This window comes from Ranitomeya variabilis, chromosome 8 (assembly GCF_051348905.1).
Source record: "Ranitomeya variabilis isolate aRanVar5 chromosome 8, aRanVar5.hap1, whole genome shotgun sequence".
Taxonomy (NCBI): Eukaryota; Metazoa; Chordata; class Amphibia; order Anura; family Dendrobatidae; genus Ranitomeya; species Ranitomeya variabilis.
This window is the reverse complement of record NC_135239.1, coordinates 213,819,480-213,963,658: the sequence shown is the minus strand read 5'-3', so window position 1 is coordinate 213,963,658 and position 144,179 is coordinate 213,819,480.

Sequence of the window (144,179 nt, the reverse complement as noted above, 5' to 3'; positions counted from 1 at the left end):
AGATACCCAGGTTATACCGGCTGTACATATATAGTTATATACAGGAGATGCCCAGGTTATACCGGCTGTACATATATAGTTATATACAGGAGATGCCCAGGTTATACCAGCTGTACATATATAATTATATACAGGAGATGCCCAGGTTATACCAGCTGTACATATACAATTATATACAGGAGATGCCCAGGTTATACCGGCTGTACATATGTAATTATATATAGGAGATACCCAGGTTATACCGGCTGTACATATATAGTTATATACAGGAGATGCCCAGGTTATACCGGCTGTACATATATAGTTATATACAGGAGATGCCCAGTTTATACCAGCTGTACATATATAATTATATACAGGAGATGCCCAGGTTATACCAGCTGTACATATATAATTATATACAGGAGATGCCCAGGTTATACCAGCTGTACATATATAGTTATATACAGGAGATGCCCAGGTTATACCGGCTGTACATATATAATTATATACAGGAGATACCCAGGTTATACCGGCTGTACATATGTAATTATATACAGGAGATGCCCAGGTTATACCGGCTGTACATATATAGTTATATACAGGAGATGCCCAGGTTATACCGGCTGTACATATATAGTTATATACAGGAGATGCCCAGGTTATACCGGCTGTACATATGTAATTATATACAGGAGATACCCAGGTTATACCGGCTGTACATATATAGTTATATACAGGAGATGCCCAGGTTATACCGGCTGTACATATATAGTTATATACAGGAGATGCCCAGGTTATACCGGCTGTACATATATAATTATATACAGGAGATGCCCAGGTTATACCAGCTGTACATATATAATTATATACAGGAGATGCCCAGGTTATACCGGCTGTACATATATAATTATATACAGGAGATGCCCAGGTTATACCAGCTGTACATATATAATTATATACAGGAGATGCCCAGGTTATACCGGCTGTACATATATAATTATATACAGGAGATGTCCAGGTTATACCGGCTGTACATATATAATTATATACAGGAGGTGCCCAGGTTATACCGGCTGTACATATATAATTATATACAGGAGATGCCCAGGTTATACCGGCTGTACATATATAATTATATACAGGAGATGCCCAGGTTATACCGGCTGTACATATATAATTATATACAGGAGATGCCCAGGTTATACCAGCTGTACATATATAATTATATACAGGAGATGCCCAGGTTATACCGGCTGTACATATATAATTATATACAGGAGATGCCCAGGTTATACCAGCATGGTCCATCCACTAATCATTGCCTCGTGTTTCTCCCGGATGTTTCCTTCTCCGGATTACGTTCCTATAGTTTGGAGCTGGTGTATTATTGTCAGACTAATGAATGATTTCTGCAGAAGCCACAGAAGGAATAAACCTCTTAACATGTTTGAGTGTAATTTGCCGCCGCGTTCATCACTCATTAGTGTCAGCCGCACATTCTCCGGCCTCGATAAACATAAGGGGCCTGAGATATTTATAGGAGACAAAAACATGATGTGTCCACAAAGTGAGGAGAATCGGTCCACGCCAAGTCTGCTGAAAAGCTACTGTTAATTAGCAGCCCACAAAACACGTTTAATGAAGAGCCGCCATTTAGTGCCCAGTTGTTTGTGAATTAGTAATTGACGTTCTCAGCGCCTACAATGATAACAAGGGTAACCATGCTCTTATGTGATCGGGGGCTCACAGGAAAATAAGACTTTAACGAGCATGTTTTCAGTGTTAGTATGGGTGGTGGGAGGAACAGGAGGGCGGTTATATCCTACATAGACTGTACATACTTTACATTACTGATCCTGAGTGACATCCTGCGTTATACTCCAGAGCTGCACTCACTAGTCTGCTGGTGCAGTCACTGTGTACATACATTACATTACTGATCCTGAGTTACATCCTGTATTATACCCCAGAGCTGCACTCACTATTCTGCTGGTGCAGTCACTGTGTACATACATTACATTACTGATCCTGAGTTACATCCTGTATTATACCCCGGAGCTGCACTCACTATTCTGCTGGTGCAGTCACTGTGTACATACATTACATTACTGATCCTGAGTTACATCCTGTATTATACCCCAGAGCTGCACTCACTATTCTGCTGCTGCAGTCACTGTGTACATACATTACATTACTGATCCTGAGTTACCTCCTGTATTATACCCCAGAGCTGCACTCACTATTCTACTGGTGCAGTCACTGTGTACATCCATTACATTACTGATCCTGAGTTACATCCTACATTATACCCCAGAGCTGCACTCACTATTCTGCTGGTGCAGTCACTGTGTACATACATTACTGATCCTGAGTTACCTCCTGTATTATACTCCAGAGCTGCACTCACTATTCTGCTGGTGCAGTCACTGTGTACATACATTACATTACTGATCCTGAGTTACATCCTGTATTATACCCCAGAGCTGCACTCACTATTCTGCTGGTGCAGTCACTGTGTACATACATTACATTACTGATCCTGAGTTACATCCTGTATTATACCCCAGAGCTGCACTCACTATTCTGCTGGTGCAGTCACTGTGTACATACATTACATTACTGATCCTGAGTTACATCCTGTATTATACCCCAGAGCTGCACTCACTATTCTGCTGGTGCAGTCACTGTGTACATACATTACATTACTGATCCTGAGTTACATCCTGTATTATACCCCAGAGCTGCACTCACTATTCTGCTGGTGCAGTCACTGTGTACATACATTACATTACTGATCCTGAGTTACATCTTGTATTATACCCCAGAGCTGCACTCACTATTCTGCTGGTGCAGTCACTGTGTACATGCATTACATTACTGATCCTGAGTTACATCCTGTATTATACTCCAGAGCTGCACTCACTATTCTGCTGGTGCAGTCACTGTGTACATAAATTACATTACTGATCCTGAGCTACATCCTGTGTTATACCCCAGAGCTGCACTCACTATTCTGCTGGTGCAGTCACTGTGTACATACATTACATTACTGATCCTGAGTTAAATCCTGTATTATACCCCAGAGCTGCACTCACTATTCTGCTGGTGCAGTCACTGTGTACATACATTACATTACTGATCCTGAGTTACATCCTGTATTATACTCCAGAGCTGCACTCACTATTCTGCTGGTGCAGTCACTGTGTACATACATTACATTACTGATCCTGAGTTACATCATGTATTATACCCCAGAGCTGCACTCATTCCTCTTTTGGGTATTATTGTAAACAGTAAGCTTGTGGTCAGACTTTCCTTACGGCCATGTTCACACGGTCAATTTTTGGTCAGTATTTTACATCAGTATCTGGTATCTGTAGCCAAATCCAGGAGGTGATAAATGCAGAAGTGGTGACGTGTTTCTATCATTTTATAGTTTTTACTCACAAAAAACAATGTAAATATTGACGAAACACTGAATGTGTGAGCGTGGCCTGCAGCTTAGCTGGGCTCGTATAATGCGAGGAGCTGGGGGTCATTAGTTCTTTTTAGGAGATGATTTTGTAGACGTCAGTTTCTACGCTTTGTGCAGACATTGAACAATCAGGGAATGTCTGGAGATTTCAGCTCTGATGCCGGCATTACTGCACATTGGGCAGAGACGGTGGTCAGTCTGCAGTGAGGGGCAGAGCTCTTGTTTTGCAGATTTCTGCAGCTTGTAGTAGGGCCCTGGCCCCCATCTTGGCCATACATGGTGGTCTTTAGGGGCATCTTCTACTCTGACTTTGCGCCACTTTGATCTTACCCAAAAATAAAATATAAAACAGTTTCAGATTACACAATATGCGAAAAAAGCAACTGATTTACTAAAAGTTACATGTAACATTTTATGTAACTAAATGCTCCTGATTTATACGGAATTATGCAGAATTCATCTTGTTACAAATAATAAAAACATCACGCATGTTTTATACATTATCACCGCAGGCTCCTCTCGTTTTCTATTCTTTTTGGCAAAAACACGTTTTTCAGTAAAAATAACAAGATTTCCATGTCTCTTTACTCCTCGATCCCACACAGGAACGTTACAAGCCCCGATGACGACGATTAAAAATTCAAAAACGTTCACGTTGTGTTTCTATAAATGTTTAGTGAAATGTGTTCAGTGCGGAGAAGGCGCCTTCTCTGCATATTTACATATATTAGAGCGAGTGGGTGATGCCACCATCCCGTGCCAAGTGGATGCGAAATATCATCCAGAGATGACTGGACACTTGCCTGGCAGCAGCAGACGTCAAAATCTGACTGAAGTGTTTGTGAAATGTGCAGTTCTGGTTGCGGAGTAACGAGAACCAGCGCTGAGCATATTGTGGTTGTTAATTACAATTCGGACATCGGCTTCTTACTTTTAGGGGAAGATCAATGGGAATTTGTTTGGATTTAAGACAATTTCTCCTCGAGGTGTGAGTCCCCTGACTTTTTGGAGATCTCATTTTTTTATGGAAGTATCAGATTTGGTGGGTGCAGAAATTGTCCAGGGCGTTAAGGAATGGTTAAGGTAGGGAGGTCCTCCTCCAACAATGAGTGGAGCTGTCGGGGAAGGAACTTCTGTAACAGCAGCAACAAGTGGTTGGGCATCACCCGACTGTCTTTATGGATGAAGCCAACTGGTGATAATTAGGAGGGTCAATTGTCATGATCCAGTTCGGGGTTTGTATTCTGCTATTCTCTCTCCGGACTGGTCATGAGGGGGGTTAATCCCCTCAGCCTCGTTTTGGAGCTGGGTGGGCTTTTTAAGTCCTCTGCAGTCTGCTGGCCAGTGACAGAGATAGTTCATGCTTCCAAGCTAGAGCAGCTGACCCGTATACCCTGGTGATCCTTCTGCCTCTGACTTCTCGTATTTGTGTTAGATCCATTCCCTATCCCTGATTTAGTGTTCCTCTGGTGGTTTCCCTACAGTGTATGACTCGGCCTGATCTCTGAACCCCGCCTCTTGTTTTCCGTCTCTGATACCACGTTCCCCGACCGGCTTTGACTCTCCGGCTTGTACCCCAACTTCATCTTACGTCTCATGTTTTGAATACCGTGCTCCTGTTTGGCTCTGACTTTTGGCTTGTCTCTGACTACGTGCATTGCTGTGACTTCTGGTACTTCTGCTCCTGAAAGTTTCTGACTTGGCTCGTCTGACCACTCTTTCGTTACCTGTGACACCCGTGCGGCTGGTCAGTGTTGCTGCGCTGTGATTGTGCAGTCTCTCTACCCTCGCCAGCATCCCCTGGTGGAGGTTGCGCTATACTGCACTGCAGCCACATCACATCAATGTGTTTTCTGTCTGCAGTATCCCCTAAACCCTATGTTTTGAGGTTATATGATGGACACAGTGGATGAACCTCAATATGTCACAGGACACAACCCAACTGCCTTAGTAAACCAAGTAGGAAGGTGGCAACAGCGGAAGCAAGGTCAAAGTGTATTCTTTTACCAGGAATCCCAAAACCAAAAGATATGTGGTGCACCAAGTGGCTAAATCACAAGGTGGCATGGGACATGACCCAACTGCCTTGGTAGACAATGGATCATGGAGCTACTAGAACCAATTTTTTAAAATATCATGTCATGGGTAGAGATGAATAAATCAACTATTGATCAATCGTAGTTGTCACAAATTTCATAAAACAGTTTGGATTTGCAGGAGTCTGAATTTTTCATGATTCATTTTTGACAAATCCAACCACAATGCCATTTATCTGGATCCTATATATGGCTGGGAAGTGATTAAAAATAATAAAAACTTATATTCCCCTCTCCTAGTTGCACCCCTCATATTTCCTGTTGTCTCTGACATTAGTGACATGCGCTGCGCCCCATGTGACCCCAGAAGGTCTAGTGCTGAGAGATTCTGAAGAGAAGCTGAAAAGGGGCTGGAGGAAACAGGTGGAAGACCCCATTGGGAGGTGCAGCCGTAGGACACGCGAGGGGCAGGCTGAGGATTGTTGAGTTTTCATTCTAATTTAACTTCTTCCTTGTCTACTGTTTATTATACTGTAGGGTTTTGAGCATATTACGTCTCTTTTCATGATAATTTTTATGGGGCAAATTTTATTTGGACCAAATAGATTTGCTGTCCAATTAGATCAAATCTGCCCAAAATTAATTGTATTCATCTCTGGTTATTGGTATCTTCTCAATTTAATAATTGAAGGTTTCACTAATGTTAAGGTTTGGTATGTGTAGTGTCTAGTGTTGAGCGATACCTTCCGATACTCAAAGGTATCGGTATCGGATGGGGTCGGCCGATATCCAAAAAATATCGGATATCGCCGATACCGATACCCGATACCAATACAAGTCAATGGGACACAAGTATCGGAAGCTATCCTGGATGGTTCCCAGGGTCTGAAGGAGAGGAAACTCTCCTTCAGGCAATGGGATCCATATTCATGTAAAAAAATAAAGAATAAAATTAAAAAATATGGATATACTCACCCCTCCGGTGGACCCTGGACCTTAGAGGTGTAACCGGCAGCCTCCGTTCCTAAGAATGCAAAGTGAAGGACCTTTGATGACGTCGCGGCTTGTGATTGGTCGCGTGACCGCTCATGTGACCGCTCACGCGACCAATCACAAGCCGCGACGTCATCGCAGGTCCTACACTCACTGCATTCTTAGGAACGGAGGCTGCCGGTTACACCGCTAAGGTCCAGGGGCCGCCAGAGGGGTGAGTATATCCATATTTTTTATTTTTATTCTTTATTTTTTACATGAATATGGATCCCAGGGCCTGAAGGAGAGTTTCCTCTCCTTCAGACCCTGGGAACCATACGCACCGCACACGCCGAAGATGACTGGGAACACTTCCGATTCCGATTTACGATATCGCAAAAATATCGGAACTTGGTATCGGAATTCTGATGCAGCAAATATCGGCCGATACCCGATATTTGCAGTATCGGAATGCTCAACACTAGTAGTGTCATGATCCAGACTGGGTTTTGTCCTGTTTTCCCCTTTTCCCGGTCTGGTCATGTAAAGAGTTAACCTTTCTCAGACTCTGCCTGGGTTCAGGTTGGTTATTTATTGCCGCTGCTTCCTGCAGGCTATGTCAGTTATAGTTTTTGCCTAGTGCTGCTCTAGCTGACTCTGATAGCTCTGATTTGTCCTGTTGCGTTGCAGTCTGAACCCATGTCTCTGTTTTCCCCTATTCCTGTCTTGACTTCGTGTTTCCCATTAGCGTGCTGACTCCCTGGTTTTGACTTGGCTTGTATCCTGACCTGCTTCTGTCTTTTGGCCTATCCGCTCCTGACCGTTACTGACTCCCTGGCTTGTCTCTGACCGTGAGTTTGCTTATAACTTTGGTACTGTTCTACAGTCTAGGATTATACCCGGCTTGTTTGACTATTCTGCTGCCACCTGCAGTAGCCTCACTGCTACACGGCCAGCTGTTTAGGTGCAGCCTTGCTTCCACTCTACTGCCATCTAGTGGAGCCTGCAGCTACCTGCATTGCAGCAGCGTGACATGTAGGACTTGGTGAATTGTGAGGTGGATTAAGCAGGACCCAACTATCTTGTAGAGAATAATAGAGAATTCTGGAATTGTGAAGAATGGCTGTCTAATCTGTCGCCAGGGTTATTTTACTGAATGTCTTAACTTGTTCCATGTTGACGATTTGGAACCAAAAATATCTGAAATTCCAGAAACAGGAAAGTCGTTCATCAATAAACATTGTATGGCTCTCATCGTAATGTGTGTCCCATAGATGAATGTGTCACAATGTATCCATTGCACCTCACCAGTGTGAATATTATCACTACTTTGCATCTCATTCTCTTAATCGCAACATGTTCACTTGTTTGTAGGTTTGGGGCAGAATGAAGCACAGCCGGCACAATCTGACTGCAGGTGTCTACAAAGAGCCGTGAAGGTGATTTCAAAAAGTTTGGCCATCTGAGAGTAAAACACCATCTCCCTGCAACCTGAGAACAAGGCAGAATTAATGTCCTGATGTTTCTCCTCAATAGACGAAGCTTCTGCCTTTCTCCTGCTGCTTTTATTACAAAGTGATTTCAGGAAGGGAATAATCCTCTGATCCAGGCGATAGATAGGTTTCCTCTCTCTGGGATCTAATTGCACACATTAGCTGCTGATGAGTGATTGAAGATAATACAGAGAGCCCATCCAGCTCCGAGGCCGGATTCATTCTGCGGGATCGGCTTATTTTAATCCAGACGTATCCCACCGACAAACCTATTTGTAGAGAAGTTGGGCATCGAGTTCTTTGCTGCAAACTCCTTTCCGTTTTGCTGGGTTGCAGATTGACTAAATGTATAAAAAAGAAAAGGACACAACAAAAACATAAATTAAAATAATTATAAAATACATAGGATAGAAGTAAATTGCAAATGAAAAAGACAAAAATAAAGTTTATCAATTATTAGGGTAAAACACAAAAGAACCAACAATATTATCAAAATATGAAAATCAAATAAAAAATATTATAACTACATTTTAAATAAGAATCTGACAATATTGGGCAGATTTGATGTCTTGTGTCACCCGTCCTGTGCCGCATTGATGGTATTCTGCTAGAATATGGGTGTGGCTTAGCAGAAAGGGTGTGGTTAAGCTAATATGGGGTGTGGCTTAAGAGGCGCTCACTTGCAACAAATTTGGATGCCAATATAATAGGTCTAAAAGTAAACAAAGCAAAAGTTTGTGTAAAGTTAGGAAAAAGTGTCTAAACTTGCGAGGAATTGGTATTCAGAAAGAGCCATTGATTGGGGCATTATCATACTGTGTAGTGTCAGTTTATATATTAGAAAGCATTAGTAAATCCGTCTCCATGTAATAAAATAAAGAAAAAGGCAAGTGAAATATACAAATGTGATAAAAAAGACACAAAATAAAATAGAAAGATTGTAACAAAGAAAAAATAAATACAAAGCAGATAATTGTCGGATCAGTGTATCCTTGTGCTGCCTTTCCAGCATTTAATCCCATCAGTTTAATGTTATTGCCTTCGAGCTGCCAATAAAATTACTCCGGTCATTAGGAATCTGAAGCACAAGGAGAATCAAGGACAAATAATTGCCGGGGAATGAAAGTGGCAGAGAAAATGTAATTGTAATGACAAATCAGTCTCTGATGATGAGGAATGTCGTATTACTGTTAAAGGATGAGTCTATGATGGCACAAGTGATACATGCAGCACAGAAAGATGATCCCGACACTGGATCTCTGTAAGAACAAATAGCAGAATAGTGAGTGCAGCTCTGGAGTATAATACAGGATGTAACTCAGGATCAGTAATGTAATGTATGTGCACAGTGACTGCACCAGCAGAATAATGAGTGCAGCTCTGGGGTATAATACAGGAGGTAACTCAGGAACAGTAATGTAATGTATGTACACTGAGACTGCACCAGCAGAATAGTGAGTGCAGCTCTGGGGTATAATACAGGATGTAACTCAGGATCAGTAATGTAATGTATGTACACAGTGACTGCACCAGCAGAATAGTGAGTGCAGCTCTGGAGTATAATACAGGATGTAACTCAGGATCAGTAATGTATGTACACAGTGACTGCACCAGCAGAATAGTGAGTGCAGCTCTGGAGTATAATACCGGATATAACTCAGGATCAGTAATGTAATGTATGTACACAGTGACTGCACCAGCAGAATAGTGAGTGCAGCTCTGGGGTATAATACAGGATGTAACTCAGGATCAGTAATGTAATGTATGTACACAGTGACTGCACCAGCAGAATAGTGAGTGCAGCTCTGGGGTATAATACAGGATGTAACTCAGGATCAGTAATGTAATGTATGTACACAGTGACTGCACCAGCAGAATAATGAGTGCAGCTCTGGGGTATAATACAGGAGGTAACTCAGAAACAGTAATGTAATGTATGTACACAGTGACTGCACCAGCAGAATAGTGAGTGCAGCTCTGGGTTATAATGCAGGATGTAACGCAGGATCAGTAATGTAATGTATGTACACAGTGACTGCACCAGCAGAATAGTGAATGCAGCTCTGGAGTATAATACAGGATGTAACTCAGGATCAGTAATGTAATGTATGTACACAGTGACTGCACCAGCAGAATAGTGAATGCAGCTCTGGAGTATAATACAGGATGTAACTCAGGATCAGAAATGTAATGTATGTACACAGTGACTGCACCAGCAGAATAGTGAGTGCAGCTCTGGAGTATAATACAGGAGGTAACTCAGGATCAGTAATGTAATGTATGTATACAGTGACTGCACCAGCAGAATAGTGAATGCAGCTCTGGAGTATAATACAGGATGTAACTCAGGATCAGTAATGTAATGTATGTACACAGTGACTGCACCAGCAGAATAGTGAATGCAGCTCTGGAGTATAATACAGGATGTAACTCAGGATCAGAAATGTAATGTATGTACACAGTGACTGCACCAGCAGAATAGTGAGTGCAGCTCTGGAGTATAATACAGGAGGTAACTCAGGATCAGTAATGTAATGTATGTATACAGTGACTGCACCAGCAGAATAGTGAGTGCAGCTCTGGAGTATAATACAGGAGGTAACTCAGGATCAGTAATGTAATGTATGTACACAGTGACTGCACCAGCAGAATAGTGAGTGCAGCTCTGGAGTATAATACAGGAGGTAACTCAGGATCAGTAATGTAATGTATGTACACAGTGACTGCACCAGCAGAATAGTGAGTGCAGCTCTGGGGTATAATACAGGATGTAACTCAGGATCAGTAATGTAATATACACTCACCGGCCACTTTATTAGGTACACCTGTCCAACTTCTTGTTAACACTTAATTTCTAATCAGCCAATCACATGGCGGCAACTCAGTGCATTTAGGCATGCAGACATGGTCAAGACAATCTCCTGCAGTTCAAACCGAGCATCAGTATGGGGAAGAAAGGTGATTTGAGTGCCTTTGAACGTGGCATGGTTGTTGGTGCCAGAAGGGCTGGTCTGAGTATTTCAGAAACTGCTGATCTACTGGGATTTTCACGCACAACCATCTCTAGGGTTTACAGAGAATGGTCCGAAAAAGAAAAAAAATCCAGTGAGCGGCAGTTCTGTGGGCGGAAATGCCTTGTTGATGCCAGAGGTCAGAGGAGAATGGGCAGACTGGTTCGAGCTGATAGAAAGGCAACAGTGACTCAAATCGCCACCCGTTACAACCAAGGTAGGCCTAAGAGCATCTCTGAACGCACAGTGCGTCGAACTTTGAGGCAGATGGGCTACAGCAGCAGAAGACCACACCGGGTACCACTCCTTTCAGCTAAGAACAGGAAACTGAGGCTACAATTTGTACAAGCTCATCGAAATTGGACAGTAGAAGATTGGAAAAACGTTGCTTGGTCTGATGAGTCTCGATTTCTGCTGCGACATTCGGATGGTAGGGTCAGAATTTGGCGTAAACAACATGAAAGCATGGATCCATCCTGCCTTGTATGGAGCATCTTTGGGATGTGCAGCCGACAAATCTGCGGCAACTGTGTGATGCCATCATGTCAATATGGACCAAAATCTCTGAGGAATGCTTCCAGCACCTTGTTGAATCTATGCCACGAAGAATTGAGGCAGTTCTGAAGGCAAAAGGGGGTCCAACCCGTTACTAGCATGGTGTACCTAATAAAGTGGCCGGTGAGTGTATGTACACAGTGACAATACCAGGAGAATAGTAAGTGTAGCTCTGAAGTATAATACAGGATGTTTAATGGATGATGGTGTGAGATACTTTGTCAAATGCTTTGCTGAAGTCAAGATATACTATATCTACATTTCTCTGATCCACCCAGTCAGTGATTCTGTCATAGAAGGAAATTAAGTTAGTCTGACATGACTTATTAGTTACAAACTCATGCTGACTCTGGTTAATCACTTCATTCTTATCCAAGTTCTTACATATATGTTGTTTAATAATTTGTTCAAAGATCTTTCCTGGTATAGAAGTCAGACTCACCTGCCTATAGTTCCCTGGGTCCACCTTCTTCCCCTTTTTGAAGATAGGAACAACATTTGCTTTTCTGGGACTTTTCCTGTTCTCTACAAATTTTCAAAGATTATGGAGAGTGGTTAAAAAATTTCTTCTGCTGTCTCCTTCAGTACTCTGGGGTGTAATTCATCGGCACCTGGAGACTTAAATTCATTTATGTTAGCTAAGTGTTTCCTCACTATCTGTTTATAGATATCCTGGATTCTTCTATTCCTTTAATAGGACAGCTTTAGATAATCTGATTCGTGCCCTGCAGATTCTGCAGACAGCATTATAGTCTTCTTTAGATATGCCTCCCTCTATCCATTTAATAAACATTTCTTTTTTCCTTTTTAGCATGTGTCTAAATTCTGTGTTCATCCATCCTGGTTTCCTTAAATGCTTCGTATTCTTCCCTCTTTTTGGAGTTGTTAACAATTATGCTTTGAGAATCTCATTTTTCAAGATTTCCCATCCTTCCTGGACATTTTTGTCCTTAAGTATATCCAGCCATTGGATCCCTCCGATTCTCTTTCTGTGTCCCTTAAAATCTGCCTTTCTGAAATCTAACCTTGAAGTCTGAGTCTTCACAGGTCTTCCTCCTCTAGTTATCCAAAATTCTAAAATAGCATGGTCGCTACCTCCTAGGGTCCCAGCCACTCTTACCTCCTCAACCATTTCCTCCCTTTTTATAAGGATTAGATCCAAGGTAGCAGATCCCCTTGTTTTCTCCCCTACCTTTTGATTTCTGATATCCTGTCAGACACATCTTTAAGTTTTACACCTGGGAGACAGCACATTTCTCTTAAAGTTATATCCAGTCTGCAGATAGCGGACTCTGTTCCTCTCAACAGGAAATCCCCCATGACCACAACTCTCCTTTTCTTCTTCACAACATTTTTCTTTCTCAATCCAGGAGGACTCTGAGGGGGTGCAAGTTTGTTCTTTGTGGGCAAAGTCTTATCTTGATGTATTTCTTCATCGTTCTCCTGCGTGAGAGCCTGGTACTGGTTGCTGAGCAGTATGGGTGCTGACTGCCTCCCGATCCTCCTGCTTCTCTGTGTCACATGCTTCCATTTCTGTTTCTTCGGGTGCACTTTGAATTTCTTATCTTTCTGTAACAGGAAGAGATAATTCTGCTGTAAGAACTCTTCACCTTCCGTAATGGTTTTCAGTGTAGCTAACCTCTCTTCTAGATTTTGCTTAGCAGAAAGGGTGTGGTTAAGCTAATATGGGGCGTAGCTTAAGGGTCGCTCACTTACAACAAATTTGGATGTCTCCAAAAGGGACACAAGCTTGTATTTCTGGCATGTGAAGTTTGGCTTTTTCACTGGTAAGTCTGTAAATGTAGCAAGAAATGCACTTCACCAAATGGCTCCTGACCTGCTCCATGCTCTTATTGTTAAAGAGATATCAAAGTGGTGAAAAACATGTCAAAATTCAGCACGCGGCTTACCGATGTCCTCCTTGCAGCTGCAAAGGCCAAAATCCAATGTTCTTTGAGATCGCGAAGACACTTCACTTATCCCAGAAAGCACCAGGAAAATGCAAACTCACTCCACCCCTGGTTTACAGATGTCCTCCTTTCAGCTTGAACGGGCGGCCAAAATCCAGTGTTCTTTGAGCTCGCGGAGACTCTTCACTTATCCCAGAATGCACTGGGAATATTCAAACTCTCTCCTCAGGACTCCTTCCCTGGTTTACCAATGTCCTCTTTTCAGCTGTAACAAATGGCCAAAATCCAGTGTTCTTTGAGCTCGTGGAGACTGTACACTTATCCCAGAATGCACTGAATATATACAAAATCTCTTCTCAGGACACCTCCCCTGGTTTACCGATGTCCTCCTTTCAGCTGTAACGGGCGGCCAAAATCCAGAGTTCTTTGAGCTCGCAGACACTCTACACTTATCCTAGAATGCACTGGAAATATACAAAACTTCTCCTCAGGACATCTCCCCTGGTTTACCGATGTCCTCCTTTCTGCTGTAACGAATGGCTAAAATCCAGTGTTCTTTGAGCTTCTGGAGATGGATCACCCCCACGTAAGGCAATGGGGTACTCGGCACCGGGTCCTTCAGTTCAGGGGATGTCACGGTGGCCCGACCCGGTCCGTGGCCCTTTGAGGGACGTCCAATAAAAGGAAGTTTTTATGGTTTTGGGAAAGGTCTTTAAAGGGGTAGTTCGTGACGCCACCTGTGGTATTCGGTCAGGGTGACCGACGCTGCTTAGGGGTCCGCTGGGGTGATGTGATAGCAGCTAGATGGTATACCTTCCCATAGGTGAAGTATGTCCCCAGGGCTTCCCAGATGTGTAGATGGTGGTGGTGTGAGGCGCAGTGAAGAACGAGGACACAAGGTTGCAGTCTCTTTACCTTTTACTGAAGACTTCAGCGTCCACAGTCCAGGGTACAGACCACAGGGCAGGCAGAGTCCGGCCGGTCCGAAGGCAAATCCAGAGTCCCCTTCTCAAGGTGGAAATCAGTAGCCTTCCTACTAGCGCCTGTGTGTTGTAGTACCTCCCTGCTGAGCAACTCGGTAAGGTCCTCACAACCTTCGTAGATGTTCTAGATGATATTTCTTCCTCTCTGTCCCCCAGATGGTATGGATAGGACAAACCCATTTGACTGATGGCCTGAGGCTTGTTTATAGGGACCCTAGAGACGCCCCGACCCCCACAAGTTGCAACCGTGTCTCCTAGGTATTAAGGTCGGGCAGACAACTTGGAATTGACTGTCCTGCCGGTCTCTGGAGCAAGGCTTGGAGACGGTTGCTCCCTCTGTGTTCCGGCCGCCGGCTACGCGCCTCAGAAGGAGGCAGCCTATTACAGGGCCGAACTCCTCCCGGTGTTTTCTCCTTGTGCTATGACTTCGTTTCTCACTCTCTACGATACAATTCTCTTTGTGTCCTTTCTTAGGATGCTGCCGCACGTGGGGCAGGCGCAGCTCCGTAGCTTTCTATCCCGCTAGGCCTCTGTCAGGATCCCACCCCTGTCAGGGACCCTCTGTCTGCAGTTCAGATGTTCCTCCTTTCCCCCTGTCTGCCTGACAGGTGTTGTCTGGGCAAAGCACAGTCAGCTTCTGACTGACTTCCTATCCAGCCCAGCAGTTTTACCCTTCTGTGAGGAGTGTCCTAATAGATAGGAGCAAGGCTCCCCCTGGTGGTCTGGAGTGTGAAGTGTGGTGTATGGTTTGTGATACCTGGTAGGAAGATCTCCTTTATTGCCATCAGACATAATATCACTCCCCCTGGTGGAAGAATGACATTACTGCAACGACCAGGACTCTGGGGCGCTGCAGAGACTCTTGACTTATCCCAGAATGCACTGGGAATATACAAACTCTCTCCTCAGGACTCCTCCCCTGGTTTACCAAAGTCCTCCTTTCAGCTCTAACAGATGGCTATAATCCAGTGATCTTTGAGCTCTCAGAGACGCTTCACTTAATGTAGCCTTACCGATGTCCTCCTTTCAGCTGTAATGGGCGGCCAAAATACATTGTTTTCTGAGCTCGTGCAGACACTTCACTTATCCTAGAATGCACTGAAAACATGCAAAATCTCTCCGCAGGAATCCTCCCCTGGTTTACCAATGTCCTTCTATCAGCTGCAATTGGCAGCCAAAATCCATCATTCTTTGACCTCGCGGAGACTCTTCACTTATCCCAGAAAGCACTGGGAATATTCAAAATCTCTTCTCAGGAATTCTCCCCTGGTTTACCGATGTCCTTCTATCAGCTGCAATGGGCAAAATCCAGTGATCATTGAGTTCGAGGAGACTCTTCACCAGGGCCGGACTGGCCATCGGGCAGTTCTGGCAAATGCCAGAAGGGCCGGTGGCAGTAGTGGGCCGCTCGAGTGTGCCGCTGTCGGCACACTCTCCCCGCTGTCGGCACACTCTCCCCGCTGTCGGCACACTCTCCCTGCTGTCGGCGCACTCCCGGCCCCGCATTCAACTATACCGGCGTCTTAGACGTCGGTACAGTTGAATGCAATGATGGAGGAGAGAGCGTCTGCTGACGCTCCCTCTCCCATCATTCCCCGCTCTGCCTGCCGCTGACACTGCGGGTGCGCGATGATGTCATATCATCGCGCACCTGCTGTGTGACCGGGCGGGCAGACTGCGACTGCTGAGACCGGAGCCAGAGCAGCGCGGGGCAGGAGGAAAGGTGAGTAGAGTGTTTTTGTTTTGTTTTTTTATCAATGAGTGATGACTGGATTATGGAGCTATGGGGGAGGGCTGTGCTGCATTCCATTCTATGGGCCTGTGCTGCATTATATTCTATGTGGCTGGCTGCATTCCATTCTATGGGCCTCTGCTGCATTCTATTCTATGGGGCTGTGCTGCATTCCATTCTATGGGCCTCTGCTGCATTATATTCTATGGGGCTGTGCTGCATTCCATTCTATGGGCCTCTGCTGCATTATATTCTATGGGTCTGGCTGCATTCCATTCTATGGGCCTCTGCTGCATTCCATACTATGGGGCTGGCTGCATTCCATTCTATGGGCCTCTGCTGCATTATATTCTATGGGGCTGGCTGCATTCCATTCTATGGGCCTCTGCTGCATTCCATACTATGGGGCTGGCTGCATTCCATTCTATGGGCCTCTGCTGCATTCCATACTATGGGGCTGGCTGCATTCCATTCTATGGGCCTCTGCTGCATTATATTCTATGGGGCTGGCTGCATTCCATTCTATGGGCCTCTGCTGCATTATATTCTATGGGGCTGGCTGCATTCCATTCTATGGGCCTCTGCTGCATTATATTCTATGGGGCTGTGCTGCATTCCATTCTATGGGCCTGTGCTGCATTATATTCTATGGGCCTGTGCTGCATTATATTCTATGGGCCTGTGCTGCATTATATTCTATGGGGCTGTGCTGCATTATATTCTATGGGGGCTGTGCTGCGTTACATTCTATGGGGCTGTGCTGCATTCCATTCTATGGGCCTGTGCTGCATTATATTGTATGGGGGCTGTGCTGCATTACATTCTATGGGGCTGTGCTGCATTACATTCTATGGGGCTGTGCTGCATTATATTGTATGGTGGCTGGCTGCATTACATTCTATGGTGGCTGGCTGCATTACATTCTATGGGGGCTGTGCTGCATTACATTCTATGGGGGCTGTGCTGCATTACATTCTATGGGGGCTGGCTGTATTACATTCTATGGGGGCTGGCCGTATTACATTCTATGGGACTGTGCTGCATTACATTCTATGGGGGCTGTGCAGCATTACATTCTATGGGGCTGTGCTGTATTATAGTCTATGGGGGCTGGCTGTATTACATTCTATGGGGGCTGTGCTGCATTACATTCTATGGGGGCTGTGCTGCATTACATTCTATGGGGGCTGGCTGTATTACATTCTATGGGGGCTGGCTGTATTACATTCTATGGGGCTGTACTGCATTACATTCTATGGGGGCTGTGCTGCATTACATTCTATGGGGGCTGTGCTGCATTACATTCTATGGGGGCTGTGCTGTATTATAGTCTATGGGGGCTGTGCTGTATTATAGTCTATGGGGGCTGTGCTGTATTATAGTCTATGGGGGCTGTGCTGTATTACATTCTATGGGGGCTGTGCTGTATTACATTCTATGGGGACTGAGCTGTAATGCTGGATACAGCTGTAATTATATGTTATATAGTCGTGTTACACTCCCCTCACTTCTTGTAGCCTACAAGTGTACAAAGATATTATACAGTCACCATGCGACAAGTTGTCCTGTGTACCTTCAAATGCCAGGGCTGAATTTTAGTCCCAGTCCGGCCCTGCTCTTCACTTATCCCAGAATGTACAGGAAATATGCAAATTCTCCCCTCAGGACTCCTCCCCTGGTTTAGTAATGTAGTATGTGTACATAGTGACAGTACCAGCAGAATAGTGAGTGCAGCTCTGGGGTATAATACAGGATGCAACTCAGGATCAGTAATGTATGTACACAGTGACTGCACCAGCAGAATAGTGAGTGCAGCTCTGGGGTATAATACAGGATGCAACTCAGGATCAGTAATGTAATGTATGTACACAGTGACTGCACCAGCAGAATAGTGAGTGCAGCTCTGGAGTATAATACAGGATGTAACTCAGGATCAGTAATGTAATGTATGTACACAGTGACTGCACCAGCAGAATAGTGAGTGCAGCTCTGGAGTATAATGCAGGATAGGTAATGGATGATGAATGATGTACACAGAGACTCTGCTGATGTTAGAGATTATAATCATACATAGTGATATTTTATTGAAAACTACTCTTCAAGCAAATTTATTAAAGGCGTCCAAATATCTGCCGCATCATTAGTATTAATTAGTAGTAACTTCATATTTCTAAAACAGACTTAAACCCTCAGTCATTCTTCCTTCCAGACGCTACTTGATTAGATGTAATCCAAATTACTCGCCCATAGAATTAAGCCGGCATCTTCATATTCCTTATTATTGCTAGTTTTCTAATTACAGGTCTTAGTAAATCTGCAGGAGGATGACGATAAATCATTCACACGGTTAGTGAGAGCTGTCAGATGCCTTGTTCAAACAGATGGGTTTTAATCCTGCATGTATCTCCAGAGATGAAGCTTCTCGGACAGCCCGGGGCGAAGATTTCCAAAATCTTGATGCCACGTGGCCAAAGGATTTTAACCCACAAGTTGCAGAAAATTGGACTCAAATCTGATAATCTGATTTATTACAGAGAAACTGACTTCGCATTTAAAAGGGTTTTCCGGACACTCGGATTATGAGAGCACTGTAAAGGTTGATGATTTACTTGCTTTTAAAATTCTGCTGTGCTCCGGAGCTGTCACATGCGGTAGCTCATTATTTTCTGCTCCAGTCCCTTCAGAGCACAGAGGACCGAGATTTCCAGTCTGTGCTTGGTTCAGCAGCTCTGCGATGTGCTCACAATGGTGATGCTGTGATTCTCAGCAAGCTTAGTGTGACTGGGGTTGTTCACAGCGAGGTAGAGAAACACAAGCACTGAGCCTGTGTGGTGTCAGGGTCTGCACCTGTAACATCACAGACAGCAGGAGAGTCTCAGGATACGAGGTGAAGTGGGAGGAGGGTTAGGAAAGAGAATCTCTAATGCTTGATGGTTTATCCTTCTTGAGACTGTATAGGAGTCTCAGGATGGTGCTGGCACATAGGCAGGGAGTGGGAGTGACACAGTCCTGCCTCTTCAGAGCTGAAGACTAGAGGCACAGAGAGCTGGCAGGAACTATAGGATTTAAATAAAAATGAATCACAAGGAAGTCTGCTGGGGAGATAAAAAATAAAATAATAATAAACCTAACAGTGGGTGTTAGGGCTCATTACAGACACAGCCAGATGGTTTTTATTTATGTACTTTTGTGCATGGAGAACCCCCCTAAGAAGGCGTCATACCCAAGTGGTCACTCTTATGAATGTTTATTATTTATGGTTCTACCACCTCCATGAGATACATTGTAACGATCCTCACTACCGCTTATCATGCCGATCACAGCGCAGACGGGCAGCCGGAGCTGACACACGTGAATCCTGGCACTTTGTGGGTCACTGTATATACCTAGGAAGGGGCTGTGTGCAATAATGGTGCAGTATCTGGCATTACTGTGGTAAATGTGTGGAGCTTAGTATTGAGCTACTCATGTGAGCACTGTTTGGCACTATAGTTGGGGAATGGTGCATTAACATTACGTATCTGGAAAAAAAAAGTATCTTTCACTATTTCTCTGTATTTTGCATGGCTGCATATTACTAAGCACTGTATGGCACCATGTAGGTTAGCACTTTCATGTATATCACTGTGCATCTGAGCACCCTGTAGCACTAAGCATCTGTGCAGTGTATGTCAGTAAATTTGTGAGCACTGTATGGTACCATGTATCTCTCCGCTGTACATCACTATGTGTATAACACTACATGTATCTGGAAATAGCAGTATGTTTCTGGACACTGTGTGGCACCACTAGATGTCACTGGGCACTGCATGGTACAATATATGCAGGCACTGTATTGCAGCATTATTTCTGGACACTGTGCTGCACCACTAGATGTAACTGGGAACTGCATGGCACGTTATATGTAGGCACTGTATTGCAGCGTTGTTTCTGGACACTGTGCTGCACCACTAGATGTAACTGAGCTCTGCATGGCACGTTATATGTAGGCACTGTATTGCAGCATTATTTCTGGACACTGTGCTGCACCACTAGATGTAACTGGGAACTGCATGGGACGTTATATGTAGGCACTGTATTGCAGCATTATTTCTGGACACTGTGCTGCACCACTAGATGTAACTGGGAACTGCATGGCACGATATATGTAGGCACTGTATAGCAGCATTGTTTCTGGGCGCTGTATTTCTTTTTTCTTCCGTTACAAGACCCAAAATTTGCAGACTTGCTCTGAGAAACCCTTCATCTATGCGACATGCGGCCTCAGTGGTGTTAAAGTTATGACCCTTTTATGATATCTATATAATATAATTCAATCTTTTAATTTTCGGGGGGGCAGACATAAAGCGTACATGTGGTGTACAGTCTCTAATAAGGACAGCGCTGAACCTTGCTCCTGAAATACTCTGTGCTGCTCTTTCCTGTGAAATCCTTACATATTCCTACAGTTGTACAGACGGCGCGGCGGTGTGTGGTTTCAGCAAACACTGAAGCCTGTGTTATTCATGATGCTGTTTTTTGTTTTTGTGTTTTCCATTGTGATGATGAGGATGATGATTATTCTTGCTCTGCGGCCTAGGAGCGTCCGTTTCCCGAGCAGCGCTCCGCGACCATCCATTACGGCTCGGCAGGGACTGCAGGCTGGCGTTCCAGGCATGGCCACCCATCTGGACAGTGAAGTGTTCAGCGAGCTGATAAAGAGCCGGCTAAATGCAGTTAATTCTGGAGATCAATATTACATCTTCCATCCCCATGATGATTAATCAAGTGTCGCCAGAAAGCAGCAGCTGAGCAGATTGCTGATAGACAAATCACACCGCCAATTTCTGCTCTCGCTCGCGCTTCGGATTGGACAACGTTTTTGACAGGTCTTTAAATAAAATTGCTCGGCTCCAGCAGCGGAATGCATCCGAAGAATAGAATAGATGATTCTCTATGCAGCGAGCCAACCGGGGACATGAAATAACGGCGGCAGTCACAGGCCGCGCTCCACCGGCGAGATAAAGAGGAGACATTCCCATCTGTAGAGCGAGAAGGATGGAGACAACCGACCATTACTGAGGAGCCCGGGGCCAAGAGGACGGCAGCCGAGCCGCCACACCACGACTGCGCCATGCATCCTAATACAGAACCATTACCCAGCAGCCACTGCGGCATCTATTATATGCCCAGGTTATACTGGCAGGCGCCATAGCACTATACAGTGGAGATGCCCAGGTTATACCGGCAGGCGCCATAGCACTATATAGATGAAATGTCCTGGTTATGGAACTGTACAAAATTATATGTGGAAAATACCTAGGTTATACCGGCTGTACATATATAATTATATACAGGAGATGCTCAGGTTATACCAGCTGTACATATATAATTATATACAGGAGATACCCAGGTTATACCAGCTGTACATATATAATTATATACAGGAGATGCCCAGGTTATACCGGCTGTACATATATAATTATATACAGGAGATGCCCAGGTTATACCGGCTGTACATATATAATTATATCCAGGAGATGCCCAGGTTATACCGGCTGTACACATATAATTATATACAGGAGATGCCCAGGATATACCAGGTGTACATACATAATTATATACAGGAGATACCCAGGTTATACCGACTGTACATATATAATTATATACAGGAGATGCCCAGGTTATACCGGCTGTACATATATAATTATATACAGGAGATGCCCAGGTTATACCGGCTGTAGATATATAATTATATACAGGAGATGCCCAGGTTATACCAGCTGTACATATATAACTATATACAGGAGATACCCAGGTTATACCAGCTGTACATATATAATTATATACAGGAGATGCCCAGGTTATACCGGCTGTACATATATAATTATATACAGGAGATGCCCAGGTTATACCGGCTGTACATATATAATTATATACAGGAGATGCCCAGGTTATACCGGCTGTACATATATAATTATACACAGGAGATGCCCAGGTTATACCAGCTGTACATATATAATTATATACAGGAGATGCCTGGGTTATACCGGCTGTACATATATAATTATATACAGGAGATGCCCAGGTTATACCGGCTGTACATATATAATTATATACAGGAGATGCCCAGGTTATACCGGCTGTACATATATAATTATATACAGGAGATGCCCAGGTTATACCAGCTGTCCATATATAATTATATACAGGAGATGCCCAGGTTATACCAGCTGTACATATATAATTATATACAGGAGATGCCTGGGTTATACCGGCTGTACGTATATAATTATATACAGGAGATGCCCAGGTTATACCGGCTGTACATATATAATTATATACAGGAGATACCCAGGTTATTCCAGCCGTACATATATAATTATATACAGGAGATGCTCAGGTTATACCGGCTGTACATATATAATTATATACAGGAGATGCCCAGGTTATACCAGGTGTACATATATAATTATATACAGGAGATGCCCAGGTTATACCAGCTGTACATATATAATTATATACAGGAAATACCCAGGTTATAAAAGCTGTACATATATAATTATATACAGGAGATACCCAGGTTATACTGGCTGTACATATATAATTATATGCAGGAGACGCCCAGGTTATACCGGCTGTACATATATCATTATATGCAGGAGACGCCCAGGTTATACCGGCTGTACATATATAATTATATACAGGAGACGCCCAGGTTATACCGGCTGTACATATATGATGATATGCGGGACATGCCCAGGTTATACTGGCTGTACATATGTAATTATATACAGGAGATACCCAGGTTATACCGGCTGTACATATGTAATTATATACAGGAGATACCCAGGTTACACCGGCTGTACATATATAATTATATACAGGAGATGCCCAGGTTATACCAGCCGTACATATATAATTATATACAGGAGATGCCCAGGTTATACCGGCTGTACATATATAATTATATACAGGAGATGCCCAGGTTATACCAGCCGTACATATATAATTATATACAGGAGACGCCCAGGTTATACCGGCTGTACATATATGATGATATGCGGGACATGCCCAGGTTATACTGGCTGTACATATGTAATTATATACAGGAGATACCCAGGTTATACCGGCTGTACATATGTAAGTATATACAGGAGATGCTCAGGTTATACCAGCTGTACATATATAATTATATACAGGAGATGCCCAGGTTATACCGGCTGTACATATATAATTATATACAGGAGATGCCCAGGTTATACCGGCTGTACATATATAATTATATACAGGAGATGCCCAGGTTACACCGGCTGTACATATATAATTATATACAGGAGATGCCCAGGTTACACCGGCTGTACATATATAATTATATACAGGATATGCCCAGGTTATACCAGCTGTACATATATAATTATATACAGGAGACGCCCAGGTTATACCGGCTGTACATATATAATTATATACAGGAGATACCCAGGTTATACCAGCTGTACATATATAATTATATACAGGAGATGCCCAGGTTACACCGGCTGTACATATATCATTATATACAGGAGATGCCCAGGTTATACCGGCTGTACATATATAATTATATACATGAGATGCCTAGGTTATACCATCTGTACATATAATTATATACAGGAGATGCCCAGGTTATACCGGCTGTACATATATAATTATATACAGGAGATGCCCAGGTTCTACCAGCTGTACATATATAATTATATACAGGAGACGCCCAGGTTATACCGGCTGTACATATATAATTATATACAGGAGATGCCCAGGTTATACCGGCTGTACATATATAATTATATACAGGAGATGCCCAGGTTATACCGGCTGTACATATATAATTATATACAGGAGATACCCAGGTTATACCGGCTGTACATATATAATTATATACAGGAGATGCCCAGGTTACACCGGCTGTACATATATAATTATATACAGGAGACGCCCAGGTTATACCGGCTGTACATATATAATTATATACAGGAGATGCCCAGGTTATACCGGCTGTACATATATAATTATATACAGGAGATACCCAGGTTATACCGGCTGTACATATATAATTATATACAGGAGATACCCAGGTTATACCGGCTGTACATATATAATTATATACAGGAGATGCCCAGGTTACACCGGCTGTACATATATAATTATATACAGGAGACGCCCAGGTTATACCGGCTGTACATATATAATTATATACAGGAGATGCCCAGGTTATACCGGCTGTACATATATAATTATATACAGGAGATACCCAGGTTATACCGGCTGTACATATATAATTATATACAGGAGATGCCCAGGTTATACCGGCTGTACATATATAATTATATACAGGAGATGCCCAGGTTATACCAGCTGTACATATATAATTATATACAGGAGATACTCAGGTTATACCGGCTGTACATATATAATTATATACAGGAGATGCCCAGGTTATACCGGCTGTACATATATATTTATATACAGGAGATGCCCAGGTTATACCAGCTTTACATATATAATTATATACAGGAGATGCCCAGGTTATACCAGCTGTACATATATAATTATATACAGGAGATGCCCAGGTTATACCGGCTGTACATATATAATTATATACAGGAGATGCCCAGGTTATACCAGCTGTACATATATAATTATATACAGGAGATACCCAGGTTATACCAGCTGTACATATATAATTATATACAGGAGATGCCCAGGTTATACCAGCTGTACATACAGTATATGATGATATACAGGAGATGCCCAGGTTATACCGGCTGTACATATATAATTATATACAGGAGACGCCCAGGTTATACCAGCTGTACATATATAATTATATACAGGAGATACCCAGGTTATACCAGCTGTACATATATAATTATATACAGGAGATGCCCAGGTTATACCAGCTGTACATACAGTATATGATGATATACAGGAGACGCCCAGGTTATACCAGTATGCTCCCTATCCCTCTGTATGTATCCGGCCGTACACAGGGCAGTAGACTGTGATCCCTACAGGCCTGGAGAACAGCAGAACCTGGCACCGCCGACAGTTTATCTCGCAGGAGCCACTTGTCTTGTGTCAGATTTGCTTGCGTTGCAGGTTGTCGGCAGATTGCTTTAACATTGCACAGAGTTGCTTATCTTTCCAAGAAATTAAACACATAATTAACAGACCTCGGCTCCACGAGCGGCTCCTACATAAATTAAAGGCGCCAAATGGAACATTCTTTATTGCATGGAGCAGTGAAATATTCACACCTCATTGTATCAATGTGAGGAACTCCAGCTGCGATGGAACTACAACTCTCAGCATTCTGTGATAGATTTCTTCCGTAAACAATGTATCACCAGAGCACGCGCCAAGGTTTTCCAGTCCAGGTGTAATTCTGCTGAGAAATAAGACGCTCGGCTCATTGAGATGAATTTACCGGCTGCTCATTATGTATAAACTGAATTAATTACTAGATTTACTCGGTAATGTTTTGTCGGTAAATCAGCTTTTATTAAGATAACGCAGTGTGTGTTCTGTTATATTAGTCAAACCAAATATTCATGAATTTAGGAGCAGAAATGACCCTTACGCTGCCAAAACTAAACACATAAGCGACCAAGTGAATAGTGCGCAATGGTCAAGGGGAAAGTAAGGGCAGAAGATGTTCCTAAACTCCGTCCTTGGCAGTTGCTTCATTTACTTGGAGGCTGGGTGGCATTAATGTATTAACTGTATCAATTATGAAGGCTATTCCACAATGGTCAATAGAATGGTGACACTTAGCGAATAAGTTGTTGACTTTGGTCAACCCTTGTCAAACGTGATCATCGGTAATACTCTACAACCCAAGTCAACAACTGTCCAAAGTGATAATCGGTAATACTCTACAACCCAAGTCAACAACCGTCCAAAGTGATGAATTCTAGCCAACCGTAGTCAACTCTTGTCAACTGTAGCTATCAGTTTTGAAGTCTAGTCCTCAATGGTCAATATAATAGTGAAATGTAGCTAATTAGTTGTTGGTCAACCCTAGTTAACAGTGATCATTGGTAATGGATAATCTCCAACCCAAGTTAACAATGGTCAACAGTGAGGAATGGATGTCTAACCGAGAGTAGTCAAATATTGTCAACCCTGGTGGTAAACAGTAATTATTGAGGAGGAATCCTATAGCCACAGAGGCCATCAGGAATTGTTTTAAAAGCGGTCATTCCTTATCAGCAGCGATTTTCTCTAATGAGCGCTCTAAGCCCATGGCCAATGGTAGAAATGTTTACTCAGTGATTGATTTTTTTTTATGTGGTTGACTGGTCAAATGTGACCAATTCTTGACAGCAATAATTAGCTTTAATGAATACTGATCAACCTTAGTTTACAAAGGTTAATTGCTATAGCTTCTAGTTAAATGCTGGTCAACCCTTGTCTACTGGAGCACTGAACATCAGCTAGATGTTCTTAGTGAAACAGTGGTTGATGAAAGTTAACTCTTACCTTATCTTGGAATTCAACCTTAGTGACCAGTGGTCAAGATTGAGTGTTCCTAGTCAAATAACGGTGAACCGTGGTAAACCCCTGTATCTGTAATGAATGCTATCTGACTCTAGTCAACAACAGTAATCAACCCTCATCAACATGACCTGTAAAGACTAGTCAACAATGGTCAACGATGACAGACTGTAGTGAAATAGTGTAGGCCATGTGCACACGTTCAGTATTTTTTGCGTTTTTTTCGCGTTTTTTCGCTATAAAAACGTGATAAAAACGCGAAAAAAACGCTAACATATGCCTCCCATTATTTTCAGTGTATTCCGCATTTTTTGTGCAAATGTAGCCTTTTTTACCGCGAATAAATCGCATCGCGGAAAAAAAAGCAACATGTTCATTAAAATGCGGAATTGCAGGGGATTCCGCACACCTGGGAGTCCATTGATCTGCTTACTTCCCGCACGGGGCTATGCCCACCATGCGGGAAGTAAGCAGATTATGTGGGAGACTCTCCTCCACGGACTGGGCACCATATAATTGGTAAAAAAAAAAAGAATTAAAATAAAAAAAAGTCATATACTCACCTTCGATGTCTTCCCGCCTCTCCGCTGCATGCTGCCGCTTCGATTTCTATAGCTGGTGTGCGGTGAAGGACCTGCGATGACGTCGCGGTCTTGTGATTGGTCGAGACCGGTCATGTGACCGCTCACGTGACCGCGACGTCATGGAAGGTCCTGAACCACACCGGCATCTATAGGAACGGACGCCTGCAGGTGAGTATAACCATTTTTTTTATTTTTTTTATTATTTTTAAACATTCTATCTTTTACTATAGATGCTGCATAGGCTGCATCTATAGTAAAAAGATGGTCACACTTGTCAAACGCTATGTTTGACAAGTGTGACCAACCTGTCAGTCAGTTTTCCAAGTGATGCTACAGATCGCTTGGAAAACATTAGCATTCTGCAAGCTAATTACGCTTGCAGAATGCTAAAAAAAACGCAAAAAAAACGGAAAAAAACGCAAAAAAAAAAATGCGGATTTCTTGCAGAAAATTTCCGGTTTTCTTCAGGAAATTTCTGCAAGAAATCCGGACGTGTGCACATACCCTAAACCATAGTTAAATGGTAAGGAACGTTGTGGACAATGGGAGAATGATAGCTTCTCGTCAAATAATAATCCAGTCTGGTTATTGGTAAAGCTAGATCAACAATGGTCAATAGTAATCTAATAACTTTGCTCATCAGTGATCAATCCTAACCAACAGTGATTACCTGTATTAAATGTTCAATTCAAAAAGGTTATTAAAGAAATAACTTCTAAGGTACTAAAGTGATATCGAGTCTAATGGTGATCAATTTCGGTCAACAGCTGCTAACATTACTGGACTCCAGCAATGAACGGTGATTCATTTTTGATACATTAGTGGTTGAGTGTGGTCTACTATGGTCAGTTGTGGCCAACGATCACCAATAGTGTTTACCTGCAATAAATACTGATCAATCCTAGCCAACAAAGGTTTATTGTGATAATTTCTTGTGAATAATGGTCAACCAACATCAATAGTCACTGACAATATGAAGAATAATCAACAGGAACCACTGGTGACAATTATTCAGTTTATTCAGATAGTGGTCAACCATCATCAACACAGTCTAACGGATCCAAAACCCAGCCACAAATGGTCAATTGTAGTGAAATAGTAGATGACCGTGGTCAACTCTTTACACCGCAGGTAATAATTAATGCTCAATGTTAGTGTACAAAGGGCAATGGTGATCATTTTCTATTAAATAGTGGTCAATTGTGGTCAACAGTGATCAACTCTCTCCAACGTAGGTTAACAGTTGTGAGAGCCAGTGAACTTCAACTATGGTAAACAGTGGGGGCATGTAGTGAAATGGTGGCTGAATGTAGTCAAAGTGAAATGTAAGGAAGAGAGTTCAACTGTAGCGACCGATGGTTGTCAATGATTACTTCTAGTGGTCAAGCCTCGCCAACAATGGTAAACTCTAGTCAGCAGTGGTCACCAGGGTCAATCCTAGTGGTTACTTTGGAACTGTTGATAACAATAGTTATCTCTCGATTTTCAGCACTTTATGGAAGATTTAGAGACAATTTTTAGTAATGTATATGGCGGTCTAAGAAGTAAAACCTGAGCAGCGCTCCCTTTCCTTCCACATCGGAGCAGTGTGCAGAATGAATACTGGGCAGTGTTCACACAAACCATGAAACGTGAGTAATGAAGAATTTAAAAAGGATTGCTTTGTATCATGGAAACACTGGAAATTCAAAGAATGTTCATTGTTTTATTGCTGGAGCTCAAGGACGCGGCAGTATTTCTATGAAGTCTTTGTGCAGTTTGTTTGTTGGCAGCGATGGTTGTTATGATCCGGTGACCTTGGAGCCGCATGAAACTTTCTCTGGAGTAGGTGGAAACTATACTGACCGCAGATCCTGAACTAACACCGCAACTAGAAGTAGCCGTGGGGTGTGCCTAACAAACCCTAGACACCTCGACACAGCCGGAGGACTAAATACCCCTATAGATGGAAATAGGAATACTACCTTGCCTCAGAGCAGAACCCCAAATGATAGGCAGCCCCCACGAGTATTGATTGTGAGTAGGAGAAGAAAAGACACACGCAGGCAGAAAACAAGATTTAGCAAAAGAGGCCACTCTAGCTAAATAGGAAAGGATAGGACAGAATACTAGGTGGTCAGTATTAAAACCCTTCAAAAAATATCCACAGCAGATAATACAAAAAATTCCACAATCTAACTAAAGACGTGGAATGAATATCTGCAACCCCAGAGAATCCAACAAGACTGAGAAAATACTGACACAATCTAAGCTGGACAAGAAAACACAAAATAATAGCACTGAATCATGAAGCACACAGCATGTGTGCCACAGAAAAAAAACCAGACACTTATCTTTGCTGATTTGGCAGAAAGGCAGGAGGAACCAGGCAGAGGTCCAACACCTCCCAACAACAATTGACAACTGGCAACAACTAATGAATCCTGCACACCTAAACAATCAGCAGAAACACCTGACCAGGACTGCAACTCAGGGACAACTGCATTACCACCTACCACCACCAGAGGGAACCCAAAAGCAGAATTCACAACAGTACCCCCCCCCCTTAAGGAGGGGTCACCGAACCCTCACCAGCGCCCCCAGGCCGATCAGGACGAGCCAGATGAAAGGCACGGACCAAATCAGCAGCATGGACATCAGAAGCAAAAACCCAAGAATTATCCTCCTGGCCATAACCCTTCCATTTGACAAGGTACTGAAGCCTCCGCCTCGAAAAACGAGAATCCTATATCTTCTCAACCACATACTCCAACTCCCCATCAACCAACACAGGGGCCGGAGGATCAACAGAGGGAACAACGGGCACCACATATTTCCGCAATAAAGATCTATGGAAGACATTATGGATAGCAAAACAGGCCAGAAGCGCCAATCGAAAAGACACCGGATTAATAATCCCTGAAATCCTATAAGGACCAATAAACCGAGGCTTAAACTTAGGGGAAGAAACCTTCATAGGAACATGACGGGAAGACAACCAAACCAGATCCCCAACCCGAAGCCGGGAACCAACACACCGACGACGGTTAGCAAAACGTTGAGCCTCCTCCTGAGACAACACCAAATTGTCCACCACATGAGCCCAAATCTGCTGCAACCTGTCAACCACAGAATCCACACCAGGACAGTCAGAAGGCTCAACCTGCCCAGAAGAAAAACGAGGATGAAAACAAAAATTACAAAAGAAAGGCGAAACCAAAGTAGCTGAACTAGCCCGATTATTAAGGGCAAACTCGGCCAATGGCAAAAAGGCCACCCAATCATTCTGATCAGCAGACACAAAGCATCTCAAATAGGTCTCCAAGGTCTGATTAGTTCGCTCGGTCTGGCCATTTGTCTGAGGATGAAATGCAGAAGAAAAAGACAAATCAATGCCCAGCCTAGCACAAAAGGACCGCCAAAACCTAGAAACAAACTGGGAACCTCTGTCGGACACAATATTCTCCGGAATACCATGCAAACGAACCACATGCTGAAAAAACAACGGAACCAAATCTGAAGAGTGAGGCAATTTAGGCAAAGGCACCAAATGAACCATCTTAGAAAACCCAGATAACCGACATCCTCTGGGAAACCGGAAGATCAGAAATAAAATCCATGGGAAATGGTGTTACAGATCCTGCACAAGACCTATGTTTCACCAAAACGTAGTTATCTGATGGGGAATTTGGCGAGCCCGGCCTGTTCTAGATGTGGGGAACCTGAAGCGGACCATTATCACTGCTTTTGGGCTTGTCCACAAATTCAATTGTTCTGGCAGCGTATACATACCTTCGTGTTGACACACACCTCATATAACATCACACTTACTTCAGCCTGGGCTCTCTTTGGTCATATTATGGATAGTGATGTCCATATACCTTACCATGATAAAAAATTCCTTTTTATTATCTCAGCTGCAGCTCGTAAAACAGTTCTGCAAAACTGGTTGGCGCCTAAAGTGCCCACATTGCGACTTTTCCTAGAGAAACTTGCTTTTCTGTTTAGAATGGACTGGATAGACGCTTCCCTCCAGAAAGAGAGAAGAACTCAGACATTCTTTGACACATGGGAACCATTTATAGCGATCCTTCCGGCTCACACTAAGCAAGGAATTAGAGATTGTTTTAAGATGACTACTTGGTTCTTGGAACAAACAATAGCAGGTCGTCCGCCTTTGTGAGGATGATTTGCGGTTTGAGACATATGAACCTGCGGATGTGAGAGTGGAAGCCGTGTGCTCTCCCCCCTTCCCCCTTCCTCCATTTTCCCCAGGTGTTCTCCTCCCCCCCCCCTTCATTTTCCTAAGTATTTTCCTCATGCTTCTCTGTTTTTTTTTTTTTGCCCATTCCGGCATAACGTCAAAATATGGCAGTGACAGATAATAAGGACCAAGAACAGATCTTTCAAATTAGCCATTTTACTTATTTGTTATGTTTATGCAAATTATTCTATTTACCTACATTGTATTGCTCGTGATGTGACGTAACATTGACTGATTGATATAAGAATGTGCAAATTGTGTTTTTTTTTTTTTTTCTCTTCTCCTCCCCCACTTTTTTGTCTAAATTTTATATTTGTATTGTTCAGAAAGTTTAATAAAAACATTATTGAAAAAAAAAAAGAAATAAAATCCATAGAAATATGCGTCCAGGGCCTCTCAGGGACCGGCAAAGGCAAAAGCAACCCACTAGCGCGGGAACAACAAGGCTTGGCCCGCGCACAAGTCCCACAGGACTGCACAAAAGAACGCACATCACGTGACAATGAAGGCCACCAAAAGGACCTACCAACCAAATCTCTGGTACCAAAAATACCAGGATGACCAGCCAACACGGAACAGTGAACCTCAGAAATCACTCTACTAGTCCATCTGTCAGGAACAAACAATTTCCCCACAGGACAGCGGTCAGGTCTGGCAGCCTGAAATTCCTGAAGAACCCGCCGTAAATCAGGGGAAATGGCAGAAAGGACCACCCCTTCTTTCAGAATGCCGACCGGTTCAAGGACCTCAGGAGAATCAGGCAAAAAACTCCTAGAAAGGGCATCAGCCTTAATATTCTTAGAACCCGGAAGATACGAAACCACGAAATCAAAACGGGAAAAAAACAAGGACCATCGAGCCTGTCTAGGATTCAGCCGCTTGGCAGACTCGAGGTAAATCAGATTCTTATGATCAGTCAGCACCACAATACGGTGCTTAGCTCCCTCAAGCCAATGTCGCCACTCCTCAAACGCCCACTTCATAGCCAACAACTCCCGATTGCCGACATCATAATTGCGTTCAGCAGGCGAAAACTTACGGGAGAAGAAGGCACACGGTTTCATCAAGGAACCATCAGAATTCCTCTGAGACAAAACGGTCCCTGCCCCAATCTCAGAAGCGTCAATCTCAACCTGAAACGGAAGGGAAACATCCGGTTGGCGCAACACCGGAGCAGAAGTAAATCAGCGTTTAAGCTCCTGAAAGGCAGAGACAGCCGCAGAGGACCAATTCGTCACATCAGCGCCCTTCTTCGTCAAATCGGTCAAGGGTTTAACCACGCTGGAGAAATTAGCAATGAAACGGCGATAAAAATTTGCAAAACCCAAAAATTTCTGAAGGCTCTTCACGGGTGTGGGTTGAATCCAATCATAAATGGCCTGAACCTTAACCGGATCCATCTCCATAGATGAGGGAGAAAAAATGAAGCCCAAAAAAGAAACCTTCTGCACCCCAAAGAGACACTTAGACCCCTTCACAAACAAAGCATTGTCACGAAGGATCTGAAATACCATCCTGACCTGTTCCACATGAGACTCCCAATCATCGGAAAAAATCAAAATATCGTCCAAATATACAATCAAGAATTTATCAATATAAGTCCGGAAGATATCATGCATGAAGGACTGAAAAACAGATGGAGCATTAGAGAGCCCGAATGGCATCACAAGGTATTCAAAATGGCCTTCGGGCGTATTAAACGCAGTTTTCCATTCATCACCCTGTTTAATACGAACAAGATTATATGCCCCCCGAAGGTCAATCTTAGTAAACCAACTAGCCCCCTTAATCCTAGCAAACAAATCAGAAAGCAAAGGTAAAGGGTATTGAAAGTTGACCGTGATCTTATTCAAGAGGCGATAATCAATACAAGGTCTCAAGGAGCCATCCTTCTTAGCAACAAAAAAAAAACCTGCTCCCAACGGTGAAGAAGATGGCCGAATATGCCCTTTCTCCAAAGACTCCTTAACATAACTCCACATGGCGGTATGTTCAGGGACAGACAGGTTGAAAAGTCGGCCCTTAGGAAACTTACTACCTGGAATCAAGTCAATCGCACAATAACAGTCCCTGTGCGGTGGAAGAGAACTGGACTTGGGCTCATCGAATACATCCTGAAAATCAGACAAAAACTCTGGAATTTCAGAAGAGGAAGAAGAGGAGATTGACATCAAAGGAACATCATTATGAACCCCCTGACAACCCCAACTAGTCACAGACATAGATTTCCAATCCAACACCGGATTATGTACCTGCAACCACGGAAAAATCAGCACGATAACATCATGCAAATTAGGCAACACCAGAAATCGACAATCTTCCTGATGGGCTGGCGCCATGCACATGGTCACCTGTGTCCAAAACTGGGGCTTATTTTTAGCCAAAGGTGTAGCATCAATCCCCCTTAAAGGAATAGGGTTCTGCAAAGGCTGCAAGGGGAAACCACAACGCCTGGCAAATTCTAAGTCCATTAAGTTCAAAGCGGCGCCTGAATCCACAAACGCCATGACAGAAAATGACGACAATGAGCAGATCAAGGACACCGATAACAGAAATTTAGGTTGTACAGTACTGATGGTAAATGAACTAGCGATCCTTTTTGTCCGCTTAGGGCAGATTGAAATGACATGAGAAGCGTCGCCACAATAATAACACAACCTATTCTGACGTCTGAGTCCTTGTCGTTCCGTTCTAGACAAAATCCTATCATACTGCATTGGCTCAGGAATTGGCTCTGAGGACGACGCCACAGCGTGCACAGTTATGCGCTCCCGCAAGCGCCGATCAATCTGAATGGCCAGAGACATAGAATCACTCAGACCGGAAGGCGTGGGAAACCCCACCATAACATCTTTAACGGATTCAGAAAGACCCTTTCTGAAAATTGCCGCCAAAGCATCCTCATTCCATTTAGTCAACACAGACCATTTTCTAAATTTCTGACAATACAATTCTGCCACCTCTTGACCCTGAGACAGGGCCAACAAGGTCTTCTCCGCTTGATCCACAGAATTCGATTCATCATATAATAATCCTAAAGCCTGAAAAAAGGAGTCTACATTAAGCAAAGCAGGATTCCCAGATTCCAGGGAAAATGCCCAATCCTGTGGATCACCACGCAGCAGGGAGATGACGATTTTAACCTGCTGAATGGAATCACCGGAGGATCGAGGTCTCAAAGCAAAAAACAGTTTACAGTTGTTTTTAAAACTCAAAAATTTGAACCTGTCACCAAAAAACAAATCAGGAGTAGGAATCTTCGGTTCTAAAACAGGAGTCTGAACAATATAATCAGAAATACCCTGTACCCTAGCAGCAAGCTGGTCTACACGAGAAGCTAATTCCTGAACATCCATGCTAGCACAAGACTCCTCAGCCACCCATAGATAAAGAAGGAAGAAAAGACAAAACAGACTACAGAAAAAAAATGGCTCAACACCTTTCTTCCCTTCTTCTGAGATGCATTTAGCTCATTATGGGCCAGTTGTACTGTTATGATCCGGTGACCTTGGAGCCGCATGAAACTTTCTCTGGAGTAGGTGGAAACTATACTGACCGCAGATCCTGAACTAACACCGCAACTAGAAGTAGCCGTGGGGTGTGCCTAACAAACCCTAGACACCTCGACACAGCCGGAGGACTAAATACCCCTATAGATGGAAATAGGAATACTACCTTGCCTCAGAGCAGAACCACAAAGGATAGGCAGCCCCCATGAATATTGACTGTGAGTAGGAGAAGAAAAGACACACGCAGGCAGAAAACAAGATTTAGCAAAAGAGGCCACTCTAGCTAAATAGGAAAGGATAGGACAGAATACTAGGCGGTCAGTATTAAAACCCTTCAAAAAATATCCACAGCAGATAATACAAAAAATTCCACAATCTAACTAAAGACGTGGAATGAATATCTGCAACCCCAGAGAATCCAACAAGACTGAGAAAATACTGACACACTGTAAGCTGGACAAGAAAACACAAAAGAATAGCACTGAATCATGAAGCACACAGCATGTGTGCCACAGAAAAAAAACCAAACACTTGTCTTTGCTGATTTGGCAGAAAAGCAGGAGGAACCAGGCAGAGGTCCAACACCTCCCAACAACAATTGACAACTGGCAACGACTAATGAATCCTGCACACCTAAATACCCCAGTCAGAACTGCAATCAGCAGAAACACCTGACCAGGACTGCAACTCAGGGGCAACTGCATTACCACCTACAACCACCGGAGGGAACCCAAAAGCAGAATTCACAACAGATGGTATTTTGTTCTATTCACAAAAGAAAATGTGCATCTTGTCTCTTTAATTGTCCTCAATGCTCCTGATGGAGGTGGCGGAGTGCAGAGTGCAGCTAGCGGCAGGTATCTCGGCCCACACGTAGCAATATTAGCAGACTACAATGAGGCGCCCGGCACCTGCGGATTCCGCACCTGTCCTCCATTCACAGGATGGGTGTTATCACTCATGTCAATCACAAATTACAATAAATAGCAGTCACGTCAGAACTGTCACTAGCAGAGATGTCGCTGCTCCAGGGCATGCCAGGAACCTGGCACTAGGTGGGTAGCACACAATGGGGGCCACAAAATCATCCATCTCTCTGCAGGATTCTTACATTCAGTCTTCGGTGATGTTCTGTCAATCACTCTGTTTACTTAGGGGGTTCAAATCTTCTACAGAGAGGATGGGAAAAAATGGAAGGAAGGAAGGACAGAAGGGAGAGAGGAAGGGAAGATAGAAGGAAGGAAGAGAGGAAGGGAAGATAGAAGGAGGAAAGATAGAAGGAAGGAAGAGAAGAAGGAAGGTTAGAAGGAAGGAAGAGAGGAAGGGAAGATAGAAGGAAGGAAGGAAGGAAGGAAGGAAGGAAGGAAGAGAGGAAGGGAGGATAGAATGAAGGAAAAGAGGAAGGGAAGATAGAAGGAAGGAAGAGAGGAGAAGGGAAAGATCAAAGCAAGGAAGAAAGGGAAGATACAAAAGAAGGAAGAGAGAAATTAAAGATATATGGAAGGAAGAGAGGAAGAGAAGATAGAAGGAAGGAAGAGAGGAATTAAAGATAGACTGAAGGAAGAGAGGAAGGGAAGATAGAAGGAAGAAAGAGAGGAAAAGAAGACAGAAGGAAGGAAGAGAGGAATTAAAGATAGAAGGAAGGAAGAGAGGAAAGGAAGCTAGAAGGAAGGAACCGAGGGAGGGACAAAGATAGGAAGGAAAAAAGGAAAAGAGGAATGAAGGAACAGAGGGAGGAAAGAAGGAATGGAGGGAGTAAGGAAAGAAACAATAGAGGAATGACAAAAGAAACGTAAGGAAATATGTAAGGAAGAAAGAAAGGAAGGAGAGAAGGAAGGAAGGAGAGAAGAAAGGACAAAGAAGGAAGTAAGAAAAGAAGTAATGGATGAAGGAAGGAGAAAAGAAAGGAAGAAATTAAGAAACAGAGGAAGAAAAAAGGAATGGAGGAAGGAAGAAAGTAAGTTAAAAAAAATAGACACACTATGTTGAAAAAAGTATGTGCCCCCCACATCCACTTTCTGAAGCTTCTCTGTCCTCATCTACACTCAGACATTAATTAAGAGTCGCTCCCCCTCCATCTGTACAGGGGGCACAATGCAGTCAGGGGGTAACGTCCTCCTGGAATCACCAAACCCAGACTCCTCCATGAGACGCAGATAGAGAAGTGCGATCCGTCACTGCACAGAACACGTCTCCTCCAGAGTCCAGTGGTGGCGGCTTTACACCGCTCCATCCGACGCTCGTCATTGTGCTTGGTGATGTACGGCTGCTCGGCCACGAAGCTCCCGGCCGGGGCACAGTGTTTGTGCTGATACCAGAGGAGGTCTGTACTCTGCAGTTATGGGGTCAGAGGAGCGATGGAGATATTTCTGCTCTTCAGACACGGCCCCCCGCTCTGTAACATTCCGGGGTCACCACTTTGCAGCTGAGTTGCTGCGGTTCCTTCTCAATAATATCACTGGACATGAGGGGAAGATTCTGGAGGAAGGCGGTCATCCGGATGTCATGGACAGATAGGTACATGTAGATGGTAGGCATATTTGTGTTGCAGCCCCCCGAGGTTTCCTCGTGATCCCGTGGTCCAGTCTCCCTCCCGCTCTCGGCCCGTGCGCCCTCCAGGACCTGTTCGCGGTGCTCCGCTCACTCTCGGCTTCTTCGGACGGGTGTGCACTGAGACATAACTAATGAGCCGTTTGTTCTCGGTCTCAGTAAATCTTCAGGAAGTTCGGCTGATAAATATTTCACACTCCCAAAATTAAATATGAAAATCGGAAACATTGAATCTGAAATATCTGAATGATTTATGCGGTGAAGAAACAGCCAGTGGGGTGCGAGAGGAGAAGACGGGAAAGTATCAAAATTCAGAAGCAGAAAGTAAGCAGAACAGCGGGAGAAAAACACTTTATTAGCGAAAAACGAGTAATATTCTACGGCCGCGTGCGGAACAATCGTCTGCTGATAGGGAAAATAAGTGCAGGTCCCGGGGGGATTAAACACTTGGACCATGAATAGAGCGAGCGGATTATGACAAGCAGACAAAGCCCCTTCTCCTCTCTAATGGCCAATTTATTCTATGTAATATCAGATGCGTGCCCCTCCCCCGATACGACGGCCAGGATTTTATGTCTTTTCATTCTTCTATTGATCCACTTATTACAATGTATTAATACCCGGCCATAAATATCACTAAAAAGGCCGAGATCCATGTCTGTTAGGTGATATTACAGCACGATAATAATGATGGAGCTTTTACCAGCCGCTCTGACACTAATGCCTCATAAGTATAAATGTATCATCAGATGAAGAGCAAAAAGCTCAGAGAAAGGGTCAGCGGAAAATATATTATAAGAGCGCGGTGGCGATATATTATCACACCCATCATAATGTAGAGTAATAGTGATAATTCATTATAGGGCGCCGAGATTGGTAGATAGATAGATAATAATAATAATAATAGATAGATAGATAGATAGATAGATAGATAGATAGATAGATAATAGATAATAAATAGATAGATAGATAATAGATAGATAGATAATAGATAATAGATAGATAGATAGATAGATAGATAGATAGATAGATAGATAGATAGATAGATAGACAGATGATATATAATAGATAGATAAATACATAGATGATAGATAGATAGATAGATAGATAGATAGATAGATAGATAGATAGATAGATAGATAGATAGATGGATAAGATAGATAGATAGATAGATAGATAGATAGATAGATAGATAGATAGATAGATAGATAGAAGATGATAGATAGATAGATAGATAGATAGATAGATAGATAGATAGATAGATAGATAGATAGATACATAATACATAGATAGATAATAAATAGATTGAAGATAGATAGATAGATAGATAGATAGATAGATAGATAGATAGATGGATAAGATAGATGGATAAGATAGATAGATAGATAGATAGATAGATAGATAGATAGATAGATAGATAGATAGATAAAATATGATAGATAGATAGATACATAATAGATAGATAGATAGATAATAAATAGATTGAAGATAGATAGATAGATAGATAGATAATAGATAGATGATAGATAGATAGATAACAGATGTTTGTGTTTTGCCCTCTGACATTCTAGACTTAATAATATCTCTGAGTCACAGATCTTTCTGGATATCTTCCAGCACTTTCTGACTTTTCTCTTTGTTCTCTCTGACGGATCATATTAAACTGTAATTTGTTAACCTCTGACAACCAATTACACCATATTATATCACATGCTGTCGAGAGTTTCTCAGGGATGTTCATAGAGGGGGTAATTTGTGATCTGAGTGGTGGCCCCTTAGTCATCCTCCTGGTCTCCAAAAACTACAACCAACATCCTCCCTGAAGGGCCAGGATGGTGAATTTCAAGACAATCCTAACCAGCAGATAAAATGTCTGAGCCTAGACAAGTCCTGAAGAAGTGTCCATAGACAAGTCTTGGAGAAGTGTCCCTAGATAAGTCCTGGAGAAGAGTCTATAGGCAAGTATTGGAGAAGTGTCCCTAGATGAGTACTGGAGAAGTATCCACAGACAAGTTCTGGAGAAGTGTCCCTAAACAAGTCATGGAGAAGTGTTCATAGATAAGTCCTGTAAAAGAGCCCTTAGAAAATTCTGTAGAACAGTCCATAGGCAAGTCCTGGAGAGTTATCAATAGACAAATCCTGAAGAAATATTCCTATACAAGTCATGGAGAAGAGTTCACAATCAAATCCTGTAGACAGGTCCATACACAAATTCTGGAAAAGAGTCCATAGGAAAGTCCCGGATTGGTATCAATAGGCAAGTTCTGGAGAAGTGTCCATAGAAAAGCCCCACAAAAATGTCCATGGACAAGTCCTGGAAAAATGTCCATAGACAAATCCTGGAGACATATCTAGAGAAGTTCTGGAGAACTAACCATAGAAAAGTCCTGGAAAAGTGTCAGCAGACAAGTGTCCTGGAAAAGCAAAAATAGACTAGTCCTGGAGAAGTATCCATGAACAAGGCCTGGAGAAAGTGTCCACAGACAAGTCCTGGAGAAGTGTCCATAAACTAGTCCTGGAAAAGAGTCCATAGACAAGTCCTGGAGAAGTATCTATAGAGAAGTCCTGGAGAAGTATCTATGGATAAGTCCTGGATAACTGTCCATATACAAGTCCTGGAAAAGAGTCCATAGACAAGTCCTGGAGAAGTATCTATAGAAAAGTCCTGGAGAAGTATCTATGGATAAGTCCTGGATAAGTGTCCATATACAAGGCTTGGAGAAATTATCCATGGACAAGCCCTGGAGATAGTGTAAATAGACAAGTCCTGGAAAAGAGTCCATAGACAAGTCCCGGAGAAGTATCTATAGAGAAGTCCTGGAGAAATATCTATGGATAAGTCCTGGATAAGTGTCCATATACAAGGCTTGGAGAAAGTTTCCATAGACAAGTCCTGGAGGAATGTCCATAAACAAGTCCTAAATAAGTGTCCATAGACAAATACTGGAGAAGTGTCTATAGAGAAGTCCTGGAGAAGTGTCCATAGAACAATCCTGGAGAAATATCTAGAGAAGTTCTGGAGAACTGTCCATAGAAAAGTCCTGGAAAAGTGTCAGCAGACAAGTGTTCTGCAAAAGCAAAAATAGACTAATCCTGGAGAAGTATTCATGAACAAGGCCTGGAGAAAGTGTCCAAAGACAAGTCCTGGAGAAGTGTCCATAAACTAGTCCTGGAAAAAAGTCGATAGACAAGTCCTGGAGAAGTATCCATGGACAAGCCCTGGAGAAAGTGTAAATAGACAAGTCCTGGAAAAGAGTCCATAGACAAGTCCTGGAGAAGAATCTATAGAGAAGCCCTGGAAAAGTATCTATGGATAAGTCCTGTATAACTGTCCATATACAAGGCTTGGAGAAAGTTTCCATAGACAAGTCTGGAGGAATGTCCATAAACAAGTCCTAAATAAGTGTCCATAAACAAATACCGGAGAAGTGTCCATAGAAAAAATCCTGGAGAAGTATCCATTGACAAGTCCTGGGAAAGCAAAAATAGACTAGTCCTGCAGAAGTGTCCATAGTCATAACCTAGAAGAGCAAAAATATACTAATCCTAAAGAAGTGTCCATAAACAAGTCCTGGAGAAGTGTCCATAGACAAGTCGTGGAGACGTGTCCATAGACAAGTCATGGAGAAGAGTCCACAATCAAGTCCTGTAGAAAAGCCCATACACAAATTCTGGAGAAGAGTCCATGACCAAGTGCTGGATTGGTATCAATAGGCAAGTTCTGGAGAAGTGACCGTAGACAAGCCCCAGAGAAGTGTCCATTGACAAGTCCTGGAGAAGTATCTAGAGAAGTTCTGGATAAGTGTCCATAGACAAGTCCTGGAAAAGTGTCCGCAGACAAGTGTCCTGAAAAAGCAAAAAGACTAGTCCTGGAGAAGTATCCATGAACAAGGCCTGGAGCAAGTTCCCATAGACAAGTCCTGGGGAAGTGTCCATAAACAAGTCTTGGAAAAGAGTCCATAGACAAGTCCTGGAGAAGTATCAATGAGCAAAGCCTATAGAAAGAGTTCATAGACAAGTTCTGGAGAAGTGTCCATAAACAGGTTCAGGAAAAGAGTCCATAGACAAGTCCTGGAGAAGTATCTATAAAGGAGTCCTGGAGAAGTATCTATGCAGAACTCCTGGTTACATTTCCATAGACAAGTCCTGGAGGAATGTCCATAAACAAGTCCTAATTAAGTGTCCATAGACAAATACTGGAGAAGTGTCCATAGAGAAGTCCTGGAGAAGTGTCAATTGACAAGTCCTGGGAAAGCAAAAATAGACAAGTCTTGGAGAAGTGTCCATAGTCAAGATGTAGAAGAGCAAAAATATACTAGTACTAAAGAAGTGTCCATAGACAAGTCCAGGAGAGATGTCCACAGACAGGTGATGAAGAAGTGTTCACAGACATATCTGTTGTGAATTTGGATTCTGGGCTCCCCCGGTGGCTACTGGTGGAATTGAACTGTGTCTTCATCTTCTCTGTTCACCTGTTCCCATCAAGATGTGGGAGTCGCTATATAACCTTGCTGCTCTGTTAGTTGCTTGCCGGTCAACAATGTTATCAGAAGCCTCTCTGTGCTTGTTCCTGCTCCTAGACAACTACTAGATAAGTTGGACTCTTGTCCATGTTTGTTTTTGCATTTTGTTCCAGTTCACAGCTGTAGTTTCGTTACTGTGTCTGGAAAGCTCTTGTGAACGGGAATTGCCACTCTGGTGTTATGAGTTAATGCCAGAGTTTTAAAGTAATTTCTGGATGGTGTTTTTGATAGGGTTTTCAGCTGACCATGAAAGTGTCCTTTCTGTCTTCTGCTATGTAGTAAGTGGACCTCAAATTTGCTAAACCTATTTTCATACTACGTTTGTTATTTCATCTCAACTCACCGCCAATACATGTGGGGGGCCTCTGTCTCCTTTCGGGGTATTTCTCTAGAGGTGAGCTAGGACTAATATTTTCCTCTGCTAGCTTTATTTAGTCCTCCGGCTGGGCTGGGCATCTAGAATCAACGTAGGCATGCTACCCGGCCACTGCTAGTTGTGCGTTAGGTTTAGTTCATGGTCAGCTCAGTTCCCATCTTCCAAGAGCTAGTTCCTATATATGCTTATGCTATGTTCTCTTGCCATTGAGATCATGACAGTTTGACCGGCCAACAAGGTGTTAATTGTTTGGGCTGAAGCAGGAGAAAAAGAAGTGTGTAAGGGAAATTTTTTTTTTTTTTTTTTCCCCTCAGAGTTTTGCTGCCTAGCCCTTAATTGCTGTCTAGCTGCTTCTTACCTCCTCTTAACCCTTGAATGGCTCTGTGTCCATCTGTTTGTAATGGATCTTCAGAGTGTAACTGCAGGTTTGAATAATCTCGCCACGAAGGTACAAAATTTGCAAGATTTTGTTTGTCATGCACCTGAATCTGAGCCGAGAATTCCTTTGCCGGAATTTTTCTCGGGGAATAGATCCGGGTTTCAGAATTTTCGAAATAATTGCAAATTATTTTTGTCCCTGAAATCTCGCTCTGCCGGAGACCCTGCACAGCAGGTCAGGATTGTGATTTCCTTGCTCCGCGGCGACCCTCAAGACTGGGCTTTTTCATTGACACCAGGGGATCCTGCGTTGCTCAATGTGGATGCGTTTTTTCTGGCCTTGGGGTTGCTTTATGACGAACCTCATTTGGAGCTTCAGGCAGAAAAAACTTTGATGTCCCTATCTCAGGGGCAAGATGAAGCGGAAATTTACTGCCAAAGATTCCGTAAATGGTCTGTGCTTACTCAGTGGAATGAGTGCGCCCTGGCGGCGACTTTCAGAGAGGGTCTCTCTGATGCCATTAAGGATGTTATGGTGGGGTTCCCTGTGCCTGCGGGTCTGAATGAGTCCATGACAATGGCTATTCAGATCGATAGGCGTTTGCGGGAGCGCAAACCAGTGCACCATCTGGCGGTGTCCACTGAGAAGTCGCCAGAGAGTATGCAGTGTGATAGAATTCTGTCCCGAAGCAAGCGGCAGAATTTTAGACGGAAAAATGGGTTGTGTTTCTATTGTGGTGATTCTACTCATGTTATATCAGCATGCTCTAAGCGCACTAAAAAGCTTGGTAAATCTGTTTCCATTTGCACCTTACCGTCTAAATTTATTCTATCTGTGACCCTGATTTGCTCTTTGTCATCTATTACCACGGACGCCTATGTCGACTCTGGCGCCGCTTTGAGTCTTATGGATTGGTCCTTTGCCAAACGCTGTGGGTATGATTTAGAGCCTTTGGAGACTCCTATTCCTCTGAAGGGGATTGACTCCACCCCATTGGCTAATAATAAACCACAATACTGGACACAAGTAACTATGCGAATTAATCCGGATCACCAGGAGATTATTCGCTTTCTGGTGCTGTATAATCTACATGATGATTTGGTGCTAGGATTGCCTTGGCTGCAATCTCACAACCCAGTCCTTGACTGGAGAGCTATGTCTGTGTTAAGCTGGGGATGTAAGGGGGCTCATGGGGATGTACCTGTGGTTTCCATTTCATCATCCATTCCCTCTGAAATTCCTGAGTTCCTGTCTGACTATCGTGACGTCTTTGAAGAATCCAAGCTTGGTTCGTTACCTCCGCACCGAGAGTGCGATTGTGCCATAGATTTAATCCCGGGTAGTAAATACCCAAAGGGTCGTTTATTTAATCTGTCTGTGCCTGAACATGCTGCTATGCGAGAATATATAAAGGAGTCCTTGGAAAAGGGACATATTCGTCCATCGTCATCTCCCTTAGGAGCCGGTTTTTTCTTTGTGTCAAAAAAAGACGGCTCTTTGAGACCATGTATTGATTATCGGCTTTTGAATAAAATCACTGTTAAATATCAATACCCATTGCCGTTGCTGACTGATTTGTTTGCTCGCATAAAGGGGGCCAAGTGGTTCTCTAAGATTGACCTTCGTGGGGCGTATAATTTGGTGCGAATCAGGCAGGGGGATGAGTGGAAAACCGCATTTAATACGCCCGAGGGCCACTTTGAGTATTTAGTGATGCCTTTTGGTCTTTCTAATGCTCCGTCAGTTTTCCAGTCCTTTATGCATGACATTTTCCGTGAATATTTGGATAAATTTATGATTGTGTATCTGGATGATATTCTGATTTTTTCGGATGACTGGGACTCTCATGTCCAGCAAGTCAGGAGGGTTTTTCAGGTTTTGCGGTCTAATTCTTTGTGTGTGAAGGGTTCTAAGTGTGTTTTTGGGGTACAGAGGATTTCCTTTTTGGGATATATTTTTTCCCCCTCTTCCATTGAAATGGATCCTGTCAAGGTTCAAGCTATTTGTGATTGGACGCAACCCTCTTCTCTTAAGAGTCTTCAGAAATTTTTGGGCTTTGCTAACTTTTATCGTCGATTTATTGCTGGTTTTTCGGATATTGCTAAGCCATTGACCGATTTGACTAAGAAGGGTGCTGATGTTGCTGATTGGTCCCCTGATGCTGTGGAGGCCTTTCGGGAGCTTAAGCGCCGTTTTTCCTCTGCCCCTGTGTTGCGTCAGCCTGATGTTGCTCTACCTTTTCAGGTTGAGGTCGACGCTTCTGAGATCGGAGCTGGGGCAGTGTTGTCGCAGAAAAGTTCTGACTGCTCCGTGATGAGGCCTTGTGCCTTCTTTTCCCGTAAATTTTCGCCCGCTGAGCGGAATTATGATGTTGGGAATCGGGAGCTTTTGGCCATGAAGTGGGCTTTTGAGGAGTGGCGCCATTGGCTTGAGGGGGCCAGACATCAGGTGGTGGTATTGACTGACCACAAAAATTTGATTTATCTTGAGACCGCCAGGCGCCTGAATCCTAGACAGGCGCGCTGGTCATTATTTTTCTCTCGGTTTAATTTTGTGGTGTCATACCTACCGGGTTCTAAGAATGTTAAGGCGGATGCCCTTTCTAGGAGTTTTGAGCCTGACTCGCCTGGTAACTCTGAGCCCTCAGGTATCCTTAAGGATGGAGTGGTATTGTCAGCCGTTTCTCCAGACCTGCGGCGGGCCTTGCAGGAGTTTCAGGCGGAGAGACCTGATCGTTGCCCACCTGATAAACTGTTTGTTCCTGATGATTGGACCAGTAGAGTCATCTCTGAGGTTCATTCTTCTGCGTTGGCAGGTCATCCTGGCATTTTTGGTACCAGGGATTTGGTGGCAAGGTCCTTCTGGTGGCCTTCCCTGTCACGAGATGTGCGAGGCTTTGTGCAGTCTTGTGACGTTTGTGCTCGGGCCAAGCCTTGTTGTTCTCGGGCTAGTGGATTATTGTTGCCCTTGCCTATTCCTAAGAGGCCTTGGACACACATCTCGATGGATTTTATTTCAGATCTGCCTGTTTCTCAGAAGATGTCTGTCATCTGGGTGGTGTGTGACCGTTTTTCTAAGATGGTCCATTTGGTTCCTCTGCCCAAGTTACCTTCTTCTTCCGAGTTGGTTCCTCTGTTTTTTCAAAATGTTGTTCGTTTGCATGGTATTCCTGAGAATATCGTTTCTGACAGAGGGACCCAATTCGTGTCTAGATTTTGGCGGGCATTCTGTGCTAGGATGGGCATAGATTTATCTTTTTCGTCCGCTTTCCATCCTCAGACGAATGGCCAGACCGAGCGGATTAATCAGACCCTGGAGACATATCTGAGGTGTTTTGTGTCTGCTGACCAGGATGATTGGGTTGCTTTTTTGCCATTGGCGGAGTTCGCTCTCAATAATCGGGCCAGCTCTGCCACTTTGGTGTCCCCGTTTTTCTGTAATTCGGGGTTTCATCCTCGATTTTCCTCTGGTCAGGTGGAATCTTCGGATTGTCCTGGAGTGGATGCTGTGGTGGAGAGATTGCATCAGATCTGGGGGCAGGTGGTGGACAATTTGAGGTTGTCCCAGGAGAAGACTCAGCTTTTTGCCAACCGCCACCGTCGTGTTGGTCCTCGGCTTTCTGTTGGGGATTTGGTGTGGTTGTCTTCTCGTTTTGTCCCTATGAGGGTCTCTTCTCCTAAGTTTAAGCCTCGGTTTATCGGCCCATATAAGATATTGGAGATTCTTAACCCTGTTTCCTTCCGTTTGGACCTCCCTGCATCCTTTTCTATTCATAACGTTTTTCATCGGTCATTATTGCGCAGGTATGAGGTACCGGTTGTGCCTTCCGTTGAGCCTCCTGCTCCGGTGTTGGTTGAGGGTGAGTTGGAGTACGTTGTGGAGAAAATTTTGGACTCTCGTGTTTCCAGACGGAGACTCCAGTATCTGGTCAAGTGGAAGGGATACGGCCAGGAGGATAATTCTTGGGTGAATGCATCTGATGTTCATGCCTCCGATCTGGTTCGTGCCTTTCATAGGGCCCATCCTGATCGCCCTGGTGGTTCTGGTGAGGGTTCGGTGCCCCCTCCTTGAGGGGGGGGTACTGTTGTGAATTTGGATTCTGGGCTCCCCCGGTGGCTACTGGTGGAATTGAACTGGTGTCTTCATCTTCTCTGTTCACCTGTTCCCATCAAGATGTGGGAGTCGCTATATAACCTTGCTGCTCTGTTAGTTGCTTGCCGGTCAACAATGTTATCAGAAGCCTCTCTGTGCTTGTTCCTGCTCCTAGACAACTACTAGATAAGTTGGACTCTTGTCCATGTTTGTTTTTGCATTTTGTTCCAGTTCACAGCTGTAGTTTCGTTACTGTGTCTGGAAAGCTCTTGTGAACGGGAATTGCCACTCTGGTGTTATGAGTTAATGCCAGAGTTTTAAAGTAATTTCTGGATGGTGTTTTTGATAGGGTTTTCAGCTGACCATGAAAGTGTCCTTTCTGTCTTCTGCTATGTAGTAAGTGGACCTCAAATTTGCTAAACCTATTTTCATACTACGTTTGTTATTTCATCTCAACTCACCGCCAATACATGTGGGGGGCCTCTGTCTCCTTTCGGGGTATTTCTCTAGAGGTGAGCTAGGACTAATATTTTCCTCTGCTAGCTTTATTTAGTCCTCCGGCTGGTGCTGGGCATCTAGAATCAACGTAGGCATGCTACCCGGCCACTGCTAGTTGTGCGTTAGGTTTAGTTCATGGTCAGCTCAGTTCCCATCTTCCAAGAGCTAGTTCCTATATATGCTTATGCTATGTTCTCTTGCCATTGAGATCATGACACATATCCTGGAGAAGTGTGCTTAGATAAATCCTGGAGAAGTGTCAATAGACAAGTCGTGGAGAAATGTCTATAGACAAGCCCTGGAGAATTATCCATAGACCAAGTGACCCAGAACCTGTGTAATCTGTCCTGCCAGATACTCCAAACCTGTGTCCGAGTCTGCGATACTGACCCCTACAGTCAGCAGCTGCAATACAGGGGACTTGCCTAGGAATGATACCCGGTGCTCTCTGCAGTTCACGACTAACTCCACCATCAGAAGCTCTAGAGAAAACCAGGTAGCAGCTTATCTCCGCCTTTCCTATGTAAGCCATGGCTCGTGGCATAGCGGATCCACGATCTACGTGCCTCACAAGTGTCCATAGACAAGTCCTGGAGAATTGATAGATAGATAGATACGATAGATAGATAGATAGATAGATAGATAGGATAGATAGTGTAAGGCTGCAGTCGCTTAGTACGCAGTGAAGAGGCAGTGACCCACAAAGTTCCAACACACAGGTCTCTTCAATGTGTTTCTTCACAGCATTAAAGTCCAATTCACACAATGCATATAACTCCAGTGTATATTATGTTCAGTTCACACCAGTTCATAGCAATACATATCATATGACTGTAGATTGCAGTCCCTAAACAGGCCAGACTTCCCTTGTCCAGTTTCCCTGGGTGACCGCACGCCATATTACAGTCTCCAAACACACAGCCTCATATGTTGCAGACACTACACACGCCAGCCCCTCTGACTAGTTCCCGTGGGTGTCCTGCATCACTGTATCACAGTCTCTTTACTCACACAGCCGTACACAGCCCAGGATATCCTGGCACCATATCCACCTGTTTGCAATCGTTGCACATGCTAGTCCTCTTTCAGGCACAGGACATCCACCTCCGGGCACAGGACTGTCCACATTCGTCTCTTTTGGGCACAGGACTGTCCACATCCGAGACCAGTACCATGGACGTCCTGCATCGCTGTATACGCTGCAGGTGCCAGGCTATTCAGCTGCCCTGGGTGCTGGCTCCGCTGGCCTGTGCCTCCATGCACTCAGCCAGCGCTCTGCAGGCCTCTGCTCTGCACACAGCACACACCAGACTGACACTGATGTGCACTTCACACACCTGACACACACATACCTCTTAATGTAGGGCTTTTAACACACAAACCTGTGGCCTTCAGCCACATGGAAAACCCGGACCGGAAATCTGTGACTTCCATGCACACCTATGGACTTCATCCATCTGCATGCACAACCTGGGGAAAACACACAGCGACCCCTACCTGTGACATGAGTCACTGCATCCCACTGCAATCACAGCTACACCTGCAACTGCCATGCACACCTATGGCCTTCATACACCTCCCTGCGCATTCTGGGGAGCACAAACAGCACCCCCTAGCTGTAACAGGGGTAACTGCCTCACAATAGATAATAGATAATAGATAATAGATAGATAGATAATAGATAGATAATAGATAGATAAATAGATAATAGATAGATAAATAGATAGATAATAAATAGATAATAGACAGATCTGTTTATACTGTTATTTGCTCTCCGATATTGAGTTGATGGATTATTATGACACTTCCCTGGGGTGTACATACTTTTGCAGCACTTTCCCCTTTACCATAGATAACATTTTCGCAGCCGTTCGTCCTTTCTCTTAATTACGGGTTTTTGCACCTCAGCGATGATCTTCGCAGATTGCTGAAGTCTTTGGAGACGGCTTTCTTGCAGAGAAGCTTTTAGGGCCGGGGTCGCCCCTCACTGAGGAGGCGTCAGGTACTTTGCGGAGATCCATTAAGCCCATTTGGCGGCTCTATCTGCGGGGAGATCTGCGCTCCGAGGCTCCGGTTACACTGAGTGATATTCGCCATTGTGCTGATACCAGACGCTCCCGGTCCGTATAGTATTAATGCCCCGGAGACGTCTTATCGCCACATCCCTGCAGCTCCTCTTCACTTTCACCGTCACTTTGGAAGGAGAATATTCCGACACTTTGCACCGTGACTTCCATGTAACCTTTCCAGAACATTCACCTTCTGGCCCAGTATATAATATGGAAACCTGTGAAATGTATCATCAGCCAGGAGAGTCCAATGAAGCGAGGCCGCTGTGCCCCCCAGAGCTGTTCATAGCCCTACACCCCCTATTCTAGGACAGGTGGCCCCTGTATACGATCTCTATGCCGCCCTCATAAGAGATGTAGCAGAGCTGAGTGTGATCTCCCGCCTCATCACAGTGCGCTCTGCTGCGCTCACACATTCAGCTCTGCTGCATTTTTTTCTTCCTTTATTAGAAAGCATTTTTGTGATTTCTGCCCCTGAACGTCTTATATTCTGCTTCACTGAGCGCTGAAAACATCAAAAATGAGCACAAGCTGCAGATTCAAGGTCATTTGGATCAGGACAATCAACATTTGTTTAGTAAGTGAAGATTTCCATTAGCCGATCCTTCAAGAAGAGCAGCTGTGAAGCCTCCGCAGAAAGCAGGGAAGGAAGGGGGGCTCCGGCCTTGTCCGCGCCACAACTGCAAGAATCAGCCGGAAAGGCAAGAAAAGGACGAGCAGCGGAATACGACCATCATGCCCCTTACACCACTGCTCACATCTCATCTCCTCTTCCCCCTGTTCTTCTTCTCCTTCCCATTCTTTCTTCCTCTTTTTTCTTTACTGACATTCCTCATCCCATTTTTTATTTTTATTTTCATCTGTCTGCTCATCCTTATTAAACTTTCCCTCATTCTTCTCATTGTTCTCTTTTTTTCCACCATGTTCTTCTCCTTGTCCTTCTCATCCTTCTCCATCTTGTTCTTTTTCCTTGTCCGTCTTGTCTTTCTTCAGGTTCTCGTCTCCTGGTCATTCTTCTCGTTCTCCTCACATCTCATCTTCCGCTCCTAATTCTTCTACTTCTTTTAATGATTCCTGTCATTCTTATGCTTCTTCCCACTTTTCTTTTCATCTCTTGTATCCTGGTTCTTCATCTAATTTTTCTACCCATCCTTCTTATTCTTCTTACAATTCTTAGTGTCCTTCTTATTCATCTTCACAACATTCTCATCGTTTTACTTCTTCCCCAATCCTTCTTCCTCTTTTTACTCTTTTTCTCCTCTTCTTCGATTTCCTCTTCCTCTTCTTCCTCCTCCTCTTCTTTTTCCTTCTAATTCTTTTTCTTCTTCCTCTTGTTCTTCCTTTTCCTCTTTCTCTTTTTCTTCTTCTTCTTCTTCTTCTTCTTCTTCTTCTTCTTCTTCTTCTTCTTCTTCTTCTTCTTCCTGTTTCTCTTCTTTTCTCTTCCTCTACAATTCTGTGTCCTATTCTTCTCAACTTTTACTCCTTCCTCTAATTCCTCTTCTTCTTCTCCCTCTTTTCCTTCCTTCCTCTTCTTCCTATTTCTCTTCCTTTTCCTCATCTCCCTCTTCGTCTCCTTCCTCTTTCTCTTCTTCTTCCTCTTTTTACTCTTTTTCATCTTCTTCCTTTTCGGCTTCCTCTTCTTCCTCATCCTCTTCTTCTTCCTCTTCATTCATTTTCCTGTCTTTTCTGGTTCTATCTTTTCTCATCCTGCTTGATCATCTTTTCATCCTTTTTCTCATGCTTCTCATTCTTCCTCTCATCGTTAGTCCTCTTGTTGTTTTCATCTTTTCCATTATTCTTCCTCACATTCTCCTTCACATCCTTTTTTTTCTTTATCCCTTCTTATCCTTCACTCCATTTTTCTTTGTGCTTTGCCTTTTATTTCATCATTCTTTTCCTCTTTCTTCCCCCAATCGCTTTTACTCTCCTTCTCCTTCTTCTCCTCTTTCTGTTTCTTTTTTCCTACTCTCTTCTTCTTGGCCTTTTCTCCTTCAGTTCCTTGTAACCTCGCGGTTTTCCACTTTTCTTCCAACTAGTGACTGTCCTCTGCACCAACCCTCGGGGTAAGAATCCCTTCCTCCAGGCCATTTGGATGATTTCCTTGGGATTGTCTTCTCAGATGAGTTTGCCACTTCTTTGTAACAATTTAGTGCGACCAGAAGTGTCCGCAGTGTTCTGCAGATCTGACCATTGTGACAGGCGCCCTGACACCGCACATCGCTGCGTCTCTCCTTCCCAGACACTCAGTCACCGACTCTTAGTAGCATCTTACCATGAGCTGATAAAGGTTAGAAGGCTGATACCCGTCACTTAGGCGGCTCTGACAACTCTGACCGCTCTATATGTGTAACGAGCCGGGACGTCAATCACTGCCGGCAAATAAGCTCCATCCTAACGAGGTAAACGGCAACAAAGGAGAGAAGCGGAATGTGATGGACGGATCTAATCAATTATAAACGTCCCGTAACTCAGCCAAACTCCAAAGATGACAGATATCACTGGCAGATCCCGGGCGCATTGTTATTATAGTGCATTAAGGGAAAATTACATGAAGGTCGGGTTTATTTATAACATAGAAAACACAAGAAATTTTTTTATTTCTTTTCTTTAAAAATCTTAAAACTCCCTACTAAAATGCAATTAACAACATGTGTTTTTCTTTTACATAAACTGGTGGCATTATTATTATTATTATTATTATACTCCAGAGCTGCACTCACTGTTCTGCTGGTGCAGTCACTGTGTACATACATTACATTACTGATCCTGAGTTACATCATGTATTATACCCCAGAGCTGCACTCACCATTCTGCTGGTGCAGTCACTGTGTACATACATTACATTACTGATCCTGAGTTACATCCTGTATTATACCCCAGAGCTGCACTCACTATTCTGCTGGTGCAGTCACTGTGTACATACATTACATTACTGATCCTGAGTTACATCCTGTATTATACCCCAGAGCTGCACTCACTATTCTGCTGGTGCAGTCACTGTGTACATACATTACATTACTGATCCTGAGTTACCTCCTGTATTATACTCCAGAGCTGCACTCACTATTCTGCTGGTGCAGTCACTGTGTACATACATTACATTACTGATCCTGAGTTACCTCCTGTATTATACTCCAGAGCTGCACTCACTATTCTGCTGGTGCAGTCACTGTGTACATACATTACATTACTGATCCTCCCGAGTTACCTCCTGTATTATACCCCAGAGCTGCACTCACTATTCTGCTGGTGCAGTCACTGTGTACATACATTACATTACTGATCCTGAGTTACATCCTGTATTATACCCCAGAGCTGCACTCACTATTCTGCTGGTGCAGTCACTGTGTACATACATTACATTACTGATCCTGAGTTACATCCTGTATTATACCCCAGAGCTGCACTCACTATTCTGCTGGTGCAGTCACTGTGTACATACATTACATCACTGATCCTGAGTTACATCCTGTATTATACTCCAGAGCTGCACTCACTATTCTGCTGGTGCAGTCACTGTGCACATACATTACATTAGTGATCCTGAGTTACATCCTGTATTATACCCCAGAGCTGCACTCACTATTCTGCTGGTGCAGTCACTGTGTACATACATTACATTACTGATCCTTAGTTACATCCTTTATTGTACTCCAGAGCTGCACTCACTGTGTACATACATTACTTAGCATGTATTATAATGCAGAGCTGTGCTCAGTAAGCCCTGACATCTTATTCTCAAATTTGCAAATTTTGCACATAATTTGTAAATACAGTTTTTACAATTTTAATCAACAGAAAACTGATTACAAAATGATACATTGTAGATTTGTGCAGCTTTTTTTATGAAGTAATGTGAACTTACAAGGAAGATTCTGAAAGATTGTGAGCAGCAAGCGGCAGAATGGGAACTGCAGATTTGCACAGTTGCAGGTTGCACAATTCTGACTGCAAGTTTGGAATAGAAGGTAGGAGGATTGTTACTGCAGTCCTGGATGTGACTGGAGAAGAAGACAGAAGTTTGCAGCATTGGAAGTGAATGTAGTAGATGTAAAATAATGATTGTAGCTTTGGAAATCATTGCAGTAAAAGACAATGAATTGTTACTGCAGCTTTGACACAGGAAAAACATATCAGCTTGGAAATTAATTGTAGTTGAAGCCGTAGAATTGGGACTGCAGCTTTGAAAGTGACTGGAGTAGAAGGAGAGGAATAGTGGATGCGGCTTTGGAAGTGACTGGAGCAGATGAGACGATGTCGCTCTTGTATGTAGGTTACATCCTGTATTTCTGTCTTCTGGAGCTTTTTTTCGTTCGCTACTTTCTCCATTTGATACATATATTTTCTTGTTCTTCTCTTTTATGGGGGAAGATCAGAAGTTGCTCGTTTTATGACGATGGCGGCTCTGCGTTGCTGCCCTGCATGCATATTGTATGAGTGCATCAGGCCTCATCCTGGGGAAAACGACACCAGTGATTGTGAAGATGCTCCAGTGACTTTATCAGAACGTCTTATTGATTTCCTCCTTTTTGCTTACACTCCGGGATGAAACGATTCTGTGAATCCACAGGATGAGTTACCTAAAGTGCAGGCAGTTGAGAAGCCCCTAATAGCCCCCGCTGTATCAAACCCTGCAGGGCCAGACGCTGAATCTCCAGGTATAAAGCTGTGATCCATCATCACTGCTCAGGATCCATTATATGAGGATTCACAGGACGGACACTGCGACCCGATCACTGACAGAGGACAACACCATGATCCAATCACCGACAGCGGACGACACCGAGACCCGATCACTGACTGCAAATGACACCATACCCCCAATCACTGACAGCGGACGACACAGTGACTAGATCACCAACCACGGACAACACCGTGACCCGATCACCGACAGCAGACTACAATCTTTGACAACGGACGACACCACGATCCGATGACCGAAGCAGACGGCTATGAGAACGTTGATTAAGGGCGCTGCAAAGAAACTCCCCAATAAACCTATTGCAGCAAATCCTGGACACAACTACCACAAATTGTCCAATAATGAGCCCAAAAAGAGGGCTCCAGTCAGCAATATATATATGTGTTTGCGCTAAAGGTTTATATTGCCCCGAACATACAAAAAACTAACTCCAAGATTAGCCTAAAAATAAGATGCATGTCATTACCTTCCTAAAAATGAGTCCTGTAGTCCTCATACTATGCTGCAATCCATCCGCAGGTCCTTACAAGTCGCTATATCCAGATGTCCAAAAGATGCATATATGTTCCCATAAAAACAGTCCTATATCCGTGAAGATTCCAAAACTGCGGACAATGGGTGTATTACCCGTCCCGGCCGGTGACAGGCACCCACTTGTCCTGTAGATGATTCCTGGCGTTTTCCTGATAGCGCACGCTTCAGCGTACACTTGCCGGCGAGGTGCAGTGAAGCTGCAGGACCTCGCGTGACGTCACAAACACGTGATGCCTCACGTGTTCGGCTAACGGATCTTTACAGAGCGCACCTTAGACCACAATCCAACGCGTTTCGGGGTCGTCAGACTCCTTCCTCAGGGATGGTCCGATGCATAACCAAAGGTGCTTATATACTGTTATTCATAAAAGCGCTGTGCTTATTGGTTAAAGGCGAAAAGTTCAATCTCACTATTGAGACCATTTGGGATTATCGTGTTCAATTCAAATATCCATCTACTCTCCTCTCTTGACATTTGATTAATAAAGTTTCCTTTCCGCCAGTTCTTCTTTACTATTTTAATCCCAGTAACAATAATGTTTTTTATTGACCCCCCATGGCATCTCTCACAATGTTGTGATAGAGGGTGACCTGCAAATTTCTTATTAATATTCCGTAGATGTTCACTAATACGTACACTCATTGGTCTTATAGTGCGCCCTATATACCATTTCCCACATGGACATTTGATTCCACATTGACATTTGAAACAACCTGGGTAATATTATAGCCCCAACGATACGGAAACCTCCACTTTCAACATTACCGCATAAGTTGAGAACTTTATCGGGCTTTTTTCCTTGCGGTAAATGTTTACCATGCAAAAAATTAAATACAAAGAAACAGTCAAGTATCGTAAAACAGAATGGAGAAATAATGGAAATTGAGGACTTTATGACATGTTCTACTCAAGGAGTGATCTATGGAATCAAATGTCCATGTGGGAAATGGTATATAGGGCGCACTATAAGACCAATGAGTGTACGTATTAGTGAACATCTACGGAATATTAATAAGAAATTTGCAGGTCACCCTCTATCACAACATTGTGAGAGATGCCATGGGGGGTCAATAAAAAACATTATTGTTACTGGGATTAAAATAGTAAAGAAGAACTGGCGGAAAGGAAACTTTATTAATCAAATGTCAAGAGAGGAGAGTAGATGGATATTTGAATTGAACACGATAATCCCAAATGGTCTCAATAGTGAGATTGAACTTTTCGCCTTTAACCAATAAGCACAGCGCTTTTATGAATAACAGTATATAAGCACCTTTGGTTATGCATCGGACCATCCCTGAGGAAGGAGTCTGACGACCCCGAAACGCGTTGGATTGTGGTCTAAGGTGCGCTCTGTAAAGATCCGTTAGCCGAACACGTGAGGCATCACGTGTTTGTGACGTCACGCGAGGTCCTGCAGCTTCACTGCACCTCGCCGGCAAGTGTACGCTGAAGCGTGCGCTATCAGGAAAACGCCAGGAATCATCTACAGGACAAGTGGGTGCCTGTCACCGGCCGGGACGGGTAATACACCCATTGTCCGCAGTTTTGGAATCTTCACGGATATAGGACTGTTTTTATGGGAACATATATGCATCTTTTGGACATCTGGATATAGCGACTTGTAAGGACCTGCGGATGGATTGCAGCATAGTATGAGGACTACAGGACTCATTTTTAGGAAGGTAATGACATGCATCTTATTTTTAGGCTAATCTTGGAGTTAGTTTTTTGTATGTTCGGGGCAATATAAACCTTTAGCGCAAACACATATATATATGGCTATGAGAACGTGCTGGTTTTCCCAGCAGCCAGCAGAGGACAGCATCTCTTCACAAGCAGCACAGGTGCAGTTATGGAGTTGTGCCTGCCCTGAGATGTGGTCACTGGTGTAACGATCTCCCGTGTGGCCCCTGGTGTAACGATCTCCTGTGTGGTCACTGGTGTAAGGATCTCCTGTGTGGCCACTGGTGTAAGGATCTCCTGTACGGCCACTGGTGTAAGGATCTCCCATAATGCCACTGGTGTAAGGATCTCCTGTGTGGTCACTGGTGTAAGGATCTCCTGTGTGGCCCCTGGTGTAAGGATCTCCTGTGTGGTCACTGGTGTAAGGATCTCCTGTACGGCCACTGGTGTAAGGATCTCCCATAATGCCACTGGTGTAAGGATCTCCTGTGTGGTCACTGGTGTAAGGATCTCCTGTGTGGCCACTGGTGTGATGATCTCCCATAATGCCACTGGTGTAAGGATCTCACATGTGGCCCCTGGTGTAATGATCTCTTGTGTGGTCACTGGTGTAAGGATATCCTGTGTGGCCGCTGGGTAAGGATCTCCCGTGTGGCCAATGGTGTAAGGATCTCTCGTGTGGTCACTGGTGTAAGGATATCCTGTGTGGCCGCTGGGTAAGGATCTCCCGTGTGGCCAATGGTGTAAGGATCTCTCGTGTGGTCACTGGTGTAAGGATATCCTGTGTGGCCGCTGGGTAAGGATCTCCCGTGTGGCCAATGGTGTAAGGATCTACCGTTTGGCCCCTGGTGTAAGGATCTCCCGTGTGGCCCCTGGTGTAAGGATCTCCCATTTGACCACTGGTGTAAAGATCTCCCGCGAGGCCACTGGTGTAAGGATCTCCCGTTTGGCCACTGGTGTAAGGATCTCCCGTATGGCCCCTGGTGTAAGGATCTCCCGCTTGACCACTGGTGTAAGGATCTCCAGTGTGGCCCCTGGTGTAAGGATCTCCCGTGTGGCCATTGGTGTAAGGATCTCCCGTGTGGCCCTTGGTGTAAGGATCTCCCGTGTGGCCCCTGGTGTAAGGATCTCTTGTGTGGTCACTAGTGTAAGGATCTCCTGTGTGGACCCTGGTGTTTGATCTCCCATGTGGCCACTGGTGTAAAGATCTCCCATGTGGCCACTGGTTTAAGGATCACCTGTTTGGCCACTTGTGTAAGGATCTACTATGTGGCCACTGGTGTAAGGATCTCCTGTGTAACCACTGGTGTAAGGATCTCCCGTGTGGCCCATGGTGTAAGGGTCCCTCATGTGGGCACTGGTGTAAGGATCTCCCGTGTGGCCCCTGGTGTAAGGATCTCCCGTGTGGCCACTGGTGTAAGGATCTCCCGTGTGACCACTCGTTAAAGGATCTCCCATGATGCCACTGGTGTAAGGATCTCCCGTGACGCCACTGGTGTAAGGATCTCCCATGTGGACACTAGTATAAGGATCTCCCGTGTGGCCACTGGTGTAATGATCTCCTGTGTGGCCGCTGGGTAAGGATCTCCCAAGTGGCCCCTGATGTAAGGATCTCCCAAGTGGCCCCTGATGTAAGGATCTCCCGTTTGACCACTGGTGTAAGGATTTCCCGTATGGCTTCTGGTGTAAGCATCTCCCATGTGGCCCCTGGTGTAAGGATCTTCTGTGTGGACCCAGGTGTAAGGATCTCCTGTGTGGCCACTGGTGTAAGGATGTCCCGTGTGGCCCCTGGTGTAAGGATCTCCCGTGTGGCACTGGGTAAGGATCTCCCATGTGGCCCCTGGTGTAAGAATCACCCGCGTGGCCACTGGTGTAAGGATCTCCCGTGAGGCCACTGGTGTAAGGATCTCCCGTGTGGACACTAGTATAAGGATCTCCCGTGTGGCCACTGGTGTAATGATCTCCCGTGTGGTCACTGGTGTAAGGATCTCCTGCGTGGCCGCTGGGTAAGGATCTTCCAAGTGGCCCCTGATGTAAGGATCTCCCGTTTGACCACTGTTGTAAGGATCTCCCACTTGGCCCCTGATGTAAGGATCTCCTGTGTGGCCACTTGTGTAAGGATCTCCCCCGTGGCCACTGGAGTAAGGATCTCCCACTTGGCCACTGGTGTAAGGATCTACCATGTAGTCACTGGTGTAAGGATCTCCCGTGTGGCCACTGGCGTAAGGATCTCCCGTGTGGCCCCTGGTGTAAGAATCTGCCATGTGACCCCTGGTGTAAGGATCTCCCGTGTGGCCACTGGTGTAAGGATCTCCTGTGTGGCCACTCGTGTAAGGATCTCCCATGTGACCCCTGGTGTAAGGATCTCCCGTGTGACACCTGGTGTAAGGATCTCCCGTGTGACCCCTGGTGTAAGGATCTCCCGTGTCTCCACTGGTGTAAGGATCTCCCATGTGGCCACTCGTGTAAGGATCTCCCGTGTGACCACTGGTGTAAGGATTTCCCGTGTGACACCTGGCGTAAGGATCTCCCGTGTGGCCCCTGGTGTAAGGATCTCCCGTGTGGCCATTGGCTGTGTCACTTGGCTCTGCGCTCTCTGCACTACGGCCGGACAGTGTGTAACATTATTTGGCACAGTATAGCAGCATGTGGATCTGTTTGGCATTTACATAGGCAAAATATGGCACCATTTGTTTGTCACAGCGTGGGCACAGCTTGGCTGTACATGGGCACAGAATGACTCAAAGTATGTAAGTTTTTGGCAACCACTTGACAATATGTTGGCAAGCCGTATGTGGGCGCTGTATCACATTATATTGTGAACTGGAGAATACACCATAGGTCTGGTGCATATCTGCAGTCGGCTGTCTGTGCAGTATCCTCCATATTACTAATTATGAGGATGCTATATGAAGTAATTTTGGGGACATTATAAAGCACTGTTTATCTGGGCACTGCATGGTACTATTTATCAGGGCACTGCATGGTACTATATATCAGGGCACTGCATGGTACTAATTATCAGGGTACTGCACAGTACTATTTATCAGGGCACTGCACAGTACTATTTATCAGGGCACTGCATGGTACTATTTATCAGGACACTGCATGGTACTGTTTATCAGGGCACTGCATGGTACTAATTATCAGGGCACTGCAAGGTACTAATTATCAGGGTACTGCACGGAACTATTTATTAGGGCACTGCACGGTACTATTTATCTGGGCACTGCACGGTACTATTTATCTGGGCACTGCATGGTACTATTTATCAGGGCACTACACAGTACTATTTGTTAGGGCACTGCATGGCACTATTTACCAGGGCACTGAATGTACTATTTATCAGGGCACTGCATGGCACTATTTATCTAGGCACTGTATGACACTATTAAAGCACTGCATGGTACTATTTATCAGGGCACTGCACAGTACTATTTATTAGGACACTGCACTGTACTATTTATCAAGGCACTGCATGGTACTATTTATTAGGGCACTGCATAGTACTATTTACCTGTGAAATGTTCCCCATGCCATTGGTTGCAACACAATCCCAAAACATGATTGATCTATCTCCATGCTTAATGGTTGTCGAGATGTTCTTTTTCTGACATTCTGTGCCCTTCTTTCTCCACACATATCTTTGATCATTGTGGCTGCAGAGTTCTATTTTATCCTCATAGGTCTACAGGACTTGTTTACACAATACATAAGGCTTATTTAGATGTTCTTTTGCATATTTCTGATGCAGAGTTTTACAATGAGGATGCAGGAGAGGTTTTCTTCTGATGACTCTTCCACGCAGGCCATATTTGTGCAGGTGTCTCTGAACAGTAGAACAATGTACCACAACTCCAGAGTCTGCTAAATCGTTCTGAAGATCTTTTACAGTCAAGCAGGGGTTTTGATTTGCCTCTCTAGCAATCCTATGAGCAGATTTCACTGACATTTTGCTTGGTCTTCCAGACCTTATCTTGACCTTTCCTGGTAACGGCCATTTCTTAATTACATTTCGAATTGAGTAAAGGGCAACTTGAAAATGCTTTTCTATCTTCTTATAGCCTTCCCTTGCTTTGTGGGCCTCCACCATTTTCATTTACAGAGTGATCGGCAGCTGCTTAGAAGACCTCATGGCTGCTGGATTTTCCTTTTTGTAATTTTTGAAATGTAAAAAATGAAAATTTTTTTGCCTAAAATAAAAAGGAAATGTGTCATGTGTAACTTTAGGCCATTTAGATCATTTCATCTTCAACGTGCCTAAGTATTCACAATAACAGTGATTTTGTCCAAACCTTTTGCATGCCACTGTTTATCACATATGATGGGCTTAGATACCCTGGCATATCATATATTATAACATATCAGTGGTTTAGATGCTATGACTTTGCAGATAGTATCACACACAATAGGTGTAGATACCTTGGCTTAGCATAAAATATCACACATGTGACTTGTCTCCATCTGCTTTGACTATGAAACAATGTATCTCTTATTAGAGGCCACAGAATAATCAGACTCTGCGGAGTCAGAATAAAACATAAACTATTTATTTTCATGCCAAAATCTGCATTTCCTAAAACCAGAACAATGGGATATTTTTTTGCCGCCTCCTTAATGGCCTCAGCATTTCTGCGCATTGTTCTCGCCATGAACCGTTGGGGGTCTCATCATTTCCTCGGAGCTCTCCGCGATCAGGCGTCCTTGGATTTCTCCGACAATGTAATGAAACATAAGAGATCCCGCTTCCCACAACGACCCTTCCCTCCTCCTGTCTGCGGAGCGGTATACAATGAGTATATCATTTATGACTCAACGAGCCGGCGATTCCGCATGGCTGCGAGAGCGTGGCGACAGAATCAAGTGATTAATTACAGCCGCGGCTTAACAAGTGTAGAGGAGAAAATCATTTGTCCCATATGAATGTATATTGTCAAGTATCATCACGGAAAACGCGTCAACAACAGAGAAACACAAGTGATTACAATGTCCTGTAATCAGTGCGGGATCACCGCCGCGTCCTGTCCCGGATACGGTGCCGGCCGGTCCCAGGTGATGGCTGATACCACCGAGGCTCCAACGGGTCATGCACAGAGATGAGCGAAGGCTTAAAAAGCCACCGATATACCCCATGGAGTGACTGCCATAATGCTTGGGGTCTCTCGCAGCGCGTCTGGTGCCCATGATTGTGCCACATTTGTACCGGGCAAGTTAGAGTTAATGGCCATTGGCAAATGCCACTGAATTCTATAGGGGAGAGATTAACCCATTGATTGGTATCATAGGGTGAGAACCTCAGAAGCCGTCTAGTTCCCTTAAAGGGATTTTCCATCCCTGAATTTTTGTAGGAGAAATTGCAGCAGTCTGAGATTCAATAGACCATGTCGCTTCTTTTCTTATGTTGGTCCTTTCTCTAACAGGTCTGTCTCCCAGCCAGGACTGGCATGTGACCGCTGCAGCCAATGATTGTCCGCAGTGGTGACAAACGATGTCTGCTGTCTGACCTGCACATACCTTCGTTTAATACGTAGGAGGCTGGAATAACTCCGAAATGACCGATAGTCTATTATGAGACTCCACGACTTACATTCCTTGCCGGGTGTTTTAATAGATGTGCCCTTTAAGTGCGTCGGTTAGCAGTCACATTTAAGCACCGAGTGCTTTTCCCTGCAGATGTCGGTACGTCAGGCGCGTCGGAGCGCCCGTGTGATGGAGCGGCCTCTTACATTTCTGAGACGCGCAGACCTTGCGTTTGTAGTGCCATCATAGCCGCTCTTCACGACATGAAGGTCTCCTGCCTCGCCGTCCTTGACTTCACATCGGCTTGTAAAATATTCATGGCTGAATGACAGCTTCTGTCTGATTCCGCGAAGACGTGCTGTACAACATGAATTAAGCATCTCCCGGCCTTTTGCCGCCCTCTCGGAGACGGGCACAAGTTCACCGGATCGAGGGCACGTGGCAGGTGTCGGGGGCTGCCGGGGATGGTCTCAGCGATTAGATGTGATGTGGGTGATTTTATGTGGGGAATTGAAACAGATCAAGTCACTTCTTCATGTTGGATCTGAAAGGAGCCACGTCGGGGTCAGCAGCTGAACTCCTGGCTGCCACCGCTGTTGTGGATTCTGTTGGTGGGCTCCCTCTGGTGGTTACTGCTGGTACTGGGTGACTTTGGTGGGTTGCGGCCTTTGGTTTCCACCTGTCCATCAGTGGCTGGGTGTTTCCTATTTTACCTGGCCTTTCTGTCATTTCCCTTGCCGGCTATCAATGTGTTCAGATGTGCTCTGTTTGGTTCCTGCCTACCTGCTCCCAGATCTTTCAGGATAAGCTAAGTGCTGATTTTCAGTTGTTTGGTTTTTGGTCCAGCTTGCTTAGAATGTCTCTATGCTAGCTGGTTGCTCTAGTGGACTGAGGTTCTCCCCATGTGCCATGAGTTGGCACATGGGTTCTTGTAATCTCAGAATGGTTTTTTTGATTAGGGTTTTTTGCTGACCGCTCAGTCCCCTTTTGTATCATTCTGCTTTCTAGTTTTCAGCGGGCCTCTATTTGCTAAAGCTATATACATCATCTCTATGTGTGTGCCTTCCTCTCATTTCACCGTCAATACAGTGGGGGGCAACTATACCTTTGGGGTTAATTCCTCTGGAGGCAAGTGAGGTCTTGTTTTCTCTGCAGTACTAGTTAGCTCTTAGGCTGGTGCGTGGCGTCTAGAACCAACGTAGGAACGCTCCCTGGCTATCTCTAGTTGCGTTTGTCAGGCGTAGGGCAGCGGTCAGCCCAGGTTCCATCACCCTAGAGCTCGTCCGATATTTGTTATACTTTGCTTGTCCTGTGCTATCCCTAGCCATTGGGGATTCATGACACACCGCCTCTCTTGCCGCCACCGCCTTTCTTGCTGCCACCACTTCTCTTGCTGCCGCCGCCTCTCTTGCTGCCGCCGCCTCTCTCTTGCCGCCGCCTTTCTTGCTGCCGCCGCTTCTCTTGCTGCCACCGCTTCTCTTGCTGCCACCACCTCTCTTGACGCCGCCGCTTCTCTGCTGCCGCTGTCTCTCTTGCTGCCGCCGCTTCTCTTGCTGCCGCCGCCTCTCTTGCTGCCGCCACTTCTCTTGCTGCCGCTGCCTCTCTTGCTGCTGCTGCTTCTCTTGCCGCTGCCTCTCTTGCTGCCCCACCTCTCTTGCTGCCGCCACTTCTCTTGCCGCCGCTGTTTCTCTTGCCGCTGCCTCTCTTGCTGCCCCACCTCTCTTGCTGCCGCCACTTCTCTTGCTGCCGCTGCTTCTCTTGCCGCCGCCGCTTCTCTTGCTGCCACCGCTTCTCTTGCTGCCACCGCCTCTCTCTTGTCACCGCCTTTCTTGCCGCCGCTTCTCTTGCTGCCGTCTCTCTTGCTGCCGCCGCTTCTCTTGCTGCTGCCGCCTCTCTTGCTGCCGCCACTTCTCTTGCTGCCGCTGCCTCTCTTGCTGCCGCTGCTTCTCTTGCTGCCGCCTCTCTTGCTGCCACCACCTCTCTCGCCGCCGCCGCCTCTCTTGCCGCTGCCTCTCTTGCTGCCACCGCCTCTCTTGCTGCTACTGCCTCTCTTGCCGCCTCTCTTGCTGCCGCCGCCTCTCTTGCCGCCACCTCTCTTGCCGCCCCTACTCTTGCCCCCGCCGTATCTCTTGCTGCCGCCGCCTCTCTTGCCGCCGCCGCCTCTCTTGCTGCTGCTACCTCTCTTGCCGCTGCCTCTTGCTGCCGCCGCCTCTTGCTGCCGCCGCCTCTCTTGCTGCCGCCACCTCTCTTGCTGCCGCCGCCTCTCTTGCCACCGCTTCTCTTGCTGCCGCTGCTTCTCTTGCTGCCGCCGCCTCTCTTGATACCGCCACTTCTCTTTCTGCCATCTTATTCCCTCATGCAGTGTCCAGCACATATGGAGATGACATAGATCAGAGGACAGATACGGGACGGCTCCGGGGCTGAACTTCTATGCGATGGACGCAGATGTTGCTGTTTTTGTTTCCTTTTTAAAGGACTCTGCAATATAAGGTTATTTTCGCAGAAGAATTAACGGAAAATTCATCGTCCCCCTGATGATCCTCTCGCGACCTCGCTGCAGGGAACCATCTGTCATCGAGCTTCAATAGCGGCACAAACGCCTTGTTCTCAGTGTTTATTCCATCCCATGATGCTTCTTTTTCATCTGTAATTTCGTAGATCCTTGAACTTCATTTCTTATTGTTCATTTGTTTCTTAAATGTAGCAACTTCCTAAATAAAACTACTTAGAAATGGGCCCGTTATTGTGCTGCTGCAGAGCATGTACGTCCTTCTAGCAAATCTGCAAAGTGTGACACCAACCCAGCAGAGCTCTACTCCAGGCTCAGGTCTGCTCTCCCTTCTCCTAGTATTAGAGATAGCAGCAGGCAGGGAATTATACACATCCCACACAGGAGAGGGGGAAAGCATTCAGGGAGGGCAGCTCATTCAGGCTGTAGATAGGGAGGAAAGCAAAAAAATTGATTTGGGCAGATTTGCTCAAGTCAGAAATTCTGCTTTCATTGCTAAAGTCAATGCAAACATCAGTCTGGTCCTCGGCCTTCCCGATATGCGTCCTCTGATTGCTTTATCTACCTTCCTTCTGTTCACTAAACCCCACTTGGGCCTTGATCCACACCATTGTTGAGTGCTGTGGCACATGCGGCCGCGTGGGACCTAGTGAATAGAAGGCCCAGTTGGGAGAAATATTGAAGACAGACGTTGGGAGAGATGATTGCAGGATGACCAGAGACAGGACAGGCATTGGAGCACCAAGCAGCAGCAAAGCTGGATATGCTGGACCATGGGCAGACATAACAATGGTGCAACCTGTGTCAGGGGGCCACAACCAGCTCCAAAGCATTGTCTGTCATGTATACATAAAGGGGGGCATTATAATGGGTTTTTGGCACTCTAAGGCCCATATACTGTCTTGCACCTTTGCCTTTTTTTCGGTGTCGGTCCCTGTGCTGAATGGCATCTGAAGCAGCGTGGAATATCTGGGCAGGAAAAGCAGGTTGACTTCAGGAACTGCATGGAACAGCAGAGCTGGATATGCAGGATGGCATACATCTTTGATGGCCGATTTGTGAATGCCAGAATGGTACACCGGATGTGCAGAACTGAGGGTGCAGACAGGCACCTTGGAACAGCAGACCTGGGTTTGTCAGAAGACATATTGGACAATTAATGCAGCAGAACCTGCTGGTATAGCAGAGCTAGGATTGTCAAGAGACTAGATGAGCAGAAATTAGATTATGAAATTGAGCCCCACGAAATAGTGGTGGTAAGCACGATAATCATCTGCATACTCAGTGTGCTGTCAACTGAGACAGGCTCAAAATGCTTAAAACATGACATCAAAGGCGCATGATGGGGTCACCATGATGACCGCCCGGACACATGAGCGAAGGGAGCTGAGGAAGGAGGATGCCGAGCCGGCACTGGAGCCAGGACAGGAAAGTAACGCAAAGGAAACGCCACGGAAGTGGGACGGCGGATACTAGTGTGCACAGCCTGATACAATGTAGCGACTAGACTGTATCCACGAAAACAAAGTAGGGTATAGCAGGGTCTGGCTGAGCGCCCGGGCACTACCCAAGAAAATAAAGGTTGGACAGAACCTAGAGACAATCCTTCCATCCCATGGCGTAGGCAGAATCCAGCGCGAGGTCATCCGCAAGATGTCAGTGGAGAAACATGGCGGAGGTCACTCCTAATCACAAGGGCACAGAATCAATTCCTTGCAAGACTCTGTTGCAGGGATTGATATTGATTGTCCCTGAGCTGCGGCCCAAGGTGAGGCTGATGGAGGGAGCGGAGGTTAAAGAGGTTCAATGTTAATAGATCAGCATGTTGGGGTCAAGATTCGGAGCCCCGTTGTCCTGAAGTGTCACTGATTACTCCGAGGTGACATCTATTGCTCAGCTATCGCCCTCATTGTCTTTTCCATGGTTTTCTTGGACGGAGAAAGTAATCCAAAAGTCTCTTAAAGGCGATTTACACCTAAATTCTCCAATACAATTACTCATGCAGGTTCTCGTCTAGCGTCAGAGATCCCAGGGTAGTGCTGGAGGGGTTTGGAAAGAGACATTATGCAGCTCATAGCAACCAGTGTGGATCCGATTCTCATCTGCTAGAATTTAGGCAGACTTCCTCTTTAATAAACCTTTTAGTCTGATGATTTTCTGTCAATCAAAAAGATCCACCAAGAAATGATCTTTCCCGTGGAGCTCATCCTCATAGTGCGAGCTCGGTATCATGGATGCTGGAAGGTGAAGGCGCGTGACATTAGATGGAAATATCTGCATTTCACAAATCCAATTATAGATAAATGTTGTTCGGTTTGAAGATCAACAGAAACGCGCGGCTTGTACAACGGCGCAGACAGTCTGGGGATATCGCAGCCCGGGAAGAGATACCGATCCCCGAAATGTCCTCATTTATTGAGTAAACAGTAACGTGATTCACACGTCTCTTTATACAGAGGAGAAAAGTCCCAAAATTCATGGAAAAGTCTCAGAACTGAGAACGTTGGAGAGGAAACTGGGATCCTTGGAGTCAGGATCTCCTGTCCAGTGACCCTACGGTGGGAGAGACATCGCAGTCAGGTCCATCATGAACCGTGACCAGTCTTTACCGGAGTAAGCGAGAAATGGAAAGAATCGCCGTCATGGTAACAAATCAATAACACTGTTTCCAAATTAAACAAGAATTTTAGAATGTTCTCCTCTTGGACACATTGACGTGGTAAATAAATGGGTTCCACCAGGGTGTTGGGGGCACAGCTGCTTATTAAAGGTGTGATCACATAGCGATTAGATAATCCCACCTTCAGATATGTTTCTTCATAGACGACAGATGGGTGCCGCGTAAGATCCATAATTGGGATCTGGGTGATAATAATCTGCTCTGTAATGTACACGATATATGGTGATATCTGATGACTCCGGGCGGTGCCCATCCACCCACATCCTGCCGTCGCTGCGTGATTAAGGAGGTGGTCCACTACATTGTATAATGCCACCATCCATATAAACTACAAGTATTTTTGTAAATACCTCTTGTTGCAATTTGTGCCTGTGGTGGCGCTATCGCTCCTTGCTCAGTCCGCATCATGTGACTCAGCTGCAGCCACCAATGACATCCGCTGCCATCACATCAAATTCCAGATTTCCTGGATTTACCCAGGCATGAACCAGTTGTGCGCAGTCCTCCTGATTGACTGGGCCATGAGGGACGTTTAGCCTTATGTCACAGCCCAGTACCCAGTGCGTGCTTTCCCTCTCTCCTCTGCTTTCATTGGCCACACAGTGCTCATATGCTACCACACACGGCCCATATACTACCACACAGTGCCCATATACTACCACACAGTGCTCATATACTACCACACAGTGCCCATATACTAACACACAGTGCTCATATACTACCACACAGTGCCATATACTACCACACAGTGCTCATATACTACCACACAGTGCCATATACTACCACACACTGCCCATATACTACCAAACAGTGTCCATACACCAAACAGTGCCCATATACCACCAGACAGTGCACATAAACTACCACACAGTGCCCACATACTACCACACAGTGCTCATATACTACCACACATTGCCCATATACTACCACGCAGTACTCATATAGTACCACACAGTGCCCATATACTACCACACAGTACTCATGTACTACCACACACTGCCCTTATACCACACAGTGCCCATATACTACCACACAGTGCTCATATACTACCACACACTGCCCATATACCACACAGTGCCCATATACTACCACACAGTGCTCATATACTACCACACACTGCCCATATACTACTACACAGTGCCATATACTACCACACAGTGACCATATACTACCGCACAGTGCTCATATACTACCACACAGTGCTCATATACTACCACGCAGTGCCCATATACTACCACACAGTGCCATATACTACCACACAGTGCCCATACACCACCAGACAGTGCCCATATACTACCACACAGTGCCCATATACTACCGCACACTGCCTATATACTACCAAACAGTGCCCATACACCACCAGACAGTGCCCATATACTACCACACACTACCCATATACCACCAGACATGCCCATATGCTACCACACAGTGCTCATAAACTACCACACAGTGCCATATACTACCCCACAGTGCCCATATACTACCACAGTGCCATATACTACCACACAGTGCTGCAGCCACCTATGACATCTGCTGCCATCACATCAACTTACGGATTTCCTGGATTCACCCAGACGTAACCCAGTTGTGCGCAGTCATCCTGATTGACTGGGCCATGAGGGGCATATAACGTATGTCACAGCCCAGTACCCAGTGCGTGCTTTCCCTCTCTCCTCTGCTTTCATTGGCCACACAGTGCTCATATGCTACCACACACTGCACATATACTACCACACAGTGCCCATATACTATCACACAGTGCCCATATACTACCACACAGTGCTCATATCCTACCACACAGTGCCATATACTACCACACAGTGCCATATACTACCATACAGTGCACATAAACTACCACAGTGCTCATATACTACCACAGTGCCCATACACTACCACACAGTGCTCATATACTACCACAGTGCCCATATACTACCACTCAGTGCCCATATACTGCCACATAGTGCTCATATACTAACACACAGTGCTCATATACTACCACACAGTGCCATATACTACCACACAGTGCTCATATACTACCACACAGTGCCATATACTACCACACACTGCCCATATACTACCAGTGTCCATACACCAAACAGTGCCCATATACCACCAAACAGTGCACATAAACTACCACACAGTGCCCACATACTACCACACAGTGCTCATATACTACCACACATTGCCCATATACTACCACACAGTACTCATATAGTACCACACAGTGCCCATATACTACCACACAGTACTCATGTACTACCACACACTGCCCTTATACCACACAGTGCCCATATACTACCACACAGTGCTCATATACTACCACACAGTGCCCATATACTACCACACAGTACTCATATGCTACCACAGACTGCCCATATACCACACAGTGCCCATATACTACCACACAGTGCTCATATACTACCACGCAGTGCTCATATACTACCACACAGTGCCATATACTACCACACAGTGCCCATACACCACCAGACAGTGCCCATATACTACCACACAGTGCCCATATACTACCGCACCCTGCCTATATCCTACCAAACAGTGCCCATACACCACCAGACAGTGCCCATATACTACCACACACTACCCATATACCACCAGACATGCCCATATACTACCACACAGTGCTCATATACTACCACACAGTGCCATATACTACCACACAGTGCTCATATACTACCACACAGTGCTCATATACTACCACACACTGCTCATATACTACCACACGGTGCCATATACTACCACACACTGCCCATATACTACTAAACAGTGTCCATACACCAAACAGTGCCCATATACCACCAGACAGTGCACATAAACTACCACACAGTGCCCACATACTACCACACAGTGCTCATATACTACCACACATTGCCCATATACTACCATGCAGTACACATATAGTACCACACAGTGCCCATATACTACCACACAGTGCTCATATACTACCACACACTGCCCATATCCTACCACACACTGCTCATATACTACCACACACTGCCCATATACCACCAGTGCCCATATACTACCACACAGTGCTCATATACTACCACACACTGCCCATATACTACTACACAGTGCCATATACTACCACACAGTGACCATATATTACCGCACAGTGCTCATATACTACCACACAGTGCTCATATACTACCATGCAGTGCCCATATACTACCACACAGTGCCATATACTACCACACAGTGCCCATACACCACCAGACAGTGCCCATATACTACCACACAGTGCCCATATACTACCGCACACTGCCTATATACTACCAAACAGTGCCCATACACCACCAGACAGTGCCCATATACTACCACACACTACCCATATACCACCAGACATGCCCATATACTACCACACAGTGCTCATATACTACCACACAGTGCCATATACTACCACACAGTGCTCATATACTACCACACACTGCTCATATACTACCACACACTGCTCATATACTACCACACAGTGCCATATTCTACCACACACTGCCCATATACTACTAAACAGTGTCCATACACCAAACAGTGCCCATATACCACCAGACAGTGCACATAAACTACCACACAGTGCCCACATACTACCACACAGTGCTCATATACTACCACACATTGCCCATATACTACCATGCAGTACTCATATAGTACCACACAGTGCCCATATACTACCACACAGTGCTCATATACTACCACACACTGCCCATATCCTACCACACACTGCTCATATACTACCACACACTGCCCATATACCACCAGTGCCCATATACTACCACACAGTGCTCATATACTACCACACACTGCCCATATACTACTACACAGTGCCATATACTACCACACAGTGACCATATACTACCACACAGTGCTCATATACTACCACACAGTGCTCATATACTACCACGCAGTGCCCATATACTACCACACAGTGCCATATACTCCCACACAGTGCCCATACACCACCAGACAGTGCCCATATACTACCACACAGTGCCCATATACTACCGCACACTGCCTATATACTACCAAACAGTGCCCATACACCACCAGACAGTGCCCATATACTACCACACACTACCCATATACCACCAGACAGTGCCCATATACTACCACACAGTGCTCATAAACTACCACACAGTGCCATATACTACCCCACAGTGCCCATATACTACCACAGTGCCATATACTACCACACAGTGCTGCAGCCACCTATGACATCTGCTGCCATCACATCATCTTCCGGATTTCCTGGATTCACCCAGACGTAACCCAGTTGTGCGCAGTCATCCTGATTGACTGGGCCATGAGGGGCATTTAACGTATGTCACAGCCCAGTACCCAGTGCGTGCTTTCCCTCTCTCCTCTGCTTTCCTTGGCCACACAGTGCTCATATGCTACCACACACTGCCCATATACTACCACACAGTGCCATATACTACCACACAGTGCCCATACACCACCAGACAGTGCCCATATACTACCACACAGTGCCCATATACTACCGCACACTGCCTATATACTACCAAACAGTGCCCATACACCACCAGACAGTGCCCATATACTACCACACACTACCCATATACCACCAGACAGTGCCCATATACTACCACACAGTGCTCATAAACTACCACACAGTGCCATATACTACCCCACAGTGCCCATATACTACCACAGTGCCATATACTACCACACAGTGCTGCAGCCACCTATGACATCTGCCATCACAACAACTTCCGGATTTCCTGGATTCACCCAGACGTAACCCAGTTGTGCGCAGTCATCCTGATTGACTGGGCCATGAGGGGCATTTAACGTATGTCACAGCCCAGTACCCCGTGCGTGCTTTCCCTCTCTCCTCTGCTTTCATTGGCCACACAGTGCTCATATGCTACCACACACTGCTCATATACTACAACACAGTGCCCATATACTACCACACAGTGCCCATATACTACCACACAGTGCTCATATACTACCACACAGTGCCCATATACTACCACACAGTGCTCATATACTACCACACAGTGCCATATACTACCACACAGTGCTCATATACTACCACACAGTGCCATTCACCACCAAACAGTGCCCATATACCACCAGACAGTGCACATAAACTACCACAGTGCTCATATACTACCACACAGTGCCCATACACTATCACACAGTGCTCATATCCTACCACACAGTGCCATATACTACCACACAGTGCCATATACTACCATACAGTGCACATAAACTACCACAGTGCTCATATACTACCACACAGTGCCCATACACTACCACACAGTGCTCATATACTACCACAGTGCCCATATACTACCACTCAGTGCCCATATACTGCCACATAGTGTTCATATACTACCACACAGTGCCATATACTACCACACAGTGCCCATACACCACCAGACAGTGCCCATATACTACCACCCAGTGCCCATATACTACCACACACTGCCCATATACTACCAGTGTCCATACACCACCAAACAGTGCCCATATACCACCAGACAGTGCCCATATACTACCACACAGTTCCCATATACTACCACACAGTGTACAATAACTACCACACACTGCCCATATACTACCACACAGTGCACATATACTGCCACACAGTGCCATATGCTATCACACAGTGCCCATATACCACCAGACAGTGGTCACATAGTGTTGGTGTTCACACTGCGCTCCGGACTTTTGGATTTGTTCTCTGACTTATATACTGTGTGACCTCCTCTGACAAATGACCTCAATTATCCGCATGATATGCCGTTAATTAGGCGGTATAATTAGATCCTGTTTTTATACAGGCCGCCGTCTATTGGACAAGTCATTAACATGTTGCTGGTGCCGCTGATGACTCCGGAGGCCGATGATGGGAGATAAGAGGCCGGCTCATTACAGAGCACACGGCGAGGGCACGGCTGGCGGATCTCCGTCCCGCTCGTACCCAGGCGAGAAGTATTAGATATGTTGTCATTTACGAAGCGATAAATGAAGATGGACGAGGAGACGAGTGAAGGAAGAAAAGACTTGATAATTCTCACGGAGACGAGCGGCGCCCGCTGATCTGCGCAGATTCCCAAGAAATGGAAATATTCATCTTGTGAAAATCCTCCTTGAAATCGTCTTCCACTAATCGGCGGCTGCAGAAATCATCGGTTCCTGAGATGTGAAACAATAATCATTTGTCACCTTCGCGGCCCTGGATACCTCGCCACGTAAAACCTCAATATGTTTCCATCAGGATCTGCTCAGTTGGGCGCCAGCCCGTGAAAGCTGCAGCACGGGAAGGTCAGGACGTGAGAGCCATCAGTGCCTGCACGCTGCCACCAATCTTCAGGCGTCTAATGCCACCATCGCGTTTTGAGTCTTTCTGTCCAAGGATGAAATCATGTAAAATTTCCCCTTTAAGGGTATGTGCACACGTTGCGGTTTTTGCTGCGGATCCGCAGCGTTTTTGACGCTGCAAATACGTAGCAGTTTTCCATGTGGTGTACAGTACAATGTAAACCTATGGAAAACAAAAACCGCTGTGCACATGCTGCAGAAAAAAACGCGCGGAAACGCTGCGGTTTATATGTCAATTCTTTGTGCGGAATCCACAGCGGTTTGACACCTGCTCCATATTAAAAAAACGCAGGTGTCAAATTGCAGTAGAATCCGCACAGAAACCGCGGTAAATCCGCAGAAAATCCGCGATAAATGTGTTTTTGCCCTGCGGATTTATCAAAATCAGTGCGGAAAAATCCGCACAACAGTCCACAGCGTGTGCACATACCCTTAAGAGTCATCTGTAAATTGTGTTTCTTCCCCTTCTGAGATCTCCGCTTGCTGTCAGTGAATGTAAATGTTCATGGTTTATGGTTAGAAGCTGATTAATGCTACTGACCAGATTCTGCTCACACAGCTGATGGATTCGATACAATGTATCAGCACCATCCAATCTAATCAGGTTTCCTCTGCAAATGTAGAGATGCCATCACTACAGAATGGCTCAGAGCGCCTAACTGCTGCGATACATTGTAACAAACCGCAGCTGTCAATGAAGTTGTTTCCCAATTCCTGGTGTTGGGGCAGAGTGGTCGTGCAGAGATGTTTGTGCAGCCTCCATGTCTATGTGACATATTTACAGGGTCCATTGGGGGATACAATATTAGTTGGGGTCTGTGCATTTACAATTATGGGAAACAATGGCACCACATTGGGAACCAGATTTGCTCCTTGTTACCTCATTTTTTGCTAAATGAAACTTCGCTGCAATTGGTAGGTGGATGATTGGCAGCAGAAGCATGAATTCTGCTCTTTATATGCCAGGGCCCCTCCAGCAGCACCACGTGTGGCCCCAGACTTGATAGAGGGAACAGTAGGCTGAGCACAGGAGGGAGGGCACAATAGGGAGAGCACAGGAGGGTGGGCACAGCAGGGTGGGCACAATAGGGAGGGCACAGCAGGGTGGGCACAGTTGGGAGGGCACAGTAGGGAGGGCACAGTTGGTAGGGCATAGTAGGGAGGGCACAGTAGGGAGGGCACGGTAGGGAGGGCAGAGTAGGGAGGGAACAGTAGGGTGGGCACAGTAGGGAGGAAACAGTAGGGTGGGTACAGTAGGCTGAGCACAGTAGGCTGAGCACAGCAGGGAGGGCACAGCAGGGTGGGCACAGTAGGGAGGCACAGCAGGGTGGGCACAGTTGGGAGGGCACAATAGGGAGAGCACAGGAGGGAGGGCACAGTAGGGAGGGAACAGCAGGGTGGGCACAGTAGGAAGGGCACAGTAGGGTGGGCACAGTAGGCTGAGCACAGTAGGCTGAGCACAGCAGGGTGGGCACAATAGGGAGGGCACAGCAGGGTGGGCACAGTTGGGAGGGCACAATAGGGAGAGCACAGGAGTGAGGGCACAGTAGGCTGAGCACAGTAGGCTGAGCACAGCAGGGAGGGCACAGCAGGGTGGGCACAGTAGGGAGGGCACAGTAGGCTGAGTACAGCAGGGTGGGTACAGTAGGGAGGGCACAGTAGGGTGGGCACAGTAGGGAGGGCACAGCAGGGAGGGCACAATAGGGAGAGCACAGGAGGGAGGGCACAGTAGGGAGGGCACAGCAGGGTGGGCACAGCAGGGTGGGCACCGTAGGGAGGGCACAGTAGGCTGAGCACAGTAGGCTGAGCACAGCAGGGAGGGCACAGCAGGGTGGGCACAGTAGGGAGGGCACAGTAGGCTGAGTACAGCAGGTAGGGCACAGCAGGGTGAGCACAGTAGAGAGGGCACAGCAGGGTGGGCACAGTAGGGTGAGCACAGTAGGGTGAGCACAACAGGGTGAGCAGGAGGACACAACATTCACCATTTCTGAAATAAAATAAAAGGTGCACAGAAAATCCATATTTCCATTGTGTCCTGCGCTCCCGGGCGCCGCAGCTCACCGGACCATATGGGCTAAGATGTAAAAATCATTACTTCATTACAAAGGAATTGGCTGCGATGGATGGAAGGACAGAGGTGTCATTAAGCTGCTTTTATTCTTAGATTTGTCTTGGAGTTGAACTCTGCACAGTTCATATGTCATTACTCCACGGTGGCGACGCGGCGAAGGGGTCACATCAGGCGCACAGAGGGGCAAAAGACGGCGCCGAAGGGAACAAACGTGTTTATGGCATTTACCTGGGTTTTATTGTCTCAGATTTAGATGTCTGAAAGTATTGATCTTCCATTGCACCAGGGCCCATACTCTGCACACATCCAAAGCTGCATTCAGTGCTCTGGGTGTAACTGGAGTAAAACATGATAAGAGCAATATAAGTAAAGCAAGGCTTGTCCATAGCTGCCCATACAGGGCAGATGGTGTAGAAAAGAACTGCTCAGCCTGTTATCCTATGTGCGGCTATGATTAGTAATGCACAGAGCACACCATTAATGTGGAAGCGCAGGGCGGAAATACCGTAGGTTTTGGCACAAAAAGTAAGTAAATATTAAGTGCGATTAAGTAAATATTACAATGGGCTGCGCGCAGTCTGTGGGGATTACATGGGACTGCGAGGAACTGCAGCCGGAGACTAATTAATCATTCTGATATTACAAAATACCAGGTGCAAAACGAAACGTCCTCTTGGGGCGATGGAGGCTGAAGACGGAGGCGTCTGCGCGCTGTGGGGGGAGCGCGGTGTCTTCTCGCCATAAGGGCTTTTCATTTATTCTGCAGATTCATTTGGAAAAAGAATGAAGAAGAAGAAGATTTACTGCAGGTGAAAATGTCAGAAACGAACTTCATCCTATTTACACGAAAGACGATGCATCCGAAACGCGTGAAAGTCTCTGCCATCGGCTTCAATGTGACCATAAACACGTATTCAATGTGTCGATTTGTTACCTAATGTTTCCACCAGGGACAGGCGGCCTCAGACCACCAAAAAGGCCTCAATGGAAGATCAGCAGGATCCCTCCGGGACTGGATCATGGATCTGGTCACTCACATAAGAATTTATAAAAGTAAGGATGAAATCGAAGACTCGGAGATCTATGACTTTACCCAGAGTGGAGACAAGTAGATTGTTAGTTATCTGCCCCGTCTTCTGTCTAATACGTGGCACAGGCTTGTTAGTGGCCATATTTGCACCCGGGACGCATGGCCAATCATACAATTCATACATAAACTGTTCCTACGTCTTACAGGATGATGCACGTCTTGATAGGTGATTATGGTCAGAACATAATTCCACATCTCCCCAGACAGGGGTATTCGGGGCAGCAGGCATCAGATTCCAGGTAATTCATTCTGGAATTCTGCAGTAACTACATTCCCTGGGCCAATTAGGGCACACGTGTAAGGCCACGATCACACATTCAGTATTTGGTCAGTATTTGCTAAAAAGACCCTCTGAAAAAATGTGAAGGAACCTCAATAAGTTTAAAATCCACTCGATCCCTCCTGATAGCAATCTGGTCCGTTATGTTTGACACCCAAGAGCGAGACGGGTCCTCCTGAGCATCTCCAGCCCCTCTCTGCATGGGAGGTCCACCACTTTTATAGACTTCACACCCTTCATTTCTCCTTCCAGAGCTAAACTCCAACCTCAAGGGCAGCAGCGCTCGCCGTGTGCCCAAAGTTCTTCACTTTCCATTTGCTGACAGAAGTGCCGTCCTGGTAATCGCGGTCTCCATCCTCCCACGGTCTATTATAATGTCTCCAATCTGAATGTTCTGGATCCTCGCACTTGTACCTGGCTCTTCTCCCAGACTCTTCGCCTTGGCCATCCTCATCATGCATACCAGTGTACAAGTGTTTGGCCTTGTCTGAGGTCAACAAGCCAAATCCAAGCGAGAACCATTGTCGTGTTTGGACCAGTAGGAAATCAGCCACCAGTCCACTGTCCATCCAGCTGAAGCCTCCATATCAGATAATATGTCAGATGTCAGCGGACATTTTTACATTCAATATCTTAATATGTCTCCAAACTAATGCAACCTGAGGGCAAAATATAGGAGTGAAGGTCGTCTCCAGGTCGAGGAACCCGATGCCGTTCCACCAGAGATGGAGCTGAGATTTTCTTTGTCTGAGGTTCCATATATTACTACAAAAGGCAAAGGAACATGGGTCCACACTCGTGAAATAATGAGTAGCTGTGCCATAATTATGCCCCAAACCTGAGAATGTGGCTCCTAGCCCCGGCCCCCACACGGGGCCTATGTATCGGCTCTAATCTGGGACTACTGAGAGAAGGACCAGGACTCCATCCTCCCCGTCCCCCCACGGACACCAGCGAGGCCCTCCGAGCCCGTTTACACCCAGGGTCTCAATCCCATTGTTCTCCAGCAGAGGTTGTCGCCATTTACAGCTCAGCTTCTCTACTGTGGCGTCTTCATACAGAAAAAAAAACATTCAAGGTCATTTTTTCCGAATGGTTGTTTTCAATTTAGCCGGACCGGCGGCAGATTTAGACAATCTCTCTCTTCTTCTACAAAAGACAACTTTGTGAAATAAGTGCTTTTCTATCTTTGCATAATATTTAGATTTTCAAGGTTAAGGATTTTTTTTTTGTCCGAGCATTTTGTTTTGTTGACAGATTTGTAAACGACGTTTTATTAACAACATAGAAAGCTGCAGCTTAAAAATGCTTATAGTTAAAGGGTGAATTCAGCAAAGCGATGGGGAACAATGGCTCCAGGATTAAAATATTTATATCATGTAAATGCTTCATCGATGATACACAGTAACCAGCTGCACCAGTAATGCTGGAAGATGGCGCCGTGTGGTGGCAACAGATACCCGGCGGCAGCAGCTTCAGCAGAGACCCACGGCCATCAGCATTGTCACTGTTCAGATGACTCTACTCACATCCAAAGCTGCATTCAATATCCTGCTAAGTCAGTCCATTCTGACTCCCAGATATAGATGTCCCCAATCCTGAGCCCCATTCCTAGTATATATATGCTCCCCATTCTGGTATATATGACCCCCTTCCTAGTATATATATTACGGCAGTTTCCTCCGGGTTCTCCGGTTTCCTCCCACACTCCAAAGACTGACAGGGAATTTAGATTGTGAGCCCCATTGGGGACAGCGATGACAATGTGTGCAAACTGTAAAGCGCTGCGGAATATGCTAGCGCTATATAAAAATAAAGATTATTATTATATATGTTCCCGATTCTGGTATACATGTCACCCTTCCTAGTATATATGTACTCCATCCTGGTATATATGACAAACAGGAGCACAGCAGTGTACACCAGGACAGCACAGCAGAGCAGTGTACATAGCACAACACAGCAGTGTATATCAGCACAGTGCAGCAGTATACACCAGGACAACAGCCGTGTACACCCGGACAGCAGTGTATATCAGTACAGTGCAGCAGTGTAAACCAGGACAGCACAGCAGAGCAGTGTACATAGCACAACACAGCAGTGTATATCAGTACAGTGCAGGAGTGTACACCAGGACAACAGCCGTGTACACCCGGACAGCAGTGTATATCAGTACAGTGCAGCAGTGTAAACCAGGACAGCACAGCAGAGCAGTGTACATAGCACAACACAGCAGTGTATATCAGTACAGTGCAGCAGTATACACCAGGACAACAGCCGTGTACACCCGGACAGCAGTGTATATCAGTACAGTGCAGCAGTGTACACCAGGACAGCACAGCAGAGCAGTGTACATAGCACAAGACAGCAGTGTATATCAGTACAGTGCAGCAGTGTACACCAGGACAGCACAGCAGAGCAGTGTACATAGCACAACACAGCAGTGTATATCAGTACAGTGCAGCAGTATACACCAGGACAGCACAGCCGTGTACACCCGGACAGCAGTGTAAACAAGCACAGCAGTGTACACCAGGACAGCACAGCAGTGTACACCAGGAAAGCAGAGCACAACAGTGTAAACCAGGACAGTACAGCAGAGCAGTGTACATAGCACAAGACAGCAGTGTATATCAGCACAGTGCAGCAGTATACACCAGGACAGCACAGCGGTGTACACCCGGACAGCAGTGTAACCAAGCACAGCAGTGTACACCAGGACAGCACAGCAGTGTACACCAGGACAGCACAGCAGTGTACATAGCACAAGACAGCAGTGTATATCAGTACAGTGCAGCAGTATACACCAGGACAGCACAACGGTGTACACCCGGACAGCACTGTAAACCAGCACAGCAGTATACACCAGGAAAGCACAGCAGTGTACACCAGGACAGCACAGCAGCTTACACCAGGACAGCACAGCAGTGTACACCAGGACAGCACAGCAGTGTACACCAGGACAGCACAGCAGTGTACACCAGGACAGCACAGCAGCGTACACCAGGACAGCACAGCAGCGTACACCAGGACAGCACAGCAGTGTACACCAGGACAGCACAGCAGTGTACACCAGGACAGCACAGCAGCGTACACCAGGACAGCACAGCAGTGTACACCAGGACAGCACAGCAGTGTACACCAGGACAGCACAGCAGCGTACACCAGGACAGCACAGCAGTGTAAACCAGGACAGCACAGCAGTGTACACCAGGACAGCACAGCAGTGTACACCAGGACAGCAATGCTATTGACTAGCAGTGGAGTAAGCGCTTCAGGGGCTTAAATAGCTGACTGCCCCTCCCAGGGCTCTCAGGAAGGAGTGAAAAACCTTGTCCAAAATTAACCCCATAACTCCCATATAAAGCAGCAACAAATGTCCCAGGGAAAAACAGGAGTGTCTCTGTCATGTGTCACAAGCAACAAAGGTGCCCTACTGCTTCCCAGCGTCCAAAGCAGACACAGAGGAGGCACAAATGGGCACAGATGTTACAGGTGCCATCAGGTCCTGCACTGGGCGCTGCAAATGCATGAGGAAATGGGATGATGGGAGCTAATATAAGATTTCTTATTATACTGTAGGAAATGAGAAAAATTGCAAAGGGAAGGTGGGGGAAGATGGATGTAAAAATAAGTAAGGCACTATCAAGGGAACATAAAAGAGACTACAATGTCTATTTAAAAAAAACCTTGCTAATGAATGATTTCAAAGAGAGTCTTTTCTGTGTGGTTTCCCCTTAAGGAATCTGATCATAGAACTCTCAGTTGCTACATTGTGATTTGAATGTTACTTTGTATCACTGCGGACAGTAAACAGCTCACAGCCATCACAGGTTCCTGATCCGGGTCCAGGAGACTCATTATTACTTATTCTCATCTTTTTGCCATTATTTCAGGCGTCACTTTAGCTTCGGTCCTTCACATCTTCTGCTCCTTCAGTTTTTCTTTATTATTTCGTCCTTCTTGCCAAAAACGTAAATGTATTTCATGTGGGTTTCTGGTTGTGCAGTTTCCCATCGCTTCTCTCTCCAGCACCGTCGACCGTTCGACTTTTAAGCATAGACGTAGTTTGCGAGCTGTCTCCCGGCCTTCACCATGCCGGTCACATCCCCAGATAATTTTATTGACTTTCTTATTTCTTTTTACTTTTATTAATATGCCGCATACACAGTGGCTGCCAGAGCAGCTTCACTTGTTCCCATTGCTCTTGAACTCAGAAACATCTAGTCTTGCACAGAATGTCTTATATGAAAGAAAATGGACTGAATCCATATTCTGCTTTCACCAAGACACAAATAACTTCTGCCCCTAGAACTTGATTACAGGAAAAAAGTTGCCAGCTGTTTAAAGGAGAACTCCTCTTCCTGTGGAAATCCACATAAAAAGTATTTTTCTGAACATTTTGCTTTATTTATGATGTGATGATATTGAGTCAGATGATGTGTCAGGCTCTAATCACATCCAGAGCTGCATTCAAAATTCTGCTGGGTCATTGTTACCAGAGTGCAGTGCACTGTGAGATAACATGGTCCAAAGGTAAAAGCCGAGCTGTTCCTCCAGACAATTGATGGCAGCATCTCTCTGCTGTCTGTTTCTAAGGTCAACTAGAAGAAATATCGATGCAGCTCTAGGTGTGACTAGAGAATAGTAACATAGTTACATATAGTTACATAGTTATTAAGGTTAAAGGAAGACTTTAAGTCCATCTAGTCCAACCCATAGCCTAACCTAACATGTTGATCCAGAGGAAGGCAAAAAAAAAACATGTGGCAAAGAGTAAGCTCCACGTTGAGGAAAAAAATTCCTTCCCGACTCCACATACGGCAATCAGACTAGTTCCCTGGATCAACGCCCTATCAAGGAATCTAGTGTATATACCCTGTAACATTATACTTTTCCAGAAAGGTATCCAGTCCCCTCTTAAATTTAAGTAATGAATCCCTCATTACAACATCATATGGCAGAGAGTTCCATAGTCTCACTGCTCTTACAGTAAAGAATCCGCGTCTGTTATTATGCTTAACCCCTTAGTGACAGAGCCAATTTGGTACTTAATGACCGAGCCAATTTTTACAATTCTGACCAGTGTCACTTTATGAGGTTATAACTCTGGAACGCTTTATCGGATCCCGCTGATTCTGAGATTGTTTTTTCGTGACATGTTGTACTTCAAGTTAGTGGTAACATTTCTTCGATATTACTTGCGATTATTTATGAAAAAAATGGAAATATGGCGAAAATTTTTAAAATTTTGCAATTTTCAAACTTTGTATTTTTATGCCCTTAAATCAGAGAGATATGTCACAAAAAATAGTTAATAAATAACATTTCTCACATGTCTACTTTACATCAGCACAATTTTGGAAACAATTTTTTTTTTTGTTAGGGAGTTATAAGGGTTAAAAGTTGACCAGCAATTTCTCATTTTTACAACACCATGTTTTTTTTAGGGACCACATCACCTTTGAAGTGATTTTGAGGGGTCTATATGATAGAAAATAACCAAGTGTGACACCATTCTAAAAACTGCACCCCTCAAGCTGCTCAAAACCACATTCAAGAAGTTTATTAACCCTTTACGTACTTCACAGGAACTAAAACAATGTGGAAGAAAAAAATTAACATTTTACTTTTTTTTGCAAACATTTTACTTCAGAACCATTTTTTTTAATTTTCACAAGTGTAAAAACAGAAATTTAACCACAAATTTTGTTGTGCAATTTTTCCTGAGTACGCCGATACCCCATATGTGGAGGTAAACCACTGTTTGGGCGCACCGCAGAGCTTGGAAGTGAAGGAGCACCGTTTGACTGTTTCAATGCAGAATTGGCTGGAATTGAGATCGGACGCCATGTCGCGTTTGGAGAGCCCCTAATGTGCCTAAACAGTGGAAACCCCCCACAAGTGACACCATTTTGGAAACTAGACCCCCCAAGGAACTTATCTAGATGTGTGGTGAGCACTTTGAACCCCCAAGTGCTTCACAGAAGTTTATAACGTAGAGCCGTGAAAATAAAAAATCGCATTTGTTTTCACAAAAATGATTTTTTCGCCCACAAATTCTTATTTTCACAAGGGTAACAGGAGAAATTAGACCACAAAAGTTGTTGTGCAATTTCTCCTGAGTACGTCGATACCCCATATGTGGAGGTAAACCACTGTTTGGGCGCACCGCAGAGCTTGGAAGTGAAGGAGCACCGTTTGACTTTTTCAATGCAGAATTGGCTGGAATTGAGATCGGATGCCATGTCGCGTTTGGAGAGTCCCTGATGTGCCTAAACAGTGGAAACCCCCCACAAGTGATACCATTTTGGAAACTAGACCCCCCAAGGAACTTATCTAGATGTGTGGTGAGCACTTTGAACCCCCAAGTGCTTCACAGAAGTTTATAACGTAGAGCCGTGAAAATAAAAAATCTCATTTTTTCTACAAAAATGATCTTTTTGCCCCCAAATTTTTATTTTCACAAGGGTAACAGGAGAAATTAGACCACAAAAGTTGTTGTGCAATTTCTCCTGAGTACGTCGATACCCCATATGTGGAGGTAAACCACTGTTTGGGCGCACCGCAGAGCTTGGAAGTGAAGGAGCACCGTTTGACTTTTTCAATGCAGAATTGGCTGGAATTGAGATCGGATGCCATGTCACGTTTGGAGAGTCCCTGATGTGCCTAAACAGTGGAAACCCCCCACAAGTGATACCATTTTGGAAACTAGACCCCCCAAGGAACTTATCTAGATGTGTGGTGAGCACTTTGAACCCCCAAGTGCTTCACAGAAGTTTATAACGTAGAGCCGTGAAAATAAAAAATCTCATTTTTTCTACAAAAATGATCTTTTTGCCCCCAAATTTTTATTTTCACAAGGGTAACAGGAGAAATTAGACCACAAAAGTTGTTGTGCAATTTCTCCTGAGTACGTCGATACCCCATATATGGGGGTAAACCACTGTTTGGGCGCACCGCAGAGCTTGGAAGAGAAGGAGTGTCGTTTTACTTTTTCAATGTAGAATTGGCTGGAATTGAGATCGGACGCCATGTCACGTTTGGAGAGCCGCTGATGTGCCTAAACAGTAGAGACCCCCCACATATGACACCATTTTGGAAACTAGACCCCTTAAGGAACTTATCTAGATGTGTGGTGAGCACTTTAAACCCCCAGGTGCTTCACAGAAGTTTATAACGTAGAGCCGTGAAAATAAAAAAATCGCATTTTTTCTACAAAAATGATCTTTTTGCCTCCAAATTTTTATTTTACCAAGGGTAACAGGAGAAAATGGACCCCAGAAGCTGTTGTACAATTTGTCTTGAGTACGCCGACACCCCATATGTGGGGGTAAACCACTGTTTGGGAGCATGGCTGAGCTCAGAAGCAAAGGAGCGCCATTTGACTTTTCAATGCAAAATTGACTGGAATTGAGATCGGACGCCATGTCGCGTTTGGAGAGCCCCTGATGTGCCTAAACAGCAGAAACCCCCCAAAAGTGACCCCATTTTGGAAACTAGACCCCCCATGGAACTTATCTAGATGTGTAGTGAGAACTTTGAATGCCCAAGTGCATCACAGAAGTTTATAATGCAGAGTCGTGAAAATAAAAAATATATATTTTTTAACAATAAAGATTTTTTAGCCCCCAAGTTTTTATTTTCACAAGGGTAACAAGAGAAATTGGACCCCAAAAGTTGTTGTCCAATTTGTCCTGAGTATGCTGGTACCCCATATGTGGGGGTAAACCACTGTTTGGGCGCATGGCAGAGCTCGGAAGGGAAGGAGTGCCATTTTGGAATGCAGACTTTGATAGAATTGTCTGCGGGCGTTATGTTGCCTTTGCAGACCCCTAATGTACCTAAACAGTAGAAACCCCCAACAAGTGACCCCATTTTGGAAAATAGACCCCCCAAGGAACTTATCTAGATATGTGGTGAGAACTTTGAATGCCCAAGTGCTTCACAGAAGTTTATAATGCAGAGTAGTGAAAATAAAAAATATTTTTTTTCCCACAAAAAAGATTTTTTTAGCCCCCAAATTTTTATTTTCACAAGGGTAACAAGAGAAATTGGACCCCAAAAGTTGTTGTCCAATTTGTCCTGAGTATGCTGGTACCCCATATGTGGGGGTAAACCACTGTTTGGGCGCACGGCAGAGCTCGGAAGGGAAGGAGCGCCATTTTGCAATGCAGACTTTGATAGAATTGTCTGCGGGCGTTATGTTGCGTTTGCAGACCCCTAATGTACCTAAACAGTAGAAACCCCCACAAGTGACCAAATTTTGGAAACTAGACCCCCTAAGGAACTTATCTAGATATGTGGTGAGAACTTTGAAAGCTCAAGTGCTTCACAGAAATTTATAATGCAGAGTAGTGAAAATAAAAAAATATATTTTTTTCCAACAAAAAAGATTTTTAGCCCCCAAGTTTTTATTTTCACAAGGGTAACAGGAGAAATTGGACCCCAAAAGTTGTTGTCCAATTTATCCCGAGTACGCTGATGCCCCATATGTGGGTGTAAACCACTGTTTGGGCGCACGGCAGAGCTCAGAAGGGAGGGAGTACCATTTGACTTTTTTAGCGCAAAATTGGCTGTCGTGTTTGGAGACCCCCTGATGTACCTAAACAGTGGAAACCCCCCAATTCTAACTCCAACCCTAACCCCAACACAGCCCTAACCCTAATCTCAACCCGATCCATAATCCTAATCACAACCCTAACGATAATCACAACCCTAACCCCAAAACAGCCCTAATCTCAACCCTAACCATAACCCTAATCAAAACCCTAAATCCAACACACCCCTAACCCTAATCCCAACCCTAACCCTAATCCCAACCCTAATCCCAAACGTAACACTAATCCCAACCCTAATCCAAACCCTAACCCTAATCCCAACTCTAACCCTAACTTTAGCCCCAACCCTAACTTTAGCCCCAACCCTAACCATAACTTTAGCCCCCGTCGTCACAAAAAAAGTTCAATGTAACCTTTTTTTTGTACGTCGCGTCCGCCATTTCCGCGGATGCGTGGCCGTAACTCTGCCCCCTCCTCCCCAGGACATAGACTGGGCAGCGGATGCGTTGAAAAACTGCATCCGCTGCCCACGTTGTGCACAATTTTCACAACGTGCGTCGGTACATCGGGCCGACGCATTGCGACCGCCCCGTACCGACGCAAGTGTGAAAGAAGCCTTAGGCTACTTTCAGACATAGCGCATTTTTGAGCGCTATTTTGCGGGCGCTTTTCAAAAATGCGCAATGTCATTTTCGTCTGCCGGCAAAGTGAATGAGAAATTCACTTTGCCGTTCAGACACACCGCAAAAAAACGCGGCGCTTTTGTCTGCAAACACGCCGGCGTAAAAAGAATTGACATGTCAATTCTTTACGCAGCGGCGTGTCTGCGTATCCCCCTAGGGCCCCATATTACCTTCCACACACAGCGCCTTTGTCCTGGGTGTCGGCGTCTTTGTACGGAGGGGTTGACACCCAGGACCGGACGTGACGTCGGACAGGAAGAGGGAAGCCCCCGCCCCCCAGTGAAGCAGCATGGAGTCCTTCTGTGTGTGTGTGTGCGTGTGTGTGCGTGTGTGTGCGTGTGTGTGTCCCCATGCGACGCTAGTGCCACCATTGTGCTAAGTCGCCATATGGGACTACTACTCCCATCCGGTATTAGGATGGGAGAGTTGTCCCTGTGTCCGGCGACTTAGCACAATTGTAAAGTTACACAAAACACCTACACACAATACACATACATGACACACAGTACATACAACATTTAACACAGAGTATATACTCACCAACAGCACACTTGTAGGCGAAGCCCTCGATCCTCCAGGAAAAAATCCAAAAATAATAAACCAAATTCATACTCCCTGTCCGCAGAATCCATAAAACGAGTGTCCCACGCCGATCGGCTGCTCTCCGGCGATACACTGCCAGGAGCGAAGCTCCTAGCAGTGTATCGCGTACTGTTCCGGAGTTCAATGACTCCGGCGTCTCGGTTAACAGCAGTACAGCTGCGTTGAACTTTCCCACGCAGCACTGCCGTTAAGCGAGAGTGCCGGGGTCAATGACCGCCGGTAAACTCGCTCGCGCATGTGCAGTGACACACCAACAGGAACTATGGCTCCTGTCAGTGTGTTGCTGCAGCCGTGGAGAGCAGACATATCTCTGGATGTGTCTGTTCTCCATGGAAAATCTTGATACGTGGCACTTAAATACGTGGCACTGAAATACGTGATACGTGGCACTTTGATACGTGGCACGTGTCACTTAAATACGTGGCACGTGGCACTGAAATATGTGGCACGTGGCACTTTGATACGTGGCACGTGGCACTTTGATACGTGGCACGTGGCACTTTGATACGTGGCACGTGGCACTTTGATACGTGGCACTGAAATATGTGGCACGTGGCACTTTGATACGTGGCACGTGTCACTTAAATACGTGGCACGTGGCACTGAAATATGTGGCACGTGGCACTTTGATACGTGGCACGTGTCTCTTAAATACGTGGCACGTGGCACTGAAAGATGTGGCACGTGGCACTTTGATACGTGGCACGTGGCACTTTGATACGTGGCACGTGGCACTGAAATATGTGGCACGTGGCACTTTGATACGTGTCACGTGGCACTTTGATACGTGGCACGTGGCACTTTGATACGTGGCACTTTGATACGTGGCACTGAAATATGTGGCACGTGGCACTTTGATACGTGGCACGTGTCACTTAAATACGTGGCACGTGGCACTGAAATATGTGGGACACGTCGCACAAAAAAGTTACATGTAGTTTTTTTTGTGTCGACGGTCCGCCGAAGCACGACGCATCCGTCGCACGACGGATGCGACATGTGGCAATCCGTCGCAATGCGTCGCTAATGCAAGCCAATGGAGAAAAAACGCATCCTGCAAGCACTTTTGCAGGATGCGTTTTTTCTCCAACGACGCATTGCGACGGAAGCCAAAAAACGCTAGTGTGAAAGTAGCCTAACCCTAACCCTAGCCCTAACCCTAACCCTAAATTTAGCCCCAACCCTAACCCTATCTCTAACCCTAACCCTAACTCTAACCCTAACCCTAACCCTAACCCTAATTTTAGCCCCAACTTGTCTTCTCCTGCCGGCCGGCAGATGGCAGCAGATGGCGGGCGCACTGCGCATGCGCCCGCCATGATGAAAAAGCCGGCTGGCAGGAGAAGACAGAAGAGGACCCAGGGACCCCGGGTGAGTATGTTAGGGTCCCCGAATCCCCCTATTTCTCTGTCCTCTGATGTGCGATCACATCAGAGGACAGAGAAATAACTGATCGCTTTTTTTTTTTTTTTTTTTTTGCGGTCGCCGGTAAACTGTTAATTACCGGCGATCGCAAAGCAGGGGTCGGTGCAAATCGACCCCGATTATGTTCTTTGGGGTCTCGGCTACCCCCGGCAGCCGAGACCCCAAAGAACATCCGGGTGCCGGGCGGCGGGCGCACTGCGCGTGCGCCCGCCATTTTTTCCCGGAAAAAAGATGGCGGCGCCCATGGGGAGACACGAGGAGCACCGGGGGAGGTAGGTAAGTATTGGGGGGCTATTGGGGGCCATCGGGGACCACATTTCTCTGTCCTCCGATGTGCGATCACATCGGAGGACAGAGAAATTAAACGGCAAATCGCGTTTTTTTTTTTTTTGTTGCGACCGCCGGTAAACGGTTAATTACCGGCGATCGCAACTCGGGGGTCGGTAAAAACCCCCCGAATCATGTTCTCTGGGGTCTCGGCTACCCTCGGCAACCGAGACCCCAGAGAAAATCCGACTCTGGGGGGCGCTATTCACTTTTTCCACAGCGCCGTTAATTAACGGCGCTGTGGTTTAAGTACCCTTAGCGGCCGCCGTTAAAAGGCGTATCGGCGGTCGTTAAGGGGTTAAACCTTCTTTCCTCCAGACGTAGAGGATGCCCCCTTGTCCCTGTCTCAGGTCTATGATTAAAAAGATCAGCAGAAAGGTCTTTGTACTGTCCCCTCATATATTTATACATTAACATAAGATCACCCCTTAGTCTTCGTTTTTCCAAACTAAATAGCCCCAAGTGTAATAACCTATCTTGGTATTGCAGACCCCCCAGTCCTCTAATAACCTTGGTCGCTCTTCTCTGCACCCGCTCCAGTTCAGCTATGTCTTTCTTATACACCGGAGACCAGAACTGTGCACAGTATTCTAAGTGTGGTCGCACTAGTGACTTGTATAGAGGTAACATTATGTTCTCCTCATGAGCATCTATGCCTCATTTAATGCATCCCATTATTTTATTTGCCTTTGTAGCAGCTGCCTGACACTGGCCACTGAATATGAGTTTGTCATCCACCCATACACCCAGGTCTTTTTCATTGACGGTTTTGCCCAGAGTTTTAGAATTAAGCACATAGTTATACATCTTATTACTTCTACCCAAGTGCATGACCTTACATTTATCCCCATTAAAGCTCATTTGCCATTTATCAGCCCAAGCTTCTACTTTACATAAATCATCCTGTAATATAAAATTGTCCTCCCCTGTATTGATTACCCTGCAGAGTTTAGTGTCATCTGCAAATATTGAAATTCTACTCTGAATGCCCCCTACAAGGTCATTAATAAATATGTTAAAAAGAAGAGGGCCCAATACTGACCCCTGTGGTACCCCACTGCTAACCGCAACCCAGTCCGAGTGTGCTCCATTAATAACCACCCTTTGTTTCCTATCCCTGAGCCAGCTCTCAACCCACTTACACATATTTTCCCCTATCCCCATTATTCTCATTTTATGTATCAACCTTTTGTGTGGCACCGTATCAAAAGCTTTTGAAAAATCCATATACACTACGTCCACTGGTGATTATGTAGAGTTTAGGTAATTTTCAAATTGTTTTGTGGGTCTTATTGAGTGTTAGCGGAGCAGAGCAGACATTACCAGAGCTCAGGGAGGGGACACAGTTAATGCCGGCCATCATGTGTTAAATCCTACTCTACCCTACACCATTAAGAAAACTTATCAGCTCTGCACTACTCTAGACCACCAGGGTTATGGACATTAGCCCTTCCACTACCCTAGATCACCAGGAAGATGGATGTAAGCCCTTCCTCTACTCTAGGCCACCAGGGAGATGGACGTAAGCCCTTCCTCTACTCTAGACCACCAGGGAGATGGACGTAGGCCCGTCTACTACTCTAGACCACCAGGGAGATGGACGTAAGCCCTTCCTCTACCCTAGACCACCAAGGAGATGGACGAAGGCCCGTCTACTACTCTAGACCACCAGGGAGATGGACGTAAACCCTTCCCCTACCCTAGACCACCAAGGAGATGGACGAAGGCCCGTCTACTACTCTAGACCACCAGGGAGATGGACGTAAGCCCTTCCTCTACCCTAGACCACCAAGGAGATGGACGAAGGCCCGTCTACTACTCTAGACCACCAGGGAGATGGACGTAAACCCTTCCCCTACCCTAGACCACTAGAGCGATGACATAAGCCATTCCACTACTCTAGACCACCAGGTAAACACTCTTTACCCCAGAGAAGAAACCATTAAGCTTTTTACTACAGTGGACCATAAGAGAGAGATACTGATCCCATTACTACCCTAAACTACTGACAATGCAGTCATTACACCTTCCCTGCCATAGTCCAGCAGAGAACCAGACATTACCTGTTCACTACCCTAGACCACCAAAAACAGCTATTAGTCCTCCAATGGTCTAGGTCATCGGGGAAGAAACCACTATCTCTTACTACCCTAGACCACCAGGGAAGCAACTATTATCCCAAACTCCACCCACTACTAGGGAAGCAGCCATTGCAACCCCTGCACCTATTGAACATGTAGCCCCTGATCACCAGGATAATAGCAGCCATCAGCTCTCCACCCTCCTAGACCACCAGGAGAACAACCATCAGCCCTTTATTGCTGCAGCCCACCAGGGAATCGTCGCTGTCAGCAGCCATATTCCTGGCATTCTGTGACGTGTTGCCTTTCGGGCAGAGACGCGGAGGCCATTGTGTGGTGTTCTCTGCCTCTCCTCCTTATTTATAGGAGCTTCTTCTGCTTTTATGTCTCTCTGCTGAAATCCCGGCTAAAATCTGAGAATTCCCAACCTACAGAAGACATCATCATAAACATATAATCCCTAATAAGGTCCTTCACGCCGCGCTAATCCTGACTGCTCGCCTCTTATCTCCAACTTCTGTTGAAGGAACATAATCACCTCCCTGGTCCCTTTCTCGCTCCTCAGCATTTCTGAGCCACCGAGCAGCTTCCACGTCGCGCGTTTCCCCGGTGGCTTCAGTGATATCAGCTCATAAGCGCTGACATTTTCAGCTTGAAATCATTTCACATTGCTGCTCGGTCTGTGCCAGCTCCGATCCTGCGGAGGCCGCGGCTGTCACTGCGCTGGCCGCGGCTGTCACTGCGCTGGACCTGTCACTGGGGTAGGGATGTTCTGCGCAGATATGGTATCTCCTGTGCTTGCACGCCACGGGACCAGCAGACGGGGGCTTTAAAAATCGAAAAAAATGTTAATTAATTACTGGCTCATTTGCCAGGAACAGTGAGTAGAGGAAATGTGTTTGCACTGATACTGGCGGGTTTCCAGGACCAGTGCGTGAGGCTTTGGGGACGGAGTTGTGTTTTTTATGGGGTCTTTTTGTCCCTCAGTAAACCGTAAGATAAGCGGCTCGGGGACCAGAGACAAGTGACGGGGGAGGCAGAATTCACAGATCCCCCACAGCCGAGACTTTATTCTCTTGTGTCCTGGCGGAGATGTAGACAGTAGGACTTCTCTGAGTGTGGCGGTGCGAGCCGAGGAGCTTACAATCCCATCCAAGGACGCCATAAGGAAATCGTTACATTTTATTTATTTATTTATGCTTTGCTGATATAGCGCCATCATATTCCGCAGCACTTTATAGACGTCATCATCATCATCATCACGGTGCCCATTGGGGCTCACAATCTAGATTCCCTATCACTTTATCTTTGGAGTGTGGGAGGAAACCGGAGAACCCCGAGGAAACCCACGGAAACACGGAACCATGCGCTCGGGTCGAGAAGAAGGCGGAGAACTTTCTGTTCATTACTCATAAAACACATTCACAATTAAGTACCTGAGAATGGCCACTATGTGGTGTGTGGAGCTGTGCTGCTCGGATCTGGGACCTCCCAGCAGCTGACTGGTGGGGAAACAGGACTTGGACCCCCACTAATTAATATTAAGTATAGCTTATCAATATATAAGTCCTGGACAACCCCTTTAAAACATGATGTGTTAGGAAAGTGGAGAGAAGAACGCTCTCATTTGGAGAAACAAGATAATATTGTAGCTATGATCCTTGGAGGAAAGTAGAGATTAATAGTCCAGCCTATATAATTTATAATACCGCTATACAGTGCCAACAGACTAATGCTATGTAAATCTATATGGCTGCCTGCATAGTACCAGCATAAAGGCCCACGTAATAGTATTGTACTGACCTGCTGATGTGTCCTAGTGCTACACAGAATGCCGCCACTCACATCAGTCCACCATGTGGTCACTATCTACGCTCCTTGGCTCAGGGACACACAAGGGTCAATCAGCAGTACTAACCACTGCCTAAAAATGATGCCGCGGTGCCTGCTGGGTACAGAGCACGGCCCACGTCTTACTGCCACGCTGAGCTTTAGTAATAGCATCACACCGCTGCACACCTGACACAGTGGGGTTATCATCCCTCATGGTTGTGATACATCTTTGCACTAACGGAGGAGACCACAAAGATACAGTGTTACCGTTCCTTTAAGCCGAATCCCCTAGAAGGATCCGGAGCCCCCTCCTCGGCCAAATCTAAGACGTGGCGCTCCATCCACTTGTGTACGAATCCGCATTAATCAGCTAATGTCCGCCTCCTGGTTTGTTCTCATTTTTTCTTGTTTTTGCGATTATCACAGTCATTTAATTTAGTAACATGCAAAACAGCTTATTCCTGCTGCGGTAAAAAGCCGGAGAGATGAAAGGAGCGTATTAATGAAAGTGATAAACACGTTTAATATAAACAGTCAATAGCTACAGTTAACCACTTAATAGCGAGCGAGCGGGAAGCAAGGATTGGAGACCAGTGTGAACGACGCCCGACAGTCTGCGAGAACGCTGCGCAATCCTTATTAACCCCTTAGTGACAGAGCCAATTTGGTACTTAATGACCGAGCCAATTTTTACAATTCTGACCAGTGTCACTTTATGAGGTCATAACTCGGGAACGCTTCAACAGATCCTGCTGATTCTGAGATTGTTTTCTCGTGACATATTGTACTTCATGTTAGTGGTAACATTTCTTCGATATTACTTGCGTTTATTTATTAAAAAAATGGAAATATGGCGAAAATTTTGAAAATTTAGCAATTTTCAAAATTTGAATTTTTATTCCCTTACATCAGAGAGATATGTCACACAAAATGGTCAATAAATAACATTTCCCATATGTCTACTTTACATCAGCACAATTTTGGAAAAAAAAAAAAAATACATTAGGGAGTTATAAGGGTTAAAATTTGACCAGCAATTTCTTATTTTTACAGCAAAATTTACTAAACCATTTTTTTTAGGGACCACCTCACATTTGAAGTCAGTTTGAGGGGTCTATATGGCTGAAAATACCCAAAAGTGACACCATTCTAAAAACTGCACCCCTCAAGGTGCTCAAAACCACATTCAAGAAGTTTATTAACCCTTCAGGTGCTTCACGAGAGCTAAAGCAATGTGGAAAGAAAAAATGAACATTTTACTTTTTTTCACAAACATTTTACTTCAGAACCAATTTTTTTTATTTTCATAAGTGTAAAAAAAGAAAATGAACCACATAATTTGTTGTGCAATTTGTCTGGAGAATGTCGATACGTTATATGTGGGGGGGGAACCACTTTTTGGGTGCACAGCAGAGCTCCGAAGGGAAAGAGCGCCATTTGACTTTTTCAACATAGAATTCCCTGGAATTGAGATCGGACACCATGTCGCGTTTGGAGAGGCGCTGATGTGCCTAAACAGTGGAAACCCCCCAAAAGTGACCCCATTTTGGAAACTAGACCCCCTAAGGAACTTATCTAGGTGGGTGGTCAACACTTTGAACCCCCAAGTGCTTCACACAAGTTTATAACGTAGAGCCGAAAAAATTAAAAATCATTTTTTTTTCACAAGAATGATCTTTTCACCCCAAATTTTTTATTTTCCCAAGGGTAGCAAGAGAAATTGGTTCCCAAAAGTTGTTGTGCAATTTGTCCTGAGTATGTCGATACCCCATATGTGGGGGTAAACCTCTGTTTGGGCGCACTGCAGAGCTTGGAAGGGAAGGAGCGCCGTTTGACTTTTTAATCTCTTAATTGTGAGAGCGGAAGCCATTTTGGGTTTGTAGATGTGCCTAACAGCAGAAACCCCCCACAACTGACCCTGTTTTGGAAACTACACCCCTCAAAGAATTTAATCAGGGGTATATTGAACAATTTGAACCCACATGTACGACACAGAGTTTGATAACATTAGGTCGGCATACTGAAAAAATTCATTTTTTTCCACGAGAATCTTGTTTTAGACCTGAATGTCTCACTTTTTCAGAAATAACATCAAAAAGTGGACCCCACAATTCGTTACCCACTTTATTATGAGCATAGCGATATCCCATATGTAGTCAAAAAGTTCTGTTTGGACAAATGGCAGGGCGTGGACAGAAAGGGGCACAATGTGACAAATTCGGCTTTATTTGAAATTGAAGATCCAGGACCCATTCAAAGCTTCTAGAGACATTGAGCAAAAAAGAAAATCCTTCCAGGAATTATTACTCACAGAGGGAGGCATGCTCCTAAAACACATTGGCTGACTATAAAATTGGTCTTGCTAACAAAACAGTTGTCCCGCATTTGCGTATATTGTAGCAGGAAGAATAAACTGTACTGGAATGAAGGGCAAAATGTGTAGGAAAATGCAGCCAACTATGTGGCAAATCGGAGTTTGTTCCAAAGATGAAAGAACACCATCAGGGCTAGAATGGCAGACACTTTCAGAGACTGGTCGTACAACGTCCTTTTAGCTCCATCAATCTCTATATGGGGACAAATGTGCCAATAGACGTGGTACACCATAGCAAGCTCCCACCCGCCAAGGTCAGAACCGCTATATGCACAAAACAACCAGTTCTCTATAGAAAGTATTGTCTGGTACCAGAGGTTCGGCATGAACCATAAAGTAAAGCCCATAGTGTATAAGTACGGAACTTCCTAATTTTTTTAGAAATCCTACAATAAAATGATCATGCCCGTGTCATCAACATAAATATAAGTAATATAAATGGAAGCCAAAGTTTTGTGTAGCAAGACAGTCATAAAAAATGGTCAAAAATGTTTGTGAGTAATCAAGTCCTAGAATTAATTTTCAGATGATCTCACTTTTCAAGATCATTTCTGGGGTCCACATTCTAACGCTTATTGACATGGGTACGTGGACGAGAATTTGTTGGAATAGTAGTTTGGCATGGGATTGATCAAGTTCTAGAATTGTCAGATGACCTGACTTTGCAAGAACATTTGTGGGGTCCACACTCTAGAGCGTACAGACGTGGGTACGTGGATGAGAATTTGTTGGGATAGTAGTTTGGTATGGGATTGATCAAGTTCTGGAATTAATTATGAAATGGGGTAAAATGGGATCTACTAATTAAAATAATATTTATCAATTGTTCCAAATTGTACTACTTGGGCCACTAAGCAGAAAATAAAAATTATTGAAAAAACAAACAAACTAATAATTGTAGGTGGTGTGGTAGGTCTCAAAACAGGGGGAGATACAAAGGCCTGGTTGGGATGGGCATGTGGGGCAATAGAATCGGGAATCACTCCGTCTGCCATGCTTTCTGCAAACTCTGCACCTTTTTTGAGGATACCTTTGGGTGGGAGTGACAGGGACAGGGTGAGGAAAATGGCGTTCTGAAAGTCTCCGGGAATCCTCAGAGTCGAAGGCTTCCCCCGGTGCCATGGACTCAAATATGAGGCTCTCCACAACTTTTTCCTGAAAGTGCAGGAACGTAAGTGGTCCTTGTGATTTTTTATATAGGACAAAACTGTTATATGTGGCAGTTTGGATTAGATAGATTGCCACCTTTTTATACCATGCCCTGGTCTTCCTCTTGACCAGGTATGGTTGCAGAACCTGGTCTGACAAGTCTACGCCACCCATATGTTTGTTATAGTCTGTGACGCAGACTGTTTTTCTTTGTCCCTGGTGGCACCCCTCTCTCTGACCGTCACAGTGGTGTCCGTATGCAGTGTGGAAAGCATGTAGACGTCCTTCCTGTCTTTCCACTTCACTGCAAGAAGTTGGTCGCTTGCAAGTGAGAATGACGCCCCCCTCTCCAAGCGTCTGGACACCAACTGTGACGGAAGCCCCACTCTATTTTTCCTCACTGTCCCACAGGCCCCTGTATTTGCAGCATGGAGGGATTTGTATAGGGGGATGCTCGTGTAATAGTTGTCCGTATACACGTGCAGCGCCCCAGAGTCCTGGTCGTTGCAGTATCATGGCTCAGCCACTAAGGGGGGCCATGGTGCGTTCGATGGCACTGAAGGAGTTCTCTGAGCAGGTATCACAGTCACCAATTCATTTCACAGCTGGGCCTCCGGGGGGAGCTAAGGGTGCTATTCATTAGGCCACTCCCCACCATAGTGGGTAAACTGGGGGTCAGGCAGGAAGTTAGAGAGAACGCTGACGGGATTGAACGGAGCAACACCCTGTGGCAGGGGGTGTTGTGAAGGGAGAGACTGTAGGGTCTCTGCCAGGGGTGGGATCCTGGCAGAGGCTTGGCATTGAAAGAACGTAACGAGTCCGCGCAGGCTCCTGGAAGCGGCGGGACTCAAGAAAGGACTAGAAGCGAGATAGATTGTGCTGAGTGAGAAACGAAATCAAGCGAAAGGAGATACCAGTGAGGGTTGTGCTGAAAGAGGCAGCACCTTACTGAGGCGCACTACCGGTGGCCGGAACGCCGAGGAGGTAAAGAGTTTCAAGCCATACCTCAGACCTACGGCAGGGCAGTTAGCTTGAGGCGGACTGTCTCACGCATCACCCAGGAAGGCAAAGGGGGGTACCAACAGGAGAGGGGCGCAGATAGAGTCCCGGAAGATCTCCGAGCCTCCCCGTCATACGGGTGCGTTCCTACCATAGTATCTGGAGGGACGAGGAAGATCATTGCGAATTAAGTTGTTGTGAGGGAACACGAGAAACAGACACAACAGTTGTGGGGTACTTTCCGTAAGCACAGCAGGGAAGGACTGCAACACATAGCGCTAGAAGGAAGGCACCGATTTCCACCTGCAAGGAGAGCTCTGGAAGTGCCATTGGACCGGCCGGACTTGCGCAGCCTGGTGAGCCGTATTCCGGACTGAGGACCCAGAGAGCTTCAGTAAAGAGGTAAAGAGACTGCAACCTGGTGTCCTCGTTATTTACCGCGACCTGCACCCCACAACTGCACCGCTACATCGCTACCATTACAACATCACTTATTGCACCGGACGTCCCCCACTGACGGACAGGGCCACGGACCGGGTCTAGCCACCGTGACAACCCCAGGACTGAGACCTAGAGGCCCGGCTCCGGGTACCCCTCGGCCCTGCGGCGGTGTGGGGGCGCTCCAAACTTGGCGTCACGAACAGGATTTACTTAAGCCTGAAGAATCAGGTCATGTGTGCCTAGAGACTGTGATTTACTGTGCTTGGACTGTACTTTATTGCAAGATTGTGCTGCGCCATTAGCCGCCAAAAGTTCCCGCCAAAAGGCGCCGCCATTGCTACACCCCAGGAGAAGGAGGGTGTGTTATGGGCGGAGACTCCCAGTGTGGCGCGAGAAATGGCTACCGCCCCCTGCACTTCTGGCTGCAAAGAGATGACCTGCCCCAGAGCAGAAGAGAAACACCCCTTGATATGCAACGGCGAGAGGCTGGTGACGGAGAAGCCCGACCTCAGAGAAATGGCGGAGTTAGGTGCATGCACTACCAGCGACTATCAGGCAGCGATGATGAACGGCGAGTGCCTGAGCGAGGAAGAAGCGGTTCCGGCCTGCCTTTCTTCACCGGAGATGGACCGGAAGCCTGCGGATCTGACAGCGAAGCTACGTCCACCAATCCCGACCTCGGAGTTAGAGGAGGAGGAACCACAGCAAGCGGAGCGGAGTCCGAGCATCCCATTGGGGGAGCCCCGGTCCGGGCTGCAGCCGACTCCAGTGTCCTCGTTAACGGACCGGAGCGACACCAATGGAACCACATTAGGCGCAGGTATGGCCGACGTCCCTGCTCCCCTCCACGAGCCCGCTTCCATGACCCACCTCCATCTCAGTAGGGAGCGACTTATCTCGGCAGGGCTAATGGTGCTATCCCCCGATGACCTAGGGAGGATGGTGCCGCCGCTGTCGACTGGAGTGGGGGAACCCGTGGATGTGAGCTTAGATGGAGTAGTTCTTCGGTGGGACACCCCCTGGTTTAGAGCGGATGGATCCCGGGAGAACGGGTCCACTCTTGCGGTGCTTACATGGGAACAATATAGACAGTGCTTGATTCTGCAGTGGAAAGGACGGAAAGGAGCTGAGTCGATGGGCCCATCGAAAGTACAACAACCCCCCCCGGCATGGGATGACAGAGACGCGGTAAGGCGGGGCACTGTGTTGGCCTACCATGTAAAAAGGGGGTGGGGCCTCATACACGAGCCGGGACTGGATACTGATGTTTTTGTTGCACATTGTAATGTGAGGGCTCCCTGTTGTGGCCGAAGCGGAGAACCGTTACAAAAGGGGGATCCAGTGACCTACAGCCGCCACTTGAACCCCCTCGGGTGGTATGCACGGAATGTTCGGCGGTGTATGTCTGGAGCCGCAGCACTTGCTACCCCAGACCTGGTCCCGGGAGTACCCGATCTTGTCACCATTGCAACAGTACGCCTAGTAGCAGCCCCAGAGTTGGCCAGTCGAGTCCATCTGCATGTCCGGACCGCGGACACTGGCACCACGGCGGCTGGGTTCCAGGAACCCGAGCCACCAGAAAAAGAATAAACCTCGATACCATGGAAAATGTAAATAGTTAACTGTTCATTCCTTTAACTGTTCCTGTTTGCTACTAAACCCGTCTAGGGTTAAAGGTGACCCCTTTGTTGACCCGGGGCCACTATTGTTGTTCTCAAAGTTTTGCACAAGTTTAAAAAACTGCAGAAATCATGAACTGTGCATGATTCGAACTTTCCTTTGTAAATAGTTGCACCTTCTTAAGGGTGCTCCCTACTGGTTTTAGCCAAAGACACTTTGCGAAGATATTTGCCCTATTGGTTTGAGCCAAAAGACACTTTGCGAAGAAACCTTTCCTACTAGTCCTAGTTAAAGACACTTTGTGAAGATCCCGGGCTGGAACTTTGCATAAGACTGGTAGGCTGAGAAGACGAGCTACCTCAGAAAGACTTGGTCCCCTCTTAAAGGGGATGTGACGAAGTAAATTTGAAAGAGATACTGTTACCGAACAGTAATGTGATAATGATGCCTTGAAAAAGAAAATGTAACTGTTTTACATGCCGAGTTATATGTGTTGAAGTTGTTGAAATGTGAAATCTGAATAATGTTTTGTAGAAAGGAAAGATGCAGAGAGCCCGTAGGGGTAGATGTAGAAGCCTGCATAGTTGAAAGTAAAAGAAGTAATAATGAAGGTGAGGATAGAAGGTAAACCCCGCGTCCCCATTGAAAAGTTACTTTGTTACTAAGGACAGAGAGTGAACCCGTAGGGGTTAGAGAGTGAGTCCTTAAAGGAGCCGAGTAGAGCGGGCTCAGAGTTCTTTAAATGAAAGGAATGTTATGTCTATACTGTGTATAGTAGCGAAAGGCAGTAGGCCCTGGCTGAACAGGGCGGTCCTGTAAAAGAAAGGAGAGGCAGTAGGTCTGGTGCCGTAGGGACAGGCGGTCCTGCAGGTTCACAAGAAGGAGAATGTAAAGTTGAAATGCCTTATAATGTGATTATAGGAAGGCCTTTGATAGACTAAGAGTGTGAGTTTCTTAAAGGCAATGTTAAGTTATTGTTCCAAAAATTGCACTAAGTAGAATACCCGGTTGGGTAACAGAAGTTATTTATGCTCTGTAATTTATAATGTTGATTATGTTTGTAACGTTAAAAGTGTCCTCACCTCCCATAAAGGGAAGCTTACTTAAGTATACTTACTGTTATTTGCACTCAACAAAATTGTATGTCTTTTTGCTAACCTGTATTGTTGGTTTTCTTCCCAGTCCCGGAGTACTGTGTTTAACCAGGGGGGAGTGCAGCGCCCCAGAGTCCTGGTCGTTGCAGTATCATGGCTCAGCCACTAAGGGGGGCCATGGTGCGTTCGATGGCACTGAAGGAGTTCTCTGAGCAGGTATCACAGTCACCAATTCATTTCACAGCTGGGCCTCCGGGGGGAGCTAAGGGTGCTATTCATTAGGCCACTCCCCACCATAGTGGGTAAACTGGGGGTCAGGCAGGAAGTTAGAGAGAACGCTGACGGGATTGAACGGAGCAACACCCTGTGGCAGGGGGTGTTGTGAAGGGAGAGACTGTAGGGTCTCTGCCAGGGGTGGGATCCTGGCAGAGGCTTGGCATTGAAAGAACGTAACGGGTCCGCGCAGGCTCCTGGAAGCGGCGGGACTCAAGAAAGGACTAGAAGCGAGATAGATTGTGCTGAGTGAGAAACGAAGTCAAGCGAAAGGAGATACCAGTGAGGGTTGTGCTGAAAGAGGCAGCACCTTACTGAGGCGCACTACCGGTGGCCGGAACGCCGAGGAGGTAAAGAGTTTCAAGCCATACCTCAGACCTACGGCAGGGCAGTTAGCTTGAGGCGGACTGTCTCACGCATCACCCAGGAAGGCAAAGGGGGGTACCAACAGGAGAGGGGCGCAGATAGAGTCCCGGAAGATCTCCGAGCCTCCCCGTCATACGGGTGCGTTCCTACCATAGTATCTGGAGGGACGAGGAAGATCATTGCGAATTAAGTTGTTGTGAGGGAACACGAGAAACAGACACAACAGTTGTGGGGTACTTTCCGTAAGCACAGCAGGGAAGGACTGCAACACATAGCGCTAGAAGGAAGGCACCGATTTCCACCTGCAAGGAGAGCTCTGGAAGTGCCATTGGACCGGCCGGACTTGCGCAGCCTGGTGAGCCGTATTCCGGACTGAGGACCCAGAGAGCTTCAGTAAAGAGGTAAAGAGACTGCAACCTGGTGTCCTCGTTATTTACCGCGACCTGCACCCCACAACTGCACCGCTACATCGCTACCATTACAACATCACTTATTGCACCGGACGTCCCCCACTGACGGACAGGGCCACGGACCGGGTCTAGCCACCGTGACAACCCCAGGACTGAGACCTAGAGGCCCGGCTCCGGGTACCTCTCGGCCCTGCGGCGGTGTGGGGGCGCTCCACACGTGGTACCCTTGATTGAGAAAGGGCGTCATTAGCTCCCAGACAATTTTGCCTGGGATACCAATTGTCTGGGGGCAGTTTGGGGGGTTTATTTGGCGGTCCCTACCTTCATAAATTAAAAAGGTGGACGTGTACCCTGATGAGCTCTCGCATGCTTTATATAATTTTACGCCATATTTGGCTCTCTTGGAGGGAATAAATTGGCGGAATGACAGACGGCCCTTGTAGCTCATCAAGGACTCGTCGACTGCCACATTTTGCTCTGGGGTATAGGAATTTAGAAAGGAAGTTTTTAGGAGGGAAATTAGGGGTCTTAATTTATTTAGCCGATCGTAGTTGGGGTCAGTTCTTGGGAGGGCTTGGGAATTGTCACTGAAGTGGAGGAATCTCATCAGGGCTTCATAACGGACTCGGGTCATGACTGCTGCAAATACAGGGGTGCTGTGGACAGCTTTTGTTGCCCAGTAAGAGCGGAGAGTGGGTTTTTTGACTATACCCATATTCAGGGTGAGGCCTAAGAATTTTTTTATTTCGGGGACATTTGTGGGGATCCAGGAACGGGAATGAAAGGCATTGGGTTTTTGGGAAATATACTGGCGGGCATATAGGTTGGATTGGTGGACGATTAATTGCAGGACTTCGGGGCTAATGAAAATTTCAAAAAAATCAATGGGGGTGAAATTGGCGACATTTACTTTTATTCCAGGGACTGCAGAAAAAGGGGGAATTTGAGGGGAAGATGAGGTGTCATTATACCACAGCGGTGGGGGAACTGCGGTACTTGGTCCTGCCTCTGAAGCTTCAGCAGTGACGACCGACTCCGCTACCATCGGGCCGGGGGATCCCGTGGACGAAGAGTCGTCATCACTGTCTGAAAGCTGCTCAGCTTCAGAGGCAGATTCTGTTTCACTGCCGGAGCTGCCGGAGCAAAGCAGGCTGTAAGCTTGCTCCGCGCTGAAACTTCTGCGGGCCATTTTATTTCCAACCCCAACCCTAACCCTAACCCTAACCCTAACCCTAACCCTAAAAAAAAAATTTTAAAAAAATTATAATTTATTTATTTTTTTTATTTTTTTTTTTATAATCCCCTGCTTATGACGCAGGGATTACGGGGAACGGGGGTGGGTAAATTTGATGCTGGCGGATATAGAAATGGCTTTTTTTATTACTGACAGGGCAGCGCTTGATATGTAGTCTCTCTCTCTTCTCTCCCAGAACAACTACAAGGAGAGAAGAGAGAGGTACATCCCAAGTGCTGCCATGTTTATAAAACATTAGGGGTTTTGATCACTGTGATAGGACATATCACAGTAATCAAAACCCAGCAGCCTATGAGAAAATTCTCACAGGTTGCTGGGTCTCTGCTGGCAGATCATGGCAGGCGCACTGCGCATGCGCCCGCCATTTTCTTCCAGCAGAGAAGAAGAAGGGGGGCCGGGAGCTGTGGGCTGGAGACCTTGGACCGGGGACCTGGGACCGGGGACAGGGGGACACACCGGAGGTATGGTGGGGGGCTCTGGGGACTCTTATTTCTCTCCCTTCTGATGTACGATCACATCAGAGGGGAGAGAAATGAAAAGCAAACTTTTTTTTTTTTTTTACAAACAATATGCAGCGATCGCAACCCCGGGGGTCTGTAAAGACCCCCGGGATTGCGATCGCTCCAGGAGTCGGTAAAAACCGACCCCAATACACTGCAGGGAGGCTGAGTTCTGGCGGCCGGAGTTATGTTCTGGCGGGCGCATCTGCTCATGCGCCCGCCATTTTGGAGCACTAGGACAAAGGAGGAGGGTCGGGGACCGGAGGGGGAACTTTTTCGGTACATAAGGTACCGTGGGGGGCTCGGGGGACCCTATTTCTCTCCCCTCTAATGTGCGATCACATTAGAGGGGAGAGAAAGAAACGCAAGTCCGGATTTTTTTTTTTTTTTTGCGATCGCCGGTAAACGGTTAATTACCGGCGATCGCAAAAGCGGGGTCGGTAAAAACCGACCCGAATCATGTTCTCTGGGGTCTCGGCTACCCCCGGCAGCCGAGACCCCGGAGAAAATCGGACTGTGGGGGGCGCTATACACTTTTTCCACAGCGCCGTTAATTAACGGCGCTGTGGTTTAAGTACCCTTAGCGGCCGCCGTTAAAAGGCATATCGGCGGTCGTTAAGGGGTTAACACATATGTAGATTTATCACTACGAGATCCCCAGAGAATAAAGTGCCTCAGTCACAAGCTGAGCAGGTAAAAAACACGTTATACTCCAGAGCTGCACTCACAATTCTGCTAGATGCTCTTGGAAACAGCACATCCCCATGACAGCTTATCTCAGCTATAATAATGTGAGAGGCACAAAGCTTGTTCCCCCATCCGATAACAGAACAGAGACTGCTAGAAAGATGGAAAATCCTGAATGCAGACACTCAGCCAGCAAGGAATGAAGATTTCAGTCCTAAAGCTGCAGGATAGTGAGTGCAGCTCTGGAGGATAATACAGGATGTAACTCAGGATCAGTAATGTAATGTATGTACACAGTGACTGCACCAGCAGAATAGTGAGTGCAGCTCTGGGGTATAATACAGGATGTATCTCAGGATCAGTAATGTAATGTATGTACACAGTGACTGCACCAGCAGAATAGTGAGTGCAGCTCTGGAGTATAATACAGGATGTAACTCACGATCAGTAATGTAATGTACACAGTGACTGCACCAGCAGAATAGTGAGTGCAGCTCTGGGGTATAATACAGGATGTAACTCAGGATCAGTAATGTAATGTATGTACACAGTGACTGCACCAGCAGGATAGTGAGTGCAGCTCTGGAGTATTATACAGGATGTAACTCAGGATCAGTAATGTAATGTATGTACACAGTGACTGCACCAGCAGAATAGTGAGTGCAGCTCTGGGGTATAATACATGATGTAACTCAGGATCAGTAATGTATGTACACAGTGACTGCACCAGCAGAATAGTGAGTGCAGCTCTGGGGTATAATACAGGATGTAACTCACGATCAGTAATGTAATGTACACAGTGACTGCACCAGCAGAATAGTGAGTGCAGCTCTGGGGTATAATACAGGATGTAACTCAGGATCAGTAATGTAATGTATGTACACAGTGACTGCACCAGCAGAATAGTGAGTGCAGCTCTGGAGTATAATACAGGAGGTAACTCAGGATCAGTAATGTAATGTATGTGCACAGTGACTGCACCAGCAGGATAGTGAGTGCAGCTCTGGAGTATTATACAGGATGTAACTCAGGATCAGTAATGTAATGTATGTACACAGTGACTGCACCAGCAGAATAGTGAGTGCAGCACTTGAATAAATCAATTGTTGCTTGAAATGATGCCAATGGTGCGCCAACGGGATACAGGCAATATAACATTTGTTTTAAGAGGATTCCTGTGATTTCCTCGCCCTTCTCTGCAGTGACATATTGTCTCATTATTGTCTTAAATGCTCTATTCTGAGAACATCCCTTTAAGAAGCAGCAGATTTTTAATTTTGGCGCTGAGGAGATGTAAGGAACAGAAACATTACTATGTTATTGCCTCACCCCCGACTTCCCATTAAGTCGAGTGAGCAGTAATTTCAGGTTATTGAGCGGCGTTATCTTATTTTCGGCAGTGGGAGGAAGACACACGCTGCGTTCATTTCCTTTATTGTCATTTTTATTTGGTAAAAGAAAAGTAAAGAAAGTTGTTTTTTTATCATATTTTACTTTTTTTAACTCAGAAATACAGAAAGTCGCTGCTCCTTTATGAGGTGCGGGGCAGCTGTGGCTGACTGGAGTCATCAGAAGATGGTCGGATCTCAGAGTCTCTGGTCTTTCCATATTTCAGGAAGGCTTCATGACTTTACTCTAGTCACTTACGGAGCTGCAGACTGCCTGTTACCTCCCTGCTTACAAGGCTCCTCGTACCATTGTTCCTCCTGCTGGCTCAGTCGCCTGAAGGGCAGTTGTGTAACTATTGTCCCATGGGCCACGGGGCAAAATTTAGACCCGACCCCATCTCCATATTGGGCTGATGTAAGAACTTCTGTAGCGTTCTAGATCCTATAAAGATTTACGTGTCATAATGTCTCCATCAAGGCACTTTTCTTTAATAATGTACCATCCTGTCCCCTTTCTGTAATAATATCCCCTGTCCTGGCTTCTTCCTGTAATCGTGTCCTCATTTCTGTCCCCTTTCTGTAATAATGTCCCCGTCCTGTCCCTTTTCTGTAATAATATCCCCCATTCTGTACCCTTTCTATAATAATATCCCCGGTCCTGTCACCTTTCTGTAATAATATCCCCTGTCCTGTCACCTTTCTGTAATAATATCCCGTGTCCTGGCTTCTTCCTATAATCATGTCCTCATTCCTGTCCCCTGTTGTGATTTTGCTTTTTGCTCCCTCTAGTGGTCATTAGTGATTTGACTCTGGAGCGTCTTGTCTTTTCCTATATCCTCACCTGGGCCGTTAGTTCAGGGGCGTTGCTATATAAGCTCCCTGGACCTTCAGTTCAATGCCTGGCATCGTTGAAATCAGAGCTAATCTGTTGTGCTCTTGTCCTCTGATCCTGGTTCCTGTTTTTCAAGCTAAGTCTGCTTCTTTGCTTTTTGCTTTTGTTTTGTTTGGTATTTTTGTCCAGCTTGTTCCTATCTGTATCCTGACCTTTGCTGGAAGCTCTAGGGGGCTGGTGTTCTCCCCCCGGACCGTTAGACGGTTCGGGGGTTCTTGAATCTCCAGCGTGGATTTTTATAGGGTTTTTGTTTACCAGATAAGTTATCTTGCTATATTCTGCTATTAGTAATCTGGCCTCTCTTTGCTGAACCTGGTTCATTTCTGTGTTTGTCATTTCCTCTTACCTCACCGTTATTATTTGTGGGGGGCTTGTATCTTGCTTTGGGGTCCCTTTCTCTGGAGGCAAGAGAGGTCTTTGTTTTCTTCTCCTAGGGGTAGTTAGATTCTCCGGCTGGCGCGAGTCATCTAGCGATCACCGTAGGAATGATCCCCGGCTACTTCTAGTGTTGGCGTTAGGAGTAGCTATTTGGTCAACCCAGTTACCACAGCCCTATGAGCTGGATTTTTGTATCTTGCAGACTTACACGTTCCTCTGAGACCCTGTCCACTGGGGTCATAACAGTTTGCCAGGCCAGTATTAAATGTTTAATGCATTGCAGAAGTGGGATTATAAGAAAGAAAATTTTGAGTTTTTTTTTTCCCTCTCTCATTTTTTTTTTTCTTTTCCCCTTTACCTCAGAGTGGCTTAAGCTTGCTGCAGACATGAATGTCCAGACCTTGATTACAAGTGTGGACCAGCTTGCCGCTCGTGTGCAGGGTATACAAGATTATGTTACCAGAAATCCTAGGTCTGAACCCAAGATTCCGATTCCTGAACTGTTTTCAGGAGACCGATTTAAGTTTAGGAATTTCAGGAATAATTGTAAATTATTTTTGTCCCTGAAACCTTGTTCGTCTGGAGACTCTGCTCAACAAGTAAAAATTGTTATTTCATTCTTACGGGGTGACCCTCAGGATTGGGCTTTTTCGTTGGCGCCAGGAGATCCGGCATTGGCTGATATTGATGCGTTTTTTCTGGCGCTCGGTTTACTTTATGAGGAACCCAATCTTGAGATTCAGGCAGAGAAAGCCTTGCTGGCTATGTCTCAGGGCCAGGACGAGGCTGAGGTGTATTGCCAAAAATTTCGGAAATGGTCCGTGCTGACACATTGGAACGAGTGTGCACTGGCCGCTAATTTTAGAAATGGCCTTTCTGAGGCCATTAAGAATGTTATGGTGGGTTTTCCCATTCCCACAGGTCTGAATGATACCATGTCCCTGGCTATTCAAATTGACCGGCGGTTGCGGGAGCGCAAAACCGCAAATTCCCTCATGTTGTTGTCTGAACAGACACCTAATTCGGTGCAATGTGATAGAAAAATCGCAAATTCCCTCATGGTGTTGTCTGAACAGGCACCTGATGTGATGCAATGTGATAGAATCCTGACTAGAAATGAGAGGAAAATTCATAGACGCCGGAATGGCTTGTGCTACTACTGTGGTGATTCTACACATGTTATCTCAGCATGCTCTAAACGTATAGCTAAGGTTGTTAGTCCTGTCACCGTTGGTAATTTGCATCCTAAGTTTATTCTGTCTGTAACTTTGATTTGCTCACTGTCATCTTATCCTGTCATGGCGTTTGTAGATTCAGGTGCTGCCCTGAGTCTTATGGATCTCTCATTTGCTAAGCGCTGTGGTTTTATTCTTGAACCATTAGAAAATCCTATTCCTCTTAGGGGTATTGATGCTACGCCATTGGCAGAAAATAAACCGCAGTATTGGACTCAGGTTACCATGTGCATGACTCCTGAACACCGCGAGGTGATACGTTTCCTGGTTTTACATAAAATGCATGATTTGGTCGTTTTAGGGCTGCCATGGTTACAGACCCATAATCCAGTCCTTGACTGGAAGGCTATGTCAGTCTCAAGTTGGGGCTGTCGTGGTATTCATGGGGATTCCCTGCCTGTGTCTATTGCTTCTTCTACGCCTTCGGAAGTTCCGGAGTATTTGTCTGATTATCAGGATGTCTTCAGTGAGTCTGAGTCCAGTGCACTGCCTCCTCATAGGGACTGTGACTGTGCAATAGATTTGATTCCAGGCAGTAAATTTCCTAAGGGAAGACTGTTTAATCTGTCGATACCTGAACATACCGCTATGCGTTCATATATCAAGGAGTCTCTTGAGAAGGGGCATATCCGTCCGTCTTCTTCCCCTCTTGGTGCGGGATTCTTTTTTGTGGCTAAAAAGGACGGATCTTTGAGGCCTTGTATTGACTATCGGCTTTTAAATAAGATCACTGTCAAATTTCAGTATCCTTTGCCGCTGTTGTCTGACTTGTTTGCCCGGATTAAAGGTGCCAAGTGGTTTACCAAGATAGACCTTCGTGGTGCGTACAACCTTGTGCGCATTAAGCAAGGAGATGAATGGAAAACCGCATTCAATACGCCCGAAGGTCATTTTGAGTACTTGGTGATGCCTTTTGGGCTCTCTAATGCTCCTTCAGTGTTTCAGTCCTTTATGCATGACATTTTCCGGAACTATCTGGATAAATTTCTGATCGTTTATCTGGATGATATTCTGGTTTTTTCTGATAATTGGGACTCGCATGTGGAGCAGGTCAGGATGGTCTTTAAAATTTTGCGTGAAAATTCTTTGTTTGTCAAGGGCTCAAAGTGTCTTTTTGGTGTACAGAAGGTTCCCTTTTTGGGGTTCATTTTTTCCCCTTCTGCTGTGGAGATGGACCCAGTCAAGGTCCGAGCTATTCTTGATTGGACTCAGCCCTCGTCAGTTAAGAGTCTTCAGAAGTTCTTGGGTTTCGCTAACTTCTACCGTCGTTTTATCGCTAACTTTTCTAGCATTGTGAAACCTTTGACGGATATGACCAAGAAGGGCTCCGATGTAGCTAACTGGGCTCCTGCTGCCGTGGAGGCTTTCCAGGAGTTGAAACGTCGGTTTACTTCGGCGCCTGTTTTGTGCCAGCCTGATGTCTCGCTTCCCTTTCAGGTGGAGGTGGATGCTTCAGAGATTGGAGCAGGGGCCGTTTTGTCGCAGAGAGGCTCGGGTTGCTCTGTTATGAGACCTTGCGCCTTTTTCTCTAGGAAGTTTTCGCCTGCGGAGCGAAATTATGATGTGGGCAATCGGGAGTTGTTGGCCATGAAATGGGCATTTGAGGAGTGGCGTCATTGGCTCGAGGGTGCTAAGCATCGTGTGGTGGTCTTGACTGATCACAAAAATCTGATGTATCTCGAGTCTGCTAAACGCCTGAATCCTAGACAGGCCCGCTGGTCATTGTTTTTCTCCCGTTTTGACTTTGTTGTCTCGTATTTACCAGGTTCAAAAAATGTGAAGGCCGATGCTCTTTCCAGGAGCTTTGTGCCTGATGCTCCTGGAGTCGCTGAACCTGTTGGTATTCTTAAAGAGGGAGTTATCTTGTCAGCTATTTCTCCGGATCTGCGACGTGTGTTGCAGAGATTTCAGGCTGATAGGCCTGATTCTTGTCCACCTGACAGACTGTTTGTGCCTGATAAGTGGACCAGCAGAGTCATTTCCGAGGTTCATTCCTCGGTGTTGGCAGGTCACCCAGGAATTTTTGGCACCAGAGATCTGGTGGCCAGATCCTTTTGGTGGCCTTCCTTGTCTAGGGATGTGCGGTCATTTGTACAGTCCTGTGGGACTTGTGCTCGAGCTAAGCCTTGCTGTTCTCGTGCCAGCGGGTTGCTCTTGCCCTTGCCTGTCCCTAAGAGACCTTGGACACATATCTCCATGGATTTCATTTCTGATCTTCCGGTGTCTCAGGGCATGTCTGTTATCTGGGTGATATGTGATCGCTTCTCCAAGATGGTCCATTTGGTTCCTTTGCCTAAACTGCCTTCCTCTTCCGATCTGGTTCCTGTGTTTTTCCAGAACGTGGTTCGTTTGCACGGCATCCCTGAGAATATTGTGTCAGACAGAGGATCCCAGTTCGTTTCCAGATTCTGGCGATCCTTTTGTAGTAGGATGGGCATTGACTTGTCGTTTTCGTCTGCTTTCCATCCTCAGACTAATGGACAGACGGAGCGAACTAATCAGACTTTGGAGGCTTATTTGAGGTGTTTTGTCTCTGCTGATCAGGATGATTGGGTGACCTTCTTGCCGTTAGCTGAGTTTGCCCTTAATAATCGGGCTAGTTCCGCCACCTTGGTTTCGCCGTTTTTCTGCAACTCTGGTTTCCACCCTCGTTTTTCTTCGGGTCATGTGGAACCTTCTGACTGCCCTGGGGTGGATTCTGTGGTGGATAGGTTGCAGCAGATCTGGAATCTTGTGGTGGACAACTTGAAGTTGTCACAGGAGAGGGCTCAGCGCTTTGCCAACCGCCGCCGCGGTGTGGGTCCCCGACTACGTGTTGGGGATTTGGTGTGGCTTTCTTCCCGCTTTGTTCCTATGAAGGTCTCCTCTCCCAAATTTAAACCTCGTTTTATTGGTCCTTACAAGATATTGGAAATTCTTAATCCTGTATCCTTTCGCCTGGATCTACCTGTGTCGTTTGCTATCCACAACGTGTTTCATAGGTCCTTGTTGCGGCGGTACGTTGTGCCTGTGGTTCCTTCTGCTGAGCCTCCTGCTCCGGTGTTGGTTGAGGGCGAGTTGGAGTACGTGGTGGAGAAGATCTTGGATTCTCGTCTCTCCAGGCGGAGGCTTCAGTACCTGGTCAAGTGGAAGGGCTATGGTCAGGAAGATAATTCCTGGGTGGTCGCCTCTGATGTTCATGCGGCCGATTTAGTTCGTGCCTTTCATGCCGCTCATCCTGATCGCCCTGGTGGTCGTGGTGAGGGTTCGGTGACCCCTCACTAAGGGGGGGGTACTGTTGTGATTTTGCTTTTTGCTCCCTCTAGTGGTCATTAGTGATTTGACTCTGGAGCGTCTGTCTTTTCCTATATCCTCACCTGGGCCGTTAGTTCAGGGGCGTTGCTATATAAGCTCCCTGGACCTTCAGTTCATTGCCTGGCATCGTTGAAATCAGAGCTAATCTGCTGTGCTCTTGTCCTCTGATCCTGGTTCCTGTTTTTCAAGCTAAGTCTGCTTCTTTGCTTTTTGCTTTTGTTTTGTTTGGTATTTTTGTCCAGCTTGTTCCTATCTGTATCCTGACCTTTGCTGGAAGCTCTAGGGGGCTGGTGTTCTCCCCCCGGACCGTTAGACGGTTCGGGGGTTCTTGAATCTCCAGCGTGGATTTTTATAGGGTTTTTGTTGACCAGATAAGTTATCTTGCTATATTCTGCTATTAGTAAGCTGGCCTCTCTTTGCTGAACCTGGTTCATTTCTGTGTTTGTCCCTTTCTCTGGAGGCAAGAGAGGTCTTTGTTTTCTTCTCCTAGGGGTAGTTAGATTCTCCGGCTGGCGCAAGTCATCTAGCGATCACCGTAGGCATGATCCCCGGCTACTTCTAGTGTTGGCGTTAGGAGTAGCTATTTGGTCAACCCAGTTACCACAGCCCTATGAGCTGGATTTTTGTATCTTGCAGTCTTACACGTTCCTCTGAGACCCTGTCCACTGGGGTCATAACAGTCCCCTTTCTGTAATAATGTCCCTGTCCTGACCCCTTTCTGTAGTAATATCCCCTGTCCTGGCCTCTTTCTGTAATCGTGCTCTCATTCCTGGCCTCTTCCTGTAACAATGTCCCCCGTCCTGTCCCCTTTCTGTAATAATATCCCCGTCCTGTCCCCTTTCTGTAATAATGTCCCCGTCCTGTCCCCTTTCTGTAATAATGTCCCCATCCTATCCTCTTTCTGTAATAATATCCCCTGTCCTGTCTCCTTTCTGTAATAATATCCCCTGTCCCCTTTCTGTAACAATGTCCGCCGTCATGTCCCCTTTCTGTAATAATGTCCCCGTCCTATCCTCTTTCTGTAATAATATCCCTCGTCCTGTCCCCTTTCTGTAATAATATCCCCTGACCTTGGTTCTTTCTGTAATCGTGTCCTCATTCCTGTCCTCTTTCTGTAATAATGTTCCCGTTCTGGACCTCATCCTGTAGTAATGTTTCTTATCCTAGGCTCTTTCATGTTATAATGTCCCCCTTCATGGGCTCCTTCCTGGTATACTATCCCTCATCCAGAGCCCCTTCCAGTAATAGTGTCCCTATTCCTTGGCCCCTTCTTTTAACAATGTTCCCCATCCTGGCAGAATTTTGTCTGTCATTGGCCCCTTACTATAATAATGTCCCCATCCTGGGCCCATTCCTGGTATAATGTTGGTTCTATTTTTCAAAAAATAAAAAAAAAATTAATCAATTCTTCTTACCTTAATCTGCTCTCTTGATATGCGCCGCTCATGACTGGCACGACAACATCAATGGCGGGTATTACAGAGCATGGACGCCCATCCAGCTGAAGTTGGCCCTGGCGTTGGCGGATCTCCCTCCCGCATGGGTCCGGTCATGGTTGCACCCTCTGTGACCGCGATCGTTAAGCCCCTGCTGAAGACCATGCTCTGCTGTGCAGTGTGTTCACTTTCTGGCCAATATGATAATTAGAAGCCCAATAAGCCGCTATAAAGTCCATCCTGGGAGTGAGATTTGGTTGTCATCCAGCTTTCCCAGGGACAGATAACAGAGGACGCTGGCAGGACGTGCACTCTTTGTATAGACATGGCGTGAACTCATTAAAGGGAATAATCTCCAGTTAACGGCAGTTTCTTTGCCGCTGATTTTCTTTGTCTTTCCGCAGCTGTAATTGCTCTCACCTCGTTTGAGTCTTAATTAACATTTTCTTTGTAATGTGTTTGTTTTTCAGCAGTTCTGACTATAAAGGTGCGGAGTCATTACAGCCTGAAGTGCGGAGTCCTCACTGCTGTTACCTGGCAAACAACCATACATCTGCACACTGCTACATGTGACAGGCAGGATTCCAGGGATTAGCAGGAATTACCACAAAGACCACGAACCTGTCCATGGTGCTGATCTAACCTTCCAGAAGCTTCCTATAGCTCAACAGTCCTGGCCAAAAGGTCTGGGACTGACACAGATTTTGGTTTCCACATTTTGCCTCTTCAGTGTTTTTTTCTCTTTGGTTGCTGTTGCTATGGTTACTGACTGATAATAATAAACATTCCGCACATTGTTACATTTTATTGACAAATCCATGAAATTCCTGTGATGCTCCAATATTCCCAGCGCTGCCCCTTATTCCCCACACTCCTGCCCCTTATTCTCCACACTCCTGGCCCTTATTCTCCACACTGCTGCCCCTTATTCTCCACACTCCCGCCCCTTATTCCCCACACTCCCGCCCCTTATTCTCCACACTCCCGCCCCTTATTCTCCACACTCCCGCCCCTTATTCCCCACACTCCCGCCCCTTATTCTCCACACTCCCGCCCCTTATTCTCCACACTCCTGACCCTTATTCTCCTTACTCCTGCCCCTTATTCCCCACACTCCCGCCCCTTATTCCCCACACTCCAGCCCCTTATTCTCCACACTCCCGCCCCTTATTCTCCACACTCCTGCCCTTTATTCTCCACACTCCTGCCCCTTATTCTCCGCACTCCCGCCCCTTATTCTCCACACTCCCGCCCCTTATTCTCCACACTCCTGCCCCTTATTCTTCACACTCCTGCCCCTTATTCTCCAGACTGCTGCCCCTCATTCTCCACACTCCTGCCCCTTATTCTCCATACTCCTGCCCTTTATTCCCCACACTCCTGCCCCTTATTCTCCACACTCCTGCCCCTTATTCTCCACACTCCTGCCCCTCATTCTCCACACTCCTGCCCCTTATTCTCCACACTCCTGATCCTTATTCTCCACACTCCTGCCCCTTATTCTCCACACTCCCGCCCCTCATTCTCCACACTCCTGCCCCTTATTCTTCACACTCCTGCCCCTTATTCTCCAGACTGCTGCCCCTCATTCTCCACACTCCTGCCCCTTATTCCCCACACTCCTGCCCCTTATTCTCCACACTCCTGCCCCTCATTCTCCACACTCCCGCCCCATATTCTCCACACTCCTGCCCCTTATTCTCCAGACTGCTGCCCCTCATTCTCCACACTCCTGCCCCTTATTCTCCATACTCCTGCCCTTTATTCCCCACACTCCTGTCCCTTATTCTCCACACTCCTGCCCCTTATTCTCCACACTCCTGCCCCTCATTCTCCACACTCCTGCCCCTTATTCTCCACACTCCCGCCCCTTATTCTCCACACTCCTGATCCTTATTCTCCACACTCCTGCCCCTCATTCTCCACACTCCTGCCCCTTATTCTCCACACTCCTGCCCCTTATTCTCCACACTCCTGCCCCTTATTCTCCACACTCCCGCCCCTTATTCTCCACACTCCCGCCCCTTATTCTCCACACTCCCGCCCCTTATTCTCCACACTCCTGATCCTTATTCTCCACACTCCTGCCCCTTATTCTCCACACTCCTGCCCCTTATTCTCCACACTCCTGCCCCTTATTCTCCACACTCCTGCCCCTTATTCGTCACACTCCTTCCCCTTATTCTCCACACTCCCGCCCCTTATTCTCCACACTCCTGCCCCTTATTCTCCACACTCCCGCCCCTTATTCTCCACACTCCTGCTCCTTAGTCTCCACACTCCCGCCCCTTATTCTCCACACTCCCGCCCCTTATTCTCCACACTCCTGCCCCTTATTCTCCACACTCCCGCCCCTTATTCTCCACACTCCCGCCCCTTATTCTCCACACTCCTGCCCCTTATTCTCCACACTCCCGCCCCTTATTCTCCACACTCCCGTCCCTTATTCTCCACACTCCGGCCCCTTATTCTCCACACTCCTGCCCCTTGTTCTCCAGACTCCTGCCCCTTGTTCTCCAGACTCCTGACCCTTATTCTCCCGACTTTGTTTCCTTATTCTCCAGGCTCCTGTCCCCAGACCGCAGCTATGAGGCATACAGGTAAGACTGGTGTTACTATTTATTACCTGTATGTCCATAGTTATAGGTGAAGTTCGTCCAATAGTGACAGATTCCCCATTCAGACCTCACATACATTGTATCAATCAAGTAACACTAAATGAAGCAGCACAATCTGCACAATACAATGTATGTCAGTGTACAGACGCCACACACTGAATCTCTGCTCCATGTGATCTCTTTCTGTTGGAGTTTGACGCGGACGCTGATCACACGGAGGTGAAACAAATGTGATTCGTATGGATCAGGCCTCACCTTCATTACAAATAGACATCTCTTCATTAGACCCTTGATGGTACAAGCTTATTACATGGAAACAGTTCACTGCCCCCATAACATGAAGGTCACCAGAGCATTATTATCCACATATTATTGATTTTCTTTTTACCCAGAATTCTCTTTGCTCAATATCAGCGAAATGGGAAATAGTTGTAACAATCTGTTACATTAGTACAAAAAAAAGGCTACTTGAAATGTGTCCAATGTAACTTGTTTTACTTGTCAGTAGAAATACTATAAAAATATTAACAATGTGAATGTGAGAAGAAAGGAGGAAACGTTTGTATCAGTACAGAAACAGTGTACTGATCCTGAGTTACATCGTGAATTATACCCCAGAGCTGCACTCACTATTCTGCTGGTGCAGTCACTGTGTACATACATTACATTACTGATCCTGAGTTACATCGTGTATTATACTCCAGAGCTGCACTCGCTATTCTGCTGGTGCAGTCACTGTGTACATACATTACATTACTGATCCTGAGTTACATCGTGTATTATACTCCAGAGCTGCACTCACTATTCTGCTGGTGCAGTCACTGTGTACATACATTACATTACTGATCCTGAGTTACATCGTGTATTATACTCCAGAGCTGCACTCACTATTCTGCTTGTGCAGTCACTGTGTACATACATTACATTAATGATTCTGAGTTACCTCCTGTATTATACTCCAGAGCTGCACTCACTATTCTGCTGGTGCAGTCACTGTGTACATACATTACATTACTGATCCTGAGTTACCTCCTGTATTATACCCCAGAGCTGCACTCACTATTCTGCTGGTGCAGTCACTGTGTACATACATTACATTACTGATCCTGAGTTACATCCTGTATTATACCCCAGAGCTGCACTCACTATTCTGCTGGTGCAGTCACTGTGTACATACATTACATTACTGATCCTGAGTTACATCCTGTATTATACTCCAGAGCTGCACTCACCATTCTGCTGGTGAAGTCGCTGTGTACTTACATTATGTTATTTATCTAATGTTAAGTTCTGTATGTTGCTGCAGAGCTGCACTCAAGATTCTGCTGATTGTGGCAGTTTGTGTATATATTATGTGAGGCAGTGACCGGAGTCATATGCGAGGATCGCTGTGTCCCCCAGGATGCACAAAGAAGTATATTGTGGCCGGGGGAGTGTATTGCAGTCACAGATGTAGCTGTGATTGCCATGCAGAATAAAAGTGTGTGTTGGTCTTCGGCATGCTATTTGTCCAAGGCAGATTTAGGAAAACCTGCCATGGTCTTTTATTTTTTAAATGGACTACAGGATTTTAGTGCTGCTGTCCATTTCCTTCCCTGTCCTGGGTTTTCCACGTGGCCTATGGCCACAGGTTCTTTGGTAAAAAAAACCCTGCAGGAAAGTGTTGGGTGTGTCAGTATGGAGTTTGCAAGGTGTAGAGCAGACGGCTCTGCAAAAACTCAGCCTGTGTGAGGGAGCACAGAACCAAGCAGAGCGAACTCCTGGCACCCCACAGCATAATACGGTGGTGCAGTTGCCCACGGCAACTTGATGCATTTACAAACTGTCTTGTTTCCCGGCTGCGATCCGGAGGTTACCGTTTGTTCTGTTTGTAAGTTTTTGGACATTAAAACTACATTTACTTTTAACTTTTCTTTGTCACTGCCTCATCGCTGCACAGCGTGTACACCGCTGAACTACAATGACCTTACGAATCCTGGCCTTATTAGACTGACTTTAGAGCTTAAATCTCCCATCAGTCACTGCTTGTTCAGGTTCAGCTTTTCGCTGGTCACTTTGGGAAGTGCCTCCTTGCATTGTGCCTTACCTGAGCGAATGTGTATGTATTCCCATTATAAACAGCAGAATTATGAGTGCAGCTCAGGAGAATACTTTTTAACTTTTTCCTTTAAGGAGATGTCTGTACTGGTTTTATTGATTTTTTTTCCCATAAAAGCAGAGCTGTGAGTGCAGCTGTGGAGTAATATCTTCAGCTTTTTACGGACATATGATGATTAACTCTAAGGCGTCCCGGTTCAGCTCCACCTTCAGCCTCAGTAAGTGGAATCTTCCTTAGAGTCGCTCCTGTCTTCAATATGAAGCGATCTTCTCATGTTCAGCTGCGATTTGTGAGATACAGAAATAACCTGTTTGTTGACAGGTTGATGCATCTGTCAAAATGTATGATGGAAAAATTCCTGTTGAATGCTCCGCACCGCTGTTTAGAGATAACGAGGCTGTTACTTTATTGGGAAAGTCAATAAATTAGACTCGGGAAGACTCGCGAAGCTCGGAGAATATTCCTGCCCCTCCCCCATGCGACAAGAAGACATTTCATTTACACTTCACTGTTTTCATCATTTTTAGAAGCCGCGGAGTTCAGAAGACGCCGCCGAGATGTTTCCTTTTATTCCGGATTTCATGTAAATTGTTGGGATTTTTTTTCTGTCTTTTACCTTTTTGTGTTTATGAAAAACCCCTGAGCTTCCGAAGTGATTAACTATTTCAAATATTTGATGATCCTCTCTATGCGGAGATAAAGGTGCGTGGAAAAGCCAGATTACAATGTAAAGCACGCCGCGCGAGCCGCACGCTCCGATTGTTATTAGATTTTATCTGTCTTCTTGCCTCCGGCGGGGGAAGGGATATTTCCTCGCAGGGCGGCGGACAAAGGACACGTTGCCTGAGATTGCCGGCTGTTTGGCCATCAGGTGCCCGGCTATATCATTATTACTGACAAGGACTGGACTGAGAGGGTCTCATGATTATTACTGTTTCTAAATGGTCCCCAAAGTAGCAAACAGGTGGTTAATGACAAGAGCAACCATTACGGGGCCTGCCGCCAGGCCCATCACGGTGCCCATTACCGTGCCCAAATCGGTTGTCAGGTGTATAAGTGACACCTACATTGCTCTTTTCTGCCTTTGGTGTAGCTTCTATTCATGAATCAGTCTATTCATGAATCAGGAGGCTCAGGATGATCAGCAACACAAGTCATTCCCACATAGGAGAGATTTTAGATACTTCTAAATATCTTCCGATCCCAAGCTGTATCAGCAGCATGAGCCGTAGCGCTGCCGCCCTGGTGGTCTCCTCTAGGCACTGACAGACAGAAAGAAGAGGCCCCTGAGCAAAAACAATATTATTGGGGCCTCGTAATGCACAATTCCACCTGCTTTAGAGATGGCAGTGGCCCCCTTAACTCAGAATGAGGGGTCTACAGCAGAACTAGCAGGGTAACCCCTATTCTAAATCTCGCCGGCGCCCCCTCATCTCCCCGGCGCCCCCTCATCTCCCCGGTGCCCCCTCTTCCTACCATCTTGCTTCATTCTTATTTCTCTGACTTATTTTTCTGTTCGGATTTCACCCAACAATGACAGATTTTGCGGTGGGTGGATGCGATTTTGTTCTGCATTTTCTGTTGCTCACCTGCAAAAAAAAATAAATGGAGGAGGAGGATGGTGTGATTCAGTGCAGAATGAATATCCTCCATGCACGAGGACAGAGGGGTTTTCTGCATTTATGGGGTCTATAAATAATGCTGATTGTGATGTGTGCATGCTGACACACGAGACGCCGGCCCTCGCTGATTATACCGCCTGTATTATATGATTATTACACTGACACATTCTCCACATGATGGCGGACCCCCGTACAGAGGACGTGCATTGCCATGATGGATCCATCCTGCGGCATCGTGCCCATGAATATATACAGGGCGTCTGTAAGATTTACCTGCTGGGATAAAGCGAAGATTCCCGGAACAAACAAATTATGGGACGGACGGTGAATCGCTCAGATAATATTATGGAAACATTTGTATCAATCAATATTAACAGGGAATTATTATAGAGGCCCCTGGGGGCCAATGTAAATCTGCACCAGGGTCCGCCGGCCGCCTCACAGGTACGAGGGTCTTTATTACTGCTGCTAATATCGACATCAGATCCAAAGACGACATCTATAGACGAGCGAAGACTGCGGACATTCCATTCACCAGATTCCCTCGAATTCTGACGGAAACTGCAAATTTAATCAAATTGCTGGTAAAAGCCATTTATTATGTTCTGAACTCTCGCCAGACCCCAGAGCACAATAATCGGAGGGTTAAAAAATAAGGAATACTACTCTCCCCTCCCGCACCTTCCCACCCGGACCAACGCGGCTCGCCTCCTCCCTCCGACCCGGTCTGACCGCTGCGGCTCGCCTCCTCCCTCCGGCCCGGTCTGACCGCTGCTGCTCGCTTCCTCCCTCCAGTCCAGTCTGACCGTCGCAGCTTGCCTCCTCCCTCCAGCCCGGTCTGACCACCGCGGCTCGCCTCCTCCCTCCAGCCCGGTCTGACCACCGCGGCTCGTCTCCTCCCTCTGGCCCGGTCTGACCGCCGTGGCTCGCCACCTTCTCCCTCCAGCACGGTCTGACTGGCATGGCGCCTCCTCCCTCCAGCCCGGTCTGACCACCGCGGCTCGTCTCCTCCCTCTGGCCCGGTCTGACCGCCGTGGCTCGCCTCCTCCCTCCAGCACGGTCTGACTGGCATGGCGCCTCCTCCCTCCAGCCCAGTCTGACCGCCGCGGCTTGCCTCCTTCCTCCAGCCCGGTCTGACCACTGTGGCTCGCCTCCTCCCTCCAGTACAGTCTGACTGCCGTGGCTCGCCTCCTCCCTCCAGCATGGTCTGACCGCCGTGGCTCGCCTCCTCCCTCCAGCACGGTCTGACTGGCATGGCGCCTCCTCCCTCCAGCCTAGTCTGACTGCCTCGGCTTGCCTCCTCCCTCCAGCCCGGTCTGACCGCCGTGGCTCACCTCCTCCCTCCAGCCCAGTCTGACTGCCGTGGCTCGGCTCCTCCCTCCGGCCTGGTCTGAGCACCGTGGCTCGCCTCCTCCCTCCAGCCCAGTCTGACCGCCGTGGCTCGCCTCCTCCCTCCAGCCCGGTCTGACCGCCGTGGCTCGCCTCCTCCCTCCAGCCCAGTCTGACCACCGTGGCTCGCCTCCTCCCTCCAGCCCAGTCTGACCGCCGTGGCTCGCCTCCTCCCTCCAGCCCAGTCTGACTGCCGTGGCTCGCCTCCTTCCTCCAGCCCAGTCTGACCACCGTGGCTCGCCTCCTCCCTCCAGCCCAGTCTGACCGCCGTGGCTCGCCTCCTCCCTCCAGCCCGGTCTGACCGCCGTGGCTCGCCTCCTCCCTCCAGCCCAGTCCTAACCACCGCGGCTCACCTCCTCCCTCCAGCCCAGTCTGACCGCCGTGGCTCGCCTCCTCCCTCCAGCCCGGTCTGACCGCCGTGGCTCGCCTCCTCCCTCCAGCCCAGTCCTAACCACCGTGGCTCGCCTCCTCCCTCCAGCCCAGTCTGACCGCCGTGGCTCGCCTCCTCCCTCCAGCCCAGTCTGACCACCGTGGCTCGCCTCCTCCCTCCAGGCCAGTCTGACCGCCGTGGCTCGCCTCCTCCCTCCGGCCCGGTCTGACCGCCGTGGCTCGCCTCCTCCCTCCGGCCCGGTCTGACCACCGTGGCTCGCCTCCTCCCTCCGGCCCGGTCTGACCGCCGTGGCTCACCTCCTCCCTCCGGCCCGGTCTTCTCTTCCGTCTCCACCTGTGTAGGTGCGCGTTCACACTGCAGCCATTAACAGATGAAGACGAGGATACAAACAATGAGGAAATCCCTGCAGTGAATAAAGAACTAGTAATAGGACAAGTAAATCTCACAGGGGATTTAGTTCACATTATTTTCATGTTCCGCCATCAGGATGATCCCTAATCCAGTATTTGACTTTTTTCACCATTTTTTATATTTAGATTTGCTTTTAGTTCACTATTTGTCTCCTTCGGCGCTCGATGAATGTCACACGAGTGTAGAGGGAGGGAGCCGGCAGAGGACCGGACCGCCGGAGAGTTCCACGGGCGGGCGACAGAGGTGAGTATGGGGTGTTCCTATAACCCTTTCCCAGCCCTAAAAAGAATGAAGCCCAATGGTGGCCGTCAGGAGGCCAATACACCGGATTCAATAACAAACCATTCATCGGATCTGAATTTATCCTGTGGAATGTGAAGTGCGTTGGATTCGCCTCCCGGAGGCACGAGGATGATTTACTGGATCCACTGACACGCACCTCCTCTTATTCGGAAGGCTCCAGTTTAGGGATCATAGTATGTTATGGGCTGAGGTTACATGCCGGACACAGCCGGTTACGCTCCTCCTCTGCCCAACGTCAGACGTGCACATTTCTAGCACATGGATGCTATGTATGATACTTTGGACCCTCACAGACAGGAGTTGGGGGTCGTCTATTTGCCTTATCAGCACAATATGTCACACATGGAGTCCATGGAGGGCAACAAACTCCTGCAATGTCCTCCTGTCTGACTCTCGGGCGACACTGCTGTATCGACCACTTGTTCCCAATATAATATGATGTGGCGAATGGAGACAACGATTTATTTTCTCGCCAGTTTTCCAGCGGCTGATTATTCCACACGCCACGGCCCGGCATGTCAGAGTTAATGAAAGTGTGCACAAAGGACAAGGACACCAGGGGCGTCACCGCACGGAGCGGCCTGGGTGATGGGCACACATGTCTCCCATGGAATTAATTATGCATCCTGCTTCCTCCATGCACTTTGTCATGATGGACCATATTCTGCTGTCTCCGCTCATTATCCTCAATGCTTTCCTCCTCTGTGCAGGTTCACGTGCCGGAGCCTACAAAGACCCCGCGTCCCTCTTTGATTACTCGGCTTCATGTAACCTTGCCTTCATTCTCCCGCTGCCTCTTCAGGGAGATTTCTTCAAAGACGATCCGTAGTGATAAATACTTGACTCCTGGAAAGTGTGAGTTCTGCGTTCCTCATTATTATATGCGTCAACATGACGGTCAGCAACCCCTCACTGGGGGGTCAGGATAAACCACCCATCTGGTATAACCTGGCCATAGTGCCCACCCAGCTTTATTAAATCATCTCTGCCCCTAAACTCATGTGAACTCCACAAGACCCAGGAAAAGAATTACCTGTAATGGTGTCTTCCTACAAACAAAGGAGACCTTCAGGTAAAAGAAAGGATGATCCTTGCCCAAGCGAGGATGATCCTTCTGCTTGTAGAATGAATCACTTGTCTGAAGGTTTATTCCATCCTAGATACATTGTATCAAGAACAGAAGAAGGTGATAGAAGATAATAAAAGACGGGGAAGACGCAAACAGATGAAGGATGATTAGGAAAACTAATCCACGCGTATTATCGGCCATTATTGATCCTTTAACTCTTTCTTATCTCTGCCACGTGGACAGCACTCACCGCATGGCACATACTGAGAATGAGCCCTCAGCTCCTATATGAAGCGTGACATAGTTACAGAAGGTGAACGAAGACATTGGACCATCGAGCTCAACCTTTCTCCACCAGTTCTACAGCCAATATCGGCATTTCAGCACCATGGACGGGGACAGCGCCATAATCCCTGCATAACATAATGATGACTCCTTGGCTTTCTACTTCACAGTCACCATGGATGGGACCATCTCCTACCAGACTGCAGGAGCGGATAATGACCTCGGCTTTCCTACTTCTGTTCCATGGACCGAGGCAGCACAAACCTCACTGTATAATGTCTTTAGCCTTCTTATCTCAGCACCCAAGTCACACTGCGTTAGTCATGTAGTCGCGATCCCTCGGACAGAGACAGCACCGTCCATACTTATAAGCCTCGTGCCATAAAGTGCAGGACGTAGTAATCCGGCGCTGGAGAAAGTCCTGATGAGAGTGAATTGTCCAAAGGAAACAGGAGAAAGTGAATAACAGGAGCCGGTTGTAGGTAACATGGCCGCACTATTCCTGCCCCGTATCGGGGACCACCCTCTTCTCAACCGCGCACATGAGACACATCCTATAAAGAGCCAGGATCTCGTGATACAAAACAATCACATCAATATTAAAAAGAAACATAATGGAAGACAATAACATAGAATTCCGCGTATTTATTGTATCACTGTGACGGTTAGTTTTGTATCATGAGAATGTAGCGAGCATAGCGTCATGAGACGGGGTCAGTCCCCGATAGGAGGCAGGAGCACGTGTGGCCATGTTGCCCACCATGGGGACTTGCCCCTGGTTTATATGGACAATTTCATGGTGAAGAAATGATCTCCCCATTTTAAAACTAATACAGTGTGTTGAAAAAGTCTTCACACGCCATGAACTTTCCACATTTTTCACGTTACTCCCATAAAAAGTTAAATGTATTTTATTGGGATTTTTTATGATACCAACCGTAAGTAACAAGTATTGGTGACGTGCAGAGGAAATGATACAAGGTTTTCTAATTATTTTGAAAATATAAATCTGAGAATTGTGCCGTGCATTTGTAGTCAGTCCCTGAGTCAGTACCTTGTAGGACCACCTATCACTGTGATTCCTGCTGCCGTCTTTTGGGGTCTGTCTCTCCCTCCTTTCTCTGCAGTCTTTTGGGGTCTGTCTCTCCTCCTTTCTCTGCAGTCTTTTGGGGTCTGTCTCTCCAGCTTTCTTTGCAGTCTTTTGGGGTCTGTCTCTCATCCTTTCTCTGCAGTCTTTTGGGGTCTGTCTCTTCCACCTTTCTCTGCAGTCTTTTGGGGTCTGTCTCTCCACCTTTCTCTGCAGTCTTTGGGGTCTGTCTCTCCAGCTTTCTTTGCAGTCTTTCGGGGTCTGTCTCTCCTCCTTTCTCTGCAGTCTTTTGGGGTCTGTCTCTTCCACCTTTCTCTGCAGTCTTTTGGGGTCTGTCTCTCCACCTTTCTCTGCAGTCTTTTGGGGTCTGTCTCTCCAGCTTTCTCTGCAGTCTTTCGGGGTCTGTCTCTCCTCCTTTCTCTGCAATCTTTTGGGGTCTGTCTCTCCACCTTTCTTTGCAGTCTTTTGGGGTCTGTCTCTCCCTCCTTTCTCTGCAGTCTTTTGGGGTCTCTCTCCCACCTTTCTCTGCAGTCTTTTGGGGTCTGTCTCTCCACCTTTCTTTGCAGTCTTTTGGGGTCTGTCTCTCCCTCCTTTCTCTGCAGTCTTTTGGGGTCTCTCTCCCACCTTTCTCTGCAGTCTTTTGGGGTCTGTCTCTCACTCCTTTCTCTGCAGTCTTTTGGGGTCTGTCTCTCCCACCTTTCTCTCCAGCCTTTTAGGATCTGTCTCTCCCTCCTTTCTCTGCAGTCTTTTGGGGTCTCTCTCCCACCTTTCTCTGCAGTCTTTTGGGGTCTGTCTCTCCACCTTTCTCTGCAGTCTTTTGGGGTCTCTCTCCCACCTTTCTCTGCTGTCTTTTGGGGTCTGTCTCTCCCTCCTTTCTCTCCAGCTTTCTCTGCGGTCTTTTGGAGTCTGTCTCTCCACCTTTCTCTGCGGTCTTTTGGAGTCTGTCTCTCCCTCCTTTCTCTGCAGCTTTCTCTGCGGTCTTTTGGAGTCTGTCTCTCCCTCCTTTCTCTGCAGCTTTCTCTGCGGTCTTTTGGGGTCTGTCTCTCCCTCCTTTCTCTGCAGTCTTTTGGGGTCTCTCTCCCACCTTTCTCTGCAGTCTTTTGGGGTCTGTCTCTCCTGCTTTCTCTGCAGTCTTTTGGGGTCTGTCTCTCCACCTTTCTCTGCTGTCTTTTGGGGTCTGTCTCTCCCTCCTTTCTCTCCAGCTTTCTCTGCGGTCTTTTGGAGTCTGTCTCTCCAGCTTTGCTCGTCTAGAGGTGACATTTTGCCCCGTCTTCTTTGCACTCTCGCTCTCGCTCAGTGACATTGGATGGAGACGTCGGTGATCAGTAATTTTCACATCTTATCACAGATTCTCTGGGATTTGGGTCTGGACGGTGACTGCACCGTTCACACACAGGAATATGCTCTCATCTACACTCTCCATTGTAGCTCTCGCAGGATGTTGTGGGTCCTTGTCCTGTTGGAAGGTGAACCTACACCCCAGTCTCAAGTCTCCTGCAGCCATTAACAGGTTTTCCTCCAGAATTGTCCTGTATTTAGCTCCATCCATCTTCTCATCACCTCTGACCAGCTTCCCTGCCCCTGCTGAAAAAAAGCCTCCCCACAGCAGGATGCTGCCACCACCATGTCTGACTGTGGGATGGTATTTCAGGGTAATGTGCAGTGTTAGTTTTCCGCCACACATAGAGATTTGCATTTCGCCCAAACAGTTCTCCTTTGGTCTAATTGAGCAGAGCCCCTTCTTCCACATGCTCGCTGTGTTCCCTACAGGGCTTTTTACAAACTGCAAACAGGACTTATTATTTGCTTTCAAAAAATGTCTTTCTTCTTGCTGCTCTTCCATAAAGGGCAGATTTGTGGAGTATATGACTAGTAGTTTTCCTGTGGACAGATTCTCCCCCTGAGCTGTGGATCTTGGCAGCTCCTCGGTGACCATGGGCCTCTCAGCTGCTTCTCTAATCAGTGCTCTCCTTGCTTGGGATGTCAGGTTAAGTGGACGGCCATGTCTTGGTAGGTTTGCAGTTGTGTCATACTGCTTCCATTTATGGATGACAGATTGCACAGTGCTCCGTGCGATGTTCACAGCCTGGGCTATTTTTTTATAACCTAACCCTGCTTTACATTTTCCCTTATCTTTATCCCTGACCTGTCTGGTGAGCTCCCTGGCTTTCATGATGCTGTTTAATCTCTAGTGTTCTCGAACCTCTGACGCCTTCACAGAACAGCTGTAGTTATTCTAGAAGAAATCACACCCGAGTGGACGCAATGTACTAATTATGCAACTTCTGGAGGTGATTGGTCACTTTGGACTTTATTTAGGGGCACCAGACAACAGGGGGCTGAGTTCTAGTACAAATCATTTCATTTACACATCACAAATACTTGTTACCTTGTGTTAGTGTCACATAAAATCCCAATAAAATACATTTAAGTTTGTGGGTGGAATGTGGAAAAGTTCATGGGGTATGAAGACTTTTTCAAGGCACTGTACATGGAGGTCCTCTTGGGAAAGCAGTGATCTTCACATGGTCTCCTCCTTAGCAGCCCCCCGTCCTCTGCATTATACAGGGGTCCAGTCTAGGACGTGCACGCTCTTGGTCTTCCCCCGGCCCCCAGTAATGCACAGCTATGGCCGTCCGTCTTCTCCACTCTCCAGATTGGCTTTGGAGATACTTTTGTTTCTTGTCACTGATGAACGTAGTTGGCAAACACACGATGAGGTGAAGATGTAATTAGCTTTGGCAGATTACCTCCATGTGACGAATAACCGCAAATGTAATTATCTAATTATTTTGGAACTAATGTTATTAAAATATGACAGGACTATTAATTCAACCTATGAATAATAAGTGTGACTGTAGATAATGAAGCAGACACTACGCAATCGTCCTCAGTATTAGAGGAACAGGAGGGTGCGGGGCCGTATCATCGGCTACATTGTAGCTGGACCGCAGCGCAGGTGTCTACATGAAGCCTCCACGCCATGTCACATAGTAATACATCACTCGAACGAAGCGCTGAGCTGATATCAGACATCGTCATATATATTCACCTTTATAGGACTTGTGTCGAGTGTCCACAGCAGTAATGCACTACTGATCCGCACCACTAGGTGGAGCTATTTACTGCTTGCACCTAATAATAGAGCAGCACTCCATGTGGCCAGGTGTGGTACTGCAAGTAGAACTTTTGGATGAGTGTATTGTTGTATTGTACTTTTAGGGAATTTTAAAAGCTGCACAATGCGAATACTATAGATAATTCCATCCTCCACCCAAAAGAAAAAATTCACATCTGAAAACTGGTGGTTTGTGCATCAACTTAATGAGAACACATATTTTAGCTATCATTTTGTTGCATTTTTTGAACTTTGATTAGAATATGGAGCATTGCAACATTGTCTGTTTTTTTCTGCTGTAAAAACCTCACCAAAAATTGCACTAAAATGTGATAAAAACGGCAGCAAACGTTCAATTTGCTTCCAATCCCATGTAGACTACGCTCCAAAGAAGCGACGAGATGTTTTTTCTAAAGCACAAGGAAAAGAAGTGAAATGTGCCCAGATGACTGAGGAGCCCGTTACGTGCAGATCAGAGGGGTTTTCAGGTGGATTTTGGTGCTGAAATCACGTAAAGTGACTATATTTCAGGGGTTGTCCGCGGCCCTTTTGTCTGACCAGCGGGACGTAGACTTTGATTTGTGTCCTGACATCTCAGAGTGTGAAGGAGCCGTGGATCTGACAAATATGGAAACTCCTCAGTAAATAGACGGACTGTAAGTCTCCGGGGCCAAACCCGAGGCGTCTCACAATTTATACAGATTGTGATCATAAAGCGCAGATCCGTCCTGCGCAGCCGTCAGCCGCGCTCCAGCGCAGAGGCCTTGAGGACGGCTTCATTACTTTCTGCTAAAGATATCAATAATGTGAGCGACACCGAGCAGCCAAGGACGGCGCCGGAGAAGTCGTCATACCTCATGATCGCACCAAGGAATCTTTATGTTCTGGCCCGTCTTCTACATTTACTGCCAGTGAGCCCAAAGACAGAAGACGCCATGAATCAGCCCTGAAATCACAGCCCGATGTCCTATATGGCGCCATCATAGTCCGCAGCGCTTTACAGACATTATCATCACCGTCCCCATCGGGGCTCACAATCTACATTCCCTATCAGTCTATGGAGTCTGGGAGGAAACTGGAGAACCCGGAGGAAACCGCCGCAAACACCGGGAGAACATAGAAACATCAACATTGCTAACCACTGAGCCACCAGACAGCCCTATATATAGTAGAGTGCTAACCACTGAGCCATGTGCTGCCTTACATATAATACAGTGCTAACCACTGAGCCACCGATTCCCTATATGTAGTACAGTACTAACCACTGAGCCATGTGCTGCCTTACATATAATACAGTGCTAACCACTGAGCCACCAGGCTTTCCTATATATAATACAGTACTAACCACTGAGCCACTGTTCTGCCCTACATATATAGAGCTCAGTGATAGCTACTGAGCCATCATGCTGCCCTATATATAATATAGTGCTAACCACTGTGCCACCATGCTGACTTACATATACTACAGTACTAACCACTGAGCCACTGTTCTGCCCTATATATATATAGCTCAGTGACAGCTACTGAGCCATCATGCTGCCCTATACATAATACAGTGCTAAGTACAGAACTGCCACACAGCCGTATATATATATATTGTACAGTAGTAACCACTGAGCCAATGACCTGCCCTATATATAACACAGTGCTAGCTACTGAGCAACCGTGCTGCCCTATATATAGTACAGTACAAACCACTGAGCCTCCGTGCTTCCCTATGTATAGTACAGTGCTGACCACTGAGCCACCATACTGCTCCTAGCCAACATACCCATTGGCTTAAAAGGAAAATATCCTTTATGTGAGAGGAGGAAAACTTCTCATTTTTGACTGAGGCTCCGTGATCCGCAGGTTCTGGGTGTCACCCCGCCAGCGCACCCTCTTATCTTGTTATATAATGTGGCAAGAATAAAACCTCTGCTGCTGACGGTTACAGTGAATAATGTCAGTGTGTTACCCAGGGATCAGCAGGCTGCAACCAGAGAACAACAGAGCCCAGGAAATGCCATGATAACAACGTTTTGTGCATCAATAGTATTGTGTGATACCTTTTATAAATCTTATTGTTGAACTTGTGACATTTTCCTCAATGTTCTTCTATTGCCTGATAAACATTTCACTGAACTCGTCTCTTCCAGTAAATGTAATAATTAGCAATGTATGCAAGGGTATAACCAGAGTCCGACGGGCCCCACCGCAAATTCAGACCTGGGCCCCACCTGCATGTTGGTCAGATATATGGGCCCTTGTAGAGTTCAAGATCCTATAAAGACTTATGTGTTTCCCACCCAACTAATAATGTCCTCCATCCTGGCTCCTTCCTGTAATAATGTCCTCCATCCTGGCCCTTCCTGTAATAATGTCCTCCATCCTGGCTCCTTCTTATAATAATGTCTCCATCCTGGGTCCTTCCTGTAATAATGTCCTCCATCCTGGCTCCCTCCTGTAATAATGTCCTCCATCCTGGCTCCTTCCTGTAATAATGTCCTCCATCCCGGCTCCTTCCTGTAATAATGTCTCCATCCTGGGTCCTTCCTGTAATAATGTCCTCCATCCTGGCTCCCTCCTGTAATAATGTCCTCCATCCTGGCTCCTTCCTGTAATAATGTCCTCCATCCTGGCTCCTTCCTGTAATAATGTCCTCCATCCCGGCTCCTTCCTGTAATAATGTCCTCCATCCCGGCTCCTTCCTGTAATAATGTCCTCCATCCCGGCTCCTTCCTGTAATAATGTCCTCCATCCTGGCTCCTTCCTGTAATAATGTCCTCCATCCCGGCTCCTTCCTGTAATAATGTCCTGCATCCTGGCTCCTTCCTGTAATAATGTCCTCCATCCTGGCTCCTTCCTGTAATAATGTCCACCATCCTGGCTCCTTCCTGTAATAATGTCCACCATCCTGGACCCCTTCCTGTAATAATGTCCTCCATCCTGGCTCCTTCCTGTAATAATGTCCTCCATCCCGGCTCCTTCCTGTAATAATGTCCTGCATCCTGGCTCCTTCCTGTAATAATGTCTTCCATCCTGGCTCCTTCCTGTAATAATGTCCACCATCCTGGCTCCTTCCTGTAATAATGTCCACCATCCTGGACCCCTTCCTGTAATAATGTCCTCCATCCTGGCTCCTTCCTGTAATAATGTCCTCCATCCTGGCTCCTTCCTGTAATAATGTCCTCCATCCTGGCTCCTTCCTGTAATAATGTCCTCCATCCCGGCTCCTTCCTGTAATAATGTCCTCCATCCTGGACCCCTTCCTGTAATAATGTCCTCCATCCCGGCTCCTTCCTGTAATAATGTCCTCCATCCTGGCTCCTTCCTGTAATAATGTCCTCCATCCCGGCTCCTTCCTGTAATAATGTCCTCCATCCTGGCTCCTTCCTGTAATAATGTCCTCCATCCTGGCTCCTTCCTGTAATAATGTCCTCCATCCTGGCTCTTCCTGTAATAATGTCCTCCATCCTGGCTCCTTCCTGTAATAATGTCCTCCATCCCGGCTCTTTCCTGTAATAATGTCCACTATCCTGGCTACTTCCTGTAATAATGTCTCCATCCTAGCTCCTTCCTGTAATAATGTCCTCCATCCCGGCTCCTTCCTGTAATAATGTCCTCCATCCTGGCTCCTTCCTGTAATAATGTCCTCCATCCCGGCTCCTTCCTGTAATAATGTCCTCCATCCTGGCTCCTTCCTGTAATAATGTCCTCCATCCTGGCTGAGGATGTAACTCAGGATCAGTAATGTAATGTATGTACGCAGTGACTGCACCAGCAGAATAGTGAGTGCAGCTCTGGGGTATAATACAGGATGTAACTCAGGATCAGTAATGTATGTACACAGTGACTGCACTAGCAGAATAGTGAGCGCGGCTCTGGGTATAATACAGGATGTAACTCAGGATCAGTAATGTAATGTATGTACACAGTGACTGCACCAGCAGAATAGTGAATGCAGCTCTGGGGTATAATACAGGAGGTAACTCAGGATCAGTAATGTATGTACACAGTGACTGCACCAGCAGAATAGTGAGTGCAACTCTGGAGTATAATACAGGATGTAACTCAGGATCAGTAATATAATGTATGTACACAGTGACTGCACCAGCAGAATAGTGAGTGCAGCTCTGGAGTATAATACAGGATGTAACTCAGGATCAGTAATGTAATGTATGTACACAGTGACTGCACCAACAGAATAGTGAGTGCAGCTCTGGAGTATAATACAGGATGTAACTCAGGATCAGTAATGTAATGTATGTACAAAGTGACTGCACCAGCAGAATAGGGAGTGCAGCTCTGGGGTATAATACAGGATGTAACTCAGGATCAGTAATGTAATGTATGTACACAGTGACTGCACCAGCAGAATAGTGAGTGCAGCTCTGGAGTATAATACAGGATGTAACTCAGAATCAGTAATGTATGTACACAGTGACTGCACCAGCAGAATAGTGAGTGCAGCTCTGGGGTATAATACAGGATGTAACTCAGGATCAGTAATGTAATGTATGTACACAGTGAGTGCATCAGCAGAATAGTGAGTGCAGCTCTGGGGTATAATACAGGATGTAACTCAAGATCAGTAATGTAATGTATGTTCACAGTGACTGCACCAGCAGAATAGTGAGTGCAGCTCTGGAGAATAATACACCATGTTGTACTGACTGTGCGGTTACATTACAGGTGAAGGACTACATTATGTTCTGACATTGGACCCGGCAGCTTTGCATTTCTCCTCCATGCTCGCAGCTCTGGAGAGTATTAGCCGGGCTGATCAGCTCTTTGCAGCGTGTAAGCTCATCTTCTTTCATAGTCCACTGGTATTACATTAAGTAAAGCTTTGTGCTCCGGCGTCTTCTCCCATTGATGGTGTCGCAGTCGGCCCGTCTGTGTGTAATCACATTGCCGCTGTGTAATCTGCATATAATAACCACAGTATTGGCCGCATTTCTCGCTGTCTCTGGGTTCGGCCTCCTCGGGCCGCAGCTCGTCCCCTCCGGTCTCACCCTCCCTGTACATGTGGGACACAGACCCTGTAATTACTGGTCATGGCGTGTGACCCCATATTTCATATTCCAGCCTCAGACCCTGGTGATTTATTGGGGGATGACCTTTCCCGATACTTAGAGATGAGCGAACATGATGAAATTTGCATTTCATTAATAAGAATCCGCCGGGAAAGGGTTAATATAGAATAATCGTGTGTCCACCTCTCCCGCTGCTGCCGATCGGAGGACCAGCAGCAGCGGGAGAGGCCTGGGGGAGCCGAGGACAGGTTAGTATAAGACGCTTTAACCCCTTACTGGCCCTCAGAATCCAGTGAGCTATTATTTGTCTGGCCGCCATTTTACTTTATATAACATGAAACGACTCACAAAACATTTGTAACAAATTCAGATTATTATGATTCGATTTTCTCGTCTCTTCCACTGATCAATGGTTCATTGCCTATTGAAGTCTATAGTATCGGAATTCCATCTTCTGCTTTACTAAAAGTTCAGGATGCGTCTCTGCCCGTCCGTCATGCTTTACACTGCAGCTCTGCTCTGTTAACACTCTGTTTTAATAAATGATTCCAACGTTGGTGAAAGAGTGTAAATTCCATCTGTTCACTCATCAGATGTCCAGACCGCTTCTTGGTCCATCATGCTTTACACTGCAGCTCTGCTCTGTCAGAATACAGTTAATATAAGCCAGATTCCCCAGGGCGGAGCGGGCTGACAGAGGATGTTGGGGATTTGGAGCTTTTTAGCTGAAAAAAAGACTAAGCTCCAATTAATTTCCACATATACCAAGAAACCAATAAGAAAGAGTATTGAATCTAACAATGAGAAGATAATGAAAAATGAAAGTTCATTTTAATGAGAACCAGTCATGCTGTGTTCTGTGTTTTATCTGCAAGGCTCCGTTATAGAGCAGGGGGAGTGGAGGAAATTAAGGTACAGTTTTGTGGGAAAAGATTCAGTAGAACTTGTTTTATTCCCCTAATTCCCTACATCTAAATCTAGGAGTCCAGTGGGCGGTGCTACTTAGTGATGGACATATAACTGTGAATGCATATTGCAGTCAATCACTAAGTAGGACCGCCCACTGGACTTCTAAGTAGAGAAAATGTGATTTAAATGAAATAAATACCGATTCTACTCAAACTCTTCCTACAAAGCTGTGCATCAATCTGCTCCGCTCCTTTTGCTCTATAATCTGTTGCCCACTGATTGCACCGTATTTCCAATCTGATGGGTTTCCTCTAAAGAGACTGCGTCCTACTCAGTTATACAGAGCTCAGCTTTCAGAGAACTGGTAGATCGACAGAAGAGAAAACTGTGATTTTATCAAAACTGCAACAAGTAGCCCAATAATGTGGACTCAGTTCTGCGTATTAGACCTTGATAATGGTATAATGGTCCATTGACTCAGACTGGAGGAAACAAATGCAAGAAATGTAACAAGGAGTAACAATGTAACTATTCCGTTTCTCCATGTGATCCCTGAGACTGGAAGAAACAAGGAGTAACAATGTAACAATTCCGTGTCTCCATGTGATCCCTGAGACTGGAAGAAACAAGGAGTAACAATGTAACTATTCCATGTCTCTATGTGATTCTTGGGATTGGAGGAAACAAGGAGTAACAATGTAACTATTCCTTGTCTTCATGTGATCCCTGAGATTCGAGGAAACAAGGAGTAACAATGTAACTATTCCACCCCTCTATGTGATTCCTGAGATTGGAGGAAACAAGGAGTAACAATGTAACTATTCCGTGTCTCCATGTGATCCCTGAGACTGGAAGAAACAAGGAGAAACAATGTAACTATACCATGTCTCTATGTGATTCCTGAGATTGGAGGAAACAAGGAGTAACAATGTACCGTAACTATTCCATGTCTCTCTGTAATTCCTGAGATTGGAGGAAACAAGGAGTAACAATGTAACTATTCCATGTCTCCATGTGATCCCTGAGACTGGAAGAAACAAGAAGTAACAATGTAACTATTCCTTCTCTTCTTGTGATCCCTGAGATTGGAGGAAACAAGGAGTAACAATGTACCGTAACTATTCCATGTCTCCATGTGATTCCTGAGACTGGAAGAAACAAAGGGTAACAATGTAACTATCCCTAGTCTTCATGTGATCCCTGAGATTGGAGAAAACAAGGCGTAACAATGTAACTACAACAGAAAAGAAGTTAGTAGCCAGCTCACCAGTAACCACCGCAGGTGCACGGAACTTCGTTGCAGGAGAACGAGATGGTCATCAAAAAAAAAAAAAATTGAGTTCCAGCTCCTTAAAAATAGAAATTTTATTGATATCCAAAATATTAAAAGTGATACATACAGGTGGATTGACTCCCTCCGGTGGGTGCCCCTGAGCGTGAGGGACTAATAGGCAACGCGTTTCGATCAAACGATCTTTCTCAAAGCCATGATGGCTTTGAGAAAGATCATTTGATCGAAACGCGTTGCCTATTAGTCCCTCACGCTCAGGGGCACCCACCGGAGGCTTTGAGAAAGATCGTTTGATCAAAACGCGTTGCCTATTAGTCCCTCACGCTCAGGGGCACCCACCGGAGGGAGTCAATACACCTGTATGTATCACTTTTAATATTTTGGATATCAATAAAATTTCTGTTTTTAAGGAGCTGGAACTCAAATTTTTTTTTTTTTTGGGTAACAATATAACTATTCCATGTCTCTATGTGATTCCTGAGATTGGAGGAAACAAGGAGTAACAATGTAACTATTCCACGTCTCTATGTGATTCCTGAGATTGGAGGAAACAAGGAGTAACAATGTAACTATTCCTTGTCTTCATGTGATTCCTGAGATTGGAGGAGTCAAGGAGTAACAATGTAACTATTCTTCGTCTTCATGTGATGCCCGAGATTGGAGGAAACAAGGAGTAACAATGTAACTATTTCTTGTCTTCATGTGATCCCTGAGATTGGAGGAAATAAGGAGTAACAATGTAACTATTCCTTGTCTTCATGTGATGCCTGAGATTGGAGGAAACAAGGAGTAACAATGTACTGTAACTATTCCATGTCTCTATGTGATTCCTGAGATTGGAGGAAACAAGGAGTAACAATGTAACTATTCCTTGTCTTCATGTGATTCCTGAGATTGGAGGAATCAAGGAGTAACAATGTAACTATTCCTTGTCTCTATGTGATCCCTGAGATTGGAGGAAACAAGGAGTAACAATGTAACTATTCCTTGTTTCTGGGTGATCCCAGCCCTTTCTGGGTGAGCTGGGAGAGGGCCCCTAATAGTTCCCAGCAGGGCCGGACTGGCCATTTGGCAATTCTGGCAAATGCCAGAAGGGCCTGTCTGGTCATGGGCTGCCTTGTCTGCAACGTTGTTAACAGAATCAGTTTTCTCAAGACACCCATACTGTTAAGAATTGTGATGGAGCACAAAGTCGCCGACTCCATCACTTGCCCCAGCAGGCCACGGGTATCATTAGTAAATTGGTCTTGTAGTAAATCTTCCTTTCCTCCATCCAGTGAAATATTAGTAATATATCCCATCTGGTACTTGGGGACGGGGACAGCATGGGCCTGTGTGATTTCAAATGCCAGGGCTGAATTTCAGTCCCAGTCCGTACCTGGTTCCCAGTATCGGGTCCTGCCGCCCTGGGCTCTGTATGTTGGGATTAAATAATGGGAACTTTATAAACTTTTGTTTTATCTGCAGTGAAGAACTAAACAGGTCGGTTTTATACGGACATAGAAGAAGAAATGATCTCGCAAATATCTATATCTGCCTCTACAATGTGAGAACATCACTTCACAAAAACAAGACCGAGGCGAATGACCCCGGCGCGCGGCCGTAAAATTTCCCACCATACCATCAAAAGACCCGAGACAGATCTATTGGACTGAAATTGAAGCAAATTGCTTGAACCAATAGGGATGTAACGAGGTGCGGAGATGAAACCCGCGGCCATCACAGTATAGGGGAAGCAGCCCCGGCGGTAAAGGTTATGGGACCCATTAAGTCATAAATCATGGAAGATGCTCAGAAAGAAACAAATTATTGGAAGACATTCAGGCAAGGAAGGGACACATAATGCCAGAGGTCGCCGGGGTCGTGATCAATAAAAACATATTGTTACAAAACGAAGCACAAAGTTGTCTGAAGGATTATGGACGAAAGTGGAAGAGACTTAGAAAAAAGACGGAGAAGCGAGGGGCTGAAGATTGTTCTGTACTTCTCCGGATAAAGCGGACAGTTGGGTGAATTTCAAGATGGTGGCCCCAAAAAGTTTCCATAGGATGGAAGCATCAGTGCCAGTTTTTATGCCACCTGAATACTTTGATGACAATCTCTAATTCTGAGTTTAGGGGGCTGCTCCGAGCTTATAAAGATGGAAGGGAGTAGAAAAAAGAGCAATTATCCTAAATTCAACCCTACTAATCTTGAGATTGATGGGGCCACAGGGCCCCTTTCTTGCTTTTTTCCTCCACAGCTCGGCCCTGCCAAAGTTATCCACCCCCCTATTCTTAGGATTGGTGAGGGTCCGACTTCAGATGGAAATACATTTTTAATAATTATGTTTCCTGTCTGCCGAGGACAACTTTGATGTTAACACTGAGCATTGCTGATGGGTGATGCTACTGTCATATCACCCCTGGTGGCCTAGGGTTATTCTATGTTTGCACCTCGTGGTCTGTGGGGCTGATTACCGTGATGGTGCAAAGTATAGAAGGGGCTGAGGAGAGGTCATTGCTAGGCTGGGGTACTAAGAGTTAATGGCTGGGAAGATGCAGAAATGATCATGTTAATAAGTTTGACTTTTGACCACAATGGAGATTGAATCACATGTTCATCCGCTTTTCCTAAAGAACGTGGCACCTCCACTGGTGGCACTGAAGGGGTTACTGCGTCTGTCCTCATGGTTACAAAAAAAGCCTTTTTTAAGGTCTAAATGCTCGTAAACAGCTCACAGCAGCGTCAATCGCAAAACAAGAATGGTGCCAGGTCTGCGGCCGGGGTCTCCTGGAAACGAGGTGGAATGGCGGGTGACAGCCGCACAAAACACGGCTAGAGAGATGAAAAATGGTGTGGGCAGCGAGTGACGCCAGTGTGAAGTGCCCACCAGGAACCCACACTCTGCGAGTCCACCGCTGGGCTGATTGTACAGACATGAAATAAACTAGAATGCGAGACTCAAGGTGAGAAAGAATGGGAACCGGGCGAGAATAATGATAAGAAGGAGAAAGATGGAAACAACATTCACAGAGGACAAGAGGTGTCCATGGCACTGCGCCCCCCAAGGCTGTCACCAGGGATCTCCATGGCACTGCGCCCCCCAAGGCTGTCACCAGAGATCTCCATGGCACTGCGCCCCCCAAGGTTATCACCAGAGACCTCTATGGCACTGAGCCCCCCCAAGGCTGTCACCACAGATCTCCATGGCACTGCGCCACCCAAGGCTGTCACCAGAGATCTCCATGGCACTGCGCCCCCCAAGGCTGTCACCAGGGATCTCCATGGCACTGCGCCCCCCAAGGCTGTCACCAGAGATCTCCATGGCACTGCGCCCCCCAAGGCTGTCACCACAGATCTCCATGGCACTGCGCCCCCCAAGGCTGTCACCACAGATCTCCATGGCACTGCGCCCCCCAAGGCTGTCACCACAGATCTCCATGGCTCTGCACCCCCCAAGGTTGTCACCACAGATCTCCATGGCACTGCGCCCCCCAAGGCTGTCACCAGAGATCTCCATGGCACTGCGCCCCCCAAGGCTGTCACCAGGGATCTCCATGGCACTGCGCCCCCCAAGGCTGTCACCAGAGATCTCCATGGCACTGCGCCCCCCAAGGCTGTCACCAGAGATCTCCATGGCACTGTGCCCCCAAGGTTGTCACCAGAGATCTCCATGGCACTGTGCCCCCCAAGGTTGTCACCACAGATCTCCATGGCACTGCGCTCCCCAAGGTTGTCACCAGAGATCTCCATGGCACTGCACCCCCCAAGGCTGTCACCACAGATCTCCATGGCACTGTGCCTCCCAAGGTTGTCACCAGAGATCTCCATGGCACTGCACCCCCCAAGGCCTTTTTATTAGATTTGCGCTTTACACCATTCTATACTTACCCCTGCATTCTGCGTAAGTGCCCCCTTTGCAGTGTGTCTGCTGCCTTGGCAACCAGGAGCGGAGTATTCACTTCCGCTCTGGGATGCCGGCGCATGCGCAGTGCCCACACGCCGGGCCCGGCGTTCTCAGACTCCATTATACTAGCTCCATGTGGCGCCCCCAGAAGCCACACAGCTGCGCTCGGTAAGTTACCGATCATTCTGTATTTAAGTAAGAGGCAGGGCATGCAGGCGTCACCCCTGACGAAGCCACCAGAGTGTGGCGACACGCGTTGGGTGCCTGCTGCCCGCACCCTCTCCTGCTACAGGGTGCACATGCCCTATAGATCCTGCCCCACTCCGCAGGCCCATCACATTGTGGATCTGTGGCTTTTTTCTGGCTCATTCATTCTTTCAGGCCGGTTGTTTTTGTCGTGGGTATTAGTCCACTTATCTACATCTCAGGTCACCACGTTGCCTTCATCACCGGCTTTGCCAGGTTGTATACTTTTTTGTGGCCATAACGGCATACCATTGGATGATGCTTCTTTAGGCCTTGTTTGCCCTCAGGGTATCTTTAGGCTCTCACTCATTTGTGTGGGCGCTGGGATAGTGGGGCTTTGATCTACATGTCATGCTATTACGCTGTTATTTGATACAATATTTCACCTGTGGGCATGTGTATTACACTCTGTCAGGGCTAGTGCGGTGCTTTTTGCCTCATTTTGGGCATTTGGACATCATATGGGTATTGTTTACCCCTTTGCTGTTTTTAATGTTTTTAACATGTTCTGTCTCTTTTTGATATGTGTATAATAAAGCTGCTGTTTTGATACTATTTTGGTGGTGACTCCCATCTATAAGGTCCTCTTTTTCTCTTTTTATATTTGGCCATTGTTCAGACCTTGGTTTGAGTCCCGCCGACCGTGGTGCCCCCATTGTTTTCTATTTGGCACCCCCCAAGGCTGTCACCACAGATCTCCATGGCACTGTGCCTCCCAAGGCTATCACCACAGATCTCCATGGCACTGCGCCCCCCAAGGCTGTCACTAGGGATCTCCATGGCACTGTGCCTCCCAAGTCTGTCACCACAGATCTCCATGGCACTGCGCCCCCCAAGGCTGTCACCAGGGATCTCCATGACACTGCGCCCCCCCAAGGTTGTCACCACAGATCTCCATGGCACTGCGCCCCCCAAGGCTGTCACCAGGGATCTCCATGACACTGCGCCCCCCCAAGGTTGTCACCACAGATCTCCATGGCACTGCACCCCCCAAGGCTGTCACCACAGATCTCCATGGCACTGTGCCTCCCAAGGCTATCACCACAGATCTCCATGGCACTGCGCCCCCCAAGGCTGTCACCAGGGATCTCCATGGCACTGTGCCTCCCAAGTCTGTCACCACAGATCTCCATGGCACTGCGCCCTCCAAGGCTGTCACCAGGGATCTCCATGACACTGCGCCCCCCCAAGGTTGTCACCACAGATCTCCATGGCACTGCGCCCCCCAAGGCTGTCACCAGGGATCTCCATGACACTGCGCCTCCCAAGGTTGTCACCACAGATCTCCATGGCAGTGCGCCCCCCAAGGCTGTCACCAGAGATCTCCATGGCACTGCGCCCCCCAAGGCTGTCACCAGAGATCTCCATGGCACTGTGCCCCCAAGGTTGTCACCAGAGATCTCCATGGCACTGCGTGCCCCCAAGGCTGTCAACAGAGATCTCCATGGCACTGTGCCCCCCAAGGTTGTCACCAGAGATCTCCATGGCACTGCGCCCACCAAGGCTGTCACCAGAGATCTCCATGGCACTGTGTCCCCCAAGGCTGTCACCACAGATCTCCATGGCACTGCGCCCCCCAAGGCTGTCACCACAGATCTCCATGGCACTGCGCCTCCCAAGGCTGTCACCATAGATGTCCATGGCACTGCGCCCCCCAAGGCTGTCACCAGAGATCTCCATGGCACTGTGCCCCCCAAGGTTGTCACCACAGATCTCTGTGGCACGGCGCCCCACATGGTTGTCACTCACATTCCAGCCCTATAGTGATGCCCATAATACCAGACAAGGGCGGACATACGGCTGGTTCAACTGCTGCAGCTGCATCGGGGCCCTGAAGGAGGGGGGCCCAAAACAACTACCGATGCTTGATCCTTCATAGAGAAAGCGGCAGCAGGAACACTGTGAGGAGGACAAGGGGCGGCCATATGCAGAATGAGGGGCCCCCTGCATGTCCTGTTAGTGCTGGCACCGTGTCACTGGGCAGCACATTGTGTGGAAGCCCCTCTGCTCCTCCTGGGCGGTCTCTGTGGAGTCGGGGCGGCCCTGGCCTCCCAGTATCGGCCTCCATACATACTGCAGATGGGGGGACATTTTGGACTCCTGTCATGATCATCTGCACAGTAGTGACTGGCCAGTCAGGGGATAATTGGGCTTAGCCACAGCCGCTATAGAGGGGGAGACTGGAGAGGGGCCCCGAATACAGCGCTGCAGGGACACCTGTGTCTCACCCCGTAGCCAATCACAGACTCCGCTTTATGTGCACTCCTGTGATTGGCTGACACTTGATGATGGACCGGTGCCATGATTTCACACCAGGCCCTAGTGGGCAGGTTCATGGTGGACGCAGATTTTGTGGCCTTCCTGAGCCGTCCCTGTACAGGCCAGGTGACCTCTGTGTCCAGAAGCCTCAGTAATTACCTCATGTCTTCTCTGAGAGAAAACATCATTATGTCCAGCAGGCGGCGCCATCACAGACTGCTGCTGCTCCTTGTGAGACTGGACTTGTGAGAAGTCTGCAGCTGCCGGCAGTAAGGGGCGGGAAGGGGCCGGTTCCCGAGGCCACCGGATCCACCGGCTCCATGACAGCTGCCTCAGTATAAGCCGTGTCCCGTCCTCTCCGGCCATCACTAGACAGGCAGTCGGGCCGGAGGGAGAGGGAGGGCGGACATGGCCGCTGTGTGCAGAGGCGGTGACAGGAGGCTGCTCCGCTCTCACCCTGCTCTGCTGTGTCCCCAATATCCTGCTGACCGCTCATGGCTGCTGTACTGGGGGCGGGCAGGTGTGTGAAGACCCCGACTGCTTCCGAGGACCGACTACAGCGAAGGTATATAGTGTGTGTATATAGAGGTTATAATAGTATGAGAATGGTATATAGTGTGTGTATATAGAGGTTATAATAGTATGAGAATTGTATATAGTGTGTAAGTGGTATATCATGTATGTATAGTGTGTGGTATACAGAATGTGTAATATTGTGTGCACAGTGTATTACACAGGCTGCAGTGTATATACGGTAACCCATGTTTCTCTGTAGGTACGTGTGGATATAGTGTGTGTATACGCTTGTGTGCGTCTGGTCAGGCCTGGGTTGATGAGCCGCCCTACATGGCAGATTTAGGGTATGTGCACACGTCAGGATTTCTTCAGGAATTTTTGCATTTTTTTTTTGCGGATTTCCCCGATAAAAACGCTATAATACCGCATAAAAAAACGCATACATTATGCATCCTATCATTTAGAATGCATTCCGCATTTTTTGTGCACATGTTGCATTTTTTTCCGCAAAAAAAACGCATTCCAGAAAAAGAAGCAACATGTTCATTATTTTTGCAGATTTTTTTGCGAATTTCCCATTAAATTGGAGTGTTAGTAAAAAAACCGCAAAAAATCCGCAAAAAAACGCATGAAAAACACGGTAAAAACGCATGCGGATTTCTGGCAGAAATGTCCGGATTTTGTCAGGAAAATTTCTGCAAGAAATCCTGACGTGTGCACATAGCCTAACAGTGGGCCGCTCCTATTGCCAGACCACTGTGAAATAATGCTTTGCGTCTGGCAGGACATGCATTCAGAACATTGTGGGCCGAGGCAGCAGCTTCAGACTCCTTAGAAGGAACCTGTCACCCCCCCAGGGCATTTTTAAGTAAAAGAGCCATCTTGCGCAGCACTAAGGCTGCATTCTGAGAAGGCGGCTCTTATGTTTTTGATCACTAATAACGCTGACATATTCACTTTTATAAATTTCACGTCATACCTGTTTTGAGTCCGGGGGTACGTTTTCTCCCCCTGACTCAGCCGCCTCACAGCCGTCGATCATCCCACCGGGTGCCGCCTCCTCTCTGTCTTGTGCCGTCACTCGCGCCTGCGCTCTGCAATTATTTCTCGGGCGCGCTGCCCTGGAACTTATATCAAATGGTGTCAGTAGATCGCGCCTGTGCACAGCGCCAGATTCCCAGCCCCGCAGTGTGAATACATCATAACACACTGGGGGGCGCGATATGGGGCCTCGGCTACACAAAGGCGCCGTGACGTCGCGACAGAGAGGGGCGGCGCCCGATGGGATGATGGACGGCTGTGAGGCGGCTGAGTCGGGGGGAGAAAACGTACCCCCCGGACTCCATAGAGGTATGGCGCGCAATGTATAAAGGTGAATATTTCAGCAATCCTAGGGATGCTGAACATAAGAGCCACAGAATGCAGCCTTAGTGCTGCTGACGGCGGCTCGTTTACATTTTACTTAGGTTCCCGCTAAGAAATGTACTAAACCTGATGCCGCAGGGTTGGCTTTGGCTTTTATGTAGCATTTTTTTTTAAATAGACAGAACCACATTGAGCTGCATCTCCCAGGACTGACAAAGATTATAGTCTGGCATTTTCCTTTATTAACACCGTCACCCCCATATACCTCCCCTCCGGTGACTCATAACAGGGCTGGTCTTCAGAAAATTATGGGAGGTGGCTCAGTTTTTAACAAAATATAGGATTCCCAAATTCTATGATATCGTCGCCACTGGAGGTCCCAGGGGGAGATCTTGCTGTCATGTTTCCTATCCCGATTTTATCTAGCCATAGACAGGAAACCTGGCATGGATAGCATCATCCATCTGAATGATATCTAATCTGGAGTGTTACCTTAAGACAATACGTTACGTTCATCACTTCGTCACAACGCTAAGAAGAGGAATTTCATTACTATAGGACCCTGCGTGTTCATAAAAAAAAGGCAAGGGCCAGAAATCTGTCACCTCCCCCTATTTTTAAAAAAAGTTTAGGAATGAAATGTCTGTGATCTATCAGGTAATCATCTTTAATTACCTGTTCCCAGCAAGGGGCTCCTGCTGCATAGAGGGCATATAGAGGTTAATAGAGGGCTAGCCTGGCTTCAGGATTCACTATGATAACTATGAAATGGTTCATGGATTTTATAATCATTTATGACCCCCTAATTCTAGCCTGTCAGAAAAAAAGATAAATGTATTAAGGTCCGAAGGAACCTGAGAACGAGGTTCCACCATTTGTGACCACCAATCCAAGCACTTCTATGAGAGACGTGTCGATGCATCAGGAGCACGGCTCCCATAGAAGTGAATAGAGCGGTGGCTGCTCGTGTGCACGACAGGTCCATTCACACAGGGGTCTATGGGACCCAGGAAAGACCCCAATTATCAGATGTTAATCATCCATCCTTTGGACACATCTATGGTTTCGTAGAAATATTTTGTTATATTGAAATCCATGTGACGGAGGAATTTGTAAGCAGCTAATAAGGAACGAAAAAAAAACCATTGCAAGCGCTACGAATAAGGCAGCACAGGAGGCGACATGAGCCTGTGCGGCAGCGATGGCTCCGGGCACTTTCTGCGGCGATGATCTCGTGCCCTCGGCTGCAGCTCAAGGTTTTCTGTCAGTAAAGAATTTATTTCTCAGAGGAAAAACAGCAGGAAACAACCGGGAGAGCGAAGAAGAGCAGCGCTGCCCAGTGCAGAGCCGCCGCGCCGTGTGCGACACGCAAGGTCGTCCTCATGGTGACTGTGGCATAAACTGGCGAGATGCAAAAATCTAAGCAAAATACCAAAAATCTAGGAGAAATGCCTAAAATCTATGAGAAATAACAAAAATCTACGAGAAATGCCTAAAATCTACGAGAAATACTGTACCAAAAATCTACGAGAAATGCCTAAAATCTACGAGAAATGCCTAAAATCTACGAGAAATGCCTAAAATCTACGAGAAATGCCAAAAATCTACGAGAACTACTGTACCAAAAATCAACGAGAAATACCAAAAATCTATGCGAAATGCCTAAAATATGAGAAATACCAAAAATCTACGAGAAACGCCAAAAATCTACTAGAAATAACAAAAATCTATGAGAAATGCTAAAAATGTACGAGAAATACCAAAAATCTTTGAGAAATGCCAAAAATGTACGAGAAATACCAAAAATCTACCAGAAATACCAAAAATCTGAAAAATGCCAAAAATCTGTGAGAAATACCAAAAATGTACAAGAAATACCAAACATCTACGAGAAATACCTAAAATCTACGAGAAATATCGAGCTCCAAGAAATGTGCCGTTCTCATGGCCGATGCAATGAATCTTCTGCTCCGTCACAGATGCGATGGTCTGTAACACTCCGTCATAGATACAGCCACTGATACACACACAGGGGGAATAAATATTGGACACGTCACCAGTTTTCTAAGTA